A 144,179-nucleotide genomic window follows, 5' to 3' on the forward strand; every position below is an offset into this window, starting at 1 on the left:
ATCCACAAGTGTTTTAAGATGAGTGCTCAGTCAGTTTATCTTTAAGACCATGGCAGGTTTTCTTTTACAGCAGAGCATTTCAAATTAACCAGAAGCATAAGCATTTTTTAAAATTAATTTGACAATATAAATGGCAAATTAAAAGCATGATACAATTGCCTACATCCAATGCACACACCACATTTTCATTACCTTCATTTAGTATCTTTTGGCTACATTAATTTGGGAGCACAATTAACCATTGGCATATGATTAAAAATAAATAGAACGAAAACTAATAGTATGTGCTGAGGCAAGTGCTATTTTATAAGCTGCCAAATAATGACATTTGCAGTGATTAATGTAATAATTCTACATTTTGTTTCTCTGAGTTCTTTTGTTTAAAGACAGTTGTCTAGACACTATTGAAAAATCAGCTTGAATGTTTCTACTAAAATATTGGGCAGCTTTGGAGATGTGAACTATATGCAGGTCATTTGCATAATCTGAATAGGGAGAATAAATTGTACTTAATAATGTTTGCAACCCAGCTCTAAATACATGTAACATTTCCCACATGAATATTGGCATAACATTTTGAGTTTTGGACCAATTTTGAAAATGGCCCAATACTATACTTGTGATATAGGAAAAACTTGACACCCGGACTTAAAATTCCACTTCGGTGTAATCAGTGCAAAGTACACTATATGGCCAAAAGTTTGTGGACAGCTGATCATCACACCGACATATACTTTTAGAACATCCCATTCCAGATTTACTCCTTTGCTCTTATAATAACCTCCACTTTTCTGGGAAGGATTTGCATTATATTTTGGAGCATGGCTGTGGGGATTTGTGATCATTCAGACACATGAGCATTAGTGAGATCAGGCACTGATGATGGGTGAGGAGCCCTGGGGCTCAGTCAGTGTTCCAGTTCATCCAAAAGGTGTTCAGTGGGGTTGAAGTCAGGGCTTTGTGCAGGCCACACAAGTTCTTTCAACCCCAACCTTGGCAAACCATGTCGTCATGGAGCTCACTTTGTGCACAGGGGCATTGTCATGCTGGAACATGTTTGGGGCCATTAGTTCTGGTGAAGGGAAATTGAAATTTTACAGCATACAAAACAATTCTATACAACTTTGTTGTAACAGTTTGGGGAAGAACCACAAATGGGTGTAATGGTCAGGTGTCCACAAACTTTTGGCAATATCGTGTATATGACTACATAAAAACACATGCTCAATACACCACTCTTGGGTTTATTAAAATATATAATCCAGCTTTATTGCTAATTACTAAAGGTACTGATATACTATATACCAGGAAAGCAGTTGCACTTGTAAATATTTCTAAGGTAAGTGTTAATGATGCACTGTGACCTGAACCTCTTTCCTGAGGGTCCTGAAGTATTTTCAATTCCTGAAAGCAAGTCTCACAGATGTGAAAGATATTGCACAGCTCAGAGCCATGTTTTTTTTTTTTTTCTCGAGTAAGCAATCTGTTTTTGCTGCTCCGCTGTGGAGTTGCATTTGATATATTATAGAAAAGGTAAGCATACTTTCTAGCTTGGCTCTGCAGAAGTACCAACTCAGTCCATAAAAAAAAAAAAAAAAAAAAAAAAAAAAAAAAAAAAAAACTTCTCTTCAGGCATGAGGATACACTTGTACCAAGGAATTTAATTCCATCCATACACTGATCCATTTCAACTTCTCGACCAAGTGTCAGAAGGAACCCTCACCTTCTTCCTGATGGCAGTCAGTACAGTTATTGAGACCATATTCTTGGAACAGTTTCATCTTCTTATCCTCATTCCTGTTAGCCAATTAATTTTTACACGAATTCTCCACTGAGTCAGGAAGTATTCACTCATGGCAGTAAGGGCACTCTAATTTCCACTAGGTGCTCTCTGGTTGCCAATTAATAATGACATTTGAAAGTGTGTTTTTGATTACTATTTTTTCTTGGCACAAAAATTCAGATTCAAGAGGGTTTGAATCAAGGCTAAAAAAATATATTTTTTTTTAAATCTCAATGACCATCAGGTATTCCACTTATATATATATATATATATATATATATATATATATATATATATATATATATATATATATATATAAAGTTTCACAGAATGACTCTAATGGAAATGGATGTGGAATTTTCTTAGGAATGTATTCAGAATTGGTGCCCAAAAGTTGGGTTAGCGTTTACACTAACCCAGTGTTGCTTGTATTTAGAGATGGGTTATGTCAGGGATTGGGAGGCGGATGCAAGTGCAGGTATTTAACACAACCGAGGTGGATGCAAGTGCAGGTGTGAAAACACAACCGAAACAAGCCAAGTGCAAAACAGGGTCATCTACAGGAGAGAGAGAAAAAAAAAAAAAAAAACAGAACCAAAAGCAAGAACAATGTAGTGCAATACATAAATGAGAATAAGAATAATAAGATTAACCTAGGTGCACATCAACAACTCATGACAAAAGCTTGCCCCGAAACTCAAAAGCTGCATCTGAATATCACTACTACCCTACTATACAGTAGCTGAAACGCAGTACGCAAAAGGACTAGTATGTCCAAATTGTCAACTTTCATAAAACAGAAGGCAAGAAATACCTCGATGACCTACTACTTCAACAAAATTTCTGCAGTATGGAACCAATGGACAGTGCGCTATCCCGTAAGGCAACGGGCTGTCAGAATAAAAAATGACGGAAGGCAGTGTGTTGGCTCTTTTTACCTTGTACGTCACATGACAATGCCAACATGGTGGATATTGTACATCCAGATTACATTCAAGCTACACACTTATACTGATCAGTACGTACTGTATCAACCTCCGAGCAGTGGGTACTGAATTGAGAGCAGCGGGTATTGTCACAGAACGTGATTTTGGACCCAGCCAAAGAAACCAGAACTTAAATAGGGTTCCTAATTAGTGAAACACAAAAGTCAATGATTAATCTTAATTAATCTAATTAAGTGTCATGTAATGTGCTAGGGCTGATGGGTAATGAAGTTCTTACCAGCTATTTTGCGGTCCAAACCAGAAATAACATAACAAATCTAAAAAAAATAATAATTTGAGCCCCACTGATATTATGCAACTTACCCACATGTAGTCCATGACTGCAAGATTGTTTTTTTAAGAATTAATTTTTTTCAGACACAAGGTTTCTTGATAGCATCTTGACTAAATACTTGGCTTTATGACTGAAAAAAGTGTGTGTGTGTGTGGGGGGGGGTGTAGAAAATTCATAAGATTATCAATAAAATAATCAGTCCATGATATAAGCAGATGCTGTCTCCTTCAGTGGCATTTATGCAAAAAAAGAAAGGACTTTTTATTTTTTGTGAACTGTAAAGGGAGGATACTATTAATGAATTTAAAGTGTAATGTGGGTTTATGTATTTAATTCTTGCCTCAAATGGCATAAACATTTTTGTGTGTGTGTGTGTGTGTGTGTATTTGCAGTCCAAAACATGAATTGTGATTCAAACTGTCAGACTTTGTGATTCAAACTGCCCCATGCTCAAGCTGATCACACAAGAAAATGGGTTTAAATCTGAGATCAGAATTGTAACCGAAACATGGTATTAAATCCTCACTATGTGCACTTAACTCAACTCTGAATACAAGTCTAATGTTCTATGGGTCCAGAATGGTTCAAATCATACATTTCTGATAGAGAAAGAATTTGCTGACCAAGATGCTGTGGTTTTGCCATAAGTTCAAATGTTTCATCTTCTTTCAATGAACACATTACTAAATCTGTACACCTTTACCATCATAAAGAATGCAAGGAGTGATGAAAATCTATTAATAGGCAAATTGGAAACACAAATGCCCCCTTCACTCCCTGTACAAACACACATAGTTTTATCAGTGGCGTAGTGGTTAGCATGTTTACCATGACCCTCCGGGGTTAGGGGTTCGAATCTATGCGTGATTGTGCCCTGCGATGGATTGAGTTCCCTGAGATAGACTCCAGATTCTCCCATGACTCTGTGTAGGATAAGTGGTATGGCTGGATAGTGACAGAATTACTGTTTATAGCTGCTGTAACATAAGTGATAACCTTGTCGCGCTTGTCTCATGGATGTTCCACAACATTAAATGTAACTATAAATGGTTGAAAAACACAATGTGTCATTCCGTAATCAGTTATTATCGTTGGGAAATTGCTGTGGTATGATGAAAATAAAACTGTGCCAACAGGGGCTTGGTCGAGTATCAGCTATGGATAAAGAGGAGGTGGGTTGAACTACAGGTAACGCATCTTTTCAGGAGAAAATAGAGAACGCCATGAACCAGAGAAAGAGACGGACAGAGCTGGCAGAGGTCTTACATAACACACACAATACACACACACACACACACTAAGATAAGGTCAATCAGACTTTCATTTTGCACGACTTCTTCACTTCAAAAGACTTGGATTTCCTATTTATGACTGAAACTTTGGTTAAAGAGGGAGACTCTAGTCCTTATTCTGAACTTGTTCCTCAGGATTGCACCTTTTATAATTCCCCTCGGATAAACAGGCATGGAGGAGGACTCGCTGCCGTCTTCAAATGCAAGTACATTGCACGCATCATTTCAGTTGATGTATATTTTAGCTTTGAGGTACAGTTTTTTCAGATAGATCTGGTACATCCAGTTCTATGCCTTACCATCTCTCGCCCTCCTCATATTAATGATGTCTTTCTAGATGAATTTGGTGATTTGCTAGAAGGACTGATTCCACGGTTTGATAACATCTTAGTGCTGGGTGATTTTAATATTCATCCGTGTTGCCCCTCTAAACCTTTGGTAACTGAATTTTAAAATCTTATTGATTCATTTGACATTGTACAGTGGGTGCAAGGGCCTACACTTGCCCATGGACATACACTGGATTTGGTTATTTCACATGGATTTCAAATCTCGGACATTTAAATCAATTATGTGTTTTTTTGGATCATAAATCTATACTTTTTTCTACCTACTTCTCTGATCCAGCAGTTACTACATCTTCAATGGTTCACTTGAATCGCTATTTCTCCTCTCAGTCATGTGTGAGATTTGCTGCTTTTATTCTATGGCTGATCCACGGATACCTGAAATGTCTCTTCCTACGCAGGATGTGAACAGACTTTTTAATTGTTTTAATCAGAAATGTTTGATTCCTCTGAATCGCATTGCTGTATTAAAACCCAAACGTATTATTTTTAAACCTCAGCCATGGCTTAACGATTCAACTCGGTTTCTTAGAAAGGCTTTCAGAAGAGCGGAGCAGAAATGGTGCAAGAACAAGTTACACGTTTCATATTAAATGTGGAGAGTTTCTCTAAGTTTCTCTACCAGAAATCTGTTAAGGCTATTAGGTCAAAATATCTATCTGGGTTTACTGGTGACAATTCTACATAGACCTAAGATCCTCTTCTCAGTCATTGATTCTGTGCCTAATCAATTTTAACATCTTTCCAGATGCTTATGTTTCACTGTGTGAACAATTTTGTACATTTTTTAATGAGAAAATTGTTCATTTAAGATCAAAGCTGTCCTTGGGAGACTCAAGTGGTCGAATGCTATGGTCTGATTTCAAGCCTGTCTCTTTTGAAACCTGTAAAGGCATTGTTGAACATCTGAGACCAACTCCATGTCCTCAAGATATTGTTCCACCTAGATTCTTAAAGCAAATCTTTGATACCGTTGGGCATGACCTTTTAATTATCCTAATCAATAGTCTTAATATGGGGTAGTTCCTGACTGTCTAAAAACAGGTACAGTAACTCCACTATTAAAGAAGCCCAATCTTGATTCTACAAATTTGAATAATTCTAGGCCTATAGATGAAGGTTTGATCACATTATACCCATTCTCATTTCGCTAAAATTCCAATCTTTGTTTTTAAATTGCTACATAATCAAGCGCAGTCTTATCTTTCAGAAGCAATTTCCATCCATAAACCAAATAGGTCCTTGAGATCCTGTAATCTTGGTCTCCTTTCCGTTCCTAGAACTAAGCTCCAAAGCCGAGGTGATCGAGCCTTCGCTGTTGGTTCTAATCTGTGGATTATCCTACCAATTTTAGTTAGAACTGCTTCCTGTTTACCAAGTTAATGTATTTGCTTAAAAAAATATTCGAAGCAACAATCATGATTTTGTCTTCATGCCTAATCACACTTGTCCTGTAGTTCTGTTTTGACTGTATCATCCTCTGATAACTTTTCCAAATTTGACTTCTGTGAAATACTGTGAATTTACTTTTTTTTTTTTTTTTAATGTACTATAGAGTATGTGATACTGAGCTCCTTCATTAAGCTTAATGGCATACAGTTTAATTAATACCCTGCTAAGATCAGGGCTTCTTATTTACATTTTATGAAAAGTAGATCCGATTTCAGATCACTGTTATGTTTCCAACAAGATAAGACTCATTAAACCCCCGACATCTTCTGAGCAGGATTCAACACTGAGTCATTTCACCTGCTGGATCTGCTGGAGACATCTCATAACAAATAATTCCAGCCCATAATTGCCTTAACTGCCTATATAGGCACCACAGTTATGTTGAATTCTCAAATCTGATTTGTCAGAAGGTGTTGATTAATTTCCTTTAACCGAAGCTCTGACAATAGTTTCATGTGCAAGTCAAAAACATCCATGGGTTTATCTTCACAAGAAAAGACTTTGCAAAAGACTTTCTCAGTAACCACGCAAAGCTCTATTTATTTAAATTTATGGAAAGATTGTTTATAGCTGATATAACCTAAGTGATGACAGAAAGTAACTTGTTTCATGGATGTTCTACAACATTAAATGTAACATTTGCTTTCTTTAATTAAACCATTAAAAATTGCCATTGCTGGCAAATTTCTGTGGTATAAGAAGAATAAAACACTTTGGGGCATGCCATTATAGGAAAGTAATCAAGGTTGGGATGGGAAGAAGAGCTTCATCATGTTCTTGATTATTTTCCTGTAACAGTACATCCTGAAGTACATCCATTTATTCCTTTCTTAAATTTCCATCCACATTTCCATCCACATATTTTTATGCAAATTTTGGGATATTGAATAAAAAACGCTGGATGGAAACACTAGGTGCGAATAAAATCTCCAAAAAACATTAAAAAAAAAACTTAAGAACTTAGTTGAGGCAGATAATTTTTGTTTATTCAATAAAAAGACAGGCACATAAACTACGATGGAAACACATTTAATGAATAAATTCCTCCACGTGCATCCAAAAGGTCATGTGACTTTGCCTCAATAAAGTATGTGATTGGATAATTGGCTCAGAAAAGTAAAAATGGCGGAGAGAGAGATGCACCAGTGTGCCCAGAAGTGATTCTATTCAATTCAATTCAATTTTATTTGTATAGCACTTTTTACAATGGTCATTGTCTCAAAGCAGCTTTACAGAAATATATAAACACGGAATATAGATTTTAAATGTGTGAATTTATCCCAATTGAGTGAGCCGGTGGCGACGGTGGCGAGGAAAAACTCCTTAAGATGTTAAGAGGAAGAAACCTTGAGAGGAACCAGATTCAGAAGGGAACCCGTCCTCATCTGGGTAACAACGGATAGTGTGAAAGTAAAAGAAAGTTCATTATGGTTTTATATGAAGTCTGTTTGTTGAACTAGTCCACTGTTCAAAGGAGACCTTAGTGCAAAACTGCATGTTGTAATTGCAGTCCCAGGGCCTTTAGAAGCAACCGTAGTCCCAGCAACTACAGCGAGAATGTTCATGTGGAATTGGAGTTGATGAGAGCTCCATCCAGAGATAGGGCATCCGAAAGGATCAGGCAGGTCCAGAGAACAGAAAGGATCAGGGCCACTAGCATCTCCATAAAATCATGTCTGGCTCGACAGAAGGAGAGCGAGAGAGATGCTTTTGTTCTTTTGAACAAATGGGATGGAAATGGTGCTTTATTCTCAAAAGTGTTATGCAATATTCCAATTGTTCACATCATTTTAATTCGTAACCTGGATGGAAATGTAACTAATGCTTCGCTAAGAATGATCACAACTCGCTTGATGGGTGTGAAAGTTAGCAATGTCAATGTTCGCTCTTCTTCTTATGACTTCATTCAGAGGAAATATAACAAAATCAAACCCCTTTGCTTTCGCTTATCCAGAAATCTGGTTGTGTAATAAGCAGTATTATTGTGGTTAGAATGTGTCATTTCAATGTGCTTTCTTGTCTCTTGTTCATTGCTGTTGTTCGACATCCCACCAATGCACCAATAATTTCAAAACTGCTCAAAAATGTCAAGGCATCAGGACTGACTCAGACACTGGAACAGCCTCTACTTCCAAACTGCTCACACTTAACAAGCGCGTGTGACAGGCACCAGCACCAATTTGGCTCCGATCCATGGTTTTTGTCCCAGATTTCTTCTTTTTGTCTGTGTCAGAAAGAACAGAACTTCAATCGTCTACTGTGCACTCGGCTTTAATCTACTGTTGAGATCCAGCTTCATACAGGCTTTTGATTGCTAATGGGTCGAGAGCTAATAGGTGCTTAAGGGTTCTTTGAATCCTACTAAAATGTCATTTTTGATGGTTGACATTTACTGCATATCAGATTGCATGAATTCAATTTCACATTTCATAAAACATCATTCACCTACACTATAGATCAGGTAAGACTTTAGCAGTGAAATGCACCAGTGTGAATGTAGTGGTTTGAGATTACTCTGGAAAACTCTGAAATTTTACAAAAAAATTGGGGTTTGACCAAAATTGTCAATTTCTGCCAATAATGTACTTTAAGAACCCAGAAATATATTTTACCAAAATGACATGGATATGTGTTTATTTTAGGCTACGTTCTAACCTTGCCATGGCATCTACCTACAAAGATCATGTTGTGTAAGGAGTCAGTTGAACAAACACAGCGGTATATGGAGTCTGGGTAAAATGTCTAAAACCCTGATATCTAAGTGTGATTTTCTCACACAATGAATGTCATGATTTGATCACGTTTTACAATCATTATATGCCATAAAAAATGTATGTAAGCTTGATCAATATAGTTTGTAATCAGATACTGGCTGTCAAAATGTCTGTTATGCTCCTGTCCTGCCACATCATCATCATGAGCACTTACACACAATGGGCTTCCTTCATGAATTTTTTTAGTCGTATGTAAATATTTGCGTAAAACTAAGATGTCCCACCAGATTTACAAACGTATTTTTCCGTACCAGCTTGCATATGCTGATCACCCACAAAGTGCAAAATGTGTTCCTGACACAGCTCATTCGCATTTAGTGATGCCCACAAAACTCCACAAAAGGTCAAGCACACAGAGGGCTGGGATCACGAAATAACTACTAAATGGTGAAAGAAAAGGCAGACGTGGAAGTTATTTTGATTCACTTCTATGCCAATAAAACATATTTATCACCTGAAAAGGTCAAACTCTAGAGACAATATATATATATATATATATATATATATATATATATATATATATATATATATATATATATATATATATATATATATTTTTCTGTACTGTATATGCACCTATACGAACGATTTACAAATAAATCTGTTCATATCCAACTTGACAAACGATGCCCATTCATACAGATGACAGCGGACCAAGCTTGAAAATGTTTAAATGACCTCATAAAAAAAGACATTCATGAAATGAAATTTAGATATCAGAACAGAATTGACTGAATTATTCAGCAATTATTCAATTTCCCTACTGATGAGGAGTCAAGTGAAGAGACAATGATGAGGTTTGTCTTTAAATGCCATGGCTGGCTTTTACCTCAGGTAATGAGACCGGGGGTAATGTGGGTGATGCTAATAATCAAAGTGAGAGTTTACTTCAAATGGTTAAAATGGAAAAAAAAAAAAAAAAATCTTTCATTTCAGAAAAACCTGTACTTAAAATAAATAAATAAATAAATTATACACTCTAAAAAAATGCTGGGTTATTTTTCCTACCCAAAACACTGGGTTGAAGCTCTTGGACATTTATTTTGGTTATTTTGGGTTGCTTTGTGTAACCCAACCACTGGGTTAGTGGCTGGGTCATTTTTGCTGACAGTTGAATCAATGCACCCCTCCTCCACCCTTTGACTTGGGTCAAATCAACTCAGCGTGGACTGTTTAATTTCGCCTCAGGTGGAGGTAGCAGTTTTCACATGGACAGACTGTTAGATTTATTTGGAGAAACAAGGTTCATATCAATATCCATAAACCATTACTGTACACTAGAAAAAGTTAAAATGTGTGATAACAGTCCAGATAACATGACATTAAATGCACCGCTATTTCATTAGCTTGGGCTTACTTGTTTGTAATGCCCACTGGTTACTCAGTTTTTTGTGGATGTTTTAAACATCTCCTTTGATCAAAATCTGACGTTTACATCTTAAATATATGAGTTATCTGAGTCATTTACTTCAAAGTCTGTATATAAACACCACTTTAGCAGCTCTAGCAATAGATTTCTGAACACCTTCTTGTGTATAAATAAAGGAGATACCATTTGACATTTGTTTATATCGTGGTATATTTTACATTTTCAAAGGGTAAAAATAACCCCGAAAATATTAACCAATTTATGAAATAAAATTAACCCAGCGTTTTTGTAAAAATGAAACTATCCTTTGGGTTTAAAAACAACCCATTTGCTGGGATAAAATTAACAACCCAACCTGATGGGTTAGTTTAACCCAAAAATGTCTTCTGTGCTATATTTACCCAGCCGTTGGGCTAAACATAACCTAATTTGGGTTGTTTTTAACCCAGTGTTTTTTAGAATGTAAATAGGCCTACATGTATTATAATGTAAATAATAAATACAAAATTAAGTATATGTAGTATATATGTATATATACTCTTATTAGTTCCTGACTTCTTGGACATCCTGTATAATAGGAAATGTCAAAAGTTGTCCATGTGAAGGGATTTCCACAGACGCCACATAACTAGTAAATCCTTAGTGGGCTATTATGATTATAAATCAATATCTGAATGTAAGCAGACTTACCGTAGATGTGACTCAATTTTCAAATCTTATCCACAAAGGGACGATGTGACTGCGGGTTTGTTCCAACTAATCAGGAGCCACGTCTGTTTCAGTGTGTTTAATAACTTGGCCTTCAGTCGTGCCTCCTGCTTGGTTGGAATGAAAGCTGGCATGTCATTACATCATCATGCACTTGGCATTGCATCACATCAGCACTAATGAAGAATTTGCATAAAAAGTTCACATGTATGAGGTGAGAACTGTTTCATAATTCCAAATAAATAGATTATGATCCACAAATAAATGTCGTGAGATTTACAAATGCATTGAATGAGATCCATGAATATATGTTAGCAGTTTCACAAAAATAAATTCAATTGAGAAATAAATAAAATGAGATTTTTTTTTTTTTACAAATATGTTTTTATGTCACAAACACAGCTAATTGGATTGCTGCATGCATTTGTGGATTTTGAAACATTTCTAGCGTCAAGAGGGCACACAAATCCACAAAAAGTCTACCCAAGCCAATCAGATAACCGTCACATTGCACTGACCAATCGTAGCACATTCTGACCAGTCACGTTTTGTTTTACAATCAGGACGGGAACAGAATCATATTGTATCGAACTCGCACATTACGAAGGATCTCAAACGTAACAACATCGAAAAGAAAACAAGCAACATTATGGGTCATACATTTTTTATTTTAAGAGAATATATGTGTTTTCACCAGTGTTTCCTGCATCACTACCAAATCCATGTTGAAACCCGAGTTGTGATTTTGCAGTAAATTGAGTGTGGCGAGATTAAAAGACTGTGTATAGGGAAAAGGTGGCATTGGCAAGAAAATGTTGTCTTCACAGGCAGCCTGCCAAAACACAATGCGACCAGTGTCATCCAATTCACAGGCTAATGATTACATTCTCTAAACGAACCGTGCTAAAACGCTGAGGAACCTTAGGAATTACCGGTTTGAATCAGTCTAACGAATCCTTACTGAATCAGTGAATCAATCATCACTAATCCATCATTCCACTCATCTATAATAACAGTGCATTTATGACCCATAACGTTGCTGGTTTTCTTTTAGATGTTGTTACAATGTTGCCATTAGATGATATATGCGAGTTCGGTGCAATACGACTCTGTTCCTGTTCTGATTGTAAAACAAAACATGATTGGTTGGAGCGAGAACATTCTTCGATCAGTCAGTGCAATATAGCGGTTATCTGATTGGCTTGAGTAGACAGTGGGCGGAGTCCAACTATTTGTGGATTTGTGTGCACTCGACGCATTGAATGCATTTTAGCATCAAAATCTCTCACTACATTTATTTGCGGATCGTAATCTATTTATTTGGAATGATGACACAATTGAAACCCCATACACATGAAACATTATGAATGGTTCAGAACTAGGTGTATTTGTAATAGCGTTTTCTGTATCTGTAATAACTTGTAATAGTACGTCTTTTCTCATATAACAGCCAACAAAATGTTTCTTGTGCATGAGAAATTCCCTGCAAATTCTGTTAATCATTTCGAATTCTATGCTTTAAGCCAAGACGCTATTAGATTTCAGAGATTATTTTTTTTCCCACAGGGTCATAGACCTACGATTAAAGTATAATGGTGGTGTAATTAAATATTCATACTGAACACTTTCTTTAACTGTTAAACAATTTGAAGATGATGCTTTCAGTAAAGTGGTTCTGGGTCAAGATAGGTGCCTATTACAATTAGCTCTACAGTTGCTGGCACTTGAACTCGAACACTTGTTGACAACTTAGTCATTTTAGAACTTGTTGAAAATGTGTGATGCTGCTCTCTATCATTAAGCTTAATGAGAGCAGGTTTAGTAAAATCACTTCTCAGATCAGGTCTTCTTATTTACATCTGATTAAAGGTAGATCTGATTTAAGGTCACTAAAGCACCAGTGATAACACTCATTTAATCCCTGACACTTTCTAAGCGTGATTTAAAGCGGAGTCATTTCACTTGCTGGATTGGACATGCCATGAAAAAACAATTCATGCCAGTAACTGTGTTAACTGCCTTTAAAAGTGAATTATATGTAGAATAAAATGTGCACCTAAAACGTTGCTCCAAGAATAGGACAGGAAACGCTCTGATTTGAATGAGTATTAGCCATTTTCATTACTTATTTGTTATTTGTTTCATTAAAAATATTAATTAATTATTTATGTTTATTCATAATACTAATGCACAACACAATGATATGCCGACATTTATTATTATTACGCAATGGATGCCAACATGTGTGCCTCTTTTGTCCAATGGAATGGAAAAGATCATTCCTTCATCTTCGTGAGTCTATCCTGGGAATGCTGGGCACAAGGCAGGAATAAACCCTGGATCCGATTGAAGTCCATTTCAAATTTTTTAAGCAGTTAGCCTTCACATGCAAGAAAAGAACTGCATAGAAATAGTCTATTTAGAAATACATTTTTTGTTTTGCGATTATCCACCTGATGGTATATTTTGGAAGGTGAGAGGAAACCAGAGAATATATATATATATATATATATATATATATATATATATATATATATATATATATATATATATATATATATACACACACACACACACATATATATATATATATATATATATATATATATATATATATATATATATATATATATATATATATATATATATATATATATATATTTAAATTCATCAACACTTCTGACCAATCAGAATTTAGAATTCAACAGCACTGGGGTATAAATCATACATGTATATTAATGCGTTCAAGTTAGTACTTTATGGTTTCTGTAGTAACACTCAGTCAGATGGACTTGTCCAGGAGATGTTCTGCTTAATCCTCTTCTTAGTTTAAGATATAGTATAATAAACATATTAAAAATGGCTGTTGTTTTAACAAGAAATCATTGATGTGAAGTTTTGGAAGGGGTCTCCAGTATCAGCTTTGTGTAATGATGGGTAAGTTTTTCACTCCACAAGAGACTCTTCAGGACAGAGGCCTTACTGTAGTTTAGATGATATTCTGGTTTGTTTGTTTTTAGCTTTTGCTGTTGTTTTGTTGTTGTTTTTCAAAAAACTTCAAGAGAGACAACAAGAGAGGCTGGTGAGGAAATGGCTGTTTAAAGTTGCTATGCATTACATTTATATTTATTCATTTATGCTATATGGTAAGTGATAACAGGAACTACTATAACTTGTTCTATGGACATTGTACAATAATAGATGTTACTATGAACAAATAAAAGTACAATGTTTTATTCATTAATATATGAAAAATTGTAATCTGTAAAAATTTCTGGCTAATATCTGGCATGGAAATTGTTATGCAAATTACTACACTTTGCACTTTACACTTTTGTAACTAAAGTCTTAAGAATTTTAAAGAAACGTAAAGTTCGGGTTAAACTAGGCATTTATGCCTTTTATACATGAAATCAAATGAAGTCAACCACTTTCACTCATTTTTACTACATCAGGATTCTAATCTATAGCCATTATTATTCGCCGAACATTATTCGACAGCACAATCACAAAGCACTCCACTTCATCTAACCCGTATTAGTATTTGTATCTGTTCTTCCAACTTTATTCACATGAAATCGAACCACATTTTCCTTGGTCATTTGAATTTGCAAATGTCTCATGAGATCAACTGTGATTAACAGGACTAAACAGGATGCAGCGGAGAGCACCAACACGCTGAGTAAAATCAAATCTCCTCACGGTTGTAGAGTGGCTCCTCAATCAGGATGTGGAATGGATACGGTTCATGAATCTTGTGAAATTGTAAAGATATTACAGCTGCCACATCTGATATGAAACTTAAACGGTGTGAAGAAGGATGAAATCCGAATTGAGCAGTATGTGACAGTACAATAATTGTTGTATCGTCTATTTCTGTCTGATGAAGACCTAGTAGAAAAAAAACAAACAAACAAACAAAAAAAAAACCACTACATTATACATTACATTATATTATATTATAACTGCATGGTTATACCAATTGCCTGGCTATTTATTTATTTATTTATTTATTTGCCTTTTTTTGTGTACATTGCTTTTATTAGTATATTTTAACCTGTTGCAGTAATTTGTTCATTATGACACATCAGTCTTTATCATTCCTCCTTACTGCCAATGCTTGCAAAGTGATATTTAAACTTACAGCGTGCATAAGGAAATCCATATATCTACAAGGTTCATGCTGTCAAAGCAGCCCCTGACCTGGAAAAAAAAAAAAAAAAAGGCTTCACATCTGTCAGCAGTGCCAATTTACAGCTCTCACCTATCCTGAGGGGATCATATATTATGTATTGTAGGGCTGAGTTATACTGTTGTCTTTTAGAAGATTAAAACTCACATTAAAGCCAAGCGCCTGTATGTGCATATGGTCATTATTCCTCATGTTGCCAACTTTTCAATCTTTTATCAAGGTACTTTGACAGAGGCCATCAGCAAAGGCCATTTTCACCATGATCCATAAATTATGATGATGTTTAAATTGAATAATATTCAAATTTAAGTATGTAACTTGACACTGTGGAATGTTTCTTCTTGGCAGTGTCACTAAGAGAAAAAAAAAAAAAAATCAGAGCTAGTGTGGGAAAAGAGTTTTTGTTTCTCCAACTTTGTATTGAATATAGCTGATATTTAGGTGGAATTATTTTTGCCCCTCCAGGATTTAGCGATTGAAGAAATGAATGCAAAATAAAGCTAACTCTGCAATATTCTGAGGAGCTTACACTTCCCACAGATTTCCCACCGATTTGGACCAAGACGCGTCATGTGACGTCGTCAACTCACCGGTGACATCATCATAATGCGCATTCAGTCAAAGCCCTTTTTGATTCACGTTCGTCTGACATGAGTACAGCTAGAAAGTCTCATTTACCGATAAAAAAATTCACTGCGAAAAACCACGCAAAACAATTTCATGCAATCACAATTTCGCTAATTCAAGTAGTTTTCCGCAAAAAAAAAAGCACAAAAAAACTCTGTACGTTTCATCAGGGAAAGGATGATTGGTTAAAGAAAAGGGATTGAAGTGAGATTGCAATTATAAACGTACTAAACCAACTTGCTGACCAATCGCTGCCAAGGTGGGTGGGTGGTTCATGCTGTTTAGATTCATTGAGTGGCTTTTTACAAACCTATCCAAAATGCTTTTCTGGAGCTACGAAGCCTGTTCAGATGGAAACATACTGCAAATCAGGATTTAGTGTGCTTCCTTCTTACCAGAGGTGATGATAAGATTTCGTCACACAGACACAGAGTTCAGCTTCTTCATTTAATGCTGACATAAGAAGAGTGCAGTATATATACAGAAAAAAAGAGGAAGGGTTTGACAGTTAGAACATTGCTTGACATCACTAGGAACAGAAAGCTTATCGTGTCAGAACAAGTACAACAGGGACAGAAACTTCTGTGTAATCAGATAAGAAGATGCAGTGCTTGAGGAAGGCGGGGGTGATAAAAACACTCACTTATATGAGTGCGCCTATATGAGAGGAAAACGACACCATATATGAGCATTCCTTCTCCGGCACAGGCTAACATGAAAAACAAAGAAAGAGAGAGAAAAAGGGCATGCCTAAGTTATGTTGAACTTATCAGGTGATAAACTACACCATCAGTTTCTACACGTTTGGATAAGACATGTGGTTTGGCTGACTTCCCAGATCTAAAAATGCATATTAGCACATCTTATCACAAATAAGATGGATTAATTCTGACCTTTATATAAAGCATTTATTTAAGATCTGCATAGGAAATGGAATTGTAAATGCTTCAATGAATATAGACAAACTTGAACTCGGTGGTTAATCAGATATTTGTAACGAAAAAATTCTCACTTCAAGAATTTGGCAGCCTCAGTGCTTTAAATATAGGGTGATGAGGTCAAGAGCAAATTCCCAATCCCTGCTAATTGAGCTAGTTAGACAAAAGCAGGCTGTATTGGCACAATTGGTACTGCTGGACTGCTTCCAATAATTTTTGCATGGTTTTTTTTTGTTGTTGTTGACAATTTGGCATCCAATTATTCATGTCACTGGATCCTTTTAGTGCAGAGCCTAGTAGGGTCCTTGATAATGATTAGAAAATGGTCATGAGTGTATGTGTGTACTATAAGATTGCCAGCACTAGAGAGGGACACCAATTTAGGAGAATGAAGTGTGTGTCATGTGCGTGTGTGTGTGTGTGTGTGTGTGTGTGTGTGTGTGTGTGTGTGTGTGTGGGCGGGTGGGTGTTTGTGTGGGTGTGAATGTGGTAATAAAGAAATGAACATAGCTGTAAGAGCAGGTGGCAGACAGTGTGCTATCTGATTGATTTCTTAGAGACAACAGCCTGAAAGAGATTTCCATAGAGATTCCAAAGTTTCACAAACCTGACATGACTTTTAATTAGCTGCCTCTCAGAGTCTGGCTAAGGATAATGCACAATAGGGTAGAATAATTACACCCTTACCAGCACATCATGAACACACACACATACACACATACACACACACACACACACACACACTCGGATACACACTTCTTTAACCTTCCATTTTATCGCTCATGTCCATACACCCAAGAAAACATAAACATGCTCACTGTAAGATGAAGGTCAGAAATCAAACTTACACATTACACACCCATTTAAACATACACGCGTTTTATTGCTCACTCCCATTCAATAAAATAAACAAACAAGTTCGTTCTGTCCTCCAGGTCATTAATCAAGCTCCCAGACTGCTTGTCTCTCAGGCTATTTTCCTAGAGGCAAAATTGACCATTATGAATTTTATTTTTTTTTTATTTGGAATTTCACAGCCTTGGAAAGGATACAACAGTCTGGCCAAAGGTCTGAAAATAATTGCTCCCCCCCCAGCAGAGAGATTCAAATCCGCCACTGATGGAAAATATTCAGGCTATAGGTTATACATATACATATGATTTCCCATCCTATTTTCAGTTAAATGCTCTTAACTCATAAATGAGCTGAAAATGAAGCAGCAGATATTAAAAACCATATGTTTTATTTGGGAGAAAATGACCCATTTTACAATATGCATTCAGTTCAATTTCTCGTATTAACAAGAACTGCAGTTGAGGTCATAAGCTTACATTGTAGAATTTGCAAAATAATCATTATAATAATAATAATAATAATAATAATAATAATAATAATAAAGATTGCTTGTAAAAATTGCTTTTTTACTTTTTTTTAGTAGTGCCCTGAATAAGCTATTTCACATCATATATATTTACACACTGTATAGTCCACTTCTTCAGAAAAATCCTCCAGGTCCTTGTCATGTAAACGTCGGATTAGAAGGACTAGAGACTACGATTCCCATCAGCCACTGCACCTAGTCACATGTACTGTTTCACCTGATTCATGTTTTGGCTCATTAGCACTGGTGTATATATAGTCACGTTCTGTACGGCATGGGTTGTCTTACGTTGTTTGGTTGGTCTATTGGTATTATGTTTTGCTCTTGCTTCTACCATGTAAGTCTTAGTTTGTCTGTTGTTTTGTATATTATTAAATTCACTTCAGTTCTGCACTTGCATCCATCTCTACCTAAAAACGTGACAGACTGCACATTCTTTTCTTTTCAAGCATCTTGTGCATGTTTGACTCCTTTCCATCAGTGGTTATACGATGTTGAGCCAGGGGGATGTAAACTTTTGAACAGGATGATCGGTGTAAATAATTATTTTGTTTAAAAAGTCACCCCCCCCCCCCATTAAATAACGCCCTTCAGCAGCTACATAAGATATTTACATGTTTCCCAGAAGACAAAATAAGAACAATTTACACTGATCATCCTGTTCAAAAGTTTACACCCCCCTGGCTCTTAATGCGTCGTGTTATCTTCTTGGCATCAGTGAACGTTTGCACCTTTTATAATAGTTGTGTACGAGTCCCTCAGTTGTCCTCAGTGTGAAAAGATGGATCTCAACATTCTTTTGGCCACTGTTGGAAAGGGGTTAAATGTGCAGAAGATGCTGGAAAAGCAGCGAATGTGCATGACCTGGAGTTTTCTGAAGAATGGTGGGCAGGTTAACTATCACAAAACATAAAAACAGTAGTTGTTCATCCAGATTTCAGAACACAGTGATAAGAATCATCACGCTTATGTAAGCATTTGAACAGGTTCATTTGTGTAAATTCAGTTGTTACTGTGTCTTGTGGAGTATATGTCAACATATGTTATGTGAAATAGCTTTGTTCAGGGCAGAACTAAATAAAAAAAATTAAAAAATGCAATTTTTATGACCTAGGGGGATTAAATATTGTTTATTTTTTTATTAATTCTAAGATTATTTCAATCCTTTATGCTAATTTCCAGATACCAGACTCGTTATTCTGAAGCAAACGTATGGAAAGAGAAGCTTGAAAAAGAAGCTTGCTGCCAGAGAATTAGCATCAGGGTGAGTAATGCCAAACTGATAAACAAAAGATTGCTAATTGAGATTTTTGAATTACCTTCCAAACAAAAATGACAAAAGTCCTATCTTTCCTTCTGCGTACTGAAACAAAACAAGAAAAAAAGGTACTATTAACATAAGAAATATCATTCACCCCTAGAGTTTCAATCAAATTAACGAAAGTATTAAGAGATTGAGGCAGATCATTAAAAAAGTAACAAATGTATTCAGATTTACACCACAGTACTGTCAAATTCTTGAATTTGATTAGTAAGAAAGTAGTACTGGCTGTAATTCTCCCAGGTTTTTATTAATGTGCTTGTTCTAATACTTAACCGTTTCTATAGTAACAGCTCATTCACAGGAACTTGCATGGCGGATGCTCCACATAATCTAAGCCTAATACCAAATAGATCAATCTGCAGTTATGTTGATATTGTGAAGCTTTCTGTAAGGTGACTGTTCCTTTCATTTTTTTTCCTTGGGAACAATTCCTTTCCAAATTTTCCACCATGGGAAAGACTTCAGCACAGAGAACTTGGTATACATAATTTTGCACATAAACTGTAATATTAACTAAGCTGTTATCTTGGGGGGGGGGGATCTAAAATGTAAAAAAGATTTTACATTTATGCTTCAAAACCATTTTGAACCCCCCCCCCCCCCCCCCCCTTTTAGCAGCATCCCTGTTTAGCCTACTGAATATGCAAGGTCAGTAGCAGTTATGAAAAGTCCAATTTATGCTTTATGAACTAGGTGACTAGCAGCCATGAAATATTTATATTAAAAGCTAAAGTAGATCTACTTCTTGTCAAATGCATTAATCAATTATGACATTGAGGGCTTTATAATAGAACTGCCTGCCCTTCAGAACTTGACTGGATTTGAGATTTAAAGTAAATTTATATTAATCAGATTGAGCTTTTCTCATAAAGGAAGTACTTTTGTTTCTGAGCTGCCTGAAAGTAAGCCAGTGGGTTTGATCCCCTGTGAATATAGCATGAGTCCAGACTTTATTTCTTATCTCAAACCAAAAAAAAAAAAAGATTTCCTGTATTTATCTAGATAGTGTGTTTATCTATTTATTTGTTTATTTATTTATTTATTTAAATTTTGAACATATAAAGAAAACATTGTAGCCAACACTGTAGCATTTTTTACCCCTGTAGATCTCACCTCACTAAGTTCAAATAAGCATGCAAATCAATATGTCTTAATTCTTCGACCCATTTTAACACTGCAGTATGTGCGTCCGTCCGTCCATCCATCCATCCAGCCATCCATTCTTCCATTTCCCATCATACCACTTATCACACAGGGTCTTGGGGGAGCCTGGAGCCTACCCCAGGGAGGCAAATACTTTTTCACAGCACTGTAGAATACGTAATCTCCGGCCAATAGCCAGCTCATATTTTGCCTTGAAACATTTTCATTCAAGTGCCTCTGTATGAGCCAACATCAGTATTCGGGAGATATTATTTCCTCCAAAGTGTCCCAACATCTAAGAGCTTACGATGTGTCTTGTCAATGTCCTGGAGCTTCTACGTTATCTTTCCAATTTAAGTACAAGCAAGAGCAATGCATTTCTAAACGAGCTAGTTCACACTTCCCAGGTAACTTTCCACTCCTATGCACAAATTTTACATTAACCAGTGATGCTCATGTCAAAAGAATCAGAAGCAAATACTATTCTATAGCAAATAGAGTTTTTTTTTTTTTTTTTTTTTTTTTTTTTTTTTCCTGTACTGTGCATATCCTCTCTTCAGATGTCTTCCTCATTCTAGAGTAGAGGTGTCAAACTCAATTTAGGTAACAGGTCATGTTTAGTGACCAAAAATGGAGAAATAATTCCTCTTACATGTGTTATTAGCATTAATGTATATACAATTTTTATATTTATATATATATATATATATATATATATATATATATATATATATATATATATATATATATATCTGTCTTTTTGAAATTGTGCTTGTTGTATGTTGGTGAATTGGTTTACTTGTACTAAAACATTGCAATATGTGTGTATAGTTCAATACAGGGTATGATTCTGAGGTTTAGATTAGTGGGATAATTTAAACAGCACACATCTCAGTGATATGAGATTTTATTATGCTATGTCCCTTGGCACTGTCGATTATTGGCAACTCAAAAGAAAACAAAACAGCTTTTCAGCTTTTTTTTTTGCTGCTTCTGTTGCTTGGTTTGCACCTGCTCTCTAACTAACACACACACACACACACAAACACACACACGTGTGTTCTGCTCACTGCTCAGAGAGGGTGAGAGAGAGAGAGATTACATAAGAACAAGAGGGATAACAGTTCTCAGGTGTGCCATGTTAGTCATTACCTCCCTACCTCGTCCTCAGACACTTCCATCTCCCAGCGCAAACCCACGCTTACCACGCCCATCCCTTCTGCTACAAATTGTTATGCAGACCTGGCAACCCTACTGAGCACCACAACTCCTGTTCAAATACTGCACCATAGCAACTAACTAGTAATTCATGGAATGAAACTTGAAATGTCACAAACATATACTTGAAGTCTTGAATCTGATTAGTCTAATTGGATTTAAAAACATGGTGTTATTTAACAAAGAAAAAAAAAGTGTGTCAGTAGGAGGTAAAGCTGTTTTCTTACATGAAGGACAGATGACAAGCTGCATTTTCGAAAAGAAAAAAGTTGTTGAGAGAATGACAGCTATTATGTGTAATGTAAGTGTAACAGAAATAAATGTAACCTGGGGAAATGTAAAATGTAACCGGGGGAGAAAAAAAAACATGACATGGCGTTATTTAATAAAAGTGGTATATGAGGAATAAAACACTTCAGGTCATGTGTTAAAGGAAAATGATCAACTTCAGGGTGGTAGCAGTAGCTCGCCTCAGGTCGCAGCACACCTCCGTGCTGTTTATTATTTTCCTATAACAGAACACCCCACATAATGTGCGCAAATAATTCACAAGCAGACAATTCGGATAAAATAACTGATTCTCAACTAGTTCCAAAGTGAGTCTACTGTGTACTAGATGATTCAAATGTGTCTTGTGTTTAAAAGCGAATCACTTATTTACAAAAATAAATAAATAATTGTCTTGGGATAAACAAAGCCACTTGAGTGATTGTCAGTGTACTTAATAAAAGCTTCCTGAATAATTATTCTCTGTGGCGTAATCACAGCCCTCCATTTTCAAAGAGACTGTTTTATAGCAGATTAGCTGCTAAAGTGATGGATTTTTATTGGGGTTTTTTGAGGGGTTTTGTATATCTTGTCACAGAGGATTTGGACCAGGATGTTCTTTTGGGTTTTTTTTTTGTTTTGTTTTTTTCCTGTTTTGCCATTGAATAGTTTTGACGATGAATAGTTTAGCCTTGGAAACATTGGCTCAATGCCATTTAGTATTATCCACTAGTGAAAAACACACAGGCTTCAAATAAAATGGCCGCTATTTATTTCATTCTATGAATAAGAGACATAAAACATAAGGGTTTCTTCCTTGCCATGTCATGGAGCTTTTCCTTGCTTCTGTCATCTCTGGCTTGCTCATTATGGGTCTTAATATAAATGTACATCCAGATTTCTCTATGTGAAGAAAAAAAAAACTGAATAATATTGGACTTGCCTACAACATATTTGTATTTCAGTAAAAAAAAAAAAAAAAAATCTCCATTAATGATAAATTGGAGAAATACTGATCTCCAAACTCACATGCCATATAGACCGATAAGCCAGTCTCCTATCTCCTTGTGTAGTGCACTTAACAAGTGAATGCTAAGTAGTCTTTCACATCTGGTGAAATTTGAGGAATTCTGACAGTTCATGATCGTGTGATGATCATTTTTCTGTCCTTTTCAGATCGGATTAGGCAGAGCCTTGATCTAATAATACACACCGGTGCAGCAAACAAGTCCTCGGCTTGTAAACAAGTACAGGTGTAAAGCTAATAGCTTTTGACAGACTTAATCAATATTGTGCTGAAATGAAACAGAGTTTAGTTGTCCTGGTCAATAATGTTACTGCCCCCTTCCTCCAAGAAGACAGACTCTCATTATAGTGGTTTGTTTTTATTTAACTGATAAAAAAAAGAGAGAATTGGTGTGAATTAAAAGGATTTTCCATTTGAATCATACATTGTAAATATGTGGATCAGAGTTAATCAGTGGTTTAGCTATTCTAACATCGATGCGCGTTGGAATTTTTAGCCTGTCATGTGTTTAAAAAATAGACATCACACCACCCACAGGTTTTTAGCTAGAGCGCTAGTCTTCATGGATGCATTGTGATTTTATTTGTATGGTGATTGCTCCTTTTGTGTGGCGGGATGATGATACGCAGCATTTAATTATTTCTTTCCTTTTATAATTAGACATTTGTTGAGACAGGCAGAATTGCACGCCGTTGCTTGCTCTGATCTCGATATGTGGCAGGCCAAAATAAACATCCTCCCACTATGACATCGGTGACAGCTTGCACAGCACGTTCAGTCTTCTGCAGTGCACAGCAGTGAAGGGGACAAAGTCGAACAAGGCTAACACAAAAGGAACGCCCACAAAATCTCCTCCATCTTGCGCAGCTAGGCATAATGGAGAAATGGGTTTGAGGGCTGCGGCCACGCCTGATATGTTAAGGTGCATATTTTTTACCATTAAATGCTTAATTAGCCTCATGTATCTTCGCATGATAAAGACAAGAGCATATAAAAACGTACAGTACAGATGATATTAAATTAATCACGGACAATAAAATACAGATGCACATGGATTTAAAATCTAGGAATTCAAACTTACCATTTCGCATACAATGTTCAGGTCTCATCCAGCTGAGTTCAGCATCCCAGCTTTCCTTCTTATATAGCACGTCTGTGGCCCCTCAGGAGCTCACCATGGGCTTGATTGCTACCGCTGGGCTGTGGATCTGACATCTCCCAGTACTGTTTGAATAAGACTTTGTTGCATTCCAGAGTGTTGTTGTTTGTAACATGGTGTATCGTCATGTTAAAAAGCTGACAATGACTGGTCCTTTTACTGTCTGTCAGATGCTCGCTTCACACTTGAGCGGGCATTTTTTTAGCCAGAATAAGGGAGAATGCTCTTATGCAATACATGGCGTCAAATGTCACACATCAAATGACACGTGGCTCGTCATACATCGGCCGAATGGTAAGATTTGTCGGCCAATGAGATAATTAAAAATGACAAATATCAGCCGATATATTGGTTTTGGTGATATATTGGTTCACCACTAATATAAAAGTACTCCATTGGCTCTGATTCCTGGGGCTGCAGATCTTTGTTAATCTGTCTGAAATCTCCTCAGATCAGCCTGAGTGTTGTACACAAAGCCATAACAGTGCCCACAAAATCCGGCTACATCTTTGGGGTACATGAACAAGACAAAATTGCTGTAGAGGATTATCAGCTTTTACAGTCATCCAACATTCAAGCCTTAATATTCATATAATTTTATTTGTAATCATAAGCAGCAGACATTCAAGTTGCAAAAATATACAGTGCCCTCCACTAATATTGGCACCCTTGGTAAATATGAGCTAAGAAGGCTGTGAAAATTGACAGTGGTGACCCAGTGGTTAGAGGCTCTGGATTACTGATCAGAAAGTCAGAAGTTCAAGGCTCAGCACTGCCAAGCTACCACTGTTGGGCCTTTGGGCAAGGCCTTTAACCCTCATTTGCTTAGTTGTGTAAATGAGATAAATGTAAGTTGGTCTGGATAAGGGTGTCTGATAAATGCCCTAAATGTTAAAATTGTCTTTATTGTTTAACCTTCTGATCTTTTCTTAAACAAACACAAAAAAAAAAAAATTCGCACAAATACTGTGCTCTCATGGATATCAAACAATTTCAAACAAAAGACAGGTTTGTCCAAAAAATGGCTTTTTTAAATATAGGTGTGCAACAATTATTATCATACTTTTAGTCAATACTTTGTGCTACATCCCTTTGCCAAGATAACAGCTCTGAATCTTCTTCTATAATGCCCGATGATGTTGGAGAATACATGACAAGTGACCATTCCTCCATACAGAACCTTTCCAGATCCTTCCAAAGCTTCAGTTCACCCCACAAATTTTCTATGGGTTTCAAGTCAGGGGACTGGGATGGCCAGGGCAGGACCATGATTTTGTGTTCATTTTGTGTTGATATTGATGTATGTTTCGGATCATTGTCCTACTGGAAGATCCAACATTTTAAGCTTTCAGGAAGAGTCCATGATGCCATGTATCCTAACAAAAATGTCCAGGTCCTCTGGCAGAAAAACAGCCCCAAAACATTAAAGATCAACCTCCATATTTAACCGTGGGCAAGAGGTACTTTTCCATATGGCTACCTCTCTGTGTGCATGAAAACCACCTCTGGTGTTTATTGCCAAAAAGCTCTTTTGGATGAGAGTAGAGGCTTTTTTCTTGAATCCCTTGCAAACAACTCGTGGTGATGTAGGTGACTTCGGATTGTAGTTTTGGAGACTTTCTGACCCCAAGACACAACTAACTTCTGCAATTCTCCAGCTGTGATCCTTGGAGATTTTTTTTAACTACTTGAACCATCCTCTTCACAGTGCATTGAGACGATATAGACACACGTCCAATTCCAGTTTGATTCATAAGTTTTCCAGTTGACAGGAACTTCTTAATTATTGACCTGATTCTGGAAATAGCCATTTTCAATGCTTGTGCTATTTTCTTATAGACACGTCCCATTTTGTGAAGCTCAACAACCTTTTGCCACAAAATCACAGGCATATTCCTTCGTCTTACCCATTGTTATGAATGAAAGGGAGTTTAGCCAATGTGTTACCTCATATTTATACCCCTGTTCTTTTTCTTTATTTTCCTGTTCTTAATCATACAGGTATACTAAAAAATAAACATATCAACGAATATACTTCAAATAAATATATATATATATATATATATATATATATATATATATATATATATATATATATATATATATATATATATATATATATATATATATATATATATTCATATGAATTCATAGGGGTGCCAGTAATTGTTGCACACCTATATTTCACAGAGATTTTTTTTTTTTTTTTTTTTGGATAAACCTGTGTTTGCAATTGTTTGCTATCTATGAGAGCAGAATATTTTTGTGAATTTTGTGAACAAAAGGTTAAAAAATAAAGGTTTTTTTTTTTCCTCAGCCTTCTTTGCTCATCTTTACCAAGGGTGCCAATATTAATGGAATACACAGTATGTCTTAGTTGACTACATAGATAATAAACAATAGAGCCACATATATAGAAAATTTTACATTCGATATGGCCAGTCTTCCCAGGATACAGTCAGTTTCAGAAGCACTATTATTTAAAATAAATAAATAAATAAAAATGTTTAAAAACTTTTTAATTTAATAAATTATGAAATACCAGTTAGAAAATAGTTTAGTTTTTTCTCTTTACTTGGGTATTGTTTTTAGAGACACACTTTTATTTCCTAACCCACATTTTAATAATACTAGCTTTCATTCTTTGATTTTTTTTTTACAGCATTATTTAATTACTCTGTGTCTAAAAATAATAATGATTGGGTGGATCTGAGTATGACAGGGTGGTTAAGCTAATTACAGAGTGGACACAAAGGCATGGAAAATTGCAGTGAATCTCAATTTATTGAGTCTATTTTTCTAGTTTCATTCAAACTGAATGATAACGTATATCTTGAATAATTACAGTCTTGAAATTTTGAGCTGCAGTCAGCAATTTCAAACAACTGTTGCTGTGTTAGCATAATGTTTGATTGAAGGAAACTTTAGAAACTTCTTTACATTAGTTCAGGCTCTTAGCAGCTTATAATAATACAAATACTATGTATTACAATGTAACAAAAATAAATATGGCTAACTAAATATTATCTCTCTGGCCAAGCTTTTGCTGATGTGACTGGTGTCTGAAGGGGGTCATTCTTATGTTCCCAGGGTCCTATGTTCTCCTGTTCAATATTCTGTTAATACACATTAAGTAACATTTCCAAAGGTAGTGCATGAACGTTTGTGAACCCTTTAGAATTTTCTACATTTCAGCATAAATATGAGTTAAAACATAGTACTAAAAGTAGACCCAATTAAACAAATGAGACAAAATATTATACTTGGTCATTTATTTATTGAGGAAAATTATTATCCATTATTACATATCTGTGAGTGGCAAAAGTATTTGAACCTTTCAGTATCTGGTGTGACCCACTTGCATAGCAGTAACTGCAACTGGTAACTGTTGATCATTCCTGCACATCGGCTTGGAGGAATTTCAGTACAGAACAACTTCAACTTTGGGATGTTGGTGGGTTTCCTTACATGAACTGTTTACTTCAAGTTCTTCCGTAACATTTCTATCGGATTAAGGTCAGGACACTGACTTGGACATTCCAAAGCATTAACTTTATTCATCTTTAACCATTCTTTAATAGAACAGCTTATATGCTTAGGGTCGTTGTCTTGTTGCATGTCCCACTTTCTCTTGAGATTCATTTCATGAAAAGATGTCCTGACATTTTCCTTTAGAATCCGGTGGTATAATACAGAATTCATTGTTCCATCAATGATGGCAAGTTGTCTTGGCCCAGATGCAGCAAAACAGACCATGACACTACCACCACCCTGTTTCACAGATGGAATAAGGTTCTCATGTTAGAATGCAGTTTTGTCATTTCTCCAAACATAACACTTCTACCTGCACTTTCCCAATCTCTGTGATGGTTTCTTTAGAATGGATTGAATCAGCCGGGAAATATTTGTTCTTGATTTCAGACATGTCTGTCATAATATTAGCACGGGGTTATGGTACTCTAACTTGGTGGATTCACCTAACGTTTCACTAAAACCACTCACTGGCCATTAGCTTTGTAATTGACCTTTGGGGAAATCTTCCACTTCCTATTTGCTGTATACTGGTGTATTAGCTAAGGAAAACAGCATTCTTACAAAAGTTTTAATCCCCTATAACCTATCCTGATTCACAATAAAGAAGGGGCTACTTTTTCGGAGGATAGAGTGCAGTTTTTGGTTAAGTTCAAATATTTATTCACCTCACACAATGCATACATGTATTATGCAACCTGTTAAATGTATTTTTTGATATACAGAAACATCAAATATAGAGCTTCATATCACACAATACAACATGCCATAATGTTACACCCCTCCAAAATTAGGTATGATTTCAGTAAAGTGACAAATCTAAATGATGTCACGTCAAAAAATTCCTATGTGGATTCATTTCCCATTAAACTGTTTTTGGAAAAAATATTTTTAAACAAAGGTAACATAGCATGTGTGTACATTCCATCTGTATGTCAAGTAAAAAAATAAAATAAAATAATAATAATAATATTGCAAAAATAAAAACAACAAAGAATAATATATGAACAGGACCCTGCAATACAGCAATACTGACCCCTGTGCATTAGACTAAATCTGTAAAATTTACCTGAGCATCTAGGATTTAAATTCTGGCACTGGTGTCAAAAAGGCCATGCATGGCTGAACAGACAGGGAAGCTGAAACAATAAACTGAGACCAAATTAACCTCTATAATCAAGCTCATTATAAGCATAATAAAGAGATGAAGGGCAAGAGGGGCACTTAATAACTATCATCTAATCAAGCCTAAGTTAACTATTAAGCCTCCAGGTTTGTTCATGTTCTCCTGAAAGCATAAACTATTTTTTTTTTTAATGATGGGTGTTGGCACGCCCCATCCTATGGCACTGACTATATGAGCTGCATCCAATTTATTCTTCAGTGTCACTATGATTTGAAGAGAACTGAGCAGTATATTGATTCAGACTGGATTAGTGCCGGGGTTCGCAGAATTTGCCAATGCAGCACCATTCAGACCAGCTGAAAGGATTACAGGTTCAATCGTATCTACTGAGAAGCTTTTGGGCATGAGGAATCATGATGTAAAGGCCTGATGTTATCTGCCTAGAAGGCTGTCATCATCATGACCCTCTGGTTTATCAGCAAATTCTCCTCTAATGTTCATATCAGGAGAAGGCAGACATTTATAGGAGATTCCATGATCAGTGTACCATTTATGTTCCGCTGATATAACATTTACAAATATGTATGTTATTGAAAGGTCAAAGACATTTAAGCACAGGTAAAGTGTCCTTAACACCCACCTATGTGGGTGTTAATAAACCCTACATAAAATGTACAGCACTTTGAAAATCACACTTTTGTCTGCCTCAGCCCACAATAACTATTATAGGGTATGGAAAATGTACATTTTAGTTTTCATAACATTTACTCAAGTCTGTACCTGAAAACATTCACCCCTATGAAATATGGGGAATATTCCCCAAGTCATATGTTCAACAAGAAGGTCTGAATTTCCTATAGGTCATGGGAAGAAGAATGCTCTCTAATTCTTCTTTATTTAGTTTTATTGATATTGTGATATTGACTGACTAGGTCATTTTGAAATAGCCTTTTTACCCAATTTATGGATTCAAAGTAAATTATCCATCCATCCATCCATTTTCCATACCGTTATCCTACACAGGGTTACTTGGGAGCTAGAGGCCTGTCGTAGGGAAATCAGGGGGCACCATGGACAGGGTGCCAATGCATTGCAGGGCACAATCACACACCACAGACAATTTAGAGATGCCAATCAGCCTACAGTCATGTCCTGGACTGGGTGAGGAAACCAGGGTACTTGTAGAAAACCCCCGAAGCACAGGGAGAACATGTAAACTCAGTGCATTCAAAGCGGACACAGGATTTAAACCCCCAACCCCGGAGGTGCGAGGCAAACATGCTAACCACTAAGCCATTGTGCACCCTGAAAGTAAATTACTCATTTTAAAATGTTTTCATGCCTTTAGCATGAATGCTAATTACCCACAATTTGTGTATTTGCCAATTATATTATTTAAAACACAAACAAATCCCTGTTATATTCAACCGTGTTACTTGTTTAAGAGCAAAATGCTGCCCATGCTAAATGTTGCCCAATAATGCAATCACCGTTATGGCTAGTTTACCTTTTTAAATTATTATTATGTCCTCTAAGTGTTTCTTAAGTGTGTAAAACAGCCATCAGACAGTGTCATGTCCAGATACACTGATGAGTTTTGATGACACATTGCTTGAACATTATAATCTACATGATTAAAATCTATACATCCTGCACCTCCTTTGGCCTGAAGTATTTTTGGCCTGGAGTTTTGCAAGACATTAGAAAATGAAATTATTACATTGAGGTTTTTGCAATCTGGATGAAGGCACAGGATAGGATTTCTGCAGACAGCCTTTTTTTTTTTTTTTTTTTTTTTTTTTTTTTGCCTCACTGCAAGATGCTCGATAGGGCTGAGAGGCAATAAAAACTTTCTGGCACATTCCTGGAACAGATATATTATGCCGTTCAGACATTCTTGAGTGGATATCCAGGGCCCTAATGGTAGCCAGAAAAACACCCCCACACCGTCCCACTCCTCTCCGCTTTCGCCACATTCTAGGCCTTCCATCAAGATGATGCAAAAGCAACCTGGATTTGCCCAAACCATAAACTTTTTTCACTCCTTAGTGGTACATTTTAATGATCTTGTACCCACTTGGAAACATGCTTGTTCTTTGCTGACAGTAACAGGACACCGCATGTTCTTGGCTTGTTGTACACTTAAGAGCTCAATCACATAAAAAAGGTTAAATGTAGAAGCTGAAAGGGTTCATTGATTTGTTCCTCTATTGGATTCTTTACTGGTACTATGTAGATCCTTACAACAGAGTGTTTTCCGATCATGTAGTGTTTTCAGAACCTCTTTGGGAAGCTCACTATTCAAAGACACCCCTTGAGAAAACATTTCTTTCTCAATCTAGCCATTAGTTTCACAACCCCACATGGGGTCAGCTGAAATGCAGATGGGGTTGCAGAAGTGTTTTAATTTTTTTTTTTAAATTTAATTTATTTTTTTTTATTTTATTTATTTTTTAAACCAACTATTATTTATAATGTGAAAGCAACTAAACCAACAACTCCAAGTATTTACTAGCACTTATTTACGAGGTTCAGTGTGCATCAAATGAAAGTAGTGATCTATGTTAAAGTGAAATTCTGAAGAATAGTTTGGGGTCATTAAAATGAGGTTACTGGCTAAAAAAGTTTTTGGAGCCCCTGATCTAGTCCATTATGAAGTTTGATAAATGGTGTTTTTTTTTTTTTTTTTTTTTTTTTAAAAAAAAAAAAAAAAAAAAAACAACTCTACTCATGCATGTGTCTGCCTGCACAATTCTTGCCATTTTCATTTCATCCTGATCCACCTACAAGACTGCCAATCATCTGCTTTTGCTTTTGTACCCAATTTTGAGTAACTAATAGAAACAATTGTGCTTGAAAAGTGCAGGATGCCACCCATTTTGGCACAACTGTCACAACAGTTTAAAGTCATTTATTTTCCCAGAATCTCTGGTTTGCCTTTTCTATACCATGCATGGTGATGCATGACGTGTTGGAATGTAAAATTTGTGTGTCTTCACAGGATGTACCGATAAGTCTAAATCCACTATAATCCAGTTTTGAGAATGGTAATCCTTTCACTCACACAGGTACTCTAACTAATTACACTACAATATGTCATCTCATTAGCTCAATTACAACCAATATCCACAGTCTGCTGCAGTTCAGTGACTGATAACAACCTGAAACGGGTTATTTTTGCTATGTACCATGCTCAAAATCAAAGCCTTTCCTATTTGTTTATTGCATACTAATGGCTATTCACAGTGTTGGCCCTGACTTCATTCACAGATGCAGAGTACTGGTTGAAAGGGCCAATAGCCATAAGAAGACTTCCAGAGAAGGCTGCAGGGTATTGTGTGATCAAAGACTTGGTCTTCAGGGGGCACTCTGTGAAGTTCACGGCATGATAGAAATGCCTGGGTCTTGACCTCCTGCTTCTCAGTACGCAGTCCAAATGCATTTTCATTTTGATCAAAGTGCAGTTATCCAGTGCAAGAGAACAAGCCCTGACCATTGAGAATGAAAAATGTCATTGATTCTCCGTTCTGATTTGAGTCAAGACAAATGGCTCGTAAATAATCTTCAATGGATAATCTAAAATATATGTACAGAAGATGTCTGTTTGTCTTACAGTAAAAAATCATTCAAGTGTGAATACTGATTCTGAAGAGGAAATTACTATCAGTGAAAATTCTTTAGTTTAATAGCTCTAATCGAGCTTGTCAAGCTATTCTTGTCCAAATGAGGGCCTATCTGGTGATGGCCTTGACAATTATCCATTATGTGGGATATTACTGCATTATGCATGGTGTAATTCCCATACTCTCATATTTGCAGTTTGCACAGCTCTCGATTAGTGGCCGCCTTTTCAGACGATCAATCACAGCGACAGCGTTCCCGCATAGCTTGTTCTCGAAATGATTACACAGCTCGCTTTCCCATCTGTGTCTCAAAAACACAGACTGAAGGACTTATAATCTTCAGCCTTAAACAACTGCACCAGTGTCTGTAAGAGCATTCATTCAGAGAGATGGTATCAAGCAGCACCAAAAACATCAAAGATAGCTGGTATTGCCTCGCTAGATGGTTCGTTTTTAGTGTTCTTTGAGTTAGAAGAGGGTTGCCAGATTCTGTATTGTGCTTTTCCAAGTTAAAATTCTAGTACAAATGCATTTCAATTAATTTAAACAATTTAAAAAAATAAATAAAAAAACAAAACAAACAAGGCCACAAAAGCAGGCAATTGTGGATTTGGAAAAAAGGCCAGTGAAAAAAGTGACATTGGTCTAATGTTCAACCATCCAATTTTGGTGAGCACACTGTAGTCTCGGATGCCTGTTTTTGGCTGATAGGAGTGGAAGCTGAAGTGGTCTTGTGGTCTGGTTTAGCCCATGTGCCTGCTATGAGATTCTTTCCTGTTTACTATGGTTGTAAAGAGTGTTATTTATTTATTTTTGAGTTACTATGGCCTTCTTGTCAGCTCGAACCAGTCTGGCCATTTTCCTCTGGCATCTCTCATCACTAAGCTGTTTCTGCTGCTTACTGGGTGTTCTTTTTTTGTTCTTGTTGTTTCTCACACAATTCTACATAGATTTGTGGTTGTGCCATATTATAATGGATTTAATTATACTCCATGGGATGTTCAAAGTTTAAATTTTTTTTTTCCCTCAACCATACCATGATCGACACCTGTTTTGATAGCTCCTTGTTTCGTTTTTGTTTTTAAATGCAACAATAGGAATTAATAGAGGCAATGGTCATAAATCAATAATTATTGATTATAACTGATTCTACAGTACATCTACAAAGTTTTGTGAAAATCAGTAGGAAGTAGAGCATCTTAAGTTCTCTGGTTTTTGTATGAGTGAAGTAAAAACACACTGATCAGCCTACTGAACCTGCTTGTTCATCAGACAACTGAGAATCTAAAACTAGTAGTTTGGGTGTGTAATGTGCTTGTTTTGGATGTCCAGGTTTGCGATTTGTTTCTCTGTAAGAAAACACCAGAACATCAATAAGACTTTTAAGCAAGTTGTTTTTCATAGATTTTGTCTGGAACTCAAATATCTCCTTATTACTGAGTTCTGAATGACTCTCATTGATTGTGTGTGTGTGTGTGTGTGTGTGTCCATGCAGAGTTCACTTCAGCACTGATCTGCATTGTGCTCAGTAACTAATTTTCACTCTCTCACTGCCTCTTTCTCCGCATATTGTGCCATCTGTCTGTTTTCACACAACTGGCCTCTCTCCATGCAGGCTGCAGTGAGTATCGTTAGACTCTCGCCTATTGTGGAAAGGCAGGGATGTTGACATTCAGGAGGGCTGTGCCTGTCGCAGTGTACGGTCAAAGAATAAAATTGTGGTCAGAAATGTCAGCTGAATCAAGCTCAGGCTGTAATCCAAACTGGTATGTTTTTTTTTTTTTTTTATTATTTTTTTTTATTTTTTATTGAGGATGAATAGAGGCTGCAAGGCTGAGGCAACATTCGTCTCTGAGATTTCTCTGTGATCTCACATGGTTGTGGTTAGAAGTCAAAATCAGGACTGAACTCTGTTCACTGGACCTTTTAATTATGAAGACATGGTTGAAAGGTTAGCTCCTGAGGATGCATAATGTTACTAAGGTTTGTTGTTTTTCACAGCCTTCTTTGTTCATATTTACCAAGGGTGCCAATATTAGTGGAGAGCACTGTGGCTATTAGGTGTTTCTAATATTTTGCTGACCAGTGCATTTCTTACTTGCTGTATCCCGGAATTTGACCCTTTGGACATATCTATTCAGAAACAGCAGGGTTGAATGAAGCTCTAAGCAAGTTTTTCAGTCTATACACTCAGATTTTTGAGCCAAAAGAGTCCGCAGTCAATAACAGTGTGAGCTACTGATAGTAAAATGGCTGGGGAATCTTTGTGTTGGTTTGATAAGCCATCCTAATCCTCTCCAGCAGTTTTGGGGCTGCGTACAGCTCCAGGTATCCATGAAGGGGCCAGATTATAATTGAAAGGGATGATAAAAAAATAAAAAAAATTAAAAAAAAGCCCTGCACCATGTATATTACTGACCACTGCCAAAGTTCAGAGCACATCATACACTTTCATTTTGAGGCTAGGCTATTTCTAACCTTTTGCTACAGCGTTTCCCAGGCCATAATTCATATCTTAGCCCTCAGAGATGAAGTTCTGCAAACATTATATGACCTTTCTTACCATTAAAAAAGTGCAGCTATGTTCTATGTCAGGGATTTGGGTGTTATTGCGAATCGGTGAAAAGATTTCCAACATCAGTGGTACTGTCTTCGAGAAGTTTTAAGGTGCATAGTTTTTTCTTTCGTCTGTTTAGGTGTACAAATAACCTGGAAGTTAGGTAGAACATCATAAAATAAATGAAGCCATATCCCCAACACAAGTGTATTATGTGGCTGAGAAAACCTTTAAAAAAAAAAAAAAACTGTGAGCCAGGACAACCTGCTTGTTTGTGTTTTCATGGGCTAACTGTCAGTCATTTTATAGACATGCCCTCAAGAATGCTTGCAGTCTTGCTGGAATTTTTGACCACTCCTCCATGCAATATCATATCAGTTGCAAGATGTTTGCTTGTTTGTACTTCTCGTTTCAAATCTCCCCACATCATTTAAATGGGAATCAAATCCAGGCTTTGATTAGGCCATTCCATAACCATCCATTTCTTCTTTTTGAGCCATTCCTTGGTGGATTTGCTCGTGTGCTTAGGATCATTATCCTGTTGAAAGGTCCACTTTTGGTTCACCTTCAGCTTTCAGACATGTGGCCTCTCAGTTATCTTCAAGCACTATTTGATATGATGCAGAATTTGCAGTTGAAACAATGAATTCAAGCTGTCCAGACTCTGAGCCAGAGAAGCAATCCCAACCTATAACATTTCCACCCCTGTGCTTCACAGTTGGTATGAGGTGCTTCTCCTGAAAAGCCGGCTTTGGTCTGCGCCGAACATGTCTGCTGTTACTGTAGCCAAACCACTCTAACTTTGATTCGTCTGCCCAGAGCGCATTATTAAAAAAGGCCTGGTCTTTGACTATATGCTCATTGGAAAACTGTAGTCTGGCAAAGGCTTTTTCCTGGCACACCTCCCAGCAGGTCAAATTTGTGCAATTTCTTTCTGACTGTAGAAGCATCCACTTTGACACCAATAGTTGCAAGACATACTAGCAGATCTTGTGATGAAACTTTGGGGTTCTTGGGGACTTTCTTTTACATCAGACGGTCTGTTCTTGGGCTGAATTTACTGGTACACCAGTCCTGGACTAATTGGAAGTTGTTTGAAATCTGCACCATTTGTAGATGATTTTCCTTACAGTGGAATGATGTATTTCAAATCATTTGGAGATCTTTTTATATCCCTTGCCAGACTCATAAGCATCCACAACATTTTCTCTGAAGACCTTACAGACTTCTTTAGATCTTGGCATGATGACACCAGACACCTCAACAGCAAAGGGAACACCAGACACTGGATATGAGAGGGCTATAAATAAGACCGGTTCCACCTGCACTCCCTAAGCAGTTTCTAATCACTGGCACCCAATCTTCAACACCTGATTCTAATTTTATGGATTTGAAGGTATGATAAAAGTAGGGCTGTACTTACTTTTTCCATGTGACTGATCTGTTTTTTTTTGTTAATTTAAATTGTAAAAATTACTACAAAATGTCAATTTTATGTGTCATTTGATAGAGTGTATCACCTTTATTAATAGGTACCGTTTAAAAGAGGATCAATTGTTTGCTCGTCCAAATATGTTCAAAAAGCCAACAATTTCCATGGGGTATACAATACTTAACACAGTGATCGATTGGCATACTGTCTGGGGGAATTGTTTTGATACTTCAGAGAACCCTGCACACCAAATGATCCATTATAAACTAATATATAAGGCATATGCCACTCCCTGTTTGTTATAAACAATGAAAAGAAAGCCTTATCTTTTTGATCATCTATGTAACAGCACAGGCCCGGTACATACAGTACATGAATATGATTTGGGACTGTTCTCTGATAAAGTTCTTTTGGTCTGTTCGGGGCTTGATGTTAGATCTTTTGAAGACAGAGATTCAGAAGGATCCACTGCTTTTCCTATTACTTGATGATTTTGCATTGACACTGACTGTTCATCAAAGGAAGTTCCTGTCAGTTTCTCATACTGCAGCAAAAACTGTATAGAACCATCTATCCCAGATATTGGGCATTGTTGTACATAGTGTTAGTTATACTTTGATGTTGTTTTTGGCCCTATTCATTTTTTTTCTTTTCTTCAAATAAAAATATTGAACACACTCAACAAACACTCAAAACAGACATCCAAACCAGCATGGAAAATGTTGCAGGACACCCAATCAGTGTTTTGCTATGAATATAAATCTGTGATTTGAATCCTGTTCTAAACCTGTGGTCTTAATTAGAGAGGTCAAGCCACATGCACTTGTTTTTAAAACATTTGATATTTTTTCTAACGTTCAACCATTTTTAGACATTACATGAACACATGCCGTCAATGCTTAATGCTGCTGTTATCTTCAGGGGATGCGTCGCTAACTATACAGCATCACCACATGTTTAAAATGAAGTATAATTAACTGCATGTGCTATTTATTTCTGCCCATTTTCGGTTAGGGTGCTGCTAATTGCTGAGTTTGACCATTAATTTCGCACCACGGATACTGTTATTACTGAAGAAACCTTGAATACCAAAATAGTAAAAATAATTTGCTGCCCAATAAACCTTGAAACTAAAAAAAATAAAAAATAAAAAGAAAGAAAAAAATAAATAAGATAACATTTTGGCTCTGTGAGTAAAACTGTGTCCCTTCTGAGATCCTAGCTGCAGAAATTCCACTAAATTACTTTTGGATCACATCATTTACAAAAAAAAAAAAAAGTTTGGATTTTCATATTCTTAAGGAAATTGAGCAAATATGAATATCGATTTTATATGGCTAAAAATAGATAGTGATTGAAAAGAACATACTGTTCTAGGCCTAAGTAATTTTCAGATTCAAATATGTGTAGCTAGTGACATTAGCTACAGTGGTGAGAAAAAATAGCTGATTTCTTTTGTTTTTGTGTATATCTCATACAGTCATGTGAAAAAATAAGTACACTCAATGGAAATTGTTGGCTTTTTTGACATATTTGGACAAGCAAACATCTTTGAAACAGTGCCTATTAACGTAGTTCATACACTTGAACAAAACCATGAGGATATTTTGCTCAACAGAATTTTAATATTTTATTCAACAAAAATATCAATAGAAATAGTACAGCATGATCAGTCTGAACAGCCTGGAGGACTTCTTCGGCTTGAGCTTGAAAGCTCAGAAATTTTGAATGGAATTCAATTGGAATTTTGGCCAATTTGAGCTTCCGTAATGGGGAAACCGTAATTCCGATCAGTTGGAAAATATATAGCAACTCAAGTCAGAACAGACTGAAGGTCTCTACCAAGTTTCGTGGATGTAGCTTGAAATATCTGGGTAGCTTGAAAGCTCAGAAGACGAAGAAGAAAATAATAATAATAATAATAATAATAATAATAATAATAATAATAATAATAATAATAATAATAATAATAATAAGTTTAAATGGGGAAAAATGTTAGTTTTGTCAAGCCAACATAATAATAATAATAAAAAAAAAATCAACACCTCAATCCAAATAAACCGAGGGCAATCTGAATTCAGAACTCCAGTCTGTTTGAACAAGGAGGATAATCATTTTAATGATCCATTAGTCAGAAGAATAATAATCAGTTAAAACTTTGATTATTTTCACTATCGGACTCTGTATGTTTGTTTGGGTCATGATGTGCTCCTGGTGCAATAAAACATTCCTGAAAACAGTCCATGTTATGCATTTTTAATCTATATAAACTCATTCTGAGCAGAGATTAAAAACAGCACAGCGAAAGATGTGTGATTGTTCTGAAATGTCAGGCAGTTATGAAATGCTGAGCAACTTTGCTGGCATCACAAACCTTTCTTCTCGCTCTCCTTTTAGCAATCATACTCACTGTGGTTTTCACAGAGATGGAAATAATTAAAGTTCATTCAAAACTCAAGCAGTGCAATTAAAAAGTTAAAAGAATTGACAGCTTTTCATTGTTATAGTAACTTTGACACTAAACCCTACACGTGTATGACTGCTACTGATCGGATTACAAGTAACTTGAATATAAATGAAGATTGTCTACAGAGGCAAAAATCTGTGTACGCAAATGATTTTAAGCAATAATATGCGGATAGCAGAGATGTTCACGAGTCTTTCATCTGAAGTCCGAGTCAAGTCTGGAGACTTTAACACTGAAGTCCGAGTCGAGTATCAAGTCAGTAACTGTTACATCTTTCATGCCCTAATGAAGAAAATACTCACGCTCAAAAAACATATTTACAAACTTATATATGGGGATAGAGAGAGAGTAGCCGCATATGCATATACTACGAAAAGATTTATAAAATGACATGCTAGGTTTAAAGACTAGGTTCTTTCATGCTTTTAACAGTTAATGCAACCTCTGCTTGGCAATCCAAATGAGCCATGCAGCTACACTACCCAATGTTTACGACAATACAATACCATCTTGCTATGTGTTAATGTGCCTAAACTTTGCAGATGTGTTCTTATAAGAACATCTTCTAAGAACATCTATAGATCCATCCCATCCATCCATCTTCTATACCGCTTATCCTTCCTTCAGGGTCATGGGGGAACCTGGAGCCTATCCCAGGGAGCATGGGACACAAGGGCATGGTGCCAATCCATCATAGGGCACAATCACATCCACATCCACACACCCGTTCATACACTATGGACACTTTGGACATGCCAATCAGCCTACCATACATGTCTTTGGACTGGGGAGGAAACCGGAGTACCCGGAGGAAACCCCGGCAGCACGGGGAGAACGTGAAAACTCTGCACGCACAGGGCCACGGTGAGAATCGAACCCCTGTTCCGGTATCTTTAATTGTGTTTTCCACATTTTTTTGTATCTAGCCAATCTTGATAAAGTTCCTGCTTCTGCATACACTACATTTAGAAAATCAATGGTGAGCACATATGGCATGGCAGGTGCCACCATGTTTCATGGAACTCTTATCAAATTTTGGAGTTTAGGCAGAAATACATCATTGAATTCTATGATAAGGGTCTGATCTACCATAACACACAGGTGAATATGTGATGCAGCTATCATAAAACCATACAAATAAAACACAAATTCTTTTATGATATTAATTGTTAAGGTTAAAAGACTCAAGTTGTCTGAAGTCTATTAAAGTGCAACTCGTATATGCGTTATACAGTTCATGCATCATAAAAGTTGGCCTCATAAATTGGATACGTTTGGACAAGACTTTATGTTAAGTAGTCTTCTTAGTAAAACAAGGCCATAAGTCTTCATCGTTGCTGCCGTCTGCACTTCACCACTGCTCCATGCCGATGTGCTCAAGCAAGCACCTGATCACCAATCACTTGCACAAGCAGGTCAAATCTTCTTCAGGAAAAGAAATGGGTGGACTTTCTAAACTTGCCCTTGACATGCAGATGCATGATGGGTAATGGACCGTGAGTGGATAACACTAGGTGCTTTGTCGAGCGCAGACAGCCAAGGAGCATGTTTACAGATACAACACAGCATGAGTGCTTATTATATTCCTTTTTAAAAAATGAAAAATTATCCCTCCAATAAAGTTATTAATACTTGACCTTTAAAAAGGTTTTACACTTGAACGGGTTTAAAATGAATACCGTCGTACCAGCACGGCCGGCTTGCCACAGGGCGCTGAAGTAATGCTGATTCTCGGAAAGTAATATTGAAAATAATATTGCAGGCTGGCCTTTTTTTTCCCCCACTTAGTCTGTCTGATTCTGCATTCCCTACACAGTCTAGTAATCAGAACGACCTGTAGTTATGGCTCCCAGAGCCAGCTTTTGCAGTGTACCAACTTTGTAGGAAAATGTAAAAAATAAACACATGCTGTAAAAAAAAAAAAAATATTGGTGTATTAGTATTTTTTTCCCCCTTTAGCAGTCATCGAAACACTTCTACTGATCCCAGTAATGCTGGGATACACAGTGACAGGTTCATTCAGGATTCTGTTTACATCTTGGATGGAGGATTGAAGGCAAGCTGAGAGAGATTAATTCCCTTGACATGGGAACTCATCAGGGAGTATAATTGGATGTCTTGCTGTAATTCTCATATACAAGTTACGATGCTCTCAGCTGCCTGCATTACGAGCGATCGGATGTCTGCAAATTCTGCATGAACTAGACAACTGAAAATAAGAGAAATAGACTCGAATTGTGCCTCTAAATTGCAAAATGATATACCACTGTGGAGATAAAACTGGCTTGCATCCATCACGTCTAACACTACAGTATATTGGTGTATAGATTGCATCCGTTCAAGTGAGGAGTAAAGCAGGATTGGGTGTGCTGTTATTGTGTGAGTTCTGTGAGTTGCTGTTGCCATGATTTGTGTCTGAGAATGATCATTCTTATAACCGGAGTCATTTGCCAATGATTACAGTTGTTAATAGGTATTAACTAATCATTCTTCTTATCCATGTATAGTTAGATTTAATGTTTGGATTATAACAAATATAACCAGCTGTGGCTCTCTGTTTTCTGTGCTTGTCATGTTACAGAGAAACCAGAAAGCCACAAAGTCCTAAAGACTTTCCCATGGCAGAAAACTTGACACTGGAGACTCATTCCATAAATGTTAAATAACAATCTTCTAACAGAAATCTTCATCATACCAACAAATATATTTTTCTACGTTAATAGCGGCACACTCTTTACTCTGTTTATTACTAAGTGTAGATTATCCGGTTAGCTGTTACTATAGAAACAGTGACATATTAGAATGAGAGTAGTAATAAAAACCCATGATTTGAATTACAGCTGGAACTACTGACAGCTGCTGTTATAGAAAATGAATCAGTTTTGAGAACACCACCATGATATAAAGAACGGAAATGTATTTATAAATGATCATTCATATACAACAAATACAGTTTAACACTAAAGAATAAAGAGCTGAGTGTGAGTGTATCATCTCACTTCTCCTTCCAGCCTGTGTGAAAAATGACACCACAAAATGACACCCGGCTCCATTTTTGCAGAGATGAGTTGGCAGTGACATGTTGTCAGTTTGAGTGTGATGACAGCGAAGGTTGAGCGGCAGATTCGCGATGCCCTTGCTTGCTGGTGTCTATCGTGTGCTTCACTGGTGCAGCTCAAGATCCACCGGGCCTGAACGCTTCCTGAACTCTCTGAATAATACAAAAATATAGCAAGAAAACAACAACATGTGGGATCAATTGGAGGAGAGCTTAGCACCATTGTTTAACTGTATTGATCAGAGTGTGTAGGATGGCAGCCTATCCAGTTAAGAGCTTTGAAGAGCAAGTGTTTCAGTCTTGCTATTGTGTGCACTTAATGCGCTACAGGCTTCCTGAGACCAGGAGTGTAAACACAGAAGTGGTGGACATATAGCACTTTGCATAAGTATTTACCTCCTTTAAACTTTTCCACATTAAAACCTGTGGAACAACCCTGGAACTGAAATGGACTTTTTAACATTTGATTCACACAAAAGGTGCCATTTTGCAAACTATCTATGAATACGATCCATCCGTTTTCTACACCACATATCCTACATGGGGTCACTGGGGAGCCTGGAGATGTTTGGGGCATCCAGGATGAGGTGCCAACCCATCGCAGGGCACAATCACACATCCATTCATAAACTACGGATGATTTGGAAATGTCAATCAGCCTACAATGCATGTTTTTGGACTGAGGGAGGAAACTGGAGTACCCAAAGGAAACCCTCAATGCATGAACAGAACATGCAAACTCTGTGCACACAAACTCTGCAATATATCAGAGGAGCTTGTAATTAAAAAAAAAATTCTGGTAGATTTTCACAGATTTGGGCTAAGATGCGTCATGTGACATCATCACAACTCGCAGTCAACCAAAGCTCTCTTTGATTAAAATGCATCAATCATGATTACAGCTAAAAAGGACTCATTTACCAACAAACATCACTGCAAAAGACCATGCAAAACCATTTCGTGCATTTGCAGTAGGACCTCAGTGCACAAGCTGTATGAGATCACCCATCACATAAATCCCATCAGAACAATGGAGGAACCCTCACAGATTAGCAATCCTCTCTTAAACTCATTGATCTAAGCCACTAGCCGAGACCTGCTGGCTGGCCTACAGGATGAAAGCCCTGACCCTCAGCTGATAACTTTTTGAAAGGGTGGGGTGGGGGGGGATCACCCAGACAGACCCAAAGGACAATCAACACAGGTGAGGCCATTTGTTCTCTCACCCAGTTCACCCTGTCTTTATCACCCCGACTGCATCAAGACACCTCATATATTCTAAAGGACGAAGGACTGCAAGAATAATAAGTGCGTGTGTGTCTGTGTGTGTGGGTGTGTGTGCACGGTGTGTATTAGTTTCTGTGTTTTAGAGTAGTTTAAAAGTCTCGTCTGATTTTAATAGCAAGTGTCTCTTGTCTAAATTTATGATTTATGGTGTTAAGTTGTCTGATCTTGTTACTGTGCTCATAATTCATGCTTAACATCAGGATATTATTACAAATGGCCACAGGAGAAATATCCCAGCCAGACTTAATAAGATACATTAAGTTAAATTATTGCTGGATCAATAGTTGATCAGATGTTGAAATATACATTTTGGACATTTCCCACTTTGAGCTCAATCTAAAAAAAACAAAAAAAAAAACAAGCTAATTTCCTTACATCGCCAATTTAAGTAGTTTTTTGCAAAAACGCACAAAATAATCCCCAAGGTGCATCACAAATTTTGGGGGACAAAACAAAAAAACAAAAAACAAAACAGTCCACCTTTATGGACTGGTTATAGAGCCATAGAGTTAAAATAGAGAGGGCACACTTACGCAGTTGTCTATTTCTGGTCCAATAATTTGATTGGACAAGCAATGTTCCAAGACTGCTGATATTTTGTATAAGTGCAACAGTATATTTCTGCCTTTCACTGCATAAAGTTCTAGCGATAGTTTGTTACACTGAAACGGTTACTACACTTACTATGGGCTGTCAGTCATGCATGCATGCAATCTATTCAGCTGTGGATTATTTGATAACTATTTTTGTTGGCGCAATTAATAAACAAAATATTTGGCCATATGGTATCTGAATATTAATTTCTTGTTTATGAAACCTTTGAATAAAAGCAATATCACACTTACAATCGTGCTGTTTTACTGAATATCATCATGGCTGTGATTTGGCATTAGGCAGAATACTGCTGATATTCACTATTACAGCACTCCTGCTCATGTGATATTGCTTAATTCTACAACCTGTGCCTTCATGCAGTTAGAAATGTAGCATCCAAAATGGCAAACAACAACAACCTATGCCAGTATGCGTAGAATAGACCACACTACATAACAATTGTATGCACATGCAATTTTTGGGGTTTATGTACCTATACAGGAAGTGTCCCAAACGTCTACACACATAGGGGAAAACACTTTTTAGCAAAATGTCTTCCAATCTTTTTCATACTTAGTTTATATTCTATATATATTTTTGTTCAGCTAGACTTTAAGAATGTCTGACAAAAGAAGAACGTATTGAAATCATTCTCATGTCAGTATCAGGAAGCTGTCACATGACTGCGATGAACTTTAACAAGAAACTTGACAAGCACATCACACACGACACTGTTGCCAAAATTATTAACAAATTCAAAAGGACAGGACGTGTTACGGACCGACCGAGAAGTGGACATCCACGAAAATCTACTGAGGAAGGCACAACTGACATGTAACCCTAACCCTAGTCCCTTATGTATGGACACTTTTGGGACACCCTGTAGTATATATTATAACAGCTTCAAACTAGCAATAGTAGTGGTAGCTACTGCTGAGTATTGGTCCATGACTATGATTTAAGAATGAGAGTGAGGCAATAGGGCAAGCCTAGGAGAGCAGACTGAGGTTGGCCATGGTGGTCCAATTCTCCAAAAAAAGAAAACATGAACTGGCACCGTTGATAATGATTAACTGAAACATAATTAGTTTAGTGGGCCTGCCTAAGGTGTCACATTAGCGAGAAATTGAGCTCCAAAGTCGGTGAAAATTCCAGACATCCGTGGCCTCATTCTCTGGCAGCAGAGATGGAAGAGGTGCAGGGCTGGTGTCATTTGAATGCTACGGTTATCACATGGTGAGAGTAGCTTGATATGTTCTGGGATATCGGTCATTTCACGAGTGCAGATGATTCCCGTTTAGGCAACGGATCAGGCTCTTTAATGTTAGTTGACGTGCTGCAGTGGCTCAGCTGCATTATTGGAAGATTTAGCACACTCCACGCTTAGGGGGAGCTCTTTCACTGTTTAGTTGTCATTTTCATCTTTCTGTGAGCATTTTATAGTTACTGTTTGTAAACATCATTAAATGCAAATCAGTACTGCTGTGAATGTGCTTGATAATTCACAGGTGATTGGCATTCATCAAAATATACATGCGAGTAGAATGAAAATCAATATTACTGAAATTTTTGTACATATGGTAAAAATTTTGGCCTACAAAAATGTTTACAAAAAAAAAAAATAGACAACTTGGAAAGAGGAATAAATATTTGAAGGTGTATATATTTCATGTGGTTTTTCAAAGGTTAATTAAGCAGAAAAGGAGACATTTGTTGGTTACATAAGTATTCACCCCCCTGGGCCGATACTTGGTAGAACTACATTTGGATGCAGTTAAAGCTACTTCTGGGAGTCATCTGGGAGTCATCTCTCTCTCTCTCTCTCTCTCTCTCTCTCTCTCTCTCTCTGTGTCTGTCTCATCTTTACATATCTGACTTCTGATAATTCTGCCCATTCTTATTGGCAAAAGTATGCAAGGCATTGTTTTAGGGAGAAGTGCAAACAAACAAAAGCTTCACACCTACCTGCCAACTTTGATGGAATATCAACTGAGCTGCCCTGCAGGAACATATGATATACGTACCTCTGTGGCGAACCTGGTAGCAGTCATAAATAATAATTTACACATCTATGGGAGAGAGTGAGTGCTTGGAGGAAAACTCTGATCAAAATCAATGGACAGACTTAGTAATGTTTTTCAATGTTCATGGACTACGAGAGTGAGGTAATATGTGTCAAAATGTAGTCAACTTACCTGTGTTCCCACTTGGCTCAGCAAACACTGAGTAAGGAGAAGTAAAGTGAACATATGTGGGTGTGCACTTCCTTAACTGCTAACTGTACACTCAGTACACAGTCAAATTCCGTGCTAGTATTCAGTTCTTACTCACACACTTTGATACTTTGGTTCCCCTTTGTGTTAAATATGTATAGTTTTTTTTTTTTTTTTTTTCTTTTCCTTCCTTCCTCTGCACTTTCACTTTTTTAATGCAAATGCCAGAAGGACATGCATATTCATCAGAGGTGGTAACATTACTAACAAGCAGGCAGAGAGTGAGAGAGAGAGATAGAACAAAACCCAGAATTTTACCACAAAAAAAATAAATAAATAATAACTTGCATATGTCAGGGGATGAGAAGGCTATTTTTATTTATTTATTTATTTATTTATTTATTTATTTATTTATTTATTCGGATCTGTACCAGGCAACAGTAAGAAAATAGCGAGGCAAAAGTCAGGTGTGACTGCAACTTATTTATTTATTTATTTATTTTTAACCAACCAATGACATCGCCATCTCGCCCACTTGACTAAGGTTGTACTGTAAACACACAGGCCAAAGTTCATTTAGATTAATTCAGTGCATAGTGAAAGTAAAATGCACATCTTTCATATCCCACTTCCTTTCCCCTTCTGTGAACACGAGTAGTTCTCAGTTTTAAAACTGCCATAGCAAGAGGTGAAAATCACAAATGCTACAGCTAATTCACAGATTTAACATCCCATAATAGAAACATCCTTTTTCATGAGTCATCTATTGTAAATTGTCAAATTGCCTTCACAACATTCCCTCAACCCTGTTACCTGAACATGTTCACCCCTTTGAAGTATTTGGAATATTCCACAAGTCACATGTTCAAAAGCAGGCTGCATCATGCAAAAATTCCCAGAAGATCATGACAAGAAGAATAAATCCTCTTTTTTTTTTTATTTCATTTTGAATGTTCTTGTGATATTGTCTGACGAGGTTACTTTGAAAATGCCACCCTGTTACATGTAACAATGTAAAGCATTAGAATGTCCCTAGTGTCCTTAGCATCCTGACTCCAGAAGTATGGGTGATAAATTCAGCCACTGTCAACAAAGAAACCTTGTAAAAAGAAAAGAAGACATTGTCTGAGATGGCTTAACCCTTTACTGCATGGTGTTGCCATATGGCAACCATTAATTTAATTGATTTATTTCTGATAATACAAAACTACTATTTTCCAATGTAACTGGGAAAAGGGGGCTTTAACTTTGACATAACAAAAAAAGCCATGTCACATGACACCATGTCACATGAAATGCTGTTTGCACGTCCTTTTCTGCAATCACATGACATGATGAAGGTCATGAAAATGTCTCCAAATTTGATTCAACTTTCAATTTTTAGGCAAAACTACTTCAAGGAAAAAATGTAAACACTATCTGAGATATCATTTATTTTTTGCCATTTAAACAGGTTTATATATTTCAAGTATTCAGTTAAATGGTAAACTGTAATTGTTGCCATATGGCAACAGCATGTGATAGTGGAACTGTGATATGTGCATTCATGAATTGAAACCTACATAGTAAAAACTCATTAGGCTTCTCTAGTAGTATATTTAAATTGTTTCACAATTAAAGTAAGAAAAAGTGTTATTTGCAATTGCAAGAATTAATACTTCACCCAAAACATGTTTGGCTCTAATTTCTGTATGTATTCTGAGTGAGTAAATCCATCCATCTATCTTTTTACATCTGTACTTCCTTTCTAGAAGATTTGACATACTTGCTATAATTATTTTAATGTAAATGTAATCATTTGTGCAGTTGAGGGATAACATATTTCTGAATAGGTAAAGGAATGCTTTCTTAGATTCAATGTTGAAGAATTATTTTTGAAAAATGTTCAATTTTTATGTTAAAAGTTGCACAGGATAAATAGCAGCACAATCATGGAATCACCTTTATACACTTTATTAGGAAGACCATACTAATACTCGGTAGGGCCTTGCTTCACCCACAGGGCAGCTGTTTCTTTGTGATGGGTTTCACAATGTGTTGAAAACATTCCTTTTGAGATTCTGGCACATGATGGCATCCCATAATTGCTGTGGATTTTTCAGCTGAACATTCCTGCTGTGAATCTCCTGTTCTACCACATCCCAAAGGCACTGTATTGGATTGAGATCTGGTGACTAAGGAAGTACACTGATCTTGCTGTCATGTTCCCCTTTGAGACGACTTGTGCTTGTGCATCATCATGCTGGAAATAATCTTTAGAAGATGCATAAATTGTGCCCATGAAGGCATGCACATGCTCATCATCAATACTCAGATATGCTGTGCCATTCATAGATGCTCGAATTGCTGTTAAGCGTGTGCTCCTTATGTTCGTATGTCTATTTTCTTCTCATTTGCACATACAGGTATTCACCCTGTATGCCAGACACTCATGCATGATGAGGTGGGCTGAATAAACCATTGCCAAGGCTTTGCTGATGAGGTTATTTGTTTGAATGTCTTTCTAATTAGCAGAGATGCACGAGAACACCTCTGTAGTTATTGGATTTTTTTTTTCCTCCACTAAAGCTCAAAACCCTAACAGCTGTATTATGCGCTGTGATAATCTCTGCGTCATTACAACAGAATCCGCGATTGTCACCTGCTGGTGACACTGCCGAGCTCCTCATTTGTCTCCAGGAAGAAGATACAGCCCAGTAGATCCTCTAATGTTTTAACTCGCCCATTGTCTCTGCGGCACAGATGTCTCTATTATATCAGAACACTAATTAGTGAAACATGGACCCAGGTGAAGGAAGTAATGAAAGGCCAATCTCTCTCATCTCTGGATCCACTCAAAGGTGTAATAAAGTCTTCCTAGAAAAAGTCTGGAAGATAATGCGTTCTCACTCAGCGGGGTAGGGGTCCTGCTGTCTGGACGATTTTGCCGGTGGGAGTTAATGAGTTTTCCGAAATTTCTCCGACATCCGAGGATGATGAAGAGGAGTCGTGGAGGTCAGTAGGTGTGCCCTAATTAACATTTGCGCTGGTAGTAAGCACAGAAAATATGAATCTAGATGCCCAGGTGTGCTCGACCAGGAAGATTGAATTCCCTCCTGCTTTCATGGCCGCCACCACCACAGCTCACTTTTCATCTCAGCCTAATCTCATTATGATTTTATGGCCTCTGCCGCCTGGGGATCTGAGGCTTTAGGAGCGCATTGAGCTGCCAAATAGATTCCCTCATGCCACTTTAAAAAAAAAAAAAAAGAAAAGAAAGAAAAAAAAAATGAAACCAAATAACAGGGAAAATCCTGAGCTCCTTTCCAGTTTCTACTTGATGGAGTTGTCCTTGGATTTCTGTTTGCTTTTGCTTTAGCTAGTGTCCCCCCCCCCTTATAATGATCCTTGATCACAGTTGTCATTATATAATGACAGAACTTGGCTAAGGCTAATGACAGCCAATTAGCTGTGAGAGAGAGAGAGAGAGAGAGAGAGAGAGAGAGAGAGAGAGAGAGAGAGAGAGAGAGAGATATTTATTAATATCTCTCATCTGTGGGCTGTACAGTTTTTCAGTCACATCAGAGCTGGCTATTAACGTTTGTTGAAGGGTGAAATTGATTGATTGTTATTAAATAATTAAATGAGGGATCCTCCAGTTAATTTCACGCCGAAGATGGCCATGGATTTACTACTTATACTGTAAATAAATATAAGCAGCAATTATCTTGCTTTGGCATTCAGTCATGAGAGAATAAACTGCCTTTATGTAGTAAATTGATTTCAGATGTAATGACTAAGAAGTATACAAACACTGTAAAACCCATACAGACATTAAAAACACTTTCACTACCAGCTGCAAATTCATTCTGAGCATACAAGGCAGCTTCCAAACAGGAAAGCGGTTTACTCTCATTGGCTAGTGAGATTTGGATCGACAGCTCAAATGTCCCGCTGAGGATGAAGATGATGATGACACCGACGATGCTCCTTGCTGCTCCTGAGAGTGCATCTCGAACCCCCAAACCAAATTATTCCAAATACTTCAAATATTGATTATGAAATAATATACTGACTAAGTAAGTAAATGATTTACATTACAAAGTACAAACACTAAAATTTGTGACACTGAAGTCTCTACTTCCTGGAATGGGAGCTGTTGATCCAAATCTCACTAGCCAATGAGAGTAAATCGCTGTTAAACCCTCCCAAATGTTAGATTTGTGCCAGAATGGCGAACGTAAACTTGCGGAACGTAAACTTGTGGCGCGTAAACGAAAACTTTGGCAGCACATTCATAAACCATGATTAGCGACAATAAAGCTTAGAAAACAAAGAATGCTGTTTATTTGAAGACCATGTTCAATTTTTGAGTGGTTTTCTTCTCTCTCCTTATATATTTTTGTATGTTTCTTGAAAAGTTACGTTCAATACTTTTGGCACAAATTTAATTCCTTAGACGTGCCACCTCGTTCACCTCACACCTCCAGGGTCTGGGGTTTGATTCCCACCGGGGCCATGTGTGTGCGGAGTTTGCATGTTCTCCCCGTGCTGCCGGGGGTTTCCTCCGGGTACTCCAGTTTCCTCTCCCAGTCCAAAGACATGCATGGTAGGCTGACTGGCGTGTCTAAAGTGTCCGTAGTGTATGAATGGGTGTGTGAGTGTGTATGTGTTTGTGTGCCCTGCGATGGATTGGCACCCTGTCCAGGGTGTACCCCTTCTTGTGCCTGATGTTCCCTGGGATAGGCTCCAGGTTCCCCCGTGACCCTGAAAAGGATAAAGCGGTATAGAAGATGGATGGATGAATGGAGACGTGCCACCTAAATCATGTGTAATTATTGATAAGGTGATATTTTCCAAATGTTTTCAGTGATTCTGGTGCTAATTTCTAAGTTGATGCTGTGTTTTTGTTTTTCTGTAAGAACTTCGCAATGGTTTGCCACTCATATGCCAGCGCAGTTCAGTGGCTTTCAACCGATGCAAAGAATTCCACCAATTTCAAACATAATTGATAATACTTGCACTGTAAAACCGGATAAGTTCATTTAACTCAAATAATTTGAGGAAACAAATTTTTTAAGTTGATAAATCAATTTCTTTAAGCCAAATACACTTAAATATAACAACAAATTTAACTCAAACTTGTTATATTTAAGTGCATTTGGCTTAAAGAAATTGATTTATCTACTTAAAAATGTTGAGCTAATAAGTTTCCTTAATTTTTTTGAGTTAAATGAACTTATCTGGTTTTACAGTGTAGGTTTTACTGTGGGTTCTGAAAAATAAATAAATAAATACATAAATAAATCGTATTTTCCCTCTCACCATTCTGGAGCAAACTTTCAATGTCCTACTAATGAGAAACCCAGTGTAGAAGTAATAGCGACAGCAAATGTTAGTGTAAAAGTTCCAGAATGCACTGCAGCTATACGACACAGTTACACTGAATTACAGCAGAGTCTCGACTTGGCTCGTTAGTAATCTAGAGCTGGACAGAGTAAAGGACTAAAGCGCTGCTGCATTGTGATGTTTAGATAGATGAAGCAAGGGCTAAATCTTACCGGTGCTGCTATCAGCTGGAGACTGATCAGGATTGTGGTTGGGAAACCAAAAGTTAACCAGAAATGAATACATATCAATGTGTCAATGAAGGAAGATTAAAGTTTGAAAGTCAGCACAGGATTTCATTACAGAATAAATCTTGGATGCGATTGAAGATTCTTCACATTCACATTTATATATGGCATGTATTTTGTAATGAAATGACCTCTTCATTATTTCTACAAGATAGATAGAATCGTGGAAGACACGAAGAACCTTAACTGCTTTAAACACATGAGATATTACAATCATGATATTATTATTTTTTTATTAGATATTTTTAGATATGACTATTTTGTCCACAAACCACATCTTAGGTCTGAGTAAATATTTATCTTGCATAATACAAACAAGCTCACTCCTCCTCAATCCTCACATTGATAAGTGACTATAAATGGAGTGTTTCCTGTGATTCCTTGACCAATTGATGATAATTTTTTCGCTTCTTCAGTGAGAGGCGGCTCCACCCTCGCATCGCTTCTCTGGCTAATTTGGTGTTGACAGCAGCACGCCACATTAGGGGCGGAAGACACTGTCCATCTGGCCGCAACACATTCACAGGCTATTCTTGTCACAAGCAGGGTGAGCGTGGGGTGTGAGGACTGTCACATTTATTTCACCCTGGTTTTGGAGTGTGGGACGACACACAAACACACCTATACACACACACACACACACACACACACACACACACACGAAGACATAGCAATTGCGGAGAAAATTGGTGCAAGTAATGGTGTGGAAAATAATCAGAGCTGCTTATTTACTGTGTGCGAAGACATTTATATGTAAGTAAGCTTTGCATTAACATCGGCCGTTTAGTATGTCAGCACCTCTTCATCGTGTCAGGGCAGATGAATTTCACATTTGTCGAACACTGTGAGTGGAAGAGATGCCTAAGTGCTCCAGACTTGCTGAGTGCAGGGATGTCTGGACAGGTATAAATATTAATCATGTCTATTGTGAGCGAAGGCTTTGTTCGGCTGACACTAGCAAAACATTCTAACTTTCCCGTGCACTTCTTGTGTCTGAGTGACATATTTGAACATTTTTTTTCCTCCTTTCACTATCATCCTACTGCATAGGGTTGTCGATGGCTGCCAGCAAAGCTGTCAGGCTGTGAATATAGTGCTGAGAGCATGCACGCATGTGTGTGTGTGAGTGTGTGTGCGAGTGTGTGTGAGTGTGTGCTCATGGCGGCGGCAGTAACAGCAGATTGCTGACTGACAGATTGGGGTATTAGTATTCAGATCCATGCCACTCCTTTGATATCTCAACACCGTCAGCCGATGGGACTCTGGAACCATCCGCCACTCCCTCGTTCATCCAGTTATTTCCCTCTGTTTATCTACCCATATTTCCCTTTCATAATTCCTTCACCTTTTACATTTTACACCTGTTTCGCATTGGCTATGTCTAGTTTTTGGAGTAGTGAGAGGACAAATGAATGCAAGCATCTGTAACACAAGCACCAGAGGAAGCAATGAGGCCATCAGGGAGAAATTCAGTGTGCATACTCGAGGACATGGACATGCCCGAGGACACAGTACTGGTTCAGTTGTAGCTACTGTAACACACAACAGTAGAGATTAACTATGGAGTAAAAAATATGCCTCTTTCTGTTGGACGAACCTGAGGTATGTTGTAAGGTTCCATATATACTGTAAGTGTTATATCTCCCCCCTTTCTCTCTCTCTCTCTCTCTCTCTCATATATATATATATATATATATATATATATATATATATATATATATATATATATATATATATATATATATATATATATATATATATTCCCTGTCATTTCAAGATATGTTTGTCAAGGTTAAGAGCACACATGAGGTTTATTTGATTTCAGATCTCGCAAAGAAATCAGCCCCAGCATCATTTCTTCACACCATTCTATGTATTATTCTTACACTCACTGTCTGTTTTAATCTTTGAAAGACTGTTATTAGTGTTTTTAAACCAGTTTTGTCGCTGACATTCCAATTATAAGATGGGAGGGATCTAATATTTTGATATTTTGTAAGGTTTTAATAAGACGTGCCATTGCAATTTGATATACTGGTGAAATAGAGCATGAGCAAGTTTTAATACTTCAAGGATATTAAAAACGAATATACTATGAACACCTAATATAAAGTGTTCGTTACTGTATATGTAGGTTTATACTTAGTGCTCAGAGCAGTTGCTGGGTTTATTGCTCAGTTCCTCTTTTGCTGGTTAAAAATACATTCATCAACCCAATTTCTACTATAGTAACCACTTTTTCTAGTAGTTTTACTGTAGTATCCACTATTACAAGATTACAAAGGTAATAAAGTGGTGGTGTGCATGTGGTGTAGTGGTTAGCATGTTTGCCTCACACCGCCAGGGTTGAGGGTTCGATTCCCACCGCTGCTTGCATGGGGTTTCTACCGGGGACTCTGGTTTCCTTCCCAAAGACATTCATGGTAGGCTGATTGGCGTGTCCATAGTGTGTGAGTGTGCCCTGTGATGGATTGGCACCTTGTCCAGGGTGTACCCCGCCTTGTGTCTGATGCTCCCTGGGATAGGCTCCAGGTTCCCCCGTGACCCTGAAAAGCATAAGTGGTGTAGAAGATGGATGGATATTTCCAGTTATAAAGCAATGTTTTGGGTTGCTATACCGTTCACTTTATAATTTACAGGTTCCTAGCTCCCTAAAATTTTTTTACTTGAACCTGTGTATGATTGGGAAGCATTCTGATACAGTTCTACATAGAAACAAATGAGGAACCTTTTATGGTTCTAAACGTATAGGATGATTCTATGACTCACAGTTCTACTAAAAGAACAGTGATATACATATATGCACTTTTGAGGCAGCGTTCATGTGAATAATTCAATGACCCAAAACATCTACAGTAAAACTGAGTTATTTTCTTAACATTGCTGTGTCTGAACATTCTTCTTTTTTTTTTTTCTAATTGCTCTTGAATTTTATTGTCAGCCAATATATTATTTAGCACTAGTGTGTGTGGGTGTTTTTATTTATTTATTTATTTTTTAAACCATCTCAGGCATTCTCACACACTAAAAGTGCCACATAGTATGAAATGTGAGGTACTGACATGAACATATAACTAATCAGTGAATACCTACATGATTAAGTACACACAGTTTGGTCACAGTGACTACAGTCAAAGTGGTTAAAACACTGCTTAACATGGTGGCTGCATGACAAAAGTCCCACCCATGGCTAGTCAAGTCAATGTGATGAAGATAATACAGAGCAGATATGGTTTATAATGGATTAGCTACATGGACAAATTTGAGAAAGTAGAGCAGCTATACATAAGCTCCTTATTCCATAACATCCTCTATAAAGGTGGCACTGTAGCTAACACATGACTTGTGTCTAGTCAAGTCTTGTGCTTCAGCTAAGACTCCAACCAAAAGGAATATTTGTGAAGTGTTCTGGAAACTGTATAATCCAGATTAGCTGAACTTCAGGGGAGCTACTGAGCCAAGCTGAGCCCAAGAGCTTCCTATCAGCCCTATAGCACACCACAGAGAGTGTACAGTACAAGCCATTTGGGATTTGGCCTACTCGCTGGATGGAAGAATCAAGCCTTTGCATAATAGTCATGGATGCATAGTAGCCACTTTTATTCTAACGGCCTTAGTAAAGTAAAAAGAAATCAATCAACACGGTTTTTAAGATTTCCCGAAGGATTCATCATTCCATGATCACCCCATCAGCAAAATGTTAGGATGCCTTTGGTTACCACATTGTATATCTAACCCTAACCCTACCCCATTCTTAACTGATTCTTAACTGAGTAGCAGCTTTCTGTTAAGGTTAACATTTGATTACAACAACTTTGGTACATTAGTATGAAAATTTAGCAGTAAAATCCTTATGACTTTTTTTTTTTTTTTTAACTGGAAATTAAACAATACCCAACCACAAAACACAAACAAAAAAAATATTTTTTTTTGGTCTGCATACAAGGTGACACCATCTATCTAATATTTACTACATCTACAGTAGCAAAGACAGAAAAAGCCTGTCTAAAAATGTACTTTCACACACATGCACAGGAACACATAGAGACCTGTGCAGACACTGGTGTTGACTTATTTGGGCCAACAGCATTCATTAGCCTTGCAAAACTACTCCCAGAAGGCGATGTGGTGGTGTGGATGGGTAATCACATCCAACCAAGGCAGTGATTAATAATTTAATCACATTTCGACAGACAATTAACAAGCATTAATAGAATGATTTGTGCAATATAATGGCGTAAGGGTCTAGCCAGGCTGGGAGAAAACGCAGATCCCTTGTTAAGTCATTTTTCATCTAGCAAATCTTGTTGTGTTTCTCATTAAAGGCAATTTAGACCAATTACCATTTAAAACCAAAACCCATAGTACCACAGATGATAAATTGTCCCTTCAGATGTTCTCCTAACTGAGACTATTCATATGTGTCTTTTGGGAAGGACCGCTCTTTTAAATATAACATAAACACCATCATCACTTTAATCTACTGCATAGGCTTTGGCCCTGTAATTAAAAGTGTTCATCAAGAATATATCTAGACTTTAATGCAGTCGAGGTTTGGCATGACGCATTTCCTGCCCACTTCTGAGCCCATGCTATGTCCATCACTCAGATTGACAAGCTTATTACTGAAATTGATGCTCATCAGGTCTGATTGTGTAAATACTTTTGCGGCAGATCAGTATGCATCCCTCGCAAATGAATCCAGGCTTCAAACCGAAGCCTTGTTAATGTGCCCAGTGACAAAGGCCCACTGCTGCTTGTTCTTACTTTACACAGACACAAGGCCTAATGGTTGGAAAAAATACAATAAGAGGGGGACAAGGGGGACAAGTCTCAGTTTCAATCACACTACACAAAATCTATGCAAACAAGTCCTGGTTGTTTGATGGGTTCGTGTAGGCTGAGCTGGATAAGATAGCACGAGGAACGCTGAGATTTTCCTACATGCTGAATGTTAACGTGTTGCTGGGGACAGCCTACAGAAAGTGATCCAGTGCTGTTTCACTGTAATTATGGTCCTTTGTAGAATTTCATTATTTTTCTGTGGAGAGATATTGTCAAGTAGATTACATTCATACAAAGGGAATATCCAAAATATGGAAGACAAGTATATGAGGACGGTGGGGGGTGTAAAAAAAAAAAAAGACCCCAGTTGAATTACCATTCAGATCAGCCCGTTGTTGTTATCACCATCAAGAACCTTGGAAAAATAATGGATAACCAGATTGTAATGGTTTGATTGTTTTGGTCTCCAGATGACTCAGAATTTAGCAGAATGTGTGGTCCGCATTCAACATGGCTCCCTGTAGCTTCTCAAATTAATTCAAATCCTTCATTCAAGCCAATATATTAACCAGTTGAAGTTTTCAGTACTCATGGTGGATGTTCCAGCCTAAAAGCAATGTGGTTCTGTGATGGTGAATGAATATTCAGTTTTGTTCATTTTTCGAGTGGTACTATGTCACAACAGGTACTGTAATGTTGGCACTTCCAAGCACTAGGGTCCCCGGTTCAATACCGAGCTCTGATTTGCATGGATTTCCTCTGGGTTCTTTGGTTTCCTCATCGCTCCCAAAACATGGCCATAGGTGAAATGTATACTAAATTGCCCCTTGTTGTGAATGATTGAGTGAAAGTGAAGGTGTGCATAAGTAATGTGTTCTAAATGGATACAAATGCAGATATGAAAAAGAGCCACACTATTTTTTTTTCTTTTCCTTTACAGGACTAGTTGAGACTAGAGCATCTGTGTGCATCAGGACATCAAGTCCCACACGTATGTATATGAACTCAAGTGATATAGCAATTCACAGATCATATTGGCAGTGCTGGCATTTCTACTTCTGTTTTTTTTTTTCTTTTCCTGATTTTCCCATATTTAGCACCATCAAGAACCTTGGAAAAACAACTTATAACCAGTTTATAATGGTGTCAAAATCTAAAGAACATCAGGAAGACCAACATGTACTATTAAACTGAACACTACGAATGACTTTGAACACTAGACATGGCTCCCTGTAGCTTAAAAAAAAATAATTCCTTGATTCTAGCCAATATAGTAACCAATGGATGTTCTCCCACCTCCCCAAGGAGTCACTTTCATTGGCTGACTTTCCATCTTGGTTCTGCAATGGGGAAATAATTTACCCAGCTTTGTTCACATTGAAGAAGATAAAGAAAGGGGATGAGTCTTAGTTTCAAGAAAACCTCACAAAATTTGTGCAAATGAGGACTAGATGATCAATATTATATAATATAGCAAGAAAACACATTCTGCGATGGTGTAATGAATTTTCCAGTTTGCTTTGCTCTCTAGATTCCCTCCCATCCGTCAAAAAAAGTCCTGAAGACTGCCTGAACATTTCAGAGAGAACTTGAGCATTCACACACAACATTCTCAGGACTCTTCTGTAGCTTTGTCTATCTAGGCATCTTAATCATTTTGTTATAATTGAGTTTATAACTCAATTATAACTTGACATAGTACAGTAAAACAATTTTTTATTTGTTTTTATTGTGTATTCTTTGACTTACAAGATTGTATCATTTGTAGTATACTGTGACTATTTGTGACTGTAGCACTCCAACCTAAGCATTTAACTGTTGTTATATTTCTTTTTCATACAGCAATCTTGGACTTGTGTTTGGTCAAGTAAGGGATACGAAGTCTTGCCACACTTGTACCATCGCCATGTCATTTAATATCCCTTGGACCCAACAATACTTGGTTGGCATTATGCCTGAATCTAAATTGCTTTGGATAAAATTGTCTCCCAAATGAATACATGTGACATAAATGTAAGAGTCATTGATTGGGCCTTGAGCAAAGCCCTGGAGCAAAGCTGTCTAGAAGCTTAGATCATACTATTGGACATAGAACCAGGTCCCTTATGTGCCAAAGCAGCACTGCTTTGGTATAATATATATATTAATATATATATATATATATATATATATATATATATAATTTTTCTCTTCCATATTTTGTCTGCAACATGAAGGACAGGGACTCTCGTCACGAAATTTATGATGGATATACAGTACTGTTGGTTTCAACTGTGGAACTGTATATGACATTTAAGTTGTGCATAAAAGTTATTTTACAGGATAAACAGAAATGGAAGGTTTATAAAACATAATAATAATAATAATAACAGTAAACGTTTTTGACCAGAACTGACCAGCTAACACAGCTACAGTATATACAGTACATTGTGTATGTACTAGTGCATATTTCTTCACTTCCAAAAGTAGTGTTAGAATTTGGCAGGTGAACAAGCTTCAAATTATAATGTGTGTGCATGGTGCCATCTTGAAAACAGTCAGTTATTATCATTGTGGATTATCAGCCCTAATCCTCCACTAGCCCACATCAAGCGCCTATCAAAAGGGCACTGCATGCAATTAGCTTGCTGACGTTAGATGCCATAAGCCAGTGGTTTCTGAGTGTTTATTTAGGTTTTACTTCAGTTCTTCTGAAATAGACTTTAGGTATGATTTAATTAATATCAGAGCACAAATGAGGAAAAAAGAAGAAGAAGAAGGAAAAATATATATATATATATTCTCCACCTGTCCATTGTAATATGTTATATCAGTGCTAAGCCCTTGTGAGAAATGTCCATCCTCATAATGAAGAGGTAGTCTTTTATTAAGCAGATGTCTTCCCGATATTTTGACATCTTCTTTTTCTTTCTATGTTCCATTCCTCGTTTCATTATTACCAAGAGCTATTGCCTGTTGGCCAGCTCATTTGAATGATCAAGTCTGTGTGATTCAGCCACTGACTGGGATGACGTGATTTGCTTTGCTCTTCAGATCCCATATTTACCTTGCACCATCCATTTTATCGGTCATATATGCTTAATTGAAACAAATGCAGCCTCCCTCTGTGTTTCTCTGTAAGGTATAGAAGGAAAACATGCTCCCATGTGTACCCAAATTATCCTTTAAACCTGACAAGAAGAGCTTTTGTCGGTGAAGGAGAAAATGGATTCACAGCATTTAACATAAACAATCGAAGACAGCAGTGACAGCGCTAGTCTGTCATGTGAATAATCCACAATGCTCAGCATTCCTGTCCAACATCTTATTAGGCACCATATGCTAATGCAATCTACCACACTTTTCTTTTCGCCTTAACTTTTTAAAAGCCATGGCCGTAGCTGCCATACATCTGTGATGTCCATCTTCTATAGATACCTCTTTCGCACCTTTATGTTTGAGCTATTAATTTAGTCTTGGTTTCGTCTGACTGAAGAGCTGTGTTCTCGAGAAATCCCACTTAAAGAATCGAGGACCACTTGTTAGCTGTCCAAATGAAAATCTGCTGGCCTTGAAAACTGCAATCACTAAACACTGTCATTTTTTTTACTGAGCCAACGAGGCTCACTAAATTGTGTTGAAATCTGAGCTGTTTGAAAGGTTAGAAAATCAATAAAAATGTTACCTTGAAATGACATTCAAGGGAGGCAGAATTCAAGTTACGCATACAGCCAAGGTAAGGTTTATGCACCGTTAGAAAAAGTGAAAGGTGGTTTGGATGGTTTATAGTTTTAGCTTGGTATCTTTTTCTGAAACACCTTATTATTCTAAACAGATTCAAATACAGATTAAAAAAAGTATTTTTAGAAAGATTGTCAGAAAACGCATTTATTTGAGGCTAGAGTTTCTCCTGAGATGAAGACCACGTTCATTAATGAAATACAATGTTCATTCGTTCATCCTTAGTCACTGCCTGGTCAGGATTGTTGTGGTTTATAATTGGCTACCAGTTGTTTATATTTTAGGAACTAGAAACAACTAAATTCATTATTTTTTTTAAATTCAAAAACAGATTCAAACATAAATATGGATATTTGGATCACTAAACAGATACAGATAGTGTCATTGCATTACCAATTCCATTTCCATTTTGTTGTAGGGTTCTACACAGAAAATTTTAATGGCTCCAAATATGAACCCTTAAAATGGAGACTTTTTAATAAATGTATGGGTCATGGTTTTAGTGCAAATACTAGGATGGGAATCCACAACCATCCGATCACTATTACAGAACCTTTAGCACTAAGGTGTCCACAGCAGCATGGCTCTTGTTGCAATTTTAAGTAGCACTTTACCAACATAATGTGTAGTAACACTGCCAAGCCTTAAGCCTTCCTCCCCTGAGAGGAAATTTTCACTCTTTTTATTTTTGATTTATTAATGATATTAATAGTAGCAGTTATAGAGTTACACATTCCATCCATGCAGGATTTATTCCATCCATTTTCCACCCTATAAACTGCATCTGATTATGTTTCTCTTCCTGGCTTAGCATTGTGCTTTATAAAATTAAATTCACAACCACTCACATCGTTGTTAATGACTCAGTAAGTACACTGAGGCATATTGGCTGTGGAGTAGTTCTATCACAAGGAACACACCTATCATTTTAAATTTGCTCAATCACTAACATCTACACGCTCAGAAAAAAAGGGTATTAGACTTGCCGCTGACATGGTACCCTCAAGTGTACAAATTTTGTACCTTTTACCTAGAAAAGGTATCTTTTACCTAGAAAGGTGTATGGAGTAAAGCTTTATTCTAATAGGTAATCTGAGGGAGTTTTCTCACTTTTAATACTTAGGTTTCTACCCAAGACCAATTCTGGGCTTAGCTGGGGGAGGGTCTTATATCCTTCAGATTGTGTTCACACTGAAGAATTTGTTCTGAACCATTGCTCATTTGTACAATTGCATACATTCCATCACTTTGTAGGCACTATATTCAAGCAGTTTTAAGTTTCCTTTGGTACCAACACTTAAGCGTTGAAGTACAGTGCTTTTTGGACATGTGGCATGCCGTCCCATATAGCAGATGGTCTTGGTCTGAATGTGGCCTCAGGATGGCACTGCTGGCGTGTTGCCGGCACTGGCATGCATCATGACAGCTAAGTGTGGGCCATGTGTGGCAATTATGGCACTGCAAATATGACGGCAAACATTTGGTCCGATTGTGGATGGGGGTGTGGCCCAGATCATTCTATTGACTGTAGGCCACATTTGGAATCAGATTGTGATTTTGGACAAGAATTTCTAGTCCCGCTATGTACAAGCCAAGATTATCTCTCTCTCTTTCACACATACACACACACGCACACACAGACAGACACTTTTTTGGGGTTTCGGGTTACAGGCTGGTGTTGATATGATTAAGACTGGGATTCCAGGAATTAAAACTTGTTCTGTCCCAGTGCAGGGCGATGTATGGGCCTTTTAATCGGCTGACATTTGGGCCAGTTATGACCTAATGTGTGGCCCTTGTTTGTAAACCGAATCTGGGCTGGTCATGGGCCGTCAGTCACTGCAGTATGTGGGCTGAGAGCGAATTGGTTGTATTGACCGGAGCTGGGCAAGAAAAAAATTATTCTGTGGGCTTATGTAATATCTGTAAACGAGGTGTTCTTGTATAAGAAGATTTTAATCATGCAGGCTGGACTGAGATATGGGCATGTTCCATGATTCTCTTCACAAGCAGTCACACAGCAACATTGAGCTAATTACATTGCAGTCCTATGAAAGTCTGTAACCGTAAATAACCCTTTCCCTGGTACTGTAGAAACATTAAATAAGATAAGTTGAACTAATGTGGCTCCATGGTTAAAGGCTCTGGGTTACTGATCGGAAGTTGGGGGGTTCAAACCAACTGTTGGGCCCTTAAGCAAGGCCCTTAACTGTCTCTGCTCCTGGTGTGCTGTATCATGGCTCTGGCTCCAATGTCCTAACAAGCTGGGATACATGAAGAAAATCATTTCACTGTGCTTTAATGTACAGGTGCATCTATACATATATATATATATATATATATATAATCATGAAAAAGTGAATTTTTTCCTGTATTTCTTTTTTTTTTTTTTAAACTTGTATTATTGAATATATTCTAAATTCATTACACATAACGTGAAATATCTCAAGCCTTTTTCTGGTTTATCTTGATTACAGCTCATGGAATTAAAAAATCCAGTATCTAAAAATATTAGAATAAAGAATTTATAATACAGCAATATTGACCTTCTGAAAAGTATGTCAATTTATGCACTCTGTACTTGGATGGGGTTACATTTGCATGAATTACTGCATCAATGTGGCATGGCATGGAGGCAATCAGTCTTTGGCACTGCTGAGGTGTTCTGGAAGCTCAGGTTGCATTGATAGTGGCCTTCAGCTCATCTGTATTGTTGGGCCTGGTGTCTCTCACAGATTCTCTATGGGGTTCAGGTCAGGCGAGTCGGCCGGCCGATCAAGCACAGTAACACCATGGTCAGCAAACCAGTTACTAGTAGTTTTGGCACTGTGGGCAGGTGCCAAATCCTGCTGGAAAAGGAAATCAGCATCTCCATAAAGCTCGTCAGCAGATGGAAGCATGAAGTGCTCTAAAATCTCCTGGTAGACGCTGCATCGACTCTCAAATTGAGAAAACATAGTGGACCAACACCAGCAGATGACATGAAACCCCAATCATCACTGACTGTGGAAACTTCATACTGGACTTCAAGCAACTTGGATTCGGTTCCTCTCCACTCTTCCTCCAGACTCTGGAACCTTGATTTCCAAATGAAATGCAAAATTTACTTCCATCTTCCCCATGATTGTGGTTGTGTACTGAACCAGACTGAGAGATTAAAGCCTCAGGAAACCTTTGCAGGTGTTTTGAGTTAATTATCTGATTAGACCTTTTCTCAGGTCGACATTTTTCTATTATGAATTCTTTATTAGAATTTTTCGAGATGCTGGATTTTATATTTCCGTGAGCTGTCAAGATTAAAACAAAAAAATGCTTGAAATATTTCACTTTATGTGAAATGAATCTAGAATATATGAAAGTTCCACTTTTAAATTAAATTACGGGGAATTTTTTTTTTTTTTCATTTTTCAGTATTCTAATGTTTTGAGATGGACCTGTATAGGTGACAAATAGAGGCTTCTTCGACTCACGTTACTCAGTGTTAGGCGGTGAGCATGGATGCAGACTGCACCAGGATTTAGTTGAAGTGAGCCCCAGAGTACCATTTTTAAGAGGATCAGGAATCGGTATTCTGGACCAAACCCTGGCTCAAAAACATCTTTCTTGCTCCAATAACAGTAACAAACTCTAGTCTGAGTGTACATCCATTTTAGATGACAATTTATTAATCAGTGTGCACAAGCATAATTTCACAACCTAGTTATTTAGAATATGGAAATCAGATTTGAATGATAACTATATTCTGTTAAAGAAGGAACTGTTTATCTTTCTGTGCTTTCTCTTTACTAGATTAGGAAATTAAAAAAAAAAAAAAAAAGGAAAAAAGAAAAAAAAATCCTTTATCTCACAGGCCCAACTCCTAAATCCTAGGCCATCTTCTGAATTGAAGGAAGGCAAAGAGCAGTGAGTCATGAGTGGGCCTGTCACTGAGGGCTTTGCTGGGCTGCTGTAATTTATCATGGCTGCCACTGGATGCTGACAGGATGGCAGCTGCTCCATGCTGGAAGCGCACTCTTCCACATGTGCCTCTATTGGACCAGGCTGCACCTATGACACATGGACATACGTTTGCAGGATGTAATATTAATATAAAATTATTAGCTAATTTGTTTATCTGTGAAATTCAGTGGTTATAAGGAATTTCTGCCTATGCATGCACGGATCTGCTCAAATACTGTACGTACAAGTTCTAGCCGTGGACTAATTACAAATGCCGATATCTAGGTTGAATAACTTTGATTAATATCGGTCAGTTCTTCTCCAAACATAAATAATGAGAAATAAGAAATAAAATAAGCTCAGCAAAAAAAAGAGGCTCATTTACTGTATGTTGAATGTGGATCTTTTCTTTTTTCCATATTCATAAAAAGTATCAATGGCCAAGGACAGACGTCTCTTGAGAGAGAGCTACGCCACAGCCAACACTGACTGTTGTTAAATCATTATTAAAGATGTGAGCGGTTCTGTATTTAATATCGCAGTGCACAGTGTAGAACCATCAAAATAAACATAATCAAATGCAGCACATGAGATGGAAAAGAACTGAAATGCTAGATGACTCACATGTGCATATACACTGATCAGCCATAACATTAAAACCTAATATTGCCTAATATTGTGTAGATCCACAATGTGCTGTCAAAACAGCTCTGACCCACTGAGACATGGACCCCACAAGACCTTTGAAGTTGTGCTGTTGTATCTGGCACCAAGACATTAGCAGCTCATTTTAGTATTGTAAGCTGTAAGGTGGGGCCTTCATGGATCGGATTTGTTTGTCCAGCAAATGCCACAGATGCTTGACCGGATTGAGATCTGGGGAATTTGGAGGCCAAGGTTGAACTCTGTCATGTTCGTCAAACCATTCCTGAGAAATTTTTGCTGTGTGGCAGGGCGCATTATCCTGCTGAAAGAGACCACTGCCATTAGGACAGAAACGCCTTGTTGATGAGAGAGATCAACAGAGAATGGCCAGACTGGTTTGAGCTGACAGAAAGGCTACAATAACGCAGTTAACCACTCTATTCAATTGGGTTGAGCAGAAAAGCATCTCAAAATGCACAACACATCGAAGGCTGATCGGATACAACAGCAGAAGACCATGTTGGGTTCCACTTCTGTCAGCCAAGAATAGAAATCTGAGGCTGCACTGGGGAAAAGCTCTCTAAAACTAGGCAGTTGAAGATTGGGAAAATGTAGCCTGGTCTGATGAATCTCAAAATAAAAAAAAAAAAAAACACACCAACAGTATGAATCCATGAAACCAGCTTGTCTTGTGTCAACAGTCGAAACTGGTGGAGGTGTTGTAATGGTGTGGGGAATGTTTTCTTGACACACATTGGGACTGTTAATACCAGTCAATGTTCTTCATTCGCCGTCCCAGTCACCAAATCTGAATCCAGTAGAACACTTTTGGGATGTGGTAGAACAGAAGATTCATGGCATGAGAGTACACTTGAAAAATCTGCAGGAATCATGTCAACATGGACCTGAATCTCAAAGGAATGTTTCAAACATCTTGAGGAATCCATGCCATATATATATATATATATATATATATATATATATATATATATATATATATATATATATATATATATATATATATATATATATATATTACACATATCTCTGCAGCATCCCTGTGCATTTTGATTTCTTCAAAGAATGCTCTATGCTGATTGGTTGTTACCTAACGTTCCAAGGCCATTCGACCCATCGACATAAAGCGACCAATTTCCCTGCACTGCCTACATTAATGATTCTTCCAGCCAACATTGTCCTTGAATGATGCTTCCCACAGGTTTAGCTTTTCATTTTTTATAGCCATGGCCTGTTACTTTGGAGATTCAGCTGCAGTCCTTTTGCTCATATGATTAGCTTGCTACTTTTCTTTCTGCTAGCATTAATGCCTTCTTTTCTTTTACTATTGCTTAGTTCAAGGGCATAACCATGGTATGGACATTGGGGGGGGGGGTCCAAGCCCCCCCAACATCCAAGGTTTGATACTGAAAATTTGCATATTTAGAACAGAGTTTTAGGATTACAGTTACCATTTGAATTCACGTGATTTCTGAGTGATAGAAGCTCCCACAGCATGGGGAAATTGTGGGGTGTTGTGGACGTCCTGTGGGCAGATGCATTCTCTGCTCCATAACCTACCATGAAACCTACCATAGGTAGAAGGGAGCTAAGATGTGTGCAGGCAAACCACACACACTAACATTTAAACACACAATCACGACTTTTAAACAAACTCAGAAAGGATGGCTACTTATGAAACTAAATTCAACACTTTATATTGTAAATACAATTTCCCCACGGATGCTTCCAAGCAAAGGCATTCAAATGGAAAAACATTTTAGGGAATTTTCTAAGAATGTGATACAAAGATGTAGAATCTTTATAGACACATGCACGTAGGCTACTTCCGATCCACCTCTTACAAAGTAGTGAAAACGCTATCAACATAAGAAATGGTTAATTTACTAAAATATTTTTTCTATTTCAACAAGACCCACTAGATGGTGCTAAAAATGCAAGAAATCGCACCTGCCAAATAGAATTATGCATTTTCCAGTAGTAACAAATAGAATAACTTCTAATGGGTACAAATTACATATCCAAAATATGTTTGTTTGTAACACATTTATTACAATATGGCCACAACTCAGACGTTAGTTCCGTATCTCTCGTTGCCAAGCTAGCACATCTCAGCATTATGCTGAGCCTTCTATTTGTAAAATCACTTAGTTGTCCTTAGCCCAAATGTAGTGTAAAGGAATGAAATGCTGTGCAAATTTCTGCACCTCCACTCTCATTTATAACAGTCTGTCACAGCGTGAGGGTTCACAACGAACTCAGCGGGAGGATATGCATGTGAATGTAACGTTAATGGTCAAAAACTGGAACTCGCGTTAGCCTAGCCTAAATATCAAAAGTTAATTGACGTTCTTAAGAACAAACCAAGCCATGGTATGATGCCTTCTACACTAAGCTAAGGTTACCTACTATTTAGGTATTTAGTTACTTACTGTCTGAAAAAAAGCTCGTATCCTCTGCCGCACTTGGCTACTGTCTCCATTTCTAAAATATATCAACGAACTTGCGTTGAGTATGGGCGAAACCAAGTGTACAAATGGAGGGGGGCACACACCTATTTTCCTTGATAAGTGATATGGAAAATTGATTGATGGATAAAGATATCAGTTAACAAAAGCAAATTTATTCTCCAGTAGTATCTATTACAACATTGGTGCTGTCACTTACATGATTTATGTTTGGAAAACCGCAACCGTTGCAGATTTAGTCGGCCTGTTCAACCTGAGTATAAGGAAATCTGATGTACCTTTCCTAAAATGATATACTGTGACACAGTTGTGTGTCAGTTTGGGGGGAAAAAGAAGTTAAACTCCAATGTTAAATTGGGTTATAGGAATACAATTATTTTATATAGTATTTGTCCAACAGTATGTGGACACTTGCCCATCACACCCATATGTGTTCCTTTTCCAACATGTTGCCTCAAAGTTTTAAGCACATAATGTCTTTGTATGCTGTAGCATTAAGATTTCCCTTCACTGGAACTAAAGGGCTCCAAGTCTGTTTTGTCATGACAATGCTTCTGTTTACAAAGTGAGGTCTATAAACACAGGGTAAAAACCAGGCCTTCTCACTTGATGTTCGTGCCAACCACACTAATTCTCTTGTGGCTGACATTCTGAAATCTAGTGCAAAACCTTTGCAGATGATCAGATGTTATTATAACAGCAAAACGGGATCAACTCCATGTTAATTCTCATGCTTTTGGAATGGGCACCTATGGGTGTAATGGTCCTTTGTCCACATACTTTTGGCCATGTAGTGTTGTATATACTTGTTTTATTTAATATATTATTTATTCGGAAACTTACAATTTAGACCAGACCAAATTCAAGCAATTGATTTCTCTGTGATGATCTGTTCAATACTGGCTCCAATTCAGACATGGCAAGGCCCTCTGGAATTAATAAAGGCTCATAAGCCAGTCATTAAAAACAAAAAAAAAAGTCCCTTGCAACCATTAAACTCACAATTTCTCTCTACACACCATTAGATAAAGACATAATCTTTATCTTTTAAAAACTCAGACACATTATCCTGCAAAACCAATACATTGTTGTTTATTTCTTTTGTTTCTTATATCCCAAACAAGGCTTCACACATTAACACACAATACACCTAGCTTTCCATTCACACTGATTGAAATACTTTAGATATTTGGATGGAAGCATTCTGCTTTAATTATGACTAATGGATTTGATTAGAAGCAGTTTTATGTATATGTTGTAAATTTGCCCCAAGAGTCAACAGTAACAGTACACACTGCATGGGAAATAATTGATACACTTTTCAAGGTATATTAAGGCTCTTTTTATTATCATGCTTGTCCGACATGCATGATCTAGCTTAGGGGTTCTCAATAGTTTTGAAGCCAGGGTCATTATTTAAATTTGTACAATAATATTTTGCCTATTCTTTAGATCCATAGAGATTTGTATTCCTAAATGCTCCACCGCCAGACTTCATTAGGTCTAATATGACATAATTTGGAGGCTGACTTGTTTGTGGGGCATTGAGGTTTGGGTTAAACCCATTCAATTGTAGTCAAAAATCATTTTGTGGAAAAAAAATATATTTATGTAGCTGATGTAGCTAAGAGGTACATACTTTGATTAGATTGTATTATTATTATTATTATTATTATTATTATTATTATTATTACTACTACTACTACTACTGCAATTATCATCATCATCATCATTATTAATGTTTTTTGTTTTTTTTTTAAGCTGTGGTGGTTGTGCCAGAGCTTGGTACCATCCGTAAATATTGCCAAAAGCAAGGAATAGCATAAAACTTAGACACATGCATATATTTAACACTGCAGAAGTTTTGTTCTGTTAGACCTTTCAGATCTTCATCTGTCACTGCATAAAATATTGTAATCAATTACAATCAGATGAATCAGCCTCTTCTCTGTACCTGTCTGTGCCTTTACAGGGCTCAGGCTCCCATCTCGAACAGTGCCCTGCAATTTCCATAATACTAAAAGGAATTATGTTTGACTGTGCCTTAAAAAATGCAATCAACGACGAAGGAACATTCTATTTTAACATCAGCGTGGATGTCTCTATTCCTCTGTCTCGCTCCATCTCACCTTTGTGCTACTTCACACTCTTTATTCTCAAAATGTGTCCATTTCAGATGGCTTCATCCCTCCACATTCCGAGATACGAGCATGATTTCATAGCAGCGGACACGGGACAAATATGACCCCCATATGCTTCTTTGTAAAATGGATTCCATCAAGCTATTCCATGCCAAAGTTCTGTCTTTGTATAAAAATAATAATGTGTCTTGTGTGTGCAGATCTTTATCTTCAGTATTTCTGCCAGCGGTCTGATTAGAGTCTCCGTTGGGCTCCGTATGACTGCTTTGATCATATATAATTCTATACCCACGTGTGTATTTGTGTGTGTGTGTGTGTGTGTGTGTGTGTGTGTGTGTGTGTGTGTGTGTGTGTGTGTGTGTGTGTGTGTGAGAGAGAGAGAGAGAGAGAGAGAGAGAGAGAGAGAGAGAGAGAGAGAGAGAGAGAGAGAGAGAGAGAGAGAGAGAGAGAGAGAGAGAGAGAGAGAGAGAGAGTGAGAGTGAGTGAGTGTGAGTGAGAAAGTGTGTGTTGTGGCTTCAAGGTGAGTCCATTTAGAGCTATTTTTGTTTGCAGACATCACAGCCCATTATAATAGTATTTGTTAGTATTCATACTACCGCAAAGCATCCTGGGACATAAATAATAACCTGAATGTCCGTATATTATGTCTGTGTGTGCAGCTCCCTTTTCTGAAGGGTGCCTAAACTTTTGTAACGAGAAAGAACATGACAAGAAAGTCAATGGTTACACACGGAGAACACATAGATATTTAAAAGCAACTCTAAGACAGCTGTAAAGTAATTATAAAATGCAATTGTGTGTAAACCTTTTATGGTGTAATTTTATAACAGCACTAATAAGAGCATGGTGGCACATGCAGCTTTGAAACGTGTCACTGGACAAGACAGAATATGGGTATAACTTACCAAAGCAAGAGTGAATTATGACAAACACTGTCACAATATTGGCATCTTCCCTGCTTGTTCCCTCTTTGCATCACCGTTCCCATGGAGACAAACGATGTGAACTTGTCTGTTTTGTTTTCTGATCTAGTCCGGTCATTGGTGTTTTATCTGACTGTGTTCACCTGTTCTGTGTTTGGTTCTGATTGGTCTGTCTATTTATACCCTGTTGTGTCAATGCACTAGTGAAGTCTTACCCTCCACCTTACTTTCAGACTACAGTACCTAGCAAAAAGTCTGTCATATAATTTATAGTTTGAGCGGCCAACAATCTCTGCTACTTCCTTCCAAGCTGTATTTTGCTTTGTAATGTTGCTATACACAATTAATGACAGGATAAGATAAAACCGCAGTTATATATTTTTCGTCCATTTGTGGTGGGGCGGGGCGGGGCGGGTGGGGGTTTGAAATAAGCCTTGTAAGACTACAAGTGTCACAGGATTGGTTAGAGGAATTGTTTGGATTTGTCACTTTTGTCACTTTACCATTCTATACATAATTTGATAATGGTAATGGTAACAATGATGATGGATTTGACGCTATGGATATGATTATGGAGTTTACCCTAATAAAGCACGTAAAGTGTTTACACACTAACATCCTGCCTCTCACTGCATGCTACACACAAACCATGTAAACATAGGGCTCTGCATTTATCATCAGCTGAAAATGGTGTTTTCAGTCCACTGTATGCTGTAAATCTAAAATGAGCACGTGTCCTTTCTAATCCCATCCTCACACTTAGTCCTTGTACTCAATATGTGACATACTTAAAAAAAAAAAAAAAAAAAAAAAAAATCAACGCACGACCTCACCCTGGAACATACAATTACACACATCATTCAAATCGTGACAACTTTTTTTTTTTTTTTTACCTTGACCTTTATGTCTGTCTTGGTGGTGCTGTAAATTCTATTTATTTCCACAAGCATTACTTTTGCTCATGGAGCTGCTATAATTCAATAACCATGGTAAAAACAATAAACAGTATCTTTTCTTTCGCTTTCTATCTATTTATCTCTCCACCAACTCCATCCATTCTTGTCGATGGAACACAGTCAACAGGCCTACAGTTGTGAAGCAAGACAAACTTTCACAAAATGTTATATTTAAATAACAGCAGATAATATTATTCGGTGAATAATATCACTGGGATACTGAAGTGTTGTACGTAAGGACTGCTACTGAAATCTTAAAGACTATCCTATACAGTATTAAGGGTTTGGCTAAATGTGTGCCACAGTTGTGTGTTTAACTACGTGATTCGCAATTTGCTTTTGCGATTAAAATTGCAATCCTAATCTCGATTTTTACATTAAGATGTTCCTGAAGGCTTTATTTACTGAATTAGATGTGTTAAATTAAGAAACTGATTTTACTAAGAGTTATCAACATAAAGCATGTTTATTCCATAAACAAGCGTGGCAACACGACCCACACAAATGAATGACTGCAGCTACACAACTGCTATTTTTTAAAGTCGTATTTAAACTCCTCAGCATTTAGAGAGGATTCTCCATGCTGCATATCTCTCACTTGGCTCACTACACAGTGCTGTACGTCCTATTGGCTATAATGATTATCTAAAGTTGTAAGCCTGCAACAGCCTCATCCATCAAAACCTTATCACTGGCATGACAATATTAGAAACAGTATGGATATAATTATTGCCACCGGCTCCTGCTGGAAAAGCTGAATACACACATTTGTTGTTGTTCTAGGAAATGGTAAGTGGAATCTGTTGAGTAGTGCCTACTAGAAAAAAAAATCGTACTCTGAATCAGTTTTTGACTGAAGGTCACACAGTGTTTGGATATATATATATATATATATATATATATATATATATATATATATATATATATATATATACTGTATAAGGTCAGCATTTAAGGTGCTTTAATACCTGTTACACAAAGTTGCCTACAAGGCACCGATTCAACAAGAACAAATCATTTGGGAGGGTTTCAAGAATTCCTTGCTGTGAGAAATCCACAAAATGCAGCACTTGAACAATACCAAGCATGATTGGAAGTACATTTGGAATTGTGTGTTGTGGTCAGGTGAGATCAGAATCAAACATTTCTGGCTGGCTGCAAAAGCAAAACAAACATCCACTGGAATATATAGTGGTCATGATTGATATCATCATTAAAATCTACTGAGTGCCAGGATATTTAGGGCCAAAACCTGGCCACTTCTGGCAGAAGTTTAAGACTTGGTTGTTGATGGATCTTTCAACAAGACAATTACAGCATATCCATGTCAATGAAAAAAAAATAATAAAAGAAGGTTGCGGAAATACAAAATCAACGCCCGGTTTTAACCCTATTAGAAACTTGTGCATTCACAGGCAAAAACCTGTCCACAATCTGTGCCTCCAACCTCATTACACCTTTCAGGGACTGCTAATATCAGCTAATAATATACACTAAATGGCCAAAAGTATGTGCACACCTGACATGACAGCCTTGTTGAACTTCCCATTCCAAAAATTAATTTGGTCCTCCTTTGGTGATTTCTGCTGATTCAGCCACAAGAGCATTACTGATGTTGGACAAGGAGTTCCAATTCCTCCCTTAGGTGTTCAGTAGGGTTGAGGTCAGGCTTGGTGCAGGACACTCGAGTTCGTCCACACCAACTTTGGCAAACCATGTCTACATGGGGCTCACTTTGTATACACGGGTATTGTCATGGAATAGGTTTGGGCCCCTTAGTTCCAGAGAAGCGAAATTGTAATGCTACAGCATACAAAAACATTCTATACAATTGTATGCTTCCAACTTTGTGGCCACAGTTTGGGGAAGGCTCACATATGGCTATTATGGTCAGGTGTCCACAAAACTAATGAAAATAAGCAAATCATTTTGTTTATTTTTATTAAATAAATCAATACACTAACCCTATAATGGGTAAGTTCAAAATATCACTCAAGCATATTATTAATTTTGTATTTATTATGGTTAAATTGTTGCCAAAAGGGTGCCAATAATTTCAGAGCTAACTGTAAGTTCTGGAATATGACAAGATTTTCAGACAGAGTCAGAAAAATATGGGAACTAGTAATCTGTTTAGTAAACTGAAAAAGAAAATTAATGAAACACTGTATATGTGCAGAGGCAACACAGGGAATAAAAAAAGCTATTCTCTCTCTCTCTCTCTCTCTCTCTCTCTCTCTCTCTGTCTCTTTCACTCTCACTTTATAATCCTCCAATTGCATCATTACACATTTGGATTAGACCAGTGGTCTAGAACTAAATTCCCCAGGAAATGAGGTCTTCTGAACATGATGGCAGTACATTCTTGGAAAATAATAAAATTCTGTGACCCCTTATGACAACTTATTCCATTTCCTTAGTCTTTCATCCGTACTATGAACACCTGTTTAATGCTCACTCTTGTGTGTTTATTCTCCTCTTGCAAAATGAATTCATCTGGGCATTTGGGAAGAATTTAACCCACTTTCCAGATGGTGTGGATGGTATACGACAGGGAAGTCTCAATGTCCTCATGACATGGACTGTATTTCTAATGCATGTTAAATGAAAAGTCAGATTTCATTTCTCAATCTGGATGGAGTAATTTACAAAAGTGACTCGTATGATAACTGTAATAATGCATTTATATATATATATATATATATATATATATATATATATATATATATATATATATATATATATATATATATATATATATCAGCATCTCCTTACAATTTAAGCAACATTAAATGGCACATGACATTGCAGCAGTAGTGCACATTGTTTAGATATGCTAGTAATGATTTACTTAAGTGTTCATACAGTCTTATTTCAATGGACATCGTCTCCATCAGACTACTTTTGAAAATTTCGGAGTAACACCTGAGCTAGGTGATTGAATGAATGATTGATTGATTGATTGACATACAGTTGTGTTATGACATTTATGTTAAATAGATATCAATAACTTTATAATTATGTTGTTGTAGTAATGCCATAGGTTTCCCAATTGGATGGTTATGAGTTCAAATGCCAGCACCACCAAGCTGTCACTGCTGTGCCCTTGAGCAAGGCCCTTGGTCAGTTGTATAAATGAGATAAATGTAAGTTGTTCTGGATAAGGGCATCTTCCAAATGCCATAAATGTAAATGTTAAGTTAGTAAGTACTTATAGGTGCAGTATTATTTTATTCCTTACTTGTGCAAATAACCCCAAAGATATCTAGAACATGATTTAAAAAAAAACAAAAACAACAACAATAAATTAAGCTGTTGCCTGAGGCAAAGTGTATTAAGTTGCTGAGAAAATCCGTTTGCAACCCTGACTTGTGGTCCAGAATGCTACCATAGATTCTGAGGGTGGAGCTTTGTGAAATTGGGTGGGAATCATTCAAATGTCAAACCCACCTAACTGGAAGAGACCTAATCTTACCAAAGTCACCTTTAAGCATTAATTAAGAAACCGTGTTGTAAAGTGTTACCAAATAAACTAACGTGTTTTTGCCTTTAGTTATTTTAAAGGTTTGACATTCCACTTGTTCTCAAAAAAAATTCTACAAACAAATATGGAATCCACGTTCGGACATGCGGAACAGATATTCATGGACTATTCGAAACTGTAATATCCCCCTGTGTCTCTGCAATGCATCTTTGATATCTGAAAGGAGAAACGAATAATTTAAGAGGATGTTCCTTTAGAGGAAATATTGTGAGGGAATAACCCTTGCTCTGCCTTAGCGTGTGTGTTTGATAGAAGATTATTGTGAAGTGGCCATGAACAAGACCTTCCTGAGTGCATAAAAGTATGCTCTGTTTTAGCTTATGAAGGTAAGCACAACATTTTGTGATATTGTCTGTTTTTGTAGGCAGCCTCTACAGGAAGAGTTTCAGCAGGATGCTAGCTGTTGTGATCTGAATCTGGGCTTTTATTCCATATTTATCTATGAGTCTGAATGCTGCTGTTGTATGGTTGTTTCACTGGATTATAAAACACTCACTGACATTGAAGCTCACAATTACTTCTGAGGCCACGTATTCAAAAGTCATGTAGGTTGTCAATTTCCTTTTCAATATTGCTTCTATATACACTTTATTAGGAAAATCTGAACACACCTGCACATACAGTATCTCACAAAAGTGAGTACACCCCTCACATTTTTGTAAATATTTGATTATATCTTTTAATGTGACAACACTGAAGAAATGGCACTTTGCTACAATGTAAAGTAGTGAGTGTACAGCTTGTGTAACAGTGTAAATTTGCTGTCACCTCAAAATAACTCAACACACAGCCATTAATGTCTAAACCGCTGGCAACAAAAGTGAGTACACCCCTCACATTTTTGTAAATATTTGATTATATCTTTTAATGTGACAACACTGAAGAAATGACACTTTGCTACAATGTAAAGTAGTGAGTGTACAGCTTGTGTAACAGTGTAAATTTGCTGTCACCTCAAAATAACTCAACACACAGCCATTAATGTCTAAACCGCTGGCAACAAAAGTGAGTACACCCCTAAGTGAAAATGTCCAAATCAGCCAATAACAAGAGTCTGAATTATGTGTGCACAGGCTGACATAAACTACCCCATTGAAGGTTGGAAAATGACTTTATAGCTAGAATAAAACTATGTGTTTAAAAAAAAAAAAAAAAAAAAAAAAAAAAAAAGCAGGACAGTGACATTAAAGGACATGGAGGCAAAAAACATCAGCAGGATTTTCCAGGTGCAGCAATTTAAATATTTATTTTAATCACCCCAAATTGATAACTGCATACATTGATCCTATTTATGAAAACAGATTGCAGTGTACAGAGTATACACCTTAACCAGAGAATAGTCTATAGAATAGCAGACTTGTACTTCCAGGTTCAATCTGTTCATGCTGAAATGTAGTGAAGTGGCATGTTTTTTTGTTTTGTTTTGTTTTGTTTTTCCACATCTGGGCTCATTAAAGACCCAATGAAATAAAAATGTAAGTTTTGTGGGTTTTAGTATGCATTCAAAACTTACAGTCTCTCTCGCTACCACCAATACAGATCAGCACATTTAATGACATTCTGCACTTCTCGTGAGATTTTCTGTTCAATCAAATGCTCTATTGAATCTGAACATTATACATGTTCATGGTGCTAACTGTCAATTGAGGTAAGCTAAATGTTATTGGCATGGGGAGGGGCCACTCGTTATGTCCCACCCTGACTTCCTGTTTCAGTGGAAATTACATCAACACATCAAATAACGCTGCACTTTTCTGCATTTTAAGAAAAACAATAGTAAAATAAAAAGCTTCCATGTTTTCCTATTTTCATTTAAAAAATTAAATATACACAAACCAGCTTTTTTTTAATTTCCTGGTTTACTGTATGCTGGTCAGCACTTGGAAAATCACAAACACTGCTTGCCAACATCATCCAGAGGGCAACCAGGTTAAAAGTTTTGCTGTGTTTTATGTTTTTTTTTTTTTTTTTTTCTCTCCCTGACATCCCTGAGCAGGGAAGGAAATCATTTGGAACAGCGGATGATAAAATTAGGATCTCTGCCAGTGATGAATCCAAGCGGAACTAATTCAAATTTGTTACATTTAACGTTGAGGGTGTTTTATGTGCATCATCAAATGCATGAGGAAATTGGCTAAATGAATGTCAGAGAATTCACACAATATGGCAGACAGATATGGCCACAGTAAATCCAATCTCTCTCTCTCTCTCTCTCTCTCTCTCTCTCTCTCTCTCTCTCTCTCTCACGCCATCTTTCTACAAGTGTAATGTTTTCATCTTCCTGCTAGATATAAATTCCCCATGCACACTCATGTTCTCTCATGTGCTAATTAGCTAATGAAAAGTCTCATAGCTGATCTATATATGTACAGTATATTATCAGCCTTTATTATAATATAAAAATACTTATCTAGTAAAAGAAGTGAAGTTCCATTTTCTATTTTTATCATGTATTTGTTGAATAAACATACAAATGGTTACAAATCACCAGTGCTAATTTAATTCCAGGGCATTAGATCAGGGCTTATGGTGTTTGATTACCAGTGTGCCAGTGAGGCAGGTTTGATGATAATATGGGAAATTAATTTTGTATCAGAGTGCTGAATCATGATTTCTGTCCAGTACTCTGTGCAGGGAACTTCACTGTGTAATTGTAAATCATTATGAAGTAATCCATGCAAATAATAAGGTTGTTTTTTTGTTGTTGTTGTTTTTAATTGTTAAACTCTCTAGGACCCAATTGTAGGTTTAGAAGTCTCTCCATCTTGTAGCTAGATACCCGATTTTAATTTCTATGAGAGAGCTGTTGAATTCCCAATCTGTTTGGTGAGAAAGTGTTGATTCATTTTCTATCACAGTAGCTCGGACCATAGTGTTGGCTGTAAATCAAATCACAGGTTTACATCATAAAGGGATTTTCCTGTTCATAGTCTCACAAAGATGAAAAACGCCTTAGTTGCTTTAACAAACAATTCTGTTTGTTGTTTCCCATATTTGCTTAGATTTTGTGTTAAAAAGTCATAAAACAGTGAACGTTTCATATTGTAGATAGCCCACATTGACAATGATGCTTCTACTGACAAGTGACATTTTTGTTGCTGTAGGTCTACATAACTAGCTATGTCATCTGGCTAGCTAACTGTAAACAAATATATAGATATACAGACCCCATAACATCCTTAATTTCAGAAGATCGTCATGACTACCTTATTTTGAGGTGATAGCTTCTCTGTCACTTTCCAGTCAGTCCTCTCTTGCTCGCTTGTGATTGGTTGATGCACCCACACCCAGCCTGTCATGTATCAGAGAAGGAACTCTGAACTACAGTTCCCAGCAGCCACTGTATTTTAGTCACATGACCACCTGCACCTGAATCACGTTTCTGTTAATGAGCACTCATGTATATAACCACTGTTTGCACTGCATTCTTTCTCTTTACATTTGTCTCTGTAGCCATGTTTTTGTTCTTTGGTTTATGTTTAGTCTTCGCCACAGTGTTTTGCCTCTATGTCATCGTGTCATTTTTGTAGTTGTTTTGTTCTTTATTAAACTTTAAATTCTGCATTTGCATCCGTCTCAACTTCCAATCATGACACAACCAATCAGAATTGTTTCTCGTGTATGCAGAGAGTGAGTTTTTCAGGCTTGTGTATGTAGTGAGGGAGCTTTGGTGGTCCAATCAGTGCAATTTCAAACACAAGAAAATTTCTCAGATTGATTTGTGTTGTTGCTTATGATTACCCATGCAGCTTCTACTACTGCTAATATTAAACAGTGTATTATAATAAATTGTAATAGACTGGTGACTTTTACTATTCCTAGCCTTTTTAGATTTGATAAAGTTATATCCAAAATGGCATTTTCCTCATCATAGAACCATTCCATGAGCAGATACGAATGTCAGATAATTGTTCATTTTATAGGCTGCTATACTCTCAAAGCATCAGAATGCTGATAAGGAAAGACATGCTCAGCTTCATCATGTAAATGTCATTGTTTTTTTTTTTTTATGAAAATATTACCATATAATTCAGAAAAAACTGTCAGGCAAAAAGAGATAGTATATCTTAAATTCAGTTGCAATCAAAATTATTCAACTCCCATTTCAAATCAGGTTTATTGTCAAAATGTAAAGACTTTCAGCTGTTTGTGATGAACAAATCAAACAAAAGCAACTGAAATAGTTCAACACAATGAATGTTTCAAGTGGTTTCCCCAAATTCAACTGAAAATACGACTTATAATGACTTCTCCAGTCTCCACATTATTCAACCCCTTCAAAGCAAGCATCTTTAATACTTAGTAGAGCACCTTTTTGCTGTTATGACCTGCTGCAAACAAGATGCATAGCCATACACCAACTTCTGGCAGCGTTCCTGAGGAATCTTAGCACATTCCTCATGAGCAATGGCCTCCACTTCAGTAATATTCTTGGGTTTCTGTGCTGCAACCGCCTTCTTCAAATCCCACCAGAGGTTTTTCATGGGGTTCAAGTCAGGTGACTGTGATGGCCCTGTAGTTTCTTCTAGGACTTGTTCTGCAACCGAAGCTTTGGTGGAATTTGAGGTATGCTTGGGATCATTGTCCTGTTGGTAGGTTTAATGGCGCCCAAGCTTCCTCACAGATGGTATGACATTTTCTCCTAGGATTTCTTGAAACATCAATGAATCCATCTTGCCTTCCACACGCTGCAGGTTTCCAGTGCCAGAGGATGCAAAGCAGCCCCAGAGCATCACTGAGCCACCACCTTGCTTGAATGTAGACAGAGTGTTCTTTCTTCATTCTTCTTCCTCCAGACATACGTGCTGAAAAGTTCCATTTTTTTTTTCATCGCTCCACAGAACAGAATCCCCAAACTTCTATGGCTTATTTACAGATGTGGCCATTGAAAATGCACTTCAAAGGAAAAGGTATCCTATGATTTCATGCGGTATCACACGGAATCACGTCCTTTTAGCGGGCATCAGAAATACATGACGAGTACAGAAGTCATGTTTCATTTGAATAAACATGGCTTGCAGGCCTGCAGATCTGTGAACCTCTCTCTGTTAGATTTTAAGAAAAAATATTATGTTTCTCATCAAAACTCATGATAAACCTAATTTAAACAAAACTACAAGAGTAAGCGGCTACAGCATATGCACTATAATAGAGGAGCAGTAATTTGCAGGGTTTAGTACTCCAGCAACTGGTGTTCAATCCTCAGCTCAGTTGAGTTTGTTTATTTAATGAGCATTTTTTTTTTTTTCCCACGGTAGAAAGTTCCTCAAAGTAATGTTGAATGAATTCCACCTTATCCTTTCTTGCCAATGGAAACTTTTGTTACTTAATATGTAACGAGAACTCACTTCGGTACTCGCATGATGAGGCGGCTTTCTGTGTGCGCGTTTCAAGTTTTGCACATAGAAAGCCCCCTGGTCAGGCAGGGAGACATTCATTAATTACTTGTTATCTTAATTTTATGCTGACATCCCACCCTGCAAAAACTAATTTCAGGGAGGTAGCTCCCCCACCCCTGCAACCCCCATCTCACCCATATATATATATATATATATATATATATATATATATATATATATATATATATATATATATATATATATATATATATATATATATATATATATATATGCACACACATACACTCATTTTTTAATATTTTGCTGGCAGTATCAGTGCTAATAGCTAAATGCTAAATGTGACATTAAAATGTGTACTTAATATGTACTATATATATATATATATATATATATATATATATATATATATATATATATATATATATATATATATATATATATATATATATATATATATATATATATATATATATATATATATATGTATATATATGTATATATGTGTGTGTGTGTGTCGCTTTTAAAGGTAAATGTTTGCTGATGGTTGTGTCAGAGTCCCGCTAATACACCTACTTCTGCTTCATGTACTGTTCCTACACAGCAAAAATTATACCCATGTGTAATTTACTGTTGCATCAGAAATAATTTTCACAAACAGAAAGTCTGAACCATTTCACCCTTCTCTTAGCCTGAAATTGGGTGAACATGCATAACATGCTATTGGGCTCAGTATGAAAACATGCTTGAAAGTTTGTGAATTTTCTATATTTCTGTATAAATATGACCTCAACCATCATCTGATTGTCACACAAGTCTTCAAAGTAAATAAAGAGAACCCAATTAAACAAATGAGACAAACTTTCTTGGCCATTCCAAAACATTCACTTTATTCTTCTTTAATCATTCTTTAGTAGAATGACTTGTGTGCTAAGGGTTGTTATCTTGCTGCTTGACCCAGATTCTGTTTACAGACAGCTCTCCTGACATTTTCCTTTAGAATTCACTGGTATAATTCAGACTTCATTGTTTCTTCAGTGATGGCAAGCCATCCTGGCCCAGATACAGCAAAAACAGGCCCAAACCATGATACTATCACCATCATGTTTCACAGATGGGATAAGGTTCTTATGCTGGAATGCTGTGTTTTCCTTTCTCCAATCATAATGCTTCTCATTTAAACCAAAAATGTCCATTTTGTTCTCATCTGTCCACAAAATGTTTTTACAATAACCTTCTGGTTTGTCCATATGATCTTTAGCAAACTGCAGACAGGTAGCAATGTTTTTTTTGGGATAGCATTGGCTTTCTCCATGCAATGCTGCCATGCACACCATTGTTGTTCAGTGTTCTCCTAATGTTGGACCCATGAACATTAACAGTAGACAATTTTAGTTGCTTAGAAGTTACCCTTTGTCCCTTTGCGACCTAGCTGATTATTACATGTCTTGCTCATGGAGTGATCTTTGTTGGTCGAGCAGTCCTAGGGAAGGTAATACTGGTATTGAATTTCCTCTATTTTTGCCTAATCTGTCTGACTGTGGAAGAGTCCAAACTCTTTAGAGATGGTTTTGAGAACTTTTCCAGCCTGATGAGCATCAATAACTCCTTACTTCATGCCACTTGAAACATGATACACTTCCATAAACATGTGCTGTGAAGCTCAAACTTTGATAGATCCCCTTCATTAAATAAAACAGGGCGCTCACTCACACCCGATTTTCAACCCATTGATTGAAAATCTGACTCTAAATCCACTTTCAAATTAACTGCTAAACCTAGAGGTTCACATACTTTTGCCACTCAAATATATGTAATATTGGGTTGTTTTCTTTAATAAACGTGTTTTAGGTCACATTTATACAGATATATAGAAAATTCTAAAGGGTTCACAAACTTTCAAGCATCACTGTATATTATTGCACCTAAACGAATAGAAATGGATACAATATATTATTCTTAACAATTAAAAAATGGGTGAGATTCAGATAACACATGGTTAGGGCTAAAAAAAAAAAAAAAAAAGAAATGTGTTTGTACATTAGTTTAAGGGGAATGTAGAGAGTTCTGAGAAATCCTGAACTAAAATTGTATGCATTCATCAACCTTAGCAGATATGTCAAGTGCTTTTTTGCTACAGGACTTCTACATACAGAATCATATATCACTTTGATCCCAAATTGAGACAGAGGCATTTTCAGACACCTTTGTGAACTGATGGCAGTTGAATTTGATGCTGCATGAGTGAGGAGGCAGCTATATTTCTCAGCGTGACTCACTCATGGGCGTGAGCACAGAGGGGTTGCCGCCTCAGGGCCGATGTCAGCACAGGAAAGCAGTAGAAAATCCCCTGGTGTTTCCTCAAACTCAGCACTGAAAGAGTATCTACTTCCCCAGGGAACTGACTGCTCACTCATCACTGTCAGATATCCTGTGTGTAGCTCACGGCATGAGCTTTCTTTTCTCCATTTAAGACCTATACGAGTGACAGCAGCTGGGATTATGTAATCTACTATCCCAACCTCAGGCGATTTCTAGGATGTTTTACAAGCAAAGTTGTGTTTGAGATTGTATCTTAGTTTCAGTGTACTGGTCAGCTTAAAATATTTCGTTTATGACTTCATCCATCCATTTTCTTTACCATAAACAGGGTCACGGGGAGCCTGCAGTCTATCCCAGGGGACTCGGGGCATGAGGCAAGAGGTAGGGGACAACCCTTCCACAGAGCACAATCACACACCCTTTCACAGATGCCAAGCTGCCTACAAGGCATGTCCCGGAAGCATGGGGAGAACATGCAAACTCTGCACATACAAGGCGGAAGTGGGAATTGAATCTCCAACCCCAAGGTGTGAGGCTATCATGCTAAATGCTAAGCCACTAACCAGTGAGTCCCATTGATATATTTACAAACACAGATGTAAAGTAGAGATAATTGAAAAGATGATGAGTTCTAAATGGATACAAATAGGAAGCTTTATCCCACTGGGTAGCAATTGGGACTGGAATCCCCTCGAAACACAACAATGAATTTGTGTGAGAAGGAGGATTTTACTTTCATACTCTCAGGTTTGGAGTTTAACATGATATGAATACAAGGCATATCTGTCTGTCATCAGTGGTTTGCTACAGCAGCCTGACCTAAACACTGCCTTATTGAGCTTGCAAATGAATCCTTATTTGCCCCATATTTCTGTACAAACTGGCACAACATTATTCAACCATAATTCAACAAAATAAATATGATTTTATTTATAGAGCTGCTACCCCATAAAGTAGATACAGACAACATGCTGTGCACTGGGCAGCATGTCTCTCCTGGGGTCTCCAAAATATAACAATTTAGTTCATTTTCAAACTGTTAACTTGTAAGTTCCTAGTTTTTCATTGTTTGAAATGAACATTCTTTATTGCAATTAAAAGAAAATCTTCCTGGAAAATCATACAGGCATTATAATGAAATGCTGCTTAAAGGACACCATTTTGACTTGCAGAAGTACCACATCCAGCTTTTCTGATCTTTCTGGAATGGCCGGCTTGTGTTTTCATCTATAATTATTCAGCTCGCTGATATAGGAAAGACATCATCGTTCTGTAAGATAGTTCCCTAGCTTACTCAGTCATATTATTGTGAACGCAAATAATGTGGCTGAGTTTGAGGAACTGTGGAAGTTCGGAATTGTGTCCGGTCTAGATCATGCCCACTTACCGTTTAAATCTGAATACAGATACAAATATTTTGAGTACTAAACATTTGTTTTTGTTACCTTAATATAAAGTAAATGTAAAAAAAAAAAAAAAATTGTAAACAAAGGCAGCGTGTCCATCACAACAAAATATGTGCATGTTTGAGATCCATCTATCCATTTTCCACACAGCTTATCCTGCACAGGCTCGGAGTGGAGTGTGGAGCCTATCCCAGGGAACTTGGGGCACAAGGCAGGGGGCATGGTCAGAGTACCAAGCCATCACAGGGCACAATCGCACACACATTCACACACTATGGACAATTTGGAAATGCCAATCAGCGAATGTCTTTGGACTGGGGGAGGAAAAACTGGGTGCCCGGAGGAAACCCCTAAGGCACAGGAAGAACATGCAAGTTCTGCACACCTAGGGTGGAAGCAGGATTCGAGCCACCACCCCCCAAAGGTATGAGGCAAATGTGCTAACCACTAAGCCACCATACCTCCTGCATGTTTAAGATAAGATTTTTTTTTATTTTTTTTATTTATTTAATTTTTTTTTATTATGCTATTTTATAACTATTTTCTAGATATGGCAACCCTAAACATGTCAATATTATGGAAATTCATTTGGATTGCTGTAATTGTTACTGTCTTGATTATTGTAGATACTTTTTGCATTTGAAAATAGTGCTAATGTAAATGCTGTAAAAAAATTAAAATAAATAAATAAATAAAAAAAAGCTGTAACTCCGTCCGCTTAAACCTTTAAGCATTTGTACAATTTTATACAGTTTGGTTAATGTGAATTCTTACAGATTCACAACAGAAAGACTACTGTATGTTGGAGCCATGTAACCTGATCTACTGATCATCTTCATTCCATTATTAAAATGTGATTAAGACAAATTGTCTAATTGCAGTCATCCCAAGATCATCAGAGTATCATGGTGATTATTAGCTTGATTAACTTGACTGATATATTCAGAAGTAATTAAAAGGAGAATTTTGTTGTTCGTGTAAAACATGATGTGTCATGCAGTGTTATCGATGTGGTACATTGGAATTAACTGCATTTTTGCACAGTAACTTTCAAATGGCAGACCAAAGCTAGTGCAGGAAGAAATCCACAGTTTATTAATTCCTCCTAGAGAGGATTAAGACATACTGATCTGCCAGTGCTAATTGTGTTGCTTGAAGTATAATTAATCCAAAAAGACAGTGTTAGCCCATGACAGAAGTACATGTGCTACACTTATTCTGCTTTTCAGATGATGCAAAAGAGGATAAAGTTACTCAAGCCCCATCTTGAGGGCCTTGAAGCCTGTAAATTCCCAACTCTGGTGGAGATTTTAAGGTGAACAGTTCAGGGTTCAGTCAGAGTTATCCTCTTCTAATTATTAGCACAGGGAGGCTAACCATGCACAAGTAATCTATGTCAAAATGTATATCCTAATACAAGCACAGTTACAGACATGTAGAAAAGACGTTTTTCACGATTTTAAATAGACAATTATAGTTCCTGAAATCAATCTCTTCCTAATGTATTTTATACATTGCAAGCACATTAGTTCCCTTCAATTCATTACTGCAGTAGAAAACTGAAAAGTAAACTTATTAATTATTACTCACATCCTGTCCATAAATTTGACCTCATTTGCTGCTTTCTAAGGAATGCTTTGTAAGACCTTTGTAAGAGTAGTAATGAATAGCCAGGAAATGCAACAGGCCATTAGACATCAGACCTCTTTGTTCATTTTACAAGACTTTGTGATGATGATTGACATGGTCCAGTCTTAATAAAGTTATTTGCATGGTTAGAATATTCCAATCTATTATGAAATAATTATTACTATAATTAACTATCATCAAACAGCAGTCCGTGCAGTACAGAGCAGTATTGAGGAAGTACTACTATTTTGGAATTGTAACTTGCTTTGGTCTTGCTACAGCTTGCTATAACTTTGGTCCATGTACATAACCTCTGGCTAATCATGCATCCCCACGGTGGCGACATCTCATTCGAATGTCCACTCTATCAACTTTCAACGGTACTATAGGGGCCTTCCATTGTGACCATGAGTAGCATGTAATCAGGGTTTGAATCCAGAGAGGGAGCTTGAGAAATGGCTACCATATCAAAGGAAGGCTGCTTACCCATACCTGGCACAGGGAGGTAGTAATGACAGATAATTATACAGGTCTCCTCCATGACCCTGTAATCAGAATGAGGTCTTAAGCCCATTTAAGACCTGGTGGAGGGTAAGTCTAGTACCAGTAGGCCATGGAAATTCCAGCTACAATGGCATATATTAAAGTTGATACAGCCAGAGTGGGTCCACCATGAGGAGAGCCATCACCTGGCCCAGACCCTGCCTCGCCAAACCTCCTGGATCCTTTGGGCTGCAAGGTGGTGCAATGTGCAGTGTTGCCATCTCACAGTTCATATCATCATGAATGGTTCACATTATCTCCCCAGGTTCATGTGGGTTTTCAATGTTTTCCTCCCACCTCCCAAAAACATGCCAGTAGATGGACTAGCTACAATGAATTTTCCATAGCTGTGAATGTGTGTGTGTGTGTATGCATGCATGCATGGTGCCCTGCAATTGATGGGCATCCCATCCAGGGTGTATTCCCACCTCTTTCCCAGTATTGCTGGGAAAGGCTCCGGATCCACCGTGACCCTGACCAGTACCTGAACAAGAAAAAGCTTATTTTTGTCCAACAGCTCATGTGTTGGATATTCTCAGGTGTTCTTACTTAAACCCTATTATCCTACACAGGGTCGCAAGGAGTCTTGAGCCTATCCTATGAGACTCAGGGCACAAGATGGGGGACACCCTGGATGGGGTGCCAACATAATGGCACACAGACTCACACACATATTCACACACTATGGACAAATTCGAGATGCCAATCAGCCTACAACACGTCATTGGACTGGGGGAGAAAACGAGAGTACCTGGAGGAAATTCCGCACATGTGAAACTACTGTACTACCTTCTGTTTACAGGTTATTTTTGCTCCCCAGCTTTTGTACACACAGGGAAGCTGTTTTATTTGTGCCACAAGCAATTAAATGGCTAAACAAAACTACTCACAAACTTAAGTAGGTACTCAGCATATTTATATCTCCCCCTGCAGTATTGCTTATTGACTAGGGAGGCCTACCTTGATGATTTATTTAATTGCACTGTAATTGAGGTTCTACCATCAGCAGAGATGAAATCAATGTTCATTTGGCTAATGAGTTATATGTTTGATATCTGCACTGTGACACCTAAAGTGATTATTTTTTTTCCTGAAAATGTTCTATTAGGACAGTACATTTTCTAATTAGCTGTGTATTTTTGGCTTTAAATGATCAAACTCAGGTACCTTCAGAATAAACAGTTATATTAAGATTTGTTATTTCATTTAACCTTAGTTCAATTAAACAGTTTTCTTTCCCCAAATGTAATTGATGAGTCACATGTTTGCTGTTTTAGAATTGCATATTTGGTTTTCTACTAATGCTGCAGAGCTAATTTAGCTAACAAATAGCTAACAGGGCGGCTGTGGCTCATTTGGTAGAGTGGGTTGCCCACTAATCGTAGGGTTGGTGGTTTGATTCCAGCCCACATGATTCTGCACGCCAAAGTGTCCTTGGACAAGACACTGAACCCCAAGTTGCTCCCAATGGCAAGTTAGCGCCTTGCATGGCAGCTCTGCTACCATTGGTGTGTGAGTGTGTGTGTGAATGGGTGAAAGAGACACAGTGTAAAGCACTTTGGATAAAAGCGCTATATAAGTGTGCCATTTACCATTTAAATATGGGAAGCCCCTTTTTTCCGCCAAGTAAACTTCATGCCTAACATTAAATACCTCAGAGTGTGTCAAGTTGTTGGGTAAGTATAGTCGCTTATGTGGTTTGTGCATCATATGAAAATATGAGGATGATATGTGACGCTAGCTGTGATGTACTAGGCAGTTTGGTGACATTTTTATTGTGAGTGACATAACTAAAAGAGTACTAGTAGACACCTTGAAGCATGAATGTCTTTAATTTTCAGCAAATAGTAGTATCAGCCAAGGGCCAATGGGAGTGTAAGTCTTTTATAATGTTTACATTAACTGCATGCCAATAATATAACTGAAACCAAAATTTTGAAAGTGGAAATGCATGTTAATAGTGATTTGAATAATAATTCGGTTTGATAAACTAGGCAGTGTTGCTGCCTTATTTGTCTGAATGGGTTTTGTCTGGGTTCTCTGGTTTTCTCCCAAAAACATGCTGTTGGTTAAATTGGCTGACCTTTATGTGAATGAGTGTGTGTGTGTGTGTGTGTGTGTGTGTGTGTGTGTGTGTGTGTGTGTGTGTGTGTGTGTTTGCATTATGCCCTGCAGTGAACTGGCTGCCAGTCCAAGGTTTATTCCTGGGATAGACCAGGATAAAGCACTTACTGAACATCTATAAGTAAAAGGATGACATTTTACAACTAAAAATGTTATTACTCAACCAAATAATCTATTTTAAACTGAGTGTGTAAACATGTAAATATGCAATTCACATGATGAATGATGCACTTGGCTACTTAAGCTTTGCTTTTAATGTTATTATTATTATTATTATTATTATTATTATTATTATTATTATTATTATTATTGCTATCATGCCAGCTACATTAACCTCTAGGCTCCAATGCAAAACTAAAGAATCAAAATTCAGACACCAAACACATTTTTTGCAGAAGTACATTTTAGGTGAGAGGAGAACTGTGTAAAATCCCTCATTTTTTATTTATTGTTGTCAGTAATGACATAGTGTCTTGCATGAACATGTGGTGGATGCTGTTTCCACAGCTGAACTTGTTGGGTTTCTCATCTTCATTGATAGACCATTACATTTCTACTGTAAAACTTTCTGGATGGTGAGACTTGTCCTAGTTTCTGAGAGCATCCCATGACTTCTTCAAAGTCTTTCAAATTAGAGAATGTGAAGATTTTCCATGAGCTAATTGTCAAAACACAAGGGAAATCCATAGAATGGTCAAACACTGTGCAGAAAAGTAATCAAGACAAATAAATAGCAATCAGGGGAATCATTGCTCAGTACTTGTATTACTTAAATGAGTGGCAAAACTTTGCAATGAGTAACATAAAAAACATGTGCTTTTGCAGTGAGCAATCCAGGAAATGAGCAAGTGACTAGAATTCTGGGGACACTGTGGGCAGGGTTACTGCCCTGTGCTGTTGTTGCACTAACAAATACAAATCGCTTACTCATTCGGTAATATTTGGAATATATTACCTCAAAGACTATCTAAGGTAAGACATACACTGAGATGCAAATGCTTACGGCATTTGGTATTACGACACCCTTATCCAGAGAGACTTACATTTATCTCATTTTATAAAACTGAGCAGTTGAAGGTTAAGGGCCTTGTTCAAGGGCCCAGCAATGGTAGCATGGTGGTGCTGGGTTTTGAACTCATGACCTTACAATCAGAAGTCCAATATCTTAATTAAGCGCTATTCTTTTAGACACTTGGCTCATACTTCCACACATGAAGCTTCAGAGACAGCTCAGACACTGGTGAATATGTTGTTATTGAAAATGAAATAATATATATCATAGTTATTGCAGAGCTTGAACAGGCTTCTTCAATAGGTAAGTAAAATAGCATTTGAGGAGCTGATGTAATGATTAATTAATCACTAATTAGCTAGTAGTTCTAGATATGTAAGACTCAGATTTTATTACTTAATTAATTAATTTATTAATACTTACTGAGTAATTATCCAGTATTCATTAGTATTCAGTAATATGGTAGTGACAGGTGTTAATATAGTGATACTCGTTCATTCGTGCTTGCAGTATTGTAAAGTGTTACCCAAAAGGCCTGCAGAATATGCAGAACAAAACAAATAAAAGAGGCTAAATGTGTAGAGAGACATGCTAATTTAAGGAGAAGGGAATATTCCCCCTGCATCCAACCACTTGATGTTGGTGTCTGATAACGCACCCTGATGAATCGTTCAATATAGGTCACAGACACAGCTGCATATGTTCCATAAATTTTCCTTTTTCTCTTAGTCTGTCAGAGTTCATCTTGGCTTTGTTCATAAGGGAAATCTCTCTTATTTCATTATATACGAATAAAATCTTCTAAAGGCTCAAATGCATGTGATTATATAGAATGAAGGATTTTTTTCTCTTTTTTTTTGTTTTCAGCTAATACTCACGTATTTAATCTGATTTGGAATGTACAGTAACTTTCATAAAGATGTATATAAAAAGATACATTCTATATTGTTCAGAATAGTAATGGAACTAGTAGTGAGGAATGGCAGAGTTCTCAGTGGTAATATCAACAGTCAAGGTTTTTGGTAATTAAAGACTCGCTGTGACCAAATTACAGACTTACTTTCCATTTTCTCCATCCGTCAAATCAATTTTCCACCTGCTATTCCATTTACGATTGGATTTACAGATGTTTATAGGAACAAACATTTAATCTCCAAGGCACCCATGCAATCATCGTTGTGAGTCTTGGTGAATTGGATTCATTTTGCTTTGCTTTCTTTGTTCGTTGTACTTTGAGCTATTTTTTCTTGCTTCTCTGTATGATGTTCAAAAACCTCCAGTTGGTCCAACACTGCTCGACTCACCAAAAGAGCACAAACATATCATTACCTCCCAAAATGGAATTTCAAAATTCACTATTTATTTATTTATTTATTTATTTATTTATTTATTTATTTATTTATTTATTTATTTTTAAAAAGGCTTTTAGCCTCTGTTTTTTTATTTTTTTATTCCATTCACTATGGGATAGTGTCAAAGGGTGGAAAATATTTGAGTTAATTGTACGTTGTTACTACTTAGTTTCACTTGGTATTATTCAAATTCAAGACTTGTACACGTATCTAATTACATTTCCAGGACAAAATGTACATTTTACTCCTTGCATTTTTATTTACACTTTCAAAGTATTCATTTCAAAGGACAAAGGTCTCTTATTCTCTCATCCAGTCAGTGGCTATATATCAATCAAAAAGGCTCAGTTTCACATCCAATCAAGGTCATTGTTGGAGAAAAAACCTATCACGAACCGTGTCTATTCGTCATCTGCAGTGGCCTTCTCATGTTAGTGCTATAGAAGATGGCATGTGCTGTAGAAGACAGAGTACAGTATAGAAAATGGCATATGTGTTTGAAGATGGATAAGCTACTGGACTGCAGTGTGAACCCCTGGCCTCACCTCACTAAATGTTTCAATATGCTGGATTAAGGAAAGATTAATAAAATGAAGCATCTTGAGGTAAATTTTGATAATTTGCTAACATTAACTAGCTATATTTAACCTCACTAGCCTGTTTTCTTTGCTAATGCCAGGTTAGACTGGCATTGATTCCACTAGCTAACATATGTTGGCTAGACAGCAAGTCAAATTCTTGCTTATTAACCAAATATTGGTTACTTACATGATTCTTTTAGTTCTGATTAGATTAGATTGATTAGTTTGATTAGATTAAAAAACAACATCCAGTATATAAAAAATAAAAATAAAAATTATCCAGCTCATAACTTATACAAAAATATCCAGAAACTGTTTGGTTTCCAAAGCTTGTAAATGAAACTATTAACAAAGATTTTTGCTTTTGGTCATTTATAATGTATTTGCATAGTGAATAATCTTGGCTGTGCTGTTTTCATATGGAAATACAACTCATTAAGGGTTTTTCGGGAACTCTCTAAAGGGTTCTTTGCTGCCATCTCGAACAGGCAGATATGATTTTTATTCTGTGCAATTGCTTGGTGAAAGCTCTCACCACCGCTCATCTTTTTGGAACAGAAATGGGTTGGTCCTGTTCTCCTTTTGTCGTAAGAAAATAAAATAAGCTTTTATTCCTATCCAATATATCAGTCCTACATCACACCCTCTATGTTTGATCAAGGGCAGCCATTTTCCAAACACTGCAAAAGAAATGCCAGCTCGATATCTGCTCATGCCGTTGATTTAAGCAAGATAGATCTGCATCCATTGCATTTGGTTGCATTTACTTAATTGATTTCTTTTGTGATCATATTTGGACAACTGAAATAACCCAACAGAAAGGAATTCGGAAGTTATTTTGGTATAGTCTCTCGTGTGTTTGTGATCCTCACCAGTCTTAACAAACCCTTTTAGGTTCTGTAATCCCACAGATACTGACACAGTTTGGAACTGAATTGAATCTTTTTGCATCATCTTTCACTAAGCTGAGGCTGGTCATGATGTTAGATGGGAGGAAAAAATCGAATCTATTATCTATCAATGGCTTGATTGCAACTATCAATGGCTCATTGATGGCATAATAAGAATGATGCAAACCTTGCACACGTTGTTAAAGGCAGCTGCACTGATTTTTTTTTTCAAATTTTTTGAAGTCCATAATGCTGATTGGGTTCATTTCCTCAGAAATGTAAAGTGTATGTCTAGTCCTTCTACTTTTAGCTCCTCTTCTAAATGCATCTTGGGGGTGGGGGGAGTAAATAATCCACCTCTTTCATGTTGATTACACACGTCAATATTTCACATGTGCCTTCACATTCATTGCTGATTACATGTTACTGATGTGTCAGTGATGTGGGCTGAATGATATCAGCCCAAATGGAGATCAAATCTAGGGGGCATTTCACACTGTGTAATCACCTGACATGATTGTCACAAAGGCTGCATGAATCTACATTCTGCCCTAGAAAGAAATCAGGCCCAGCCTCACTTCTTTATACAATTCGATCTATTTCTCTCACATTGGTGGGTGCTGTTCTGCTTGGTTCCACTCAAGTCCAAAATAATCAGCCTTACGACGTTTAGTAATAGCGAATAGATGATGTAGATAGCAAAAACGTCTTCTAATATTGATATATGAGAAAGTTGGAGTCAATCTTCAGACCAAGACAGTCCAAGCTGCTTGAATGGCATCAACAGCAGCAGGAATTGATGCCATATAAAGCAGGGAGGAAGTGTGAAAGGCTAAACTGCACAAGTCATTTGATAAGTGGTAAAGAGGGGCAGTGGTAGCACAGCGTTTAAGATGTTGGACTCTTGATTGGAAGTTCAAAAAGCCCTTGAGCAAGGCCCTTAACCCTCAAATGCTCAGTTGTATGTAACTTGCTCTGGATAAGTGCATCAGTCAAATGCCATAAATGTAAATGTAAAAGAAAAAGAAAAAAGTATATAAAAAAAAAGAAAACAGGCCTCTTTCCTGAAACCATGAGCCATGCTATCTTTGTCAGTTTATCCCCACTACAGTTGTAATTAGTATAAACATCCAATACATTATAAACTGCATGGCAAAAGTATATTGACACCTGACCATCATGACCAATTGTGCTTGTTAAACATCCCATTCCAGATTTAGTTCTCTCTTTGCTGTTATAATACCCTCCACTCTTCTGGGAAGGCTTTCCATTAGAATTTAAAACATGGCTGTGGGGATTTGCCGAGTAAGACACAAGAGCATTAGTGAGGTCAGGCACTGATGTCGGGCAAGGAGGCCTTGGGTGCAGTGGGCAATCAAGTTCATCCCAAAGGTGTTCAGTGAGGTTGAGGTCAGGGCTCTGTGCAGACCACTTGAGTTCTTTCACACCAAACATCTCACACCATTTCTTCATCGTGATTTTTGGAATGTGTGCAAAGGTTGTAGTATAAATTTGTAAAGCAGGAAATGAACCATAAAATCTAAAATCACACTCTTCTTAACAGTTGACAAAGACCTGTAATTTTTACACTTTTAAATCACACCACTGCTCTCAAATTGGCTTGATTCTGCTATTAGTTTTAATAATTTGAAAAATATTTTTTTTAGCATGAGTCCAATAATTGAACTAAGACAGTTTGAGCTAAAGAGTGCAAATGGGTTAAACAGTGTTTAAAAGGTCAGGTATCTTCTGAGGACCCAATGTAGGTATGGCCTAATCTAGAAGGGTATATTCTATTTATGTATCCATTTTTTTATTTAAATATGAATCCTACCAATATGCCCATGGAAACCATAGAAATCACTAGTAAACAAAAATGCCAGTAATATCAGCATGGTCTGTGAATTCTGCCTTTGACAGCATCTGAATCTCAGCTACATCACTTGAGAGATGGCTGTTAGACTAGTTTTACGTTTTTGTTTATTTGTTTGTTTCCCAACCAGTATTTCAAATGAATTTATTTATTTGTACGGAAAAAAAAAATAGTTCCTTCATTTAATAGTTTTATAGTTTAATAATTATATGAAAATAAAAACCTCCCATTAGAGTGACTTTTTTGTTGCACTGTGCAGGATCCCAGTCCCAAATGTGTACCTCTAGTCTCAGGCAGATGCCATGTGAACTTTTCTGGTGAGCTTTCTTAAAAAAAAAATAATAAAATAGTGAAGCTCCTATTTGTGTCCGTATTTGTATCTGTTTAGAACACATTATCTGTTCATTCTAAATAATGCATTTGTTATAATAAATTTTGGAGCTGTGAGAATGTTCCCTCCTCCTCCAAATATTACTGCAATTATTACAGGACCCAACAGCAGAGCAGGCGTGCTAATGATTCCATTCAGATGCTGAGCAGGACAGCAGTGTGCTGAGCTCCAAATGAGGACCACTCCATTTGGCTGAGCTCACTGTGTGAAGTCCTAACAGTGACTCACTTCTGTCTCTTAATAGCCCTTCTCTCTTTATGCTTCCACCTCCTGACATCCTTCTTGGAATGATGAAATCAGGTCTTCAAGTAGATATATACAAAGGGCCGTATTCATCAATGATGATTTATGTTGGCAACTTAACTTCAAAGGCTATCTCAATATGTATGTAAGGAAAGCTCTGCTTATTCAGAGTCGCATTAAACAGGTGCTTTGAATTTCACATTAGAAGAAATTCTGACTGAAGAAATTATTTGGGGAAAAAAAAAAACAACAAAAAAAAACATGGCAATTCCCTTTGAGGTTGCCAGGTTTTTTTGTTATCTATTTTTTTTTTTTTTTTTTTTTTTTTTCAGGATGATAAGGCTCTCTGATAAAACAAACCTGGAATAAAGTTAAAAATAATATATATATATATATATATATATATATATATATATATATATATATATATATATATATATATATATATATATATAAAAAATATATTAATTTCCATATGATGTGGCATAAAAGCACAAGAAAATAAAATACAGTTCAACAAAGCTTAATGCAATTCAAATAAACATCTAATAGTAGCTTGATATATTTTGAGGCTGATTGTCATGAAAACACCTAGTCATAATAAATGTCTCTATTTTAGATTATTGCAAATTTGTCTCAATTTAACACACACACACACACACACACACACACACACACACACACACACACACACACACACATGCATATACAGACAGGTGCAGCTCACAAAATGACAATATCGTGGAAGTTTTTTGTTTTTTGTTTTTTTTTGTTTTTTTTTCTCCATAATTTAATTCAAAAAGCGTAACTTTCATATATTATATTTTAATATCGAAGATTATGGCTCATGGAAATCAAAAATCCAGTATCTCAAAATATTACAATAAAGAATTTATAATGCAGAAATGTCGACCTGAGAAGAGGTCTAATCAGCTAATTTACTCAAAACACCTGCAAAGCCTTCCTGAGCCTTTAATCTCTCAGTCTGGCTCAGTACACACAACTACAATCATGGTGAAGATGAAAGTAAATTTTGCATTTCAATTGGAAATCAAGGTTCCAGAGTCTGGAGGAAGAGTGGAGAGGAACAGAATCCAAGTTGCTTGAAGTCCAATGTGAAGTCCAGTCGTCCTGGGAAAACCCCTCACATGGTGAAATTTTGTCATTTTCTACTATATTTGAAACTCAAGATCTCATGAACATTTTTTTTTTCTTTTGGATGTATCTCAACCAGAAGAAAAATTCTAGCATTTTACAGATTGCAGATTATAGTTTTACCCCATAAAGCGATAAGTAAGAAAATTGCATTTACAGTTTTCATTCTGACCACAGAGCATCAAAGATATTTTGACAGATGGTATCTTATTTCAAACCAAATTCTGAACCCAATTATTATTATTTTTATTTTGTTTTACCAGAACTCACCCATAGCAACATCTGATGGATTTTCCCAGACTGTCATACACTTGTCAGTGGACTAATAAGAGTATGTGTTCAAGAAGACAGGAAGCAGGGACTGTTGGAAAACAAGAATTAGGAGTAAACAGTATACCTTTGTGAAAGAACTGTCCCCGAACACATGGCTTCTAAAGCCTGGAAACAACAGCAGTCACCTTATGCTAGTATAAAAATCCAATTATCTTCAATCATTATAATTCCAAAGCATTTTGCACTAGATCAGGTTGGCATATTGATTGTGATGAGCATAGCATCTGAGCATAGCATATTTCTTGTAAAGCCACTGTTCTCAGTATTTGTGGTCATATTCTAATAGAAGCTCATTAGAGATGTTTTTTACTGATCATTTACATTGATGGGTGTGGTCACGTTAGAAGCTGATCGTCTAAGAATGTGTATGGAAATAAACCCATGTGATCTCGTGTAAAATTTGTGAATGTGGGCGATTTGGTTCAGTCTGCTCAATGAGCTAATCTAATCTTATCTGCGGTATCACAAGCCAAACGTTTATCATTTGCAAGCATGCAAAACTGCTCTAGAAGGGCTAGTATGGTTTTATTAACAAGGTTGAGTATGGCTATTTGACTGAACTGGTAAATGACAACCACAGACTTTTGAGAGAGGGTCCTTTTTTCTCAGTTTTTGCCGTAGGTAGTTAGGGAAGTATCCTTGTATTTTCTTGGTTGTTTTCCTTTTAGGTAAGCTAGCTACCTAACAAAACAATCATTTTGTTTATTATTTTGGCTTTTGGCTCATCCTGAAGGTGCTTTTGTTCTTTGTATACTTGTATGTATAGAATTGTGTTACAATATACCACAACTTTTTAACACAAACCTGGTTGTGTTATTCCTGGCTTCCTCATGTTAAAGGTCAATTTCATTTGAATCGTGAGCTGCTTACGCTGTGTGGCCTAACCTAGACTGGCTGTAACATAATAAACATGGCCAGCACTATATGCAGTTAATTACAAGCTTTTTTATTTATTTATTTATTTATTTATTTATTTATTTATTTATTTATTTATTTCACATCCTTTTTTGTTTTGTTGGTGGGATTAACCTGATATGAAATCTATCATCTTATCACACTGTGTAAATTTGCAAACTGTGCAAAGCAGGAAAATTTGTGCATTATTTCACTACCTGCATTTGTCTCATTTGGGAACTGTATGTGTGTCCAAACAGAAGTGCAGAAGTGACTTTAGAACTACATGCTGTGCAGAAGAGGAGGCTGACTGTGACATTCAGGTAATTGTACACTGAAAAGAACCTGAGGCAAAATGTGGAGTGTGGTGCAAAGATTTCATTTCAGCATGGGGCACTAAACTGTTTTTTATTCCTTCCAACAAATACATAATAATGTGACTTGGCAAGCAATGCATGTGAAAAATAGTTTCAGACTAATGTATTTTTGTTTTGTGAAAATTCTCTCATTTGAAAAATGCTGCCACTGTAGCTGTCAATGCTTTAGCCATGCTTGTCCCAAAAATTGCAGTGTTGAACAGCACCAAAGTTTGTAATTACTAGCAGCTTTGATAAATCTAAATAGATCATTCATTAGAGCAATATCAGCCCACTGTTTTGTATTTCTTCTGGGAAATGTTCCATTATATGACAGTCACAGTAACTACATATGCCCACACCATCTCGAACTGTTCCACATTTTTTTGGACACCTTGAGAATAAATTACTTTGACACCCATAGCTATCCAAGGAACTATCATAACAAGTCCAGGACAAAGCTGTGGAAAAAAAATTAATTAGGGTTTGGTTATAAAAAAAATTCTCATACCACTGAGCAAGCTGAAATTGATTATTTAAAAAAATGGAAAAAGTTTTCAGTTTAAAGTTTTATTGTCATGTGCATAGAGTGCTGTAAGCATCTTTATACGATGAAATTCTTGTTCTAGAGTTGGACACTCCTATAAATACGCAGTGCAAATAAATGATAAATAAATTAATACATAAGATAACATTGAACACACAATACTGCAAGAAGATGCAAAATTATAAATGTACTCTAATAGTAAAAATAATAAAACATTCTGAATTGTATTCAGTCAAACAGTGACAGTATTGCACATACAAGGACATATCACAAATTTCAGCATATTAATGTATGAAATATTTGAAATGACTAGTGATAGACTGGTGAATGAGAGATGTAATGTTGTAGATATGATATAATGAAGTACAGTTTGGTAGTGGAGAGAGTTGGCATGAAGACAGTCAATATTCTCGGTTGTTAAGAATCCTAAAGGCCTGCGGGAAAAAGCTGTTTTGAGGCGAGTGGTGTTGCTTGATGCTGCGGAAGTGTTTGCCAGAGGGGAGAGGAGAGAACAAATCAAGAGCTGGGTGCAACGCATCCAAGCTGATGGTCTGAGCCCTTGTCTGGCATCTGGTGGTGAAGATGTGCCGGAAGTGATGGAAGCTCAGTACAGATGACTAAGTCTCGCATAGTCGGTTTGCCAAACCACACCGTGACAAGAGTAGTGATGTTCATTCCAAAGTCTTTAAGTCTTCTCAGAAGGAACAGAAGTTTTTTGTGCTTTTCTGATGCTACTGCCAGTATTCAAGGACCAGGAAAGTGAGTTTGAGGGGATGTTTACATGGCAACCATGTACTAAAAATGGAAAAGGTTTTTCCTTTGCGTTTTTGAGAAGTTTCCCATACAGATGACAGCGTTGTCAAAACAATCCTGTTCACGTGGATCCATGAAAACAGCTAAAAAAGCTGTATTATATTTTCAGTTGAAAATGTTGTTGTGCAAACAGCCCCTGAGAGCTTCACACTCAGGAATTAGAAGCTGTTAAGGATTTCCATGGTTGTGTAGGACCTCAGAAACAAGCAGGCAGAGAAGATAATAACAGGAAGAGATAAAAATGAGCCACATTCCACTTAGACAGCCCTCGACCATTCAATCCATAAGTCAAAGACTGTCACAGGATGGGACCCAGCTAATGCAGCTAATGTGGTTGCAGATAAGTGCCATTTTAAATTAATACTAACGGCCTTTGTTAGAGGGGCCATCTGGCCAGGAATCTGTAACAAAGCCATAATTCCACCCCATATGATTCCACAAGCAGATTAACTACAAGCCTTCTTAATACTAAGGAAACAAAGCACCAACCAAATGGCCGACCAAAGCTGACTCATCATAACCTTTTGTTAACCTTCACGGAGTAGAACAGAGAGAAGAGGAAGAAGGAAGGGAACCCCTGATTGTGAAATTTAACAGGCCTCTTTTGTCTCCACACCAAACCATAGAACAGAAGACAGAGACAGTTCATTTCTGTTGCATGAAGACTGCTTTAATGTATCATGCTTTTATACATGGTTTATAAAGCAAAATTGTAGTTATCATGCAGTAGTATGTCTGTATTCATGCCACATACCTCACAAATTGTTTTGTATTATCTGTAAACTGGCATTGTCCATGTCCATAATCCTAAACTGTAATCATGATTTATTAAAGTATATATCTACTAGCAAGTTAACTTTTAGACTCTGTAAACCACATTACCCACATATGTAATCGAAAATGTTGCTATTAGGCTTTTATTATCTTGTATCTAGGCCAATATAGCTGGCAAGTTTGTCATTATATCCAAATATGTCATGTTTGGTATGTGTGTTAGTGGTAACATTTCCAGAATGCTAGCGAACTACAGATTTGAATAACTCACTATATAATTCCATTTATAAAGGTAAAGACCAAATTAACACCAAGTTACAGTAAGCACGGATCCAAGAGGTATTATGCAAGTCATTTCGAAAAGACCACCTCTGGTTGGTCGGAACCGTTTGAGGGCTGTACTTGCCAGAAAGGGATAAAATCAAATAACACCAAAGACAGTTCTCTGATTCACTAAAGATCGATGACATCAAACAGAGGGACAGAGAGCCTCCAGAGCCAGAAAGTTCTCCCCAATCGACATCATTGGGGAGACCACATCTGTTCGAAGCCCCAGCCTGGAGCCACCGCCATCTCTTCAAACCTCCCGCCTACCAGACTCTGTTCCATTCATCATTCCGATTGGTCTTCGGTGATGCCACTCAAACACCAACCAGACCACTGACGAATAACCATTGAAGGATTCCCCTTCAACACCATGATGTAATGAGGAAATCCCTTCATCCCTTCAACCATCCAAAAGCCAAGCACAATACCCCAGAATCTAGCTAAACTGGTGCATGTAATAAGTTTAAAGCCTTTCTAAAAGAAGCGAAGGTAAATTTGATAAGTTGGTTTGTTCAGGTCATGGTCTCTGGTTTCCTCCCCAGTCCAAAGACTTATGTTGTAGGTTGATTGGCATTTCCATATCATCAATGGTGTAAGAATGTGTGTGATTGTACCCTGGTCTTGATTTGTTCCCTGCCTTGTGCTCAGAGTTCCCTGGGATAGACTCCAGGTTCCCCGTGACCCTGTGTAGGATAAGCAGTATGGAAAAATGGATGTATGAATCATTTTCATGTGAGAATAAGTGTCTGTTTTTTCCTGAAGGCCACAATGAGCTCTTTGGTCTTGGTGACAGTCATGGTGTGATTCTTGTTTATGCACCAAACAGATTGATGAGTCCAATCATCAAATGCATTTTAAGTTTATTTGGCCACACAGTTGTGGTTAAACAGGGCTAAGACAGCATTCCTGTGGAATTTCCATTCTCAGAATCACTTTTGTCCAGTACTCAGTGGAATTGCACAAGCCTAAACTATTTAGCACCCTGGCCAGTTTAGAAGGCAGAGCAGTAATTAATGTTGAGATATATGAGATATTGAGATATTCATGAAGTGAGAGAAGATTTCAACCACTGCATCCTACAAAATATGTTACGAAAATAGACAACAAACCTAAGCATACTGCCAAAGCTACAATGAAGTGGTTCAAAACTAAGAAAGGTGTTAAAATGGCCCAGTCAAAGCCCAGACCTCAATCTGTTTGAGAATCTGTGGAATTGATGTTCCCCAATGGTCTCCATCCAATCTGACATAGGCTGAGTAATTTTGCCAAGAAAAATGGCCAAAAAATATCAGCATCTACTCTAGATGTGCAAAACAAAGAGACATATGCCAGATGACTTGCAGCTGTAATTGCAGCCAAAGGTGCTTCTACTTTCAAATGTTAGATATATTATGTAAATCAAATGCTAAAAATTCCAATTAAATGCACTTCAATTCCTGGTTTTAACGCTACAAAATGTGAAAGTTCAAGGCAAAAACAACGCATTGTAACCTGCAATCTCCTGCTTCATGTGTGACAACAGACAGATGTCAGACCGACATAAATCCTTTCCTGTCCACACCACTCCATAGTTTACCAAGAAAAATGATTATGACTGACATTATTATGACTGTGGCCTCTTAAGATATATTCCCCCACTCAGAACAGGAACACAAAATAAAGCTGCCTATTACACCAGAACTTTAGCTTAAACATTCAGCTGACAATACATAACATTTATGCGCATGGATGAAAAGCCAGCGACCTTTTTATAATCGGCCATTTTGACTTCCTCGCCCCATAGTTCTTCTCTTATTATTCGGCACACTGGACACTGTAGCTGGGGTGGAAAAATGTCATGGTATTTATAGCGGCAGAAATGACTGACAGTGCCGAGTAGAACAGCCTTATATAGCTGTCATGGCTTTGCTGTATTTAAAGAATTTCTTGACATTTACAGCTGTGCTGTGGCCTCAAAGCAGAGAGGACACATCTTTCTTCATCTTCTCCATCCATTATATCTTTTTATTTTTCTTTCTGGTGTTTTCTAAAGATGTTCTTTCACTTGTGCACTTCTCTGTTTTCTCTCTCGCTCTCTCTCTCTTCTCATTCCCTATCTTCTCATTCATAAGAAAATATATCATAATTCCCTGTTTCTCTCTCGCTCATTATCTTTCTTTTGCTTCTTCTTCTACTTTCATGCTCTCTCTGGAATAGGTAAACTTCTCAATGACTTGGTGTTCAAAGAGCTGCATTAACGTACAGCAACACAGAGACAGTTAATGTGGTGAATCCGTTATGTGAGCTAAATTGAATGTGATGTGGGCCTTTATCAAGAGGAATAGGGCTTCCAGACGGGAAAGTGCTGCCATGACAGCAAGGACAGTCTTAAAAGTGGAGGTGTAATGAGAAATGTGAGTGTCCTGATATGCCTCAGTACACACTGCAAGTGCAATCACCAAACTTTATAGTGTATCACCAGGCTGGTGTGGATTTGTAGGGAAAAGAAAATATTCTCAAGGAAGCACAAAGTAGACAGGCAGCCAAAAAAGTTTTCATGAGGAAGAGAAAAACTCGAACTGTTTGAATTTAATAAGACAACAACCAGAATATATTCCTGGTGGTTAGATTAAAAAGAAAGAAGACATTGGAAATGGCAAAGAGCATTGAAGCACTTATGTTGTAGCTGTTCTACATAATGAGCTCTTTGCAGACAGCCATGTTCTATTCCCTTAAGGGCAAAGTAATGCTCAATAAATCAGAGTTAAAAGTCTTAACTTTTAAATGTTTGGGGGATACCTTCGCACATGTTCTAGCACATTCCCTCCTGCCCTCCAACCCAGGTTGCCCCATATATTTTATTTTGATTGAGGTAACAGCACTTTAGATTTGTGTTACTCTGATGTTCTGAGTTAGGTTCAGATGAGCTTTAAATTTCTCTCTCCCCCAACCTTACTTTGTGATTTAATACCACATAAATATGATTCCATACATCCTGCAGCTGAGATCATCTTACTCCCTGATGCAGCACTTCTGTCTGCTGAGTTTATGTATGGTGGCCTGGGAAAACCCTTCACGTTTGAAATGAAACGTTATAGCATGTAGCAAAAAGGGGAAAATAGAGAAAAGTGCATTTAAAACATTCCGAGCACATTGCAGGGCCATCAGACACTTTGTCAGCTGTAATCTGATTACAAATTTAACTGGCTTATGACATTCTTATGTCTGTTTCACTGACTTTGTTTACTTGGACAGCAGTAATCTAATTATTGACCTTATTCTGAGTAAGACAATATTGTGATTTAGGTGTTTACATGAGTCGCTTTTAGAATATTCCTTTCATGTTCCCGTTTTACATGTTATAGAACATAGTTCGATTAACGTCACACGTCATTACGTCACCGCGCCACACTGTCCGATGTCCCTCCAGAATTTCACGTATCGACATACAGTTCGTCTTCGATGAGAATATTTAGATTTTCTGTTGTCATCTTTCTAGACAATGAAAAAAAAAAAATGTATATATATATATATATATATATATATATATATATATATATATATATATATATATATATATATATATATATAAAGACTATGCATCAAACCCTTCCCACGCGTCTTTGAGCAAATGTTTTTTGCCTTTTTGGTTCATTTAATTACTGTATGTGCAATGTCAAACCAAATAAAAATCAAACCAATAGTTCTGATTTCACTACCATCCCTAGTTCTGGATGGCTTTGGCATCAACAGGATTCAAATTTACAGTTTCTCAATGATGGTGTGATTGTATAGATCATTAAGGATCCTTCATCACAATATTAATATTGACTGTACTTCAAGTTGTTGTTTTTTTTATTATTTTTTTTTACATTTATTTCTATATTGTACATTACAATGCACATGTACCCAAAAAAGGCTTATATTGTTCAAATCCAGCCAACAATGTGTTTGTGCATGCATGTAAACACAATTCTGCTCTAAATCAATAAATATGGCACCACAGTATGAAGCTGAACAGAGAGTTACAACATATGTATGGGGAGCTTGTGATTTAATGCAACAGAGGCAAAAATTAATATCTAATGTTTGATAAGTAGCTCACTCTATTGAATACCAAAAATGTTATGTTAAATTAATTAAACAAGACAAAAAAAAAAAATCATTATTCAAATCTGATTGATCTTACAGCTGCTATTATTATTATTATTAGTAGTAGTAGTAGTAGTTGTAGTAGTAGTAGTAGTTGTAGTAGTATTGCAACCTGACAAAGACTTTAATCTCAAAAAAATTCATAAGTATGAATTTAGCTACTTTGCCTTTGTGAGCTTTTGTTTTCATCTCCAACCAGCTGTGTGCCCAATCCCTTTCAGGATCAGTGGAAAATGTGGGGATACAGGGATCAGATGTCTTTGTTTAGAGACACAATGCCTTTGTCCAGCAACATTCAGCCTCCTCCCAGCCTACCAATTGAGACCCAGCAAATTGTGTAGTGATTAGAAGGAAAGATGTGGTCCATGGAAGAGACAGAGGCAGACGAGTGGGCAGTGTAGCGAGGGACGGGGTGGGACAGAGGAGTGTGGCTCTATCAGACCTGCACAGGCTCTTTGATGAGTCATATGGTGAATACATAAAAGACAAAACAGCAAAGCCAGACTGAGCACATGGCTATTATCATACACCGAGAGTGTTCTCAAGTAGTGGCCTGGAGACAATGGACATCATTGCTTCTAATGCTGCCCTCAGAGAGGAGAGACAAAGCTACATTTCTGCATGCATTTAAGAGACATAGTGTGGGCATACAAGTGTTTTAGTGGTTCTTTTCCAGTTTTCAAGCTCAAAAAAGGACACAAAAGCTTATGATTACACCCGAATAGAGCAGTGTGCATATATGTACATGTATTTCTGCAATTTAGTGTTGCTGTCTTAATTAATTTGGTTAAAATGTTTTATTTGGTTTAAATGAAACAGTTAGCTAATGGAAAACACAACGTTTCTGTTATCCATACCCACTATATGGAAGAGCAACTGATCTTTACAAACCTAAAACACATGACTTAAAAATATCAATCATCAACGGTGGTGCTATCTGTCTTTCAATGAGTTTGTTCTTATGTGTGTGCAATAGTTATATGTCTAAGATGAGGCCCAGTACTAAAAGGCTCAGCCATAATAGTAACACCAAGTTACTAATAGGTAGTATAAATTCTGAGCCCTCCCAAATATTGTCACTAGGAATCACTGACAAAGGCCATGCCTTAATTAGTGGGACTGAGTCCATATTGATTACTGGATAATAAATAGTGACATCAGTGCAACAATTGTAATTTGTAAGCCTTTGAATGTGTAAACGCCACCATTAACACAAAATCCACCATCAGCACCAAAACACTCATGGAAATAACCAGCCTGATGTTAAGGGCATCACTTCAAATGAAAAGCTTCCTCCATCTTGTGAACCTATCCACCCCTTCCACTTCCAATGTTACTGATATGATCCATGAAGAACACATTTATACTCATTTAAGGTTGATCTCTCAAGGGTCAGTATACTAGGTTCTCACTGAAACGTGATACAATCAACAATTACCACTCCTAGGAGCTCAAGGCTTCTCTAATCAGCAGAAGAGTTGCTGCTCCTTCTTGGTGAACTGTGGAATGTAATTACAGCTGAAAGCAACAGGAGTAAAAGACAACACAGCTGCCACGCTAACCTGCTAATGAATGACCATAATTGCCCCAGTGGCCCGTTGAAACAGGTGAGCGGCAACGCTTTGAGTAATGAGGTGAGGAAGACTTGGAGAAAGGAACATGGGCATGAAACATGTGCTGCTGGCCATCTCTATATGAACAAAGCCTGTGGGGAAGCTTTTTCTGTGAGTCCCTAACAACATAATTGGCAGCGCATTAGTGCTATTCATTAGTTTTGTTCTGTTAATGCTGGCATCAGAGACAAAAGATTGGCAGCACTTGATGGAATCTGGTTTTGGTGAAGGCATGCATCAAGCATTACAGTGTAGCCTGCCTAGTTACCTTAATTGAGCCTGTCAACAGAACTGGTATGCTAAAAAGAAAAAAAAAAATCTATAAAAATAGACCAATGACACAATCAAAAATTCCTCTGGTTGGCAACTTCCTTTCTCGAGAATTACCCCATACGCCATCAGCAGGCCGCTTTCACACTTCACCAAATGGTATGTCTTCCAAACAAATGTTGCATGATATTTTTTTGCTGTTGTTGTTGTTGATTTTTTTTTTTTTTCACGGTAGTCAAATTTCCTGTCTTCCCTCTCACGTCTTTGCAGCAGATCTCACCACAAATTCTGTTCAGAAGTGACAACATGTCACGTAAATTAATACAGAAATGATACAGCTTTGACAACAATCTGCTGCACTGATCATTTGCTGATCAGAAGACATGCATTGAGTTTAAGTGAACAAGACAGTTGCTGTAGCAAGTTCTAAATCATTTAATGGAGATTTCCAAATTATGCTGGCGTAATATCTTCTTCGACTGACAACCGTCTTGTTTCAGCCTTGTCCTTGGTTATTTAATGTCATTTAATAAGATGAATGATTCACTTTTTAAACTACTAAACAGAGCATCTCTTCTCCAAAGATATTAGTGACGCATCATAGCTCACTTCTGGATAATGGTAATTGTACCTTTTACCTTTTTATGTTTTTAAAATAAAATATTCAACTTTATTACTTGTATTTTTGATCACTGTTTACAGAGTAAAAAAAAGAAAACTCAAAAAAACAGTACTGTATGTGCAGAGAATTAAATACTTTAGTTTCCATACCCAATCAAATTAAAGCACTTTCCTGACAAAAGACTACACTTTAGGTTCCAAATGCTAGTAAGCTGCAGCAATGTCTTCGACAGATAAGCATTCCTGTCCCAATTCATCTTCAGTTTTAAATGATTCAAAGGAAACATAATGATAATGATCAGCAAATGATACAAGCCAAACTTCTGTGGAGATATCACCATTTCACAGCTCAACATCCAACCTTTGGAAACATGTACCGGTAAACAATTAGCTAGATGAGAGAAAGAGACTGGCAAATCTAGCAAATTACATGTGGCTAAGTTAGCCAGCTGGCTAACATTACCTTTCTTAAAGAGTTGTTTGTGGAGGTAGTGTTCACTTCAGCATAGCTCACTTGGTTAACTAACATAAGAACAGAATCGAAAATAGAACATATTCAGATTAGTTGAGTCAATTGCAGACCTACAAATTGCAAAATAACTACAATTTATTAACTCTTATTTGAGTCATTTTCATGATCACTACTTTTACATTTAATCAAATAAATAATTACTAAAGGAGCAGTATCATTAAGTCAGTATGTTTTGTACTCTTTCCGCCGCTGTGGATTATATGCAATATTTGCAAATATATATATATATTAGTGTGGAAACTGCAATCATCATATTCAGTGACACAATTTGTCATAGTGTGAGAGTTGTAAATGTTTGTACCAACACCAGTTCTCCCAGTTTGATTCTAATTAGTATATGTTTTTGGAGTCTTTGCTGTGCTGAGTCAGACGCTGTATATTGAGCTTGTTCGAAGAAAGAAAGAAAAAAAAAACTATATACACTGTGGCTTTCTGTTAACTCAATTCTGAGCTTGGGAAACACTCTACAAGCTCTAAATATTCTGGTTCTTATTAGCCTTAAAGGTCATACTTTATACCCACACTCACATGTAGAGTAGGTGTTGTTTTAAAAAGTTACCTACACAGACTCCCAGGCTTTTGAAAGATGCTGTGATAAAAGGCATTCGAAGGGGTCATTCAGAACAAGTGTTCATTCATGACAGGAAAAAAATGACAAAATGACAGGAACTTTGCCATCTGTTCTTTTTTTACAATACAATATGGATGACGAGGATCTCTACAAAACATTGCAGAACCTTAAAGTAAAACCAAATAAAGAAAAATGGCTAGAAGGTGGTAAAATATGCTGAAAGCAAGCCAATGTAGGCAGCGCAACTCTTGGCAAGACTAAATCATTATGTTTTTGTGCCAACTTTGAATAGGAAATAAATTTGTTCAAGGAGTTGTAAATGTTTACTTTTGAGATTGTTCAAAAGCTCTTTGGTTTAAATTAGGCACCTTAACCAGTGAAGATGAGGAAAGGAAAACAAGAAAACAATTTCTAAAAAGAATAGAGTCAAGTTAATGAGAAGGAAAAGAATTCTCTTGTGGTCAAAGAGTTCAGCTGATAACACAAAGCCTTTATTATACATTTCCTTACCCCATTATGAATCCCCATTTTTTTTTTTTTTAATATACTAGTCTGACAGACTGTTAAAACAGAAACAAAACAGACATACAGCAGGAAAGCAGTGCTGTATAAAATAGTAATAGTTAATTAAAAATAAAGAAAACATTTTGGGTCATAATGGAAGTTGGAAACTGAAGTTCTGCTTGGTATTTAAAAACTATCTGATAATGTAAGTATCAAAAATAGACATTGTAAATAATGAAGACGCAAGGTGGTTTGCTACGTTTTCCGCTAGCATGTGGCACTCTCATTGACGCGATCTGGGTTCGAGTCCCGGTCAGGGAACCAACCCCACTCTCAGTGCTGGTCCCAAGCCCAGAAAATGGGGAAAGTTACATCAAGAAGGGCATCTGGTGTAAAACTTGTGACAGAATCAATATGCAGGAAGGGTGCTTTGCTGTGGCAACCTCGAAATAGGAGCAGCTGAAAGGGGGGGATAACAACATAAAAACTTTTGTTTTTCAACTTTTTTTTTTCTGCAATTCATGTTACCAACAAGCTTGTATTGTATTAAATATTCATTATTCATTATATTGGTAATCGTGTCAGAGTCCATATCAGTTCATTGGTCATGGAGGCTTCGTGGTTAGCATGTTCGCCTCACACCTCCATTGTTGGGGGTTTGATTCCCACTACAGCTCTGTGTGTGCGGAGTTTGCATGTTCTCTCCGTGCTGCTGGGGTTTCCTCCGGGTACTCCGGTTTCCTCCCCCAGTCCAAAGACATGCATGGTAGGCAGATTGGCATGTCCAAAGTGTCTGTAGTGTATGAATGGGTGTGTGAATGGGTGTGTGCATGGAAGGAGCTTCCCCTGGCGCATCCTGGGCAACATTCAGTATCATACTGCTGAGCGGCTAATCCTTCGACCACGATGGTTCCACTATGAAGTGGAACCTCAACATGAAGAGAAGAATAAGGGATTTCCTTTTTTTTTTTTGGTCAAACAATTTGGGGTAAACAATTAGATCTACTACATAGTTACTACATCACCCCATGTGTTGGGGCACTTAGTCATTCTTTTATTTGTCCTTCTATTTACTGCACGAGTCAACAGTTCTGGAAAGATCTTCAGAGTAAAATGTTATTTGCAACTTTAAAGGGTTTTCCTATGGCATCAGGTTGAAAAACCCTTTTAGGTTCTAATAGGAGTGTAGTGGCAATTTAGTCTAGACATTTTGTCTACCTGCATGTTTTTTGGACAGTGGGCGGAAACCAGAGAACCTGGAGGAAACCCACATGAACATTATCGTAACAAAATAAACAACTTTACCTAATTTTAGCACTAAAATGTAGTCTCCATGCAGCATGACTTGTTCAAAACATACTAACACACTGTACATAACTGATATATTTCACTGAGGGTGGAGCTAGTTCATGAATGAGTGCAACAATGTGTTCCTGCTTGTTTGATTTTGCCTAAATTAAAATTCTTGTAAGCAACTAAGGGACCTTGTTGACCTTGTGCTGTGTAAATGTTAAAGTAAATAATGGTGTATGGGAGTAAAACTTGCCTTTGGCTTTTCAAAATCTCGTGAAGTTAAAGGTGAAAAAGTTATTAAAGTAGAAACATCATTAACCTATACTTAAGTACGGTAACATTCCTGCAGAACATTCCGGTTGTCACTACACAAATGCATCCTAGACAGTTTTTACATGAAAAAACATTTTGACAAACTATTGGACATATGGGAAATTGTGTTATTTTAACACTCATCTGAAAATGCATAGCCAGCATTAAGCTGCTGCTGTGTTAGCAGAGCTTGAATATTTACAGCGAGCATCTTTCTCTCTCTCTGTATGTGTGTGTGTGTGTGTGTGTGTGTGTGTGTGTGTGTGTGTGTGTGTGTGTGAGAGAGAGACAATAATAATGAAGAAAGGCTTAAAACATTGTGAATCAAACTCGCCTCATTTGCATCTCCATGGGTCCTGCCATCAAATTACTCTACATATCCTTAACATCCACTTTATTAAGAACACCTGCATATCCATGCAGTTTTCCAATCAGCCAATCACACGGCAGCAGCGCAAAAGCATAAAACCATGCAGATACAGGCCAAGAGCTTCTGTTAATGTTCACATCAAACACCAAAATGGGGAAAAGTGTGAGCTTGGTGAATTTGACCATGGCAGATGAGCTGGTAAGAGTATTTCAGAAATTAGTCATGGGATTTTCACACACAAGTGTCTAGAGTTTACACAGAATGGTGTCAAAACCAAAGAAAAAAAACCCACTGAGCAGCAGTTGTGCAGGTGGCAATACCGTGTGGATGAAAAAGGTTGGCCAGGAATTCGAACTGTAAGGAAGGCTGCGGTAAATCGAATAATCACTCTTTAAAAACATGGTGAGCAGAAAAGCTTCTCAGAATGTACAAACAGAGTGTAGGATTTATATGGAACTATCATTGTAACCAGCAGATGAACGAATTAGATTTTGGAATTGATCCAATCAGGATCAAGGTCACAACAAGGTCAAATGTAGGAACTAGCTTCCTTCCTGTTTAAAATATATTTTAAGTATATTTCAGACATGCAAATTTGTATCAAACAGTACTAGACTTCTTGGTCGTAGAAACATCCCCATGTATGTTGTTGGCATTAAGATCTTCTTGTTATTTATTGATGAATGACACCCATTTATCCATTATCAAATTATCCAAATGTACATTTTACCCATTTATACTCACATTTAATATTGTGGAGTATCCACATAGTTGTTTCCTGCTATCTTTAACACAGATATTATGCAATTATTATGATCCCTCATTTTGAAAAATTCTTTATATTTTGCTGATTTTGCAAGGTATGTAACGTATGTAAACTTCTGACCTCAACTGTAACATAAAGAGAATGCAAGCAAGCAAACAAACAAACAAACAAACAAAGTCATCTGTCCTGTGGTGGAAAACAGCTTTAGCTCTAACTGTTACAAAGTGCTGACACTGGAGGCTCCTTAAAAAATGCTAAATAAACAGCTCTACAGAAAACTTCACTATATCAATAATTATACTTTTCTTTTTAAAATTGAATTCATAAAATTTAACATTTAATATACAAGGTGTTGTGTAAGTTGTTACTATATAAATGATAATGAATTAGGATGGGGACATTAATATAAACCTGGAATTGGCTTTGCAGCTGAAACCTGTGGAAGAGAATTTTTGCAAATTAATAATTAAATAAAAATTTGACACAGATATCCACATAATGGAAGATGATTGCAATTGAAAAAATAATGAGAGCTGGTCAATTCTTTATATATATATATATATATATATATAATATTTTTCTCAAAATGAGGTGGCTGCTTAAAGAAATCCTCTTTTGCAGATCCTGAGCACTGCCTTACTCATAGAAAAAAACACACACGTTCACCATCTCACCTGTTGCCGAGTCTTGCCAACCTAATTAATGTGAGATTCAATTAAGAAGGGTTTGATCATGTGTGGCCAATCTGCCAGTCAGCACTGCTGTGCTTACCCGTGACTCCTGTGTCCCAATTTATTTTGAAGTCATCACGTCAAGATGGTGGATGACTGCAGAATACTCCAGCTGCAACCAGATTCTTGCTTACCTGAGACCCAAAACAGCTGTGACTGTCGACCGTAAGGTCTGTCACTGGAAACTTTTTGCCTTCTTTTCACTCTAGTATTTGTAGACACAAACATAACCAATTAAAATTCATAAAGACATTTTAATAATGTGTTTTCAGCAGAAAAGCCAGGACATAATCCAGAGGAAATGTACTGGAATTTTCAATCAATCTTTACTGTTTTTCCCCATTCCATAAAGCGAGCTTAAGCAGTGCTTAATGGAAACTACAGCCTTAAACGACTTCACCAAATGGAAAGCTGATGACTCTGTAAGTAATCCCTAGAGACACAATAATGTAACTAAGGCGCATTTTCCAGGGCACTGGGGAAATCGTAAAAAACAAAAAAACAAGGGCAAATGCTTAGTGGAAATGATTAGTCTATCTGGTCAGCTTTGCAGGGTGGACTCATTTTTCCCAGTTCTGTAGTAATTTCAGCTAGTCCCCAAGGCTCAGCTAAAGGAAGGTGTAATTAACCCATCAAGGGGGAGCATTGTGGATCAATCACAGAGATAGATGTTTTAATGATTTCCTTGCACGAGCACGTCGAGACAAAGGTGGGTACGCTCTTATTAATGAACTCACACTCATATGAAAGAGTAACTTGAATCACGAAACAAGTGAAGGAGAATTTTTTTTTTTTTTTTTTTTAACCGTTAATTGCGCCCTTCAACTAATGAGGTGCCATTTCAGAGCTATTTTTTGGTTTCCACGGTGGGAACTCAGAGTCAATGACGTGACACTTTCTTCTCCTGCACTTTTGAAATTACTAGTACAGAGAATCAACGTACAAAGAAAAGTGCTCAACGTTTGCAGCATGAGAAACTATCCATGAACATCCAAGTAGATGATGTGTAATATTCATTAAGCCCTTTGTGCTTCCCTAAAGTCTCCAACACTATCAAATTCTCCTCTAAACCTGAAATTGAATGTAATTGATTCACGGCACTCTGAAACTTGAATACAGCCCACAGGTACAATCGTTTTTTTGGATTGGTATGTTCCAGTGGTCGGCATTTGCAAGAACAGCTCTGCAAATGCCAATGAAACATCTGCTGCAGTTTGCAGTAAAGCAACAACTAAAGGTGTTGAATTACACAAAGAGCAATTAAGCCACTGTGAAGAAATCAAAAGAGAGAGAAAATAAATAAATAAATAAACAATAATGGGCTGTTGCTACTGATTGACTGTGTTTTTTTTTTTTTTTCTTTAATCTTTCGTATTTGTGTTTAATATGTGGGATGGATAAACACATTCTTATTCAGACTATAATTAAAAAGTTTCCAGTATAATTGGTGATACATATAGAGCTTGTTTAATGACATTATCTTATCATGCATAACACTGGCCTGAAGCAAGCAGTTCTAATAATAAGTTAATTATACCAAACACATCAATGAAAGCAATTATTTAACAAAAGCAAGGCTCATTTTACATACTGTAGTGACCAGACTCAGTCACGTCGTTCTTTAATAAGACAATGGTAATGTGCATTTATGCTAGTTTTTATTATGAATACTGATCTGCCAGATCACAATAACGCTATCTAACACACATGGACACACACAACCCATACGACTAAAGCCGTTTTTTAAACTGTACGCCTTCAGCGGTATTTTGAGGTGATTATTTCTCACAGTGTATGACATGATTTCAATAAAATCTTGGATGAACTCCATAACAGACTGTGTTGCGATTACTGTAAATGTAATTTTGCTGTCCATTAACATGTTTTGTTTACGTTTTGCCATTGCTGCTAATGTATTTGTTAGTGGTAATGGTGAAATGAGTCCTGTCCTGTGGTTTGAATCATCCTATGCTGTCCTTTTATCGGTTGCTTTTATATGAACATCATAGCAGCTATCACACGCTGAGCTTTTACACAAATGTTTCTGGCATTGCCAGAGTTTATTTTGATCAAATAATGAGTGGCTTAGTGGTTAACATGTTTGCCTTGCACCTCCGAGGTTGGGGGTTCAATTAGACCCAAAATGTGTTCTGAGAAACTCAGAGTGATTATATTAAGAAAAACTACTTGATATTTCAACACATTTAATAACACAATAACCCCAGATTTTAAAGCTAATACAATACAGGTAATACTGAAAACAATGCCCCCCTCAATCATGATCAAAACTATATCAAAGCTCCTCTGATATGCAAACTGAGTTTAAAGGCCACGTGCCCCCGCCATTATTATAGCTCTGTTACAATACTGTATTTATTTTAATGCTAACGTGTTAGAGATATAGTGACTGGTGTAACTGTAACAGTTGTGGAATTAAATTTGGACCATGTTTGACAGCGTTGCAATTTTTGAGGACCAACGTGCTGAGAAAGAGAGAGCAAGGAAGATTTAGATAAGACGACAGAAGGATCATCCAGCTCTTCTTCTCATCCTTTCCTGTAATCCTCACAGTGCTCTCACTTTTTTATCTCCACTTAAGAAGCTCCCCTTGGCCAGGTCTGTCCAATCATCTCTGTGAATCCTCCCAGGTCAGGTCTTCTGCAAGGTTGGCATCAACCTTTTAATACGTTCTACTTGGATCAAATAAAAGTGGACTTGGCGTGGAAATGATTGCGGGCACACCAAAGTGGATTATTTCCCTATAACAACAAGTTCCGACGTGTGTTATTCCATTCCAACCACAGAGATTTCCCAACGATTGTAATATTAATTTATTAATGAACAAAACATCACCTTTTTTTAACAATTTATAGTTACATTTTACATTATGGAAAATCCCTGAGACAGGCTAGTTCCTTTACTTTATGTAATTTAATAAAAGTCCATCTGAATGAGCTGTTTACCATATTTATATATATATATATATTTATATATGTTTATATATATATATTTATATATGTTTATATATATATATATATATATATATATATATATAAGTGCTGGAGTGCCGTATTCTTGGCCGTGTTCTGTAATCAAGGCTGTGTCACCAGTCAAATACTATGGCTTTGAAAGTAGGAAGTGACATTTCAAAAGAGCAAAATACAGCACAGTGTGAGTTAAAGTTAAAGAGTTACAGCAGTCTTCATACAGCTATTCTATTGTACAGTGTGCCATCAATTCACGTTTAATCACAACATGCCAAGTGAAAATTAATACAGCCGAGGACTTGAATAGCATTCATGAATACCGCTGTTAGGTTTACATGTGATGTTAGGAGAGTCGAGGAAACTTTAACCAGAGACATGCTGATGAGGATGCAAACATGGCAAGCTGTGAGGAGTCACCCCTAAACTCAGTAGTGAACAGAACCACTCAGTACGATAGCATTAATCTGATGAGTGTGATTTCACGATTTGGGGACTACTTAGCCCTTCTAACTGTAAATTAATCTTTATTTTTTTAGAATTTCAGAAATATTTTCTGTAACCAAACTCAGGCATCAATATCTCATCACGTCTTTGTTGGCAATGAGTGCAATTCAATCTTAAAGTCCCCCTTGTAATGTGTAGCATTATTTGATGTGTTGATGAAATTTCCACAGAAACAGGAAGTCAGGGTAGGACATATCATGTGGCTCCTCCCCCTTTTTAAATATCCAATAGCGTTTAGCTTACCTCACAGCTAGGAAACCTACAACTGTTGTGGGCAGGACAATTAAGATTCTAGAGAGCATTTGATTAGATAAAACATCTGATGAGAAGCTAAAGTGCAGAATGATATCAAAATCATTGATCCGTACTGTACTGGTGACGGTACATTTTGAATGCACATTTCTTCTAAATGCGAGTTTTGTCATTGTTTTGGAACACACTAGCTTATAGATAACCTTAAGGCTAACATATTCATACTAAAAGCCACAAAACCTCAATTTTGTTTTTATGGGTTAAATGATGATTAAAAGAGCAACAGGGTTGAGATTTTTTTTATCATATAATTAGCAAATAGACAAAATATGCTTAACTAGCATCCATCCTTGTGGCACGTTGATATTAAAGCAATTAATACTGATTTTAAATGACTTTCAGGCTTAAATATGTCTAATGGGATTGTACTTTCAGTGACCGTGATACTCAATATTACAGTATGATTGAAAATCAAATAACTCTTTTCACATGATCTTCAGGACATTTGCATAATGCAGCTTCCTGGTTATACTGTATATTTCTTAACCAGGTTTGGGGAGTAACGGAATACAATTAACAGCGTTACGTATTCAGGATACAAAAAAATGGTAACTGTAATATGTTATGGTTACAACAAAAAACAAAGTAATCAAATTACAGTTTAAATAATAATAAGAAAAAACAATGGGAATACTATCAGGATTATATTTTTTGTTTCATTTAAAATCAAAGAAATTAATCTTCTGACATAACACTATATAGACAGCTGCTTGATTATATTTTTGGTTCTCTCTCGCCAGTCGTGACTCACATAAGCAAACTCTTGGTGCATGCGCAAATACATGTTGCACTAAGTTCATTTGGTAGAAATTAACACAAATTGTTATATAGAAATTCTAAATTTGAGAAAATGTCCAGGATTTGGCTTTAGTTTCATTATGATGTGCTTATGGTATAATACTGCATCGTGTGTGTGCATATTTGCATTGCTTTAACCCCTCTCTGTAATTCCCACCTTCTTGCACACCAATTGGTCAATTATAAAAGTCTTGAAGCAACTATTGGCCAAAGTCCAGCCTCTCACCAATTAGCTTATTCTCAGCGAACGCGCAAAGGTGAAGCGTTGCTGTGTACTGCGTCAAACAGTTGCTTGACAATAGCAGCAAATAACAGCTGTTCTGAGTAGAAACAATGCCCATGGCCATATAAGGTCATTTCATGTTATCACATTGCTTCGTATTACATGGCCATTCAAATGTGTAAATGATGGCAGAAGGTAGACTTGTGGTATCTAATATTTTATCTTATTCCATGGACAAAATGCTAATCGTGTGTCTTTTTCAGTGTATTAAAATCTGCCTTCATAGTAACACTGTTTTAAATGCTCTTAAAACATGAAAAAAAAGTGTCCTCTTTCTGGAAACCCAGAATATGACAGCTCTAACTTTTGTGATGTAATGTTACTCGCATCAGGGACAGTGATCTTTTATTTATTTATTTATTTGTTTGTTTCTTTGTTTTCTTAAAACAAATCTAAACGTTGAGCATGTGTTAAAGCTCTAAAATAAATTCTAAATAAGTATTTTTGATCATATTGTTTTTCTCTTGACTTTATTTACATATGTGACCTTGAAGTAATCCAAAAATAATCAGATTACATTCCTTTAATATTGTGATACTTGGATTACGTTACTGATGACATTTTTTATGAAGTAATTTGTAATTGTAATGGAATACATTTTGTAAAGTAACCCTCCCAACCCTGGTCATAACCTATAATAGAAGCATCATATTAAAGGATTGTTTCAAGCATAAGATGTTGGTAAGATTTTTGAAGTATTTTAATGATTATATTTCAAAATGAAATCTATTTATAATGGGATAGGACAGGCAAAAAAGCTGCAAGTGCTTTAGATTCTATAGGTTTTATTAAGGTTTTAAATTATTTATCCGAGACGTGTGTACAGTTTAGCTATGCTTAAAATATATTTTACCTGAAGGTTAAGGTTCCTGAAAACATACTTTGTACATGCTTTAATATAAAAGCTACCTCCCAGCTTTTATTAGACATAACCTCCGGTACACATACAACATTTGTTTTGAATGAACACTTACAATGTTTATATGAAGCAGGACACAATTTAAAACTGTATGAGTGAAATCAATGCTGTAAGGGTCAGGGGTGAAGCTAGAAATCCAGATTAAATCTGATTAAATCTTACAACGGGTCTCTCACCCCAATAGTCATATAATTCAGAGCCTTCCACATCCCCCTTCCTTTCAAAGCACCCCAGTAAAAGTTAATTCAACACCATAGGTGATAAGCAGCCCTGGGGATTTAGTCGTGTATCGACCAGGTGAACCTTGAGCTCCCTACAAAAATCCATTTATCCGACAAACATTTTTACTTCAAAATACAGCCCTGCATTCAACATCCAATCTCAGGTGCATTAAACAAAGCCAATCGTACTCTTGCCACAGTGAGGCACGGAAAAGACTCAGAGCAGCACCTGTTACCTGGCATGTTTGTTTGCCCTGTGCTTAGTGAGAGAGAGACAGAAAATACCATTAATATGATTAGGTTATATTTGAACACTGAAGCAGAGCGCAGTTGATTTAAGTTTACCTCACGTGCTTTGAGGATTCCCTGAAGGCAGAAAAGTGCTGACAGTTTTGGCAGGGAAATAGACCAATAAAGTCCAGCATAATGTGGGAAATTTATTGCGCAGAGCTGAGGCCCTTATATATGAGCTCGGATTTGGATGCTAGTTATATTAGCAGTGCTTTTGGTCAAAGCAGCTATTACAGGGCTATTTAATGCATGATCAAAGTGGTTATTAAGCTGAATAAAAGAGGACAGTTCATTGACCATTTCACAGTGAGGGTCTTTTCAAACTCTGGCATGACCTGCTGTGCTTTTGGAGTGGCAGTGAATCCTGGTATTGAGGAAAGACAGAGGATGTCATAGAATTGTTCACTGATTTATAAGAACCTGTGTGTTTTCAGGATAAGCACATGGAATGCTTTTATTCCATATTTAGCAGATGACATATCTAATAATATTTTGCTGACTATAGCCTGTTCATTCAGGCCCCATAGTGGCGTAGATGCTGTCATCTACAATCTGACTACTGTGACAATATCAACAAAGCTGCATGTCATCTTTCAAAGTAATAAACTGTCTTACCGCAAATATGAGCTTTTCCTGTCTCTCTTTTGTGGAGCACTAAATAACTGAACAGACCTTTCCTCTCAAGCCTTTTTTTACGGCCTGCCCGAACTTCAAATGTCCATCCATCCATCCATCTTCTATACCGCTTATCCTTTTTAAGGGTCACGGGGAACCTGGAACCTATCCCAGGGAGCATCGGGCACAAGGCGGGGTACACCCTGGACAGGGTGCCAATCCATCGCAGGGCACAATCACATACACACTCATACACTACCGACACTTTTGACATGCCAATCAGCCTACCACGCATGTCTTTGGACTGAGGGAGGAAACCGGAGTACCCGGAGGAAACCCCCACAGCACGGGTAAAACATGCAAACTCCGCACACACAGGGCCACGGTGGGAATCGAACCTCCGGCCCTGGAGGTCTGAGGCCAACGTGCTAACCGTTAAGCTACCGTGCGCCAAACTTCAAATGTTAGTCAAAACCAAAACATTTTACCATCAAATTTGTTACCATGTTTTCCAACAAGGCAACAATAAGATACAGCTGATGAGTAGAAACAACAGTTATATCATAGTGTATTTCCATCCATCCATTTTCCATACTGCTAAACCTACACAGGGTCACAGGGGCTCCTGGAGCCTATCCCAGGGAATTCAATGGGCTTGAGGAGGTGCCAACCCATCATAGGACACAATCACACACACGTTGGAAATGCCAATTCACCTACAATGCATGTCATTGGACTGGGAGATGAAACTGGAGTACCCGGAGGAAACCCGCAAAGCATGTGGAGAACATTCAAGCTCCACACACACACTGGGTGGAGGCGGGATTCAAACCCCCAACCCCAGAGGTGTGAGGCAGTTGTGCTAACCACGAAGCCACCGTGCCTCTCAAAGTGTTTTATTTATTTATTTATTAAAATTGAACATTTTAATCTGTTATCTATTGTCCAACATGTCTGTCCTTTAATTTAAATGAGGAGTCAATTGTGTGCAGTGTGTAAATTATTTTGGCACAGTAAAGCTTAAACTGAATTAGTAAAAAGAAACCCGGCAAATTGCCTTATTATTACAGGACACCTGTGCTGTCTGAAATTTAAACAAATTTTGAATTTTGAACAAATTCAAACATTACAATGTAACCATTCATCATCGATTCTATGTTATCATACCTTTTGAGATTTCTACTCTAATTGCACTCTAAATGCCTTTTGCACTCTCGGCTTGTGGGAATGCAGCTTGGCATTTCTAACCGTACTCACTGTGGAAGACCGCCTCTGGTACAGGCTTAATGCAGCAGTTAAATATGTATTTACAATAATGCTTCTGTAGGTGTGTCCTCCAGCCAGAGATGGACCAAGAGGAAAACTGGCACTTGCAACATCTGTAGCAGCACCTCCTCAGTCTCTGGCTGTCTCATTTAAAGTGAGTGCCAGGCTGCTGGCCCCATTAACTCCCTGCTCGTCTTCCCATCTGTCAATCCACAAAGTCACCTGGCACAAATATTCGGAATTCCAGCGACAGCTGCACTCGTTCGGCTTGGAATCGGACTGATGCTAACCTCCATTTAACCTCTAGGAAAGCTCTTATCTCAGTACCCCACCTAGTCAATACAAAGTATCCTTCTGCAGTCCAGTTTTGTTATTCCTCCCTCTGCGTGTTCATCCTGACGCTGCATTTTGTTTAAAGAGCATCAGCCATTATGTCCAGTTTTCAGTGCGCATACACTCTCTGAAGACTCAGATTCCTGTTCTTGAGCTTTTCTGCTGTTGTAGACCATTTCCCTGAAGGTTCAGCTGAATCGCATCTCAGAATTCACAACACATTGATAATGCTTGTAAACAGTGGCTATCTGAGTTAGCATAACCTTCCTGTCAGCTCAAACCATTCCCCTCTCATCATCAACTCCTGCAGAACTGCAGCTAATTAGATGTTTTTTTGTTTGTTTTGTTTTTTACACAATTCTTTGTAAACTGTAGAGACTGTTACTTGTGAAAATGTGTCAGCAGTTTCTGAAATACTCAAAATATCCTGCCTGGCCATGGTCAAAGTCAAAGAGATTACTTTTTTCCCCTCATTCTGATGTGAACAATAATTGAAGCTATTGACCTTCTGTTGCTACCACATTGTTGGCTGATTTGATAATTGCATGAATGTGCAGGTGTACATGTGTTACTATTAAAGTTTTTTATTTATTTATTTATTTTTTTTTTAAATTAAAGCAAATTAACCTACTCTATAGCCACCAAAGTCCCTTGCTTATACAGCTGATAGAGGACTTTTCTATATTTAATATCCTATTCCTCTGTAAACTTTCTCTACTACACTGCAGTTTTTATTATCTCAACATTAACTAGTGAAGTTCATAATCAGCAAATACAAGGCATTTTGATTATTGCATTATTAGTAGTAGTATTTCATTTTATATGCTGCACAACAAACATTACTACTACTACTACTATTAATAATAATAATAATAATAATAATAATAATAATAATAATAATAATAATAATAATAATAATAATAATAATCTGTTAACATGCACCCATAGTATGAACTTATCAAAGTAACCATGGGTCAGACAAATGTATTGTTCTTTTAATTGCAGTGTATCAAAATGAATAATCTCCAAAATTCTACATAATTTAGCAAACAAATATTGAAAAATGCATTAGACTTGGTGCAGTACTTTCTCCATTGCTCTCCACCCGTGCTTCCTCTTTAGCATGCTGCGAAGAGAAAGATTAGCCAGCTGTATCTCTGTACGTTCTAATTAACCATCTTTATCTTTTTTTGCATATTTACACTAAAACAGCATTTTTATTATATTAATAATGGCATCATTTAAGAAGGGATAGGGTTTGACATCAATAGGGCATGCATATAGTGTAGGTTTATCTACACTTGTTAGCATGCTGATGTGATGAGGAGAAAAACGGAACCCCCAACCATCTTGTTTTGTTTTTTTTCCTTTCAGCAATGCAGATAACCTTCTGTGCTTCTGTATTTGGACTGAATATTGGATTGCTGATGACATTTTGGGCCAGCAGGTTAGATGTCCTACTGTTCTGACATGTTGAGATAGTGACTAAGTGAAGCTACAAAGTTTGCAGAGAAAAAAAAAAAAATGTTTATAAATGCATAGAATGACTTTCCCTCTAGGAGTTCTTAGAAATATTCCAGTCCAGAAGTATCATATTTCAAAGAAGAAAATGGCAGTATTGTAAAAGGTGTGCTTGAACACACAAAATGTCCTGGGAATTGGTGATGCTAATAAAATAAAAGTGTGCTGCTTGAATTACGATATTCTAAATTGCGTGGTTAACCTTTTCCTTATCACACAGAGAAAAAGAGTCTTATTTTATTTGAACTTATTGGTCTGGCACATTGCTGCCCTCTTACATCAACAAGAGTTTTAACAGCTTGTGAGAAAACCTTGATAGTATTTTTCAATTTCAGACTCTAAATATAAGTTCCTGTTTGATCTTAAATTTCCATGTAGTTTCTTGAACTCATCTTCTACTGTATGTTCAAATCTGAAGAATACATACCAAGAATGGTAAAAATACACAGAAACCTTTTTTTTTCTAACCAAAAAAAATTGGTTGGAGTCTTGAGAATGAGAATGAAATAAATAATAAATAAAAAAAACGATAATTCTTTGAGACAACAAAGCCAAGCTAGACTAGATGATTCATTGCAGAAAGTTCTTTCATTTTAACCATGATCGGATATAGTCATAAAATATTCGTTCATACGACAAAAAAGTAGCGTGTCATGTGACTGAAAAGCCAGAAAGCACAAACACCTTTCTTCCATGCTGTGAAATCTACTGACTGTTACAGAGTGCTGACACCTGAGAGTCCTTCCATAAATGTACATAAAACATTTCTCCTAACACAAAGTTTCACCACTTCAATGATTACACATTTCTTTATTTCTTAAACACAAAATCCATTTATTATTTGCGTTAGATTATGGAGGAGTAGTTTGAAATACAAGGTAACTATAGGAACAATAACATTAGAACTAGTGTGTTAATATTAAAGGAGTCATATCATGATTTTTTAAAATGTTTTCCTTTTGTTTGCATGTGTAATGTATCTGTTTGTGCATGTATAAGATCTGCACAAATATCAAAGTGGGGTAATTCCCTCTTCCTGTGCTTCTGAATCAGAGCCTGTAAGTGTTTGATTATTTTATGAAGTATCTGCTATTGAATATTCAAATGCGGAGTTTTGTGTTGTGACCTCTGCTAACGTGCTAGCTAAAGTTTGCTATGTCCCCCCAAGTGTTTGTTTGTATGTTGGTGGTCTGACAGAGCTGTTGATTGTAGCTGCTTTTGTGATTGTTTACTGTTTACCTCAATCGAATCACAAGAATCCTTAGCTTTCCATAGATACATGTACACACAGACGCTGTCTACATAGCATAGTTTTGCACTTAACAACGGCAGGCCAGAGGAATTTACGTCGTATCTGAAAGGTAAGAGAGCTACAAAATAAAAACTTACCATGTATCACTGTCAAACGTTCTGCTCAAGTCGTGTTTGAAAAGTTGGTTCCGCTTGATCATGATTTTTGAACATTAAAGCATGTTAACCTATTTTATTACACCCAATAAACAAAATAATTAACATTTAAAAACATTTTAAAAATCATGATATGAGCCCTTGAACATATTATTTATGTTACAGCCAAAACTATCATCAGAGCTGTGCTGTAATAGAAGATTAATTAAAACCTCTGATTAATTGAAAGCTGCAAACAATAAAGAGAAGTAAACAGAACAACTCTTTTCCAATTCAAGAATGCTTTTCATTCATATGTTCTTACAGAATTACACTTACATTGTAACATGAGATGATCATTCTTGGCACTGAGAACCAAAACATTATGGTACTGTCAAGGGGTGCGATATATTTCGGCAGCAAGTCAGTTCTCAGAGTTGCTGTGTTGGACAAGTTGGAGAAAAATTTACAAGTGTAAGGATCTAAGTGCCTTTGACCAGAGCTGAATTGAGATGGCTAGATGACTGAGTCAGAGCATCTCCAAAACAGTAGGTCTTGTGAGGTGTTCTCGGTATGCAGTGGATAGAACCTACCAAAAGTGGTCCAAAGAAGGACAACCGGTGAACTGGTGACAGGGTCATAGGTGCCCAAGACTCAGAACATCCACAAGACTCAGAAGATCCCACAGAACATCCACTGTAGCACACATTGCTGAAAAAAAAATAATGTTGGCTATAATATAAAGCTGTCAGTACACACAGTGCATCCCAGCTTGCTCCATGTGAGGTAGCATAGCTGCAAACAGGTCAAGGTGTCCACGGTGACCCCTGTTCACTGCTAAAAGTGCTTACAATGGGCACATGAGCATCAGATCTGGACCATAGAGCAATGGAAGATGGTTGCTGTCTGATGAATTGTTTTATTTATTTATTTTGTTACATCATGTGGATGAATGTGTGTGTGTGTGTGTGTGTGTGTGTGTGTGTGTGTGTGTGTGTTTGTCTGTGTGAAGCTTACCTGGGGGTGAGATGCACTATGGGAAGAAGGCAAGTTGGCAGAGGCAGTGTGATGCTCTGGGCAATGTTCTGCTGGGAAATATTTGGTCCTGGCATTCATGTGGATGTTACTTTGACACGTACCACCTACCTAAACATTGTTGCAGACCAAGCACACCTCTTCATGGCAACTGTGAAGAAATTCCCTAATGGGAATGGCCTCTTTCAGGAGGATACTGCGCCTTGCAACACTGCAAAAATTGTTCAGGAATGGTTTGAGGAACACAACAAATCGTTCAAGGTGTTGACTTGGCCTCCAAGTTTGCCAGATGTCAATCCAATAGAGGCCCCACCTTGCAGGACTTAAAGGATCTGCTGCTAACATGTTGGTGCCAGATACCACAGCAACCCTTCAGAGGTCTTATGGAGTCCATGCCTCAAAGGGTCAGAGCTGTTTTAGCGGCACAATATTAGGCAGGTGGTTTTAATGCTATGGTTGATCGGTGTATGTTGTTATACATAGTGTGAGACTATTTTGGTCACTATCTGTAGCTCCTCAGCCTTAATCCTTACTTTCTATGAATGAGCCACTGTCTTCCAATGTCTTACATGATTTTCTGGTTATATCCGGCATTTATGTAGAATACTCAAATCAGGAAAAGATCAGGAAAATGAAAGCTTGTCACCTGTGTATAAAATGCCTGTGCATATCAGTGAACTCAGGCAAAGTGTAAATGTATCTTTCTGTTAGTAATGGGGTTCAGTGCAACACAAATCCCAGGAGAGCACATCTTTCACTTACTGTTCTGCTGTGTTAACAAAGGATTCCACATAAGAAACTTGGTTCCCTCCTGTGACTCCCTGGTGTATTTGTGAAAGTTCTGCAGAATACTGCTGGTGAGAGGAGCATTCTAAATTATTTCCTTCCTGGATTGCTTTCTGCCAAAGAAAAAAAAAAATCAAGATAGACTGGCATGTTGAAGTGTCTAGGTCACCAGATATTAGATAGAAAGATTATTAATTTTATTATTGTTATTTTTGTTGTTGTTGTTTTCTGTATAGACCCCTGCACTTTCCCCATTTCATATATGTATAGTAATACACTTAGTAACCCTTAGCAATAAATATAGATAGATACAGTAGATAGACAGACAGACAGACTAGCTAGCTAGCAGTCTGTCTACAGTCTATATATAGCTAGTTAGCTAGCTAGATAGATAGATAGATAGACAGATAGATAGACAGATAGATAAACAGATAGATAGACAGATAGACGTAAATGGGGAATCTTATTTTGAAACTCTATGTTGTACTTTTCTACACTCTAAAAAATGCTGGGTTATTTTTTTCTACCCAAACGCTGGGTTGAGCCTGATGGGTCATTTAATTGGGCTATTTTCTGAATTGTGGGTAGTTTTTGGGTAGTTTTGTGTAACCTAACCTCTGGCTTAGTGGCTGGGTCATTTTCACTGACAGTTGAATTAATGCACCCCTTCCCCACCCCGATGCATCAGCCCAGCTCCTTGGGTCAAATCAATTCAGCACGCACTGTTTGAATTCACCTCAGGTGGAGGTAGCGGTTTTAAATTATTGTCCAATCATGCTGCGGACTGCGGTACCGACGTCATCATCCAAATCTTAACTCGCACCAGAGTGAATGTTCATCGCAGAGTGAATGTTCATTGCTTTGACCTTTAGTTGTGACTGCAGAGTCAGAGTCCTGAGGCGAGGAAACCAAATGACCACAGGTAAGTTAGCATTCATCACTATTTAGTGTTAATGCTGATGAAAATGCTCGTCTGAGTTTGTGATATTTAGGCAGGGAGCTCTTGAAAATGTACTTACTGGAAAACAGTAGCTCAGCAAGTTATAATTAACTTTACCTATTGTGACGGCTTTAAAAGTGAATATCATGTACTGCTTCCTCAGTGTTGGCGTTACGCTACTAGTGTCACGTATTTATGTCGGCTGTGAAATCTGGACTGAGGTTATTCTATAAATCTCTGGGTCTGCATCTTATCTGAGGCTCCGAGTCATAGCTAGCTAGCTGGACGTCATCACCAGTAGGGATGAGTAATGGTATCCTAGAGACCCCTGAGGTAATAACATTACTTTAGCATACAGCTTGTGGTAAAGTTATGTTCCCATCACCTTTTTGAAAGTTAACGATAACATACCATTACAGCTATTCACCATGATGTAATATAGAGAGTGGGTTAATGTTAACTACATTTAGCAAGTGTTTTGGACAAGGCAAGCTGTAGTAATTAGCAATAGGAGGATGGGTTAGGTTAGGTTAGCATTAGGTTAGGGCCATGTTTCTTCATGTATTCGGTGAATGTTAATGCTGGTTAACAGGTGTATACAGTCAGGGGTTACCTTCACAAGGTTAACGGGACAAAAAGAGAGTTTGGGGCTTACAGTAGGTTGAAATGATTTCCCCGATCTCTGTAATGTTGGTTGACTTAATTAGGTTGTGCAAAAAATTGGTAGTGAGGTGCTAAAGGCTGGAAAATAAATATTATCTAGTTAGCTAGATTTTCCTGGTGAGTCTACAGCACCATTTTGTTCATTAGGAGAGTGGAGGTCACATTTCCAAAATGACACAATTTGGGATTCTGTAACACAATTTCTCAGTTAAAGCCCAAAGTCATTTATCCATATTTTGTAGCTAACAACCAACCAACACTCTTTTTGCTCTTTTACAGCTTTTCAAATGGAAGGGAGTGGGACTCCTGTCTTCCCAGATGGCAGGGTTAGGGTTATATTTGTAAGATGCATGAACTCCAATTCTTACATCTGTTAAATGTTTTAATGATTTTAATAAATGTGACCTTTTAGCTATTTGTAGTGATGTTTAATGCATGTGAATCAAAGGTGGTATCGGCTGTGCATTGTGATTCTGTCACATGATGCATTGTGGTGACATCATATGACGCTTCTTGGCCCAAATCTGTGGAAAATCTGCTGTAATTTTGCAAGCTCCTGTGAATACTGCAGAGTTACCTTCATTTTGTGATCATTTCTGCCATCGCAAAAATTGCAAAATACTGGAGGCACTGATAGATACCATGCTGTAGTGTCTCTCAGTGCCAAGAATGCAAACAATGGACTTGGTTATTGTGAAAAATGATCTTTCCATGTTACAATGTGAGTGCAAATGAATAAGAACGTGAATACATTTCCACTTGAAGGTGCCAACCTCCTCCCTGTCCACGAGTGGAAAGATGCTGTCCAGTGATGTCCAGAGGCTGTCCAGTGATGTCCAGTGGTGGAACTAAAAATTGTGCATAGTAACAGCAGGTCAGTAATTATATTCCTACAGAATAACATAGTTATTGACAATGTCATCTATAAGTTTAATGAAATGTCTCACTTGGGGATGAAAATCAGAATGCAGGTCACGTTTTAAATCAGGGATCTATTCAGTTCACGTACTATAATTGCACTAATTTAAATTCAAGAACACCACCTCTTTCAGCGCACATGCACCCCCTTTGTGCCCTCTGTCTTCCCCTCATCCATCTATCTATCTATCTATCTATCTATCTATCTATCTATCTATCTATCTAGTGCAGCTATTCCATATAAAACTCGCAGTAGGATCTCTCTCTCTCTCTCTCTCTCTCTCTCTCTCTCTCTCACACTCACTCTCACACACACACACACACACAGACACACACACACACACCGGCGTCGGGAGGAGAAGCGTGACCAATTCAGATTTTAGTGGCAGGACAGCTTCTTTCTAGCCAGCTCTCCTCGCTTATCGTATCCTCCAGGTTTCGGACCAGATCTGATTCGGAGACTCTCGGATCCCATCTGTTCGTTTTCAAAAAAGAAAGAAAGAAAGAACAGAAAAAAACCCAGTAACCTCCCGTCCACCTTGTATGCGTCTGTTCCTCGCCTCTATCCCGTCTCCGCCCTTCTCCCTTTGGCGTGCACGGATGCCTTTACAGCGGACTACATCGCTTAGGAGGCGTTATCCGTTCCCAGAGGTTTGATGAATGTAGATGTGGATATTTTGCCAAGGACATCGGGGCAGCGTTACACGAGCCGAGCGCGGGCGCAATGACTCGGAGCGCGTCTCCACTTCGGGAAAACACTCCTCGCTTTGGGCTTCTTCTATAAGCAGCTTGGGTTTTATGCGTGTCTGTATGTTTGCGGATGTGTGTATGTCTGAGTGTGTGTGTGTGTGTGGATGTAAGTGCTGGACTTGGTGCAAATAAATGAAAACCGGTGTTCCTCGAAGCTCATCTTTGGTGTGTTGGACGGAGTCGAAGTTAAGCGCAAGAGCTCCGAAACCAAGAGAAACGGTCAATAAGGTAAAATCCAACACTTCCTTTACTCCTTCTTCTTTTCTGTTTGACGCGGGTTATTTCACTTGATCCGTATCCATAGGAATGAGAGTGCATGTGTTTGTTTTTTTGTGTGTTTTTTTTGGCGGCTTGTTGTATCCACATCTATATATAGAACCTAAATGAATACATCTGTGATTTGCTGGTATTTATGCTCTATTTATGACCCCCTAGCCATGGTTAATGATATCTGATAACGACTGTACTACTGTTTTATCTATATATTCCTGTTTCCTGTCCTCACTCCTGTGTAGTCTGTACTGTATACTAAGTTAATAGGCTTCAGCACCATGGACAGCGTCCTTTTCGACACAATTAGATTTACCAACATGCTCCTTGAAGCACGATCCTGGACCTCCTAGGTTCTCATTCATGTATTCCCCCAGAGCATTAAGTAACACTGCTGATATTGGCAGTGCGCTAATACATTTTGGTGGTTGTGGGCATTTATAAGCGATACAAACAGAGACCCCTTTAGTGTTCAAATACACTGTGTGCATCTTTGCCAGCTTTGCTCAGTGTCATACTTCACTTGTAAAACAATTCTGCACTGACATGAAACATGGTTAGCAGAGATGACATTTGGAAGGTCATACCTGGCAGAAAAGTGACAGACTTTACACATGTGATGTGTTGTAAAGGACCACCAATTAGTTCCACTGCCAGGAGCCTGACAGCCCTGTGACTGAGACACTCAGTGCTGCTGAGCTTCCCTGCCAAATATTGACTAATTCCACATAAAGATAAATCATCAGTTTATATTTGTTAGGGCACAGTATGAACTGCACCAAGCACCAGTGATCTGGTCATTTCTTTGGTGTATGGTCTGGATTTTAAGTGAAGAGATGTATGTGCCACACCCAGTGGATTTTGCTCGTTGTCAGATGGCCGGTGTGTGATTATATGTCTCTGTATGTGGTGTCAGGCTTAAAGTAGAAAGTATTTTCAGGATTTTTGGTTGAAAAAAAAAAAAAAAAAAGATTCTGTGAAGACATTATCCTCTTTTTGGCACCCCAGGCAGTATTTGGCTTCATTCTCTCTCTACTTCTCACATGAAAGTGAGGGCCTCTCACTGCTCTGTCTCTCTCTTTCCCTCTCTCTCCCTCACTCTCTGTCTCATACACACACTCACGCACACACGCACACACACACACACACGCACACACAGAGCATGTCATGTCCCTCAGCCTGGCTTGTCCCGTCTGTCAGCACACTGGGAATTTGAAAGCGAGAGTCTATTATAGAGAATATTGTGACCCTGAGGCACAACAGTCTTCAGAATTCTTTAGAGTTGCCTGTCTGTGTAACCACACCAAGGCCTTGGATTGTTAAGAGTCAGTAATGTGGGTGTATGCATCTCTATGCATTCACGTTTGGGAGTTAGACAAACGGAAGATGGGAACCAAATCTGGAACCACTAAAATCATTTAGGGATCTAAGAACCATTAACTAGCATAAGGGTTCCCTTGAAGAAGCCTTTTGTAAAAATGTATCCTGCAATGCTCAGTGTTGATCAGGGGTTGAAGCTTCTAGTTGAAATGGTTCTAGTTGACACCCATTGGAAGCTTTTGTCATTGGAATACATCAGGTGGATCAGATCAGTTCACAAATGCGATATGATTGAAAATAAAATAACAGACGGTTAAAGGTTTTGATCAAGTGACCAGTGGTTATAGATATACCACCCACTTCCACATGCCATGCAGTAATGAATAAAGCTACCACCTTCATCATTATGTTTCATCATTATTTTTATCACACTCTAACACTATTCTAGGAAGCTGATTAAGTTTTGTTTGTTAGATTTCCCTGCATGGGGAAGAAATGTTCAAAATATGCTGCTGTTTTTTTTTTTTTTTTAAATTTAAAATCAAAATTCTTCACCAATTCACCCTGTTTCAATTCCTGAAGGGTTTGCTTACACAGGAATACATTTGAAGTAATACGCTTCAAACAGAATTATGCAAGTCAGGTTTCAGATTGTTTAATGTTCCAAGAAATGAATCCTTTACAACTTAAAAGGCTTTTAAAAAACACAATAAATTAAATAATTAACATCAATAATTTTATTATTATTATTATTATTATTATTATTATTATTATTATTGTTATGCATACGTAAAATAGAGTTAAGTAATGCACTTTTAAAACACTATGTTTACACTTTTTTAACTATTAATTTTAAAATGCAAGAGGTGATCTGGTCAACCTGTGGTCAATCCTGCCAATATGTGTTCAGTGACATCTCTTCTACTGGAAATTTTTCAAATACTTTTGGTGCAATGTTTCAAATACTTTTGGTGCACCCGTATTCCCAAGAGTGTTAAAAATAATTGATCCCTTTTTGAAACATTATATTTTACTAACAAATTAGCAGTATTAAGGACATATTGTATTCATAATGTTTACAGCCATAACTGCTAATGCTAACCTGACAAGATATATATATATATATATATATATATATATATATATATATATATATATATATATATATATATATATATATATATATATACACGAAGATTGCATATATATATATATATATATATATATATATATATATATATATATATATATATATATATATATATATATATATATATATATGTGCAATCTTCATAGCTAACAATTAAAATGTAATTTTGTTTTTTATTTAGTACTGTCCTGAATAAACTATTTCACATAACAGATGTTTACATATAGTCCACAAGACACAATAACTGTTTACATATGCTTGATTATTAATACTGTTGTTACCTGGATAATTAATGACTGTTTTTATGTACTGTGATAGTTGTTCATGAGTCTTTTGTTTGTCCTGAACAGTTAAACCGCCCACTGTTCTTCAGAAAAATCCTCCAGGTCCTGCACATTCTTTGCTTTTCCAGCATCTTCTGCATATTTGAGCCCTTTCCAACAGCGGCTATATGATGCTGAGATCCAACTTTTCACACTGAAGACAGCTGAAGGACTCGTACACAACTATTTAAAAAGGTGTAAATGTTCACTGATGCTCAAGAAGGCAACACGATACATTAAGAGCCAGTGGGGTGTAAACTTTTGAACAGGATGATTGCTGTAAATTGTTATTATTTTGTCCTCTGGGAAACGCTTAAATATCGCATTTTATTGCTCATCAAATATTTCTGAAGGCCAATACTAAATGAAAAAAAAAAATCTTTAAACAAAATAATAACAATCATAATAACAAACATCAGTGAATGTGTGCATCTTTTGTAATAGTCGTGTTTGAGTCCCTCAGTCGTCCTCAGTGTGAAAAGACGGATCTCTACATCATACACTTTTGGAAAAGGGTGAGATATTCAGAAAATGCTGGAAAACCAAAGAATGTGCAGGACTTGGAGGATTTTTCTGAAGAACAGTGGGCAGTTTAACTGCTCAGGACAAACAAGGGACTCATGAACAGCTCTCACAAAACATAAACACTGATCATCACTGATCATCCAGGTAGCAACACACAGTATTATGAATCAAGGGTATGTACACATTTGAACTGGTTCATGTGTGTAAATGAATTTATTATTGTGTCTTGTGGACTATATGTAAATATCTATTATGTTATTCTGTTATGCTTATTCAGGGCAGTACTAATTAAAAACAAAATGTCATTTTAATGATCCCTCGTATTATTATTATTATTATTATTATTATTATTATTTAAATATTAACATTTAGCAGATTATGCAAGGGGTATGTGAATTTATGAGCACAACTATGTGTGCTACATGGATACCAGAGAATTTCCCATTTTGACACTGGACCTGAAGTACTGCTCTTGGTAAGAATGTATCAGTAAACAATGACTGGTTTAAAAAGAACTGGTTTAGGAATCAGCAGCTGTGATGCACTACATGTCCACTTGGATATTTTTTTGTGCCTACATGCCTCCACACAGCCTCTTTATGCTCACCATTGGTAGACATTTCTGTGTCAGTTATTCAGATTTGGTTATAACAAATCAAAGTCTTTCTCATCATGAAGTCCTGGCCTGATGGGTAAATCACACCTGGATTCTTTTCATTGCCACTGAGATTGTCTCAGTCACTAACTCAGAGTTTACAAATTACTACACAGTACTTGTGAACATAAGAACCAAAAGACTCAACTCAGCATTTGGGGAGAATAAAATAACCCAAATAAACATTAGTCTTAAAAAAAAAAAAAAAGTTAAACAGAGCACCTTATTGCCTTTGCCTCTAGTAGAAAGGCATTTAAGAACCATTTACTATCCAGACACCCCTTGTCCTTTTTTTCTATACATGTATGTCCTTTAATATTTCATTTTATGAATTTTATTAATAAATTCATGTTAGTTCTTTTTTTCTTTCTCAGATTCCTGTTCTTGGCTGACAGGAGTAAAACCCAATGTGGCCTTATGCTCTTGTAACCCATATATCTAAAATTTTGACACGATTTATCTTCAAAGACCTACCTCTTCTGTGAACACTTAATTGACCTCTAACTAGTTCCCATTAACATACTAATACATGGAATTAATACATAAATAAATACATCTGTACAAAATCTGTACTTACACCTGCTCTTACACCTCTATTCTGTTCAAAAACACCTCTATTCTGTGCATCTTTTGTGGTAGTACTTAAATTGTTCTCTGCTTGATATATCGCTATGCATGAATTTGCTCATTTGTAAGTCAGTTTTGATAAAAGCATCTGCTAAATTAATTAAAGTAACTGTAAATGTAAATCATGTGCTTCCTGATGTGCTTTTCAGCTTACCGTGTTTAAAAAGAGTGGTTCTTGTAGTTACTGTAGCCTTCCTGTTAGCTCGAACCAATCTGTCCATTGTGTCCTGACTTCACTCACCAACAAGGTGTTTCAATCTGCAGAACTGCCACTTAGTGCAGTGCACCCCCAGCCCCCCCAAAACCCCCCCCCCCCCCCCCCCCGCGCATGATTCGGTGCAAACTCTACAGACTGTTGTGTGTGAAGATCCCAGGAAATGATCAGTTTCTGAAATACTCAGACCAGCCTGTCATTGACTGAAGGTCTTCACGTGTATATGAATCATTTTATGCATTTTAGCGCTGCCACGTGATTGAATAGTTGCATGAATGTGGTCGGTTATTGTATAGAACATAAGAACAAGGCTTTCATGTAGTACAATTTTGGGGGCACTGGGATATTAAACTCATGCATGTCTCACAACACAACGTTTAAAAGGGTAAAGACATGCCCTAAACTTTCTAGACCACGTATTCACATTCCTAATAACTTCATTTTCTCCTCTTTAAGGCTCCATTTAATTCACCTTCTTTCCACGCCTCCTGCTCAGTCCACCTGCCTATTGCCTAATGCTCTCCGCTGTAGACTCTCCCTTCTCTCTGCTCTTTCTCCACTCCTTCCCCGTCGTTCTTGTTCTTATTTACAGCTCTCCTCTCATTTCCCTTCGCTCTCTGATCTCCAAACAATCAACTATGTAAACGCGAGTCCTCACTTCGGCAGCTCTTCATGCTGGGCCTGATTTGGCACATGCAGAATTTAAATGGCTAGTGGCTAATGGCCATGGTTGAACTCACACTGATCCTAATGGCAGAGGGTCAAAGGCATGGTGCCGTTAAGAGTGGCGGGCTCTGAAAAACTCTTTAGCTAAAAGCAGGCCAATTATCTCAACTGCTGTTGTGTGAATGGTAAGGAGGATTGTTTGTTGGCAAGGCATTATAAAAGGCCTACATCAAATATGAGACATAACTGCAGCTTTGTAAGCAATTGTGTGTTTAATGCCATCATGTTTTGGCTGTGTTTTCAAGCACTTCTAGCAAAGAAAGAAAAAAGTGCTGATAAATATATGGTTTACTTTACATGACTGTGAGGTTGATGAATATGTAATGCAAATGTTGATTTATATAGAAATTAGGGACAAACGGTTGCATGTTATGTATAAGAATTGTTTTACAAAATGGTGGGAATCAATGTGAGTACTTGCTCTGGAAGGATTGTATACAGGATGTGGTATGATATGCCTTCTTGTGATGTGATTTGGCATTTATAACCTTACATGTAGACCAGCAGTGATGCACCAAAGTGGCCAGAACAGAAGGGCTGATGATTTGCAGTGACAGGAGATGACGCAACCATAGGCGATTCAAAGTGGGCAAGGCAGACGATGCAGAAACTGAAACATTATGCAAATCAGAAGCAAAGCGATATGGCAAGTACCAGTAAGAGCAAGGCACAGTGGTACAGTGCATTTTTTACACCAAATGTGAAATATTATCTGCAAGCTATTTTTGCTTATAGTGCAGCAGGTAGCTTCACTGGCTGCAGGGTTCCCAGTTCAATCCTGAGCTTAGGTTACTCTCAGTGCATGTTCTTCCAATGTTCCTGTTGGTTTCCTTTAAGTTCTCTGGTTTCCTCTCCCCTCCAAAAATATGCTGGTAGGTGGATTGGCTCACTAAATTGCCTCTAGGTGTGAATGTATGTGTGCATGGTGCCTGTAATGAACTGCGATTCCCTTTAGAGAGTATTCCCACCTATTACCCAGTGTTCCTGGGACTGGCTCCAGATCCAATGCAACCCTGGCCAGAATAAAGAGTTTCCTGAAGATGAATATTTGTTTGCTGCAGCTCCTAAATCAGCCGTGCTAGCAATGGGATTGAAGTTTTTGATTTGCCCAAGCACAACGGCAGCAGTGATTTCATTGTAAATAGACTGTGGGAATCTAGCTAGCTGTGTAGTTTACATTTAAAGCTCGATGAATGCAGTTTGGAGCATTTTGCATGGGTTTTACTTCATTGTTTGTCCAACTCCCAAATGTCTCCTTAAGTACATGCACTACATAGGATATGGTGTAATGACTAGGCTAATGAATAGCCTATGTAGTGAAACGTATCCACAACAGGGGGACCCTTTAAAGTCTAAGTAGCTTAGAGTAAATAGAATAATACATAATAATATATAAAATAATACAAGTCTATTAATTAAGGAAGTACTAAGGGTTAAATTGCTCACATACACCAGGGATGAAAGCAATAAATCAACAAGATATAGATGTAGAGGATGAATTATTAAAACAGTCATATCCAGAGCTGTTTACTGTACACTATTAAATGATAATTATAATAGATGTTATTCCTATAGTGCTTTTATATATCCCAAAGACAGAGAAAGTGTAGGTTAATAGCCAGCAGAAAAACAGCAAATATTATAGCAAGGTTATAATAATAATAATAATAATAATAATAATAATAATAATAACAATAATAATAATAATAATAATAATAATAATAATAATAATAATAATAATAATAATTTCATAGATTTATATAGCACTTTTCTAGGCACTCAAAGCACTTTACATTGTATGGGGAAAAAATCTCCTCAACCATCTCCAGTGTGTAGCATCCACGTGGATGATACGACAGAAGCCACGGTGCCCCAGAATGCCCAACACACACCAGCTACTGGTGGAGAGGAGAGGAGAGGAGAGGAGAGGAGAGCATGTACCCAATTCAAGAATGGAGATTATTAGGGGGCAATGATAGAGAAGGGCCAATGGGGGAATTTCAGGATTTCTGATGACCACAGAGAGTAAGGATCTCGGTTTAACGTCTCATCCGAAAGATGGTGCTGTTTTTATATTATAGTGTCCCCGTCACTATACTGGGGCATTAGGCCCCCCACAAAGACTACAAGGTGAGCGCCCCCTGCTGGCCTCCCAAATACCACTTGGGAAAGGTAGTTAAAATGCCTGAGAAATACATACAGTGGTACTTGAAAGTTTGTGAATTAGATTTTTTTTCTATACAGTATGTTCTATGGATTTTCAAGTTCTAAAGGTAGATAAAGATAACTGAATTAAACAATTTAGAAAAAAAATATATTATATGTCGTCATTTATTTACTGAGGAAAATAATCCAATATTACATATCTGTGAATGGCAAAAGTATTTGAATCTTTGCTTTCAGTATCTGGTGTGACCCCTTGTGCAGCAATAACTAAAACTAAACATTTCTGGTAACTGTTGATCAGTCCTGTACATCGGCTTGGAGGAATTTTAGCCTGTGTTTCTGTACAGAACAGTTTTAACTCTGGGATGTTGGTGGGTTTCCTCACATGAACTGCTTGCTTCAAGTCCTTCCACAACATTTCTATTGGATTAAGGTTAGGACACTGACTTGAGATTCTTTAAATAAAACTGGGCACGCACTCACACCTTATCGTCATTCCAATGATTGAAAACACCTGACTCTAATATCACCTTCAAATTAACTGCTAACTGAAATGTAATATTGGATAATTTTCCTCAATACATAAAGTATAATATTAACCAAGTATAATATTTTTCTCCCATTTGTTTAATTGGGTTCTCATCATCTACTTTGAGGACTTGTATGAGTTTTAGGTCATATTTATGCAGAAATATAGAAAATTCTAAGGCTGCACAAACTTTCAAGCACCACTGTAGGTGTTTTGAAGATGGCAAGATGTAAATAAGGCAGTTGGAGACGGTAAACTGGCAAAGGAAGGCATTTCCGGAGTTGAGTAGAGAGGAAGGAAGTGTGCAAGTGAGCAATCCATTTATAGAAGATCTGAGGGATTATTAATGAATCATGTATCATGTACTGATTAAATCAACATGCCTTTAATCTTGTAATTTATTACAATTCACATGGCTCAATTTGCATGAAAAATAACAAAGCTCAGAGTTAATATAAGGTTTAAATTTTGGCACCCACATCAGAATATTTGTTGCCCTCAAAAGATGGATTATACTGAAATTCTGTGGGATCAAGCACAACAGAACCAATACTGAGCATTAGAAAAATGCAGAGAATGGAATGAATAAGCAAGGCTGGGTTTGACTTCCTTCTAGCCCCGACTGTTGATTCATGCAGCCTATAAGTGACAATCTTGTATGGTGAAACACCCGTTAGATTTGATCTACATTTAGACTGATATTTTTCAGCCTGTTTTGTTGACACATATATAGCACATCATCAGTAGTGATTTAGAAGATGTGAACAAAAAGGATTGTTTATTGCAACATCTTTTCCCCCCAAAATACCTTTGTAGGAGAAATGAATGGTAGAAAGCTTGAGCATTCATTGTCCCAATCAAAGTGCAATTAAAAAAAAAAATAATAATAATAATAATAATAATAAACATATGACAGAATTATCAGATGTTTAGTTTGAATTAAATGGTTAGAGCTTTTCTGTTTAAAGTGTTTGGTACTCAGAGGAAACATGGCATGAATCCAGCTGGGCTTTATTGCCTTGAACCATTAAAAAAATAAATTTACTTTTAAATGTGCAATCTGCTTTTAAATGTGTGTAATATTTTTCCCCACATTTTTCTTATTATGCTGTAGATGAGAGCTTGTGACACAATGCATTGCTCAACCTTAATAGTTTTCTGGTCAAAATATTGATAGATATTAGATTTCAGCCTCCCATCTAATATCATGATGAGCTGTCACTGTTAACATTTCTTACCAAATGAGCCCTGATTGTACTTCTGTGCCATGTAACTCAATTAAATTTAATCTACTGGAAAGGTACAAGACACCCCTGGGAGAATTCTTGATACTGTAATTCACTATTTGCAAACTTTCCTCTTTGTGGTGAATGTAAATGTTGACTTTTATAAAATCATTAAATACACTAGCAATACCTCTGTCTCAAAGTACAAAGGCTCTGTAGATATGAGAATTTTGCGACTCAGGGAGGCAATTTAATCAAGTTTTCACACTTGACTTCACAGTAGCGATTGTATATTTGTGAAAAAGTTTAACTTTAACAGAAGCGATGAACCTCTAAAAACAAACAAACAAACAAACAAACAAAAAGAAAAACAAAGTGAAGTCTTATTATTGAGTGTAGACTGGATTTTTGCTTAAGAGAGATGTTTTAGGTGTTCAGGAGAGTAGCTGAGTATACTATGGCTCGGTGACAGACAGGTCTATTTGGAGAGACAGTGCATCAATCCCCTCGTGCCACTCTGTAGTCCATCATGGTGACATCTGGTATCTGCTTGGAGGTAGTCATGCATAAATACGTGCTGTCGTTTCACATTTGCAGTTTTTCCGTGTCTGGGATTCTTTATCTCTGTTTGGCGGGTATCACAAGGTCCAATAACTTGATGCAAATTTATAAATCCATTTTCATCAGGCCAAATGTTTATTGAATGGTCACTGTTCCAATTCACAGACACCACTTTCTGAAATCAACAGAATGCAATCACCTACTGCATCTTCGCTTCTAAGCCAACTCTGATATGAGTTTAGGAATATGGAGTGATGTTAGTTGATTCGTTTGATGTTTCCATAAACGGCAAGTTGTTTTTGATTGGGTTTCTGAGTTCGCGTTGGCTTGGTTATTACTGAGACCTAGTATACTGGTTAATAGCTTAATAGATGAAGTAGCGTAGCCAAGTAGTTTAGTATTGTTCAATAATAAACAGTGGAAATTATTGTAAACCTGTAGTCCATCATCATACATAAGTAATTGTGTGTGTGTAGTTGTGCTTAGCAGTTAGCATGTTTGCCTTGCACCTCTGAGTCGGGGGTTCAAATCACGCCTCTGTCCTCCCTGTGCTTTCTAGGGGTTTGCTCTGGGTACTCCTGTTTCCTCCGCCAGTCCAAAGTCATGTGGTGTAGGCTGATTGGCATTTCCAAATTATCTGTAGTGTGTGAATGTGTGTGCAGTTGTGCCCTTTTCTCTCCCTTTAAGTTAATAATACTGAAAAATGCCAACCTGCAAACTGCCAACATTGTAAAAAAGCACTGACATTGGAGACTCCTTCCATAAATGCTAAATAAACCTCCTCTAAATAGAAAGCTTCACCTATTATCAACTATTCTATACATTCTTTCTTTGTTAAATAATGTTTTTTAATTTGTTATTATTAGGATTAGAAATGTTCCTGCAAATGAATTGTTACTATAGAAACTACAGTATAATGTATTCATATTAATGAGTACATGGATATAAACCTGCAATTTGAATTACAGCCAGCACTACTGTCAGATCTACTGTAAAGAAAATTAATCAACACCTTTTAACCAATCGATTTTATGAATTCGATGGTGCTGTGGTATTAAACTCAATGAATTCTCATCCGCTTTGTTGACTTCACTTCCTGCCTCAGCATGTCTGATGCCTAGAATCACTCACTGCTAAACACAAATTTTTTTTGTTTCTCCTGCCCTTCAACCATGACCTACACACTGCAGGAAACCTGTGCTAGTGGACCTTCTGCCAACGAGCATTGTCAATCCCTCTCCCACCATCACTTTGTCATTTTTCACATCCTTCTGTCATTTCTCTCGCCCACTCATGTCCCCTTATTTTTGTCTCTGGAGTGTTGGCAGATCCTCTCTCACACATGACTCAAATACCACTCATATTACTACTCGATGAGCATTGAACATGCTCATGTTTCTGTACAATAGGTAAAAAATAAAATTTATATGAGCAAGATGCACACACTGACAACGCGATTGTGAGTGAAACAATTAGTTCCGTGACAGTTACTAGAAAAAAGATAATACGTTGATGAACAGCACATCTTCATCTATGTTCTTTTACATCATCATTCACTAAAGCGTAATATTTTTTATCTCATTCGATCTGAAATAGAGGCTGAAGTGGAAGAAAATAAGGCAAAATATATTCACTTATCCAAGTGTATAATTACCTGCCATGATTTAACATTAACAATGGTTTTATAGATGCTTTTATACTATACTTCCTTTTTGGTTGAGAAAGATCTTGATGAATTTGCTTCTTGGTTTGAAACAGTTATTTTCACATATGGCCTAAGAGTTAAGGTCTAATGTCCAACGTTTGCCTCACACCTCCAGGGTCGGGGGTTCGATTCCCACCGTGGCCCTGTGTGTGCGGAGTTTGCATGTTCTCCCCGTGCTGCGGGGGTTTCCTCAGGTACTCCGGTTTCCTCCCCCAATCCAAAGACATGCATGGTAGGCTGATTGGCATGTTCAAAGTGTCTGTAGTGTATGAATGGGTGTATGAATGTGTATGTGATTGTGCCCTGCGATGGATTGGCACCCTGTCCAGGGTATACCCCGCCTTGTGCCCGATGCTTCCTGGGATAGACTCCAGGTTTCCCCGTGAACCTGAAAAAGATAAGCGGTATAGAAGATGGATGGATGGTCAAAACATTTACTTCTTTCAAATGGTAACACATGCACAATCTTAACACTCCATCCACCCATCCATTTTCTGTAACGCTTATCGCTTAACGCACAGGGTTGTGGGAGAGCCTGGAGCCTATGCCAGGGAACTCGTGGCACAAGGTGGGGGACACCCTGGACGGGGTGGCAACCCATTGCGGGGCACAATCACACACACATTCACACACAAAAGACAATTTGGAAATGCCAATCAGCCTACAACACATGTCTTTTGATTGAGGGGAGGAAACCGGAGTACCCAGAAAAAAAGACACCAGGTCTCTCTGATGGAGTCTGAACCTTACTGTGGTAGATCAAGTATCAAGTATGTATTTTCCCACACAGTATTTGTGAATATAAGTAATACTTTTTAGCTGTTTATAGTTACTGTAGAATATACATAGTTATTGTAGAATGTACATGAGACAAGTTTTCCTGTTATCACTTATGTTACAGTAGCTATACACAGCTATTCTGTCACCAGCCTCTCTTTTTTTCTCTGTCTTGAAGATAATAATATTCATTTTTTTTTTTTTTTTTTTTACAAATGCAGCTTGTCAGATAACTGAAAAACCTCAAAGTACAAAGTCCTCTGTCCTAAAGCCTTTCCCAGCAACAGAAGACTTAAAGGAACAGCTTTGCCTTAAAGCGCTGACACTGACTGAAGTCTTCTTTCATAAATGTTAAATGTCCTTTTACAGAAAACTTCACCAGAGCAGCATCTACGTATTTTTCGTTGTTAAATCACATTTTTAATCCACTTACACTATATGTCCAAAGTTTTGTGGACACCTAACCATCACACTCATATGTGGGCCTTTCCCAAAACTGTTCCCCAAACTAGTCCTGTTCCAGCATCTCCTTGTACACAAAGTGAGATCCATAAAGACATGGCTCCTGTGGCTGAATGGACAAATCCCCAGAGCTGCACTCCAAAATCTAATGGAAAGCTTTCTCAGAAGAGTGGAGATTATTCTAACAGCAAAGGGGGGCTGTGTGATGGTCAGGTGTCCACAAACTTTTGGCCATATTGTGCATCTTTATGCATTTAATTATGTGGAGAGTCAAGCATACAAGTCCCTGTGAGTAAATTGTGATTACAGAAACAATAATATATTAGAACAAGCACTTTACTCTAAACATGTGAGTTGAATTAGAAAAAAATTATCAACACCTTCTGACCAATCAGATTGGAGAATTCAGCAGTGCTCTGGTATAATTGATAGTCATTCATTTATAAAGTTGTGTCTAAATGTTCAAAAGCATAAGATAATGCATGTGAATTGTTACTTACAGGTCAGCTTGGAGATGCTTACTGTGTCATGAATATTTATTTATTTATTTATTTATTTATTTATTTATTTATTTATTTATTTATTTGCCCTTGCCTGTTATTGGTAAACGTGTGATGTGTGTTAGAAAAGATCTACAACATCTCTAATCTATGCTACAGAATGTACTTCAGTGCAAATAAGCTCTATCATTCATAAATTAAAATAGCATTGTTTATCCCAATTAATTAATTGCTAATTGTTAAATCTGTGCAATATGGCAGGAAGATGGTTTTCTGGTGCAGGTTAAAAGGTTAATAATGCTGAACAACCTGGTCATGTTCCAGTCACCACCTGTCCCGAGGTCAAATACCCACAATGCTCTGCAGCTTCAAAATGGCCACATGGCTGTATTGCCTTTTTTTTTTCATATTGCCACCATTTTGTTGAGTCACAACCTGGCCAGACAGCCTGTTCAAGAAAATCATTAGCACTAAGAAAATAGATAAAAGCTTATAAGAATGATCCAGTTATAGGCTGCAATTTGGGAACATTCACTGTGTCAGTGGTATTTTCTATTCTTTTTTACAATAATCCGTACATACTAAACAATTTTAATGCATTTTGAACAGCTTTTGATGCATGTAATAGCAACTGTAATTATATTACACTGTCTCAGATTGTGACTACTGCATATTTACAAGTTTTAACATTGTGCATTAAGCTGGATTGGCTTATGTAGCCATGTCTCTGTGGTTTAATGCAGTTAAAGCCGGACATTTTTATCAGTAATGAGCTCTCTGGCCTAAGTGGATTGTTCTTTTTAATCCTAATGTCACCACTGCGCTACAAGGTTGACTTCACAAACCGGATTGACTCAGCTGATCTCTGAAAATCCTGCGGAACTACACAGCCGTCTTCAGCATGTTAGCTGGAGCTGACATTAAAATAATATAATATTAACATTACCTAAGACAAGGATAGTGCAGAGAAACATTTCACAGACCTCTGCACACTTGAACACACCCTTTAATAAGCTTTCCTGACCAGTGTGATCATTACTGCTGTAAGGCACAGATCCAAGTTTTCGCTGCACTACGAAGACCTGGATAATGTTCTGGATGAGGTGGGTTAGAATATGGAATATCAATAAAAGGGAAAACTCAAAACTGTGAAGAACAATGGCTCTTTCGTGCAGGAGCTGTACAGATTACACAGGTGGCTTCAACATTTGCTGATGCATAGTTAAAAAAAAAAATCAGAGCAGTAAAAATTTCCAAGGAGTAAATCCGCTGATTTGCTTTATTGCAGTGTGGCAGCAGAACCTAATGGCATTCTCTATTGTCTAGCAACTTCTACACAGCAACATTACTAGTGTCGAATTTATATCTGCTCTGAGAAGTGTTAAATTAATGGTTGAATGTCCTTTCACCATGAAATAATGCAGTACTGAACCAATTCTTAGTGCTGAATTAACACGTACTGTGCTTAATTATCTCTTACCATGTACAAATAACATTAAAATCGTACAGTGCTGAATTACTTTTACTGTAATATAGCACCTTCTGTGTTGAATTAATGCTTACAGTAAATCAGTGGGATGTCCAGGTCTTTTAAACATTTGGGGCCATATTCAGAGTTGGCGATTTAAGTTTATAATTGAGAAGCAAGCATTAAAATAAAAATCTAAACAAAGTCTACATATATTGCATGAATAGTCCTAGTTGTAATTATCACATTAATTACTGCAAATATGGTTTAATTTGACAATATGAATTCCATTCTCATTGTTTGGTAGCTTATAAATTTAACTTGATCAAGCACATCCTGTTTTTTTTTTATTGAAAAACTTTAATTATTTATTTTTAATATTGTGTGTTAAGAGTGAATTGTGCATGCAACTTGGATTTAATACCATTTCATGGTCAAGCTAATATTGTGCAAGCTTAAGTCCAAGGTCACAAAATGGCAGCTCCACATCATGCCAGCCGTGTGGCCATGACTCTGCGGAAAATGTACACCTACAGTTCTGGATTATGTTGAATAAATACTGTATCTACAGCAGTGAATTTTACCTATTGATCTGGTGTGTTCAATTAACACCAAGTGTTGCATTAACATAGGCAACAAGATCTCCAGTTTAGTGGTAGCTTTTACGATTTTTGAGCACTCGCAAGAGCCATATGGGAGACACAATAAAACTACGATTTTGTGCATTATCAGCTAAAGTTGGGAAATTAAAATACTCCCAGCCAATAAACCCATTCACTGAAAGAGAATGGATGTTGGAGGTGAAAGACATGGTTACGTTTGCTCTATGTAATTTATGTTAACATACAGTAGATGGCCATTTAGGTCAGTATTGAACATGAAGTCAG

The 144,179-nt window shown here is 37.2% G+C and overlaps 1 protein-coding gene and 1 long non-coding RNA gene across 3 annotated transcripts in view; both read left to right on the forward strand.

Annotated features, from left to right (window-relative positions):
* The first annotated feature begins 18,431 nt into the window (after positions 1-18,431).
* LOC128629592 (uncharacterized) lies at positions 18,432-84,493 on the forward strand. Its single transcript, XR_008393954.1, has 4 exons — positions 18,432-18,481; positions 19,327-19,408; positions 82,932-82,984; positions 84,160-84,493. It is a non-coding gene; the product is annotated as an uncharacterized LOC128629592 (long non-coding RNA).
* A 43,212-nt stretch (positions 84,494-127,705) lies between these two features.
* si:cabz01090165.1 (LRR and FN3 domain-containing protein) overlaps positions 127,706-144,179 on the forward strand; it is a 176,138-nt gene continuing 159,664 nt past the window's right edge. For both annotated transcript variants that reach the window (XR_006981510.2, XM_017465344.3), the window contains exon 1: positions 127,706-128,316. The gene's annotated coding sequence lies outside the window, so the exon portion shown is untranslated. The remainder of the gene's footprint in view (positions 128,317-144,179) is intronic.

The sequence above is a fragment of the Ictalurus punctatus genome, chromosome 4 (assembly GCF_001660625.3).
Source record: "Ictalurus punctatus breed USDA103 chromosome 4, Coco_2.0, whole genome shotgun sequence".
Classification (NCBI taxonomy): domain Eukaryota; kingdom Metazoa; phylum Chordata; class Actinopteri; order Siluriformes; family Ictaluridae; genus Ictalurus; species Ictalurus punctatus.